This window comes from Parasteatoda tepidariorum, chromosome 9, assembly GCF_982258835.1.
Source record: "Parasteatoda tepidariorum strain Cologne lab strain chromosome 9, Ptep-v5.0, whole genome shotgun sequence".
Classification (NCBI taxonomy): Eukaryota; Metazoa; Arthropoda; class Arachnida; order Araneae; family Theridiidae; genus Parasteatoda; species Parasteatoda tepidariorum.
In genome coordinates this window covers 87283158-87427336 of record NC_141763.1, presented here as the reverse complement: position 1 = coordinate 87427336, position 144179 = coordinate 87283158, and the positions used below count along the sequence as shown (strand labels likewise).

At 28.7% G+C, this 144179-nt stretch overlaps 1 protein-coding gene across 1 annotated transcript; it reads left to right on the top strand.

Annotated features, from left to right (window-relative positions):
• Window positions 1-85618: 85618 nt before the first annotated feature.
• LOC107453489 (glycine receptor subunit alpha-2) lies at window positions 85619-143719 on the top strand. Its single transcript, XM_016070349.4, has 9 exons — window positions 85619-85899; window positions 116162-116304; window positions 118741-118838; window positions 120425-120492; window positions 128908-129134; window positions 134267-134349; window positions 136781-136915; window positions 140776-141167; window positions 143376-143719. Exons 2-9 carry the CDS (start codon window positions 116219-116221, stop codon window positions 143544-143546), a joined length of 1260 nt encoding a protein of 419 aa, XP_015925835.1. The 5' UTR covers window positions 85619-85899; window positions 116162-116218; the 3' UTR covers window positions 143547-143719.
• Window positions 143720-144179: the final 460 nt, after the last annotated feature.

Here is a 144179-nt window from a genome sequence, read left to right as displayed (position 1 = left end):
ACTAGAAGGTAAGTTAATAAGAAATGGAAGGTAAGTTAATAAGAAATGGAATGTATGAATTCAAATGTCTTTTTTTTTTCGAATGGCGGATTCTGAACTTTATTCGTTTCGCCTTGGAAGATGCCAGAGGTGTTACTCATTTCGCGTTACCCAGTGGGTACCTGTGAACATTGCCCACGCCACACTGCCACAAACCTGTTCATGGGGTGGGCCACATTTACACAGGACAAAACAAGAGAGAGAAACATCCATGCACAGAGCGGGATTCGAACCCGCGGCCATTGGCTTCGCAAGAAGGTGCGCTAACCGCTCGTACACCTGGTCGGCAAGAATTCAAATGTCTATTTTCAGCAATAGTTTAACAATAGGAAAGCGTCACGCAATAAATATATTTAGTGAATTATATTCTATAATTTCATTTATCTGTAACTTTTCTGAATAAATATTAAAAAATGAGGCTCTTATTAAATATTGTGTTCAAAAAGGGTACATGGTTTGACCAAGTTTATGCTATCTTTGACTAAAGGATAAGTCTTAATAAAAACCGCATAGCATAATTAAGGGAAATTAAACAGGTTATGAAAATATACAAATCTGAAGCTATTTGCTAATTAAACTAAACAAATCTAAACGTATTTAAATTAGATTTAAAGTGCAAAATTGAATCAGTTTATCATGCTCTACTCTGTTGTGTTTTATTGAGAAAATATTCTTAGCTTTTTAACCATATCATAAAACTTTATAAATGTTTTTTTTTAATCTCTTGGGTTAAGAGTTAAACGCAATTTTCACTTTGCTGGGACGGCATCATTTAAGAAAATTGCTAAAAGGGTTGTAAAAGTGTAAATTATCACCAAACTCCATCTATTAATTAAATGTATAGTTGTCAACGTGCATTTTCTGGACAATTTTCTGCGAAAGTAGGAATCTTTATTGATAATATTTTATTTTATCTAGAGTTTACCAACTTGTTGTTGTTGTTAGTTATGCTATTTACCAATACCAACAAACCAGCTTTAAAGCAAGAAAATTTCTAATGCGGAGGTTGCGTTTATTGTTTTTTATGTGGTACCATCTATGTTTAAGAGCACGACTTCAGTCAAGCACAAATCACAGCCCATCTTACAGGTTCCCAAAATACTCCATTCATTCAACCATAGAGCATATTTGTAACTTGAACCAGAGAACGATTATTTTCCAATTCAGTACCCCCAACGGTTTGAAGTGTTATGCAAACTTGGATGGCTTTGTGACCCCGACAGATTTATCGTGCAGCAGTCAAATATTAATACACCAGGATTCTTCAGCTGCAGGATTTGAGCTCCCGTTCTTAAGAAAGCGAGACCAACATCCCCGCCTTCCCAACATTATACAAATTTTGTTTTTGTTGCACTTAAAAGTGTTTTCGTCCAGCTTGCTTGGATTACTAGTGGCCCTTCCGGTATTTCTGAATATACCGGAATGGAAGCTTAGATATTTTGTTCTCAAATTAAAGTCTGAATAAAGCAAAAATCATTGTTATGTCGACGATAAGTAAAATGTTGTATTCCGATTCCAGACAACTCCGAGTTATACACATTTAAAACTTCCATCAAATCACAGATAAACGTTATTGTTATTATTAAATAAATTTCGAATTTTATATTACATATTTTAATTGCTTTAATCAAGGAATATAAGAGTAAATGACACTAAATTTAAACTTACATTTTGAATAACCATTTCAGTAGAAGAAATGAATTTTAAAATTATATAGTCGCTCAAAATATTTAAATTTTGCGAATTCATTAATAGAGAAATGTTAGATAGCAATATTTCATGCGCAAACTCGCGCATTTGTAAATGTCTTATAAATAAAAAAAAAATAAAAAATATGAATATTTATGAACTAGGAAATTTTTTAATAATAATAAGGCCAGAATAGCCTGGTTGGTAGGGTACTGGGCCCATGTCTAAGAGTTCGTGGGTTCGATCCCCACCAGACGAAGACTCCCTGTGCATTAAGTGGTGACTGATGCGCGTTGAATCTGTCGAGTCGCAAAATCTTCCATGTTCCTATAACAAATCAATACCTATAGGGGTACTGATCCAGGAGTTTCCTTGTTCTGGATAGGTTCAAAAAACACAAGACTACGGAGTTGAACATTAGTAGTCGTATACCCAAAATTGGATCGGCTATTCAACAACGGTTATAAAAAAAATAAAAATAAAAAAAAAACGATTTAATACATTCATTATTTTTTAAGAAAAAATTACATTTAAACTTTTCTAATTAAGTTATAAAAACGAATTTGATAAAATTTAGAAATTACATTATAAAAATGTATTTATTAATGTCAATTATTCAATAATTTATGAGTTCCCTTTTTAATACTTAAAAATGTACGAATGTGATAATTATAGTTTCTGATAAACAATAATTTAAATAATTGGCATAATATTCATACGAGTAAATAATTATGTATGAATAATTTTCAAACATGAGTTATTGTATTTATAATCTTCATAAGATAAAAAACTTTTTGTCGTTTCGTTTAAGCTATAGTACCTATCTATTTACTAATTTCAGTTCAAGTCGATAAAATTTACTATATACTGGGGATAAAATTTACAATATATAAATTTACTGGCACTTTGGGTGCATCATCTGTAAAATCAATTTTACCGTAAAATATCATACCGTAATTTTTACAATGATATTTATTTAAATAGAGTGATACAGGTATTGCGGTAAAAATTACTGTATATCACAATTTTTGTTGTTGCTTTTTCTTTTTCCTCCAGACGTGGACACGTACCTAGGTTTGCAAAACCCTTACCCGTATAGTCCACGTCTGGTTACCAGTCCAGCTCACCACAATCCGGCGAGATAACCTGATTAGTGGGAATTTATTAAAAAAAAATTTGCATATTACATAATACATACAAACATTTTTACAATAAAAAAACAACATTGAAAGTTTGTTGTTGCTGTAGCTCATTTACGTCGCACTAAAGCTGCATAATGGGGTATTGCGACTGTCTGGGGGATGTCCATAAGGATGATCCGAAGACATGCCGTCGCAATTTTGATCCTCTGCTGAGGGGATGGCACCCCCGATTCGGTAGCCCGATGACCTGCACGCGCGAAGTCGTGCACTTTACGGTAGAACAGTTTAACTAGGACCAATACCGCACACCCTCGGTCACTACGCAGACTGATCCAAGTGGTCACCCACCCGTACACTAACCGCAGCCAGTGATGCTTGACTTCGGTGATCTGCTAGGAACAGTGTCTTATCAATCAGTCCACTGCGGGATTCACATTTTTTGAACCATAATATATATATATATATATATATATATATATATATATATATATATATATATATATATATATATATATATATATATATATATATATATATATATATATATATATATATATATACAAGGTCCGGCTATTAATTTCCAGGACTGACGTAATTGTAGGAGGAAGAAAATCCGGAAGATGGCGCTAATGATTGCATAATGAAGTGTGTTTTCTTGCGCATGTGCAGTGCAATCGGCGCCATTCTGAAGTGAGTGGTTTTTGTGGAAAGGGGCATTAAAACGTAGCTCTTAAAATCCTGTTGTCGAAGTGAAATGGAGCAAAGAATTAACATTAAATTTTGCTTCAAATTGGTCAAGACAGCTGCAGAAACCTACAAATTGTTAAAACAAATTTACGGCAAGGAAGCATTATCTCGCTCAAGAACTTTTGAATGGTTTAAACGCTTTCGAACGCGAAAGCGTGGAAGATGATCCGCACACAATTCGGCCGCAGTTCGTACGCAAGTCGGAAAACAATTGAAAAAGTTCGCGTCCACTCATTGCGTTTGCCTGTGAGGCAATTCTTAGCTCAGCATGGTGTCGTTGAGTGGCAGCAGCCACCATACTCGCCAGACCTAGCACACACTTTTTCCTGTTTCTTAAGCAGAAAAATTCACTCAAGGGAACAAGATTTCAGGATGTCGAAGCCTGCACGAAAACTGTAACGTCACTAATAAAGAGCATTCCAAAAGAGGACTTTAAAACTTCTTTCCGAAATTTGTACAGCCGAGCACATACGTGCATTACGGCTGATGGGGATTACTTCGAATAATATTAAATGGCTATGTGTTTAACTTTTTTTTCTTCTGAGTTATTCCATGAGTCCTGGAAATTAATAGCCAGACCTTGTATATATATATATATATATATATATATATATATATATATATATATATATATATATATATATATATATATATATATATATATATATATATATATATATATATATATATATATATATATATATATATATATATATATATATATATATATATATATATATATATATATATATATATATATATATATATATATATATATATCGGTAAAGTGGATTGTAAAGGTAAGAAGAACCGGCTGCCTCTGTGCCCGTACTTTTTACAATAACTTGATCCCGAAATTTTTACAGTTCTTGTTGAACGTGAAAAATCTTCTAAGTAGTCGAGTCTTGTATTTTTTAGTCATTAGTAAAAATAATGGAATTTCGTGGATGTACGATATAATGGTTCATTTTATTAAGCATCTACCCAAGTAATATAACAAAATTATTTTGCTTATGGAGAGTCGGTAGGACATGTACCGATGCTAAAACTGTCCTTTATCGATGTATTTTTTCTTACCTACTAAACAAGATATTGCTTCAGTTTTCTTCGCTGAATATTTACATATACATTTTTACACTGTTAATACACATCTTTGGCAGAAATTGAACTGAGAACTTTTAATATTTTAAAAGGTTACATAAAAAATATTTCATAAATCAAAAAGTATTCCTGCTGACACGAAAACATTATCACAGCATGCAACTGATATAATCTCAAATATCTCCAAGAAATTTCAAAGCGACATCATAAATAGTTTCTCAGAAAAGGTACATCAAAATAGGTCTTTTTTTGCATTATTGATATATGCCCCACCGACTCCCTTAAGAGAAAAAATAAGTTAATAATTGTAATAATAGCAGGAGCAGATAACTCATACATTGTAGCTTAAAAAAATGTGAAGCCTTAGTAAATAACACATTTATGGCTTCGCATTAAGTTTACAAAAGAAGGTAAATCCTTCACAGAAAAGAGGCATAAAATGTTTTTTTCCTAACTGTAGCTAATATATCGTGTTGCACGTTTACTAATGCAAACTTGATTTGCCGTAAACATTGTCTTGTCGTAGTTATTGAATTAAATTTTTATTTGTGCTTTTCAGTGTTCTGTTCTTATAAAATATTACTTTACAAGCTAAATTATAAATATTTTCTTATATCTACAACACATATTCGATTCTCTGCATTGTTAATTTATATTTATTAATATCCATTATTAAACTTTAATTTGAAATTTTTTTCATTTCCCCAAAGAAAATTATACATTTTTGTTTTGTATAAACTATTCCCTAAGCCACCTCCGCCCACTGGTCACGAACTGGCCCATGGAACAAACGGTACTCGACCACCAAAGGGACAATTAATTATTTCCACTTTATTTACTATGGTGTATTTTTCTTGGTTTTGAGTGACTTTTTAAGAACGAGAGCTTAATTCAGAGAAGAAGCACGTTGCCTGATCCACAGATTGCAAGTTTGACCTGTACCAGAGTAAAATCTATTTCCAATTCAGTACCTCCAGAGGCATTGATTTGTTATGGAAACATGGAGGACTTTGGTACCCGAAAGATTTCATGTGCATCTGTCACTCCTTTTGAAATATTTTAGATATTTCAATGCAGATAACCATTTGAAGAATTTTAGAGAGCCTTTTGTAATAATAGAATGCCAATCGCTTTCCCACTTACTTTACACTTCCGCTTCCCAATTAAATTTTATAATATATTTATATTAAAAGATTAATTTTCCATCATATTTTCATTTTTATTAATACTAGCAAATTTGAATGAGTATTAGTTTTAGCGTGTAATATTAATTAAATTTTTGTGGATCTCCAATTTTTCATTAAAATTTTATCAAAGCAGATTTTTAATTTTTCTGAGAACTGCAATTAAAAATTAATAAAGAAATTCAAAAATATAACGAATTTGTAAGATAAGTATTTCTAAGTAAAATTCAAAATAAATAATGTGATGCATTTTATATAATTTGACTAAATAAACCATATGGGCCAGAATAGCCAGGTAGGTAGGACGCTGGACTCTCGTTCGTGAAAACCTGCTAGTTGAAGATTCTCTGTGTAGTAAATGGAGACTTGTGCATGTTAAATCTATAAGCTCACAAAGTCCTCCATGTTCCCATAACAAATTATACTACTGGCTGTACTGAATTGGAGATTGATGGTTCTCTGGTTCAGGTAAAAATCACAATCTAGGAATGATTGAATGAATGTGTGAATGGTTCCTATAAACGAGTGTGACGTATGAGTTGAATTGTTAGCCATAGATGGCACCACTGCAAAAAAGAACACTTACATCCCCTTTCCTTAATAGCCTACGACAACAATAAAATATCAATATCGACAAAGACGAAAAATAAACCACGTGATGTATTTTACATAATATATCTAAATAGACTATGTATGATTTAACTAATACCATGTTATGCATTTTCCTTAATTCAAGGAATTGAATTACGTTATGTATTATATGTATTTCGATTAAATTGTCCAAGAGTGGTATTTCATTTCAAGTTCTATTCAAGAGTATATTCTGAATGTTCGTAAAGATATCGATGGATATTCGTTTACATTTGGTAGAAATTGTACTTGAATACGGGTATACAAAAACAATTTAAGCTGACCAGATTAGGCGATACAAGATATTTAGGCAGATAGAGATAGGAAAACCCAGAAGGATAATCTGCATGTCTTAGGTACCAGATGGCGCAAAATGCTTAACTGAGTAAGTTATAACCAATTAAAGTAACCGTAAAACCCTGAAACGAATTAACAAGGAAACTTTATTAGAAATTACCAATATCCGTAGACCTATACCTAAAAATATTAATCATCCACAATGCCGAATTCAGAATCTACCATATAGAGAAAACCCATTCACACTTCTTAATAAATTCGATTACTGAAGCTTTTGGTAAAAATCTGATTTTTGGTTTTGAATTAATAAAATAAATAAATTAAAAATTAAAAATTTTCTTAAGCTTCAATTTATTATTGTAGTTCTATATTTCTTAATTCAACCAAAAAAATTCTAATTCGCTAAAATTTTTAATTTAAGGGTAAAAAAATAGCTAAAAAAAGGCCTCTGAAGGATTTTAAAAATTGGTGTCTGCAAAGATTTTTAAGAAGATCTAGATAACAGTTTTAGGTTGATTTTAATGTCCGCAACAGCGTTTATCACAAAATCCAACAAGGTTTATAAATATGCCATGCAAGCTTTAAATATGCTAGTTCAATTGCTATCAGGTACGCATTAATCTTGCATCAAAAATATTTTTTTTTTATTTTTCGAGATTGAATTTGCCTTTACTAAAAAAGGCTAGAAAAACCTTGGGAAATCGAGGATGAATCATCCTTCGCAAATCAAAAGTAGAAAATGTTCTCAAAATGAGGATGAATCCACCTTCTCATGGTTTATTTTTGATTTTATGAACATCAAGGAAACAAGGCTTATCTGTATTGGCTTTAACTTTTTCAATACTTTATAGATGAAGGAGGGCCGGATCATTAAGTTTCCAACACAAGCAAAAAGTTTTATATGAGAGCCAAGACAAAGTTAGATTGAAAAAAGGTAAAAGTAAGTTTTTTTTTACTAATTTAACGTGCATCAGTCACCCTATTTAAGGTATTTTAATTATTTAATTGAAAATAGCCATGTGAAGTATTTTATTGCGCAACTTGTAATCATCCAATGCCAATCGCTTACTTTACGCTTCCTTCATTAGTTTATGTAATATATTTATATGAAAACATCACTTTTTCAGCAACATTTGACATCTTATTAATGCTTCAAATTTGAATAAATATTAATTTTAGCATTTAATATTAATTACATTTTTTGTGAAGCTATAATTTTCGTGTTTAAATTCTTTAAATTTTATTTTAATTTATCTGAAAATTGCAGTTGGAAATAAAGAAAGAAATTCTTTTATATAACGACTCTAAAAGATAAATATTTCCAAGTAAAATTAAATTTAAGTTTTTTCCTTCATTCTAAAATCGGAATTTCAAATATACAAAACTGCTTTGGGAATTGTATTCTGCTAAATGTATTTTGTTTTCCAGTCTGTTAAAATGCATATAATCAGTTCGAATATCTTTCGCCAAAAACTCATTTTTATTAGATTTTATCTGAAAAAACTAGCAATAACATTCATATTTTTTTATTTATTGACTTAACTAACCATGTAAAGAATATGAGATATTTTGACTAATATGAACATATGTACTATTTTACTGTCTCAGTCATAATTTTTCAATGCCGGTAAATTAAGTGCATGACCGAAGGTCCCACCCATTATTTTATACAGTATAACATGCTGCATAAAAGTTTCAGCACTTTTTCAAAACCAATTCCAAATTATTACTTACAAATTTAATTGAAAATTAGACTGATACTTATTCTTCATTCAAATAATGTTATTTATATAATTAAAAATATTATTAATTACATAATATTGCTTTCTCATATTATTATTTTTCTAAAGCTTTAATTTTATTAATAAAATTTTACACTTTTTAATCCATCCTTCAAAAGATTTATTTCATCTGAAAACTTAATTTTTTTTAAAAAAAAGCAAAACATTCTTATAACAAATTTAAAAGGCTCTTAAAGATAAATATTTTTCTGTAAAATTAAGTATAAGAATAACAAAAAACGGTGATATTTCTTTGAGATTTATAATCGAAGCTTAAAAGATAGAAAAATTGCTGTCAGAATTGTATTCTGCTAAAACTATTCTCTTTTCTCTCCTATAAAAATGCATGCTATCATTTCAAATACTTTTCTTCAGAAGAATTATTCTTGTCTTAAGTTTGACGTGATATATTAAAGGACACTGAGATTTAAATTTCTATAAAATGGTTTTGAAAGATATTTTTTTAACATCAGAGTGTGGCTCCTTTTTTATTTATTTCTTTCGAAGTTTCTCTCAGGATGGATTTAATAGCATTTTTATGAGTACTCTTGATGGATTTCGGGCTATGTCTGTGAAATCTCTTTCCTCGTGAGTGCCTTCGAGTGTTCTACTTTTTCTTCACTTTGAATTCGTTTTAGCAGAGTATTTGTTTCCTTCTTTTATGATTGTTTAATAAGCTGTCATGATATTTTACCACCCAGAAATTCTTATCTTTCCGAATATTTTATACTTAAAAAAAAAACAAATCTGAGTAAAAAAATGTTTTTTCGTTTGCCCGTATCCGTCTACATTTCTATACTTGCATCAGTATTTGAAGTCTTACATGAATCTGTTTCGATATGGATATCTATACCGAAATCAGGATCTATAGTTATTAGATAGTTAGTGTCTGTTTAAATATATATATCTATAACGGTACTAGCATGTGTGGTTTTAAGAAACTGCTTCCATGAAGAGGTTCTTTAAATACGTACTTGTATTTGCTTTCAGATCTTGTAACTTGCATATGTGTTCTTACAAATAATGGCGTAAAGGTTTTGAAAGCTACTGCGTTCCATTCTTAGGTTTGAAATGAATTCTAGAGAGGTTTTCAGTATACTTGATGAATTTCAGTTATGTCTGTGAAATATCTTTCCTCCTTTTCTCGTGAGTGGCTTAGAGTGTTTTACTTTTTCTCACTTTAAATTCATTTTAGCAGAGTATTTGTTTCCTTTTGTTGTGATTGTTTAATAAGCAGACATGATATTTTTGCAGCTAGAAACTCTAATTTTTCCTAATATTCAATACTTCAAAAAACAATTAAAAGTTATAAAAGACTATCATGATATTTTACCTGAAATAGCTCATATTTTTCCGAATGTTTTAAATAAATAAAATTAAGGAAAAAAAACAATTTGAAATTAAACAAATGCTACTTTTGTTTATCTATCTCTGTCTATATTTCTATATTTGTATCAGTTTCTATATTCTTACCTGAATCAATTTCAATATAAATATCTGTACCATAATCTAGATCAATAGTTACCATATCAGTTTTAATGTAAATATTTATTTCGGTTGTTATCAGTATCAGTTTTAGTATAGATTCGTATCAGTATCTATAGTTAACAGAATCTACTCCTATATCTCTGTTCCTTAAATATGTACTTAGATCCTGTAACTATAACTTTAATGTGAATTTAGATCTTTAAATATGTATTTAGGACTTGTAACTACGGCTGCATCAATGCATGTATTCCTACAAAAAATGACATAAAAGAATTTGAAAGATATTGGGTTCTGAAAAATGTTTCAGAGCGGTTTTGAGTATTCTTTTTAAATTTTGGCTATGTCTGCGAAGAAACTTTTCTACTTTTCACCCTTGAGGAGCTACAAGTGATATATATATATATATATATATATATATATATATATATATATATATATATATATATATATATATATATATATATATATATATATTGAGAGAGAGAGAGAGAGAGAGAGAGAGAGAGAGAGATGTTATTATTATTATAATGTACAGAACTTTTTCTAAATTTATAACCATTAAGAAATGTCCTATATAATGTTTATAAAATTCTTTCAAAGTAGTTACCAACATATGCATTTACTAAAAACTTCACCGTTTAATCTTTAAACTAACTAAATAAATTAATTATCTTCTTTTGTTAATCACAGACAAAACCAGAAAGCTTGATTACTTTTCTAGGAAATTTATTTTCTTCATTTTTGTCTAAAACATCTGTGCTAGAAGGATACATAATGAGCATTAATGCAGTTTGTTTTAGAAAGTATAATATTACTTCAACTCGAGTTAATTGCAAATAAATTGTCGAAATGTGCTGAGAACTTATGATGGTAATTAGGTAACAGACTGAAGAATTTTCCAAGGTTGAGTGATCCATTTTATATATATATGTATATATTATATATATACATATATATATGTGTATGTATATATATATATATATATATATATATATATATATATATATATATATATATATATATATATATATATATACACAAATTAACATGAAAAACATGAATAAAATAAAAATAAAAAACTAAATGGTAGAGAAACAAGAATGGTATAAGCAAATAGTCGTTGTCAAGACACATCTAATTGCCATAAATAATGCGATATTTCTGAATAAAGAATAATTATCCTAAGATAAAAATTATTCTTTATATGTGTCGATATCGCAAAAAACCTTATTTTGAAAAAAATCATGAAATAAAAGAAAAATGTAAAAGGAAATCAAACTTACCGGCGTGAATTAAAACGCGGTTTAGGTTTAAAAGTACAATAATAAAACAGTTAACAAAAATCGCGAAGATGTAAAATATTGCTTATAGCTTGAATCGAATATAATAAAATTAAAAAAAAACATTTGATCGAAGAAGAAGAAAAAAATGTTTAGGTAAAATATTAGTGCTGCCATCTACGAGAAACAATTAGTAAAAAGGTAATAAAATTGAAATAATAATAAAAATGTTTAACGGATTGAATAAATTAGCAGTCTTAAAAAAAAAAAAATAAATAAAAAAAATAAATAAATAAATAAAAAAATAAAAATAAAAAAAATTAAAAAAAATTTAAAAAAAAAAAAAATCATTAATAGGGAAATTAATTTAAAAGTCAGTCTGTCAGGATAGAAAGCCGTTTATAGACTCATCCTTCATTCATAATTTTACAGAATACACATATCCATCTTTCATAGGGTGACTTATTTAAAAATCAGAGCCTGCATACAGGAATAGAAAACCGTTTATAGGTTTTATTCTTCATTCATACAACCTTACACAATTTTAAAGTATACACGTATCACCTGCATTTATTTGGGGTGGTTCTTTACGAACCAGAGCCCATTCCACTTATACAAAAATAAAAAATAATTAAATAAATAAATAAATAAATAAATAAACTGTTTATTATACTGGACAATTAAAATTAAATTAATTTTAAGAGGCTACAAATATTAAAAAGTAACTAAAAAATATTTAACTAATCCAGTATAAAAGGTCATACATCCAAACTATTCCGTCCAGTGGCTTTAGGAATAGTTTATCATAGTTAGTTCCTACCTTGAAAAAATCAGAGCTTATTCTTAAAACAGAAAAATTAAATAAAAATTAAAAATTAATGTACCAAGTTTTTTAAGATTTTTTTAAAATAGAAATTAAGAAATGAACTAGGAAAATGGCTATTAATTAAATCGTTTTTATATATATCAGTATCTAATAAAAACTCGTTATAGTTAGAATTATTCCTGTAAAATCTATGAATTTGATTGGCAATAATATTAGAAAAAACCTTATTGGCTAAGTTAGAGTTGAAATCTATGCATTTTTTAACTGGAAATTTAAATTCATTTCTTTTGTCAAAAAGTTTAAATGTAATATTTTTATCTGCATTAATATTAAGAGTCAAATCTAAAAAATTTGCTGAAGAATTACTATTATTTGTTTTATTAAGAATTAATTCATTTGGATAAATATGTTTTGCTAGAATATCGAAATCATTAAAATTAATAACTAATAGATCATCAATGAATCTGAGAAAGAGAGAATCAATTGGAAGATTAACATGTGATTTTACAAATCTATATTCTTGTAGAAAAAGAAAAATATTGCAGATGTTAGTACTAAAATTATTTCCCATGGGAATACCATTAATTTGTTGAAAAAGGTGGTCATTGAAAAGAATATAATTGTTGTTAAGGTTAATATGTACTAGAAAGTTCCAGTTATCTTCATTAATAATATCATATATATATATATATATATATATATATATATATATATATATATATATATATATATATATATATATATATATATATATATATATATATATATATATATATATATATATATATGTCTTCATTAGGACACATCCTTTGCAACAAATGCAATGTTTCTGAATAAGGAATTCCTAATTATATTTGTTACAGTAAAAAGGAATATAAAATTGCACATATTGAACAAGAAGATAGTATTTTCATAATATATTTTTCGTGTTTTCCTAATAAATACAAAGTCTAATATCAAAAAGTAATGTCATTTTATTATTTGTCTTGAAACGAAAAAAAATATTCAAGTGAGCAAATAAGAATTTGATACTTTATGACCAATCATTTCCCTACAAAAAAAAATCCAACTAAAATATAATAATTCACGACATAGAAACGTGATATTCTTTTTTAACGTCGTCTGTTTTAGATTTTATTTCTCTTTTATTCATTAAGTTTTTATTTTTTTGTGTCTCGCTGGAAATCAAAAATTGTCTAGACAACAACTTTATTGCTTTTCAATATCTTCATATCCCACAGTTTAGGAAAGTATAGTTGGGGCAGTCTTTGCTGAAGTTTGAAGTGATGTAATCTTTTATTAAGCATAGCTCTCTTTAATGTATATTTGATTCAAAAAGTAACAAAAACAAGTTAAGTTGTCTTTACAAATAAAGCCACATATGCGTGAACCGATATTTTTAAGTATACGAGGAATTACGTTTATGCATACACGCAACTCTGTACACGTGTACAAAAAACTGTACTTATTTATACTTCAAAATATGTTAACATATTTGCCTGAACAGTAAATCAGTTCAGTTTCATTCAAAATAAATGTGCTAATAAACGGAATAGCAATTATTTGAATTGTTATAATACGGAATAACGATCATCTGAATGTTTTAATAGCAAATAAATTATTTCTGTTAAGCGTTATTTATTTATAAGAATGCATATAAGAGTCGCGAGAACTCAGTGGTTAAGACATTGAACTATTACTAGCACTGGGGTTCAATTACCGGTCACGGCTTGAAGCCCTCCCAGCTGCAGATCAATGGGTATCAGCTTGTCTGGAAAGTTAAGGGAAGTTCAATTTTTAACAACCAGGATGTGCAATTGTTAACACACCGTTAACAACCATGCCGTTAGTTAGGGCATGGTTGTTTCTATGGGGCTGGAATTGCGCTAGAGTCTTGACTTCTATGACCTTGTTCTGGAGTTCTGACTGAGTTCTAGAGTCTTGACTTCTATGACCTACTTGACTCATAACAGGCTGTTGCAGGAATGATTTTTACTCGCAGGATATTAAGTAAAGCAAGGTAGAAATGTGAAAGATTTTTTTTTTACTTAATCCTATAAGTCTTTGGCATTAATGAGTTATTTAGCCCCCAGATGGTCATATAGTGATGTACACAAAAAGTAAAACTAACATTAAGGGGGCCTCCTGACCAAACTATTGAGTCCTTATTTCCCAGATTGAGGCTTTTTCCCATATTTTTGGTGTTAAATATTGGAATCCGTCGAGAAAAAAAATATATTTATTCAGAGAACGTCTGATTTCATAACTTTACATATTGTATGTATTAATTAATTAACCTATTAGAGTTTATCCCCTCGAACCATTAAGATTGAGTTCTAGAACGAGAAGATCCGATTGTTACAGGAAGACTTATTCTGGATTATCCGTTTATTTCTTTTAGCACTGTACATACATGTAGAAAAAATTTAATTTTCATGTTGTTAGCATAAATATAAAACGTACGTATAAAGATAAACGTACATACGTTTTTTTTTGAGTTTATAGAATTTATTTATGGAGTTTCATATCATTTGTGTTCATAATTATAAGACTTTTGTACTTAAACCACTTCCAATCTATACGTCCTTACTTACAAGGGAAACTAGGGAAGTGTGACTCGCCAATTTTGAAATAAACTAGTGGGATGTATGCCTTATGAGGAACAATTTTAGGGGGAAACATTCGTTTCGGCCCATAGAAGGTCCTGTGAGAGATAAAAAATAATTCAATATATAGAAAAATCGGTATTTTATTACTTCAATGCAGATTATTAGTTATTTTAATTGTCTCATACTCCAATTAATTTTGTGGTACTTTCACGTACTATATAATGCATATTTATTGTCAAAATTGATTTCGAAAATGTTATATATCTGTAGTTTTTCAGAAAAACCTGTAGGTTAATTTAAAAAAAAAAAAATTGACATCACATTTTTTAAATTTTTTTTCTTCCAAAAACTTCCCAAATTAATTGTAGTATGTAATTGCAAATCAAGTAATTAATTAATAATTTATTAACAATTAATTAATAATTAATTAATTTTCTGATAAATTTATTAATTAGCAAATTAATTAATTATCTAATTAATTACAAACTAATTGGATTATAAGGCAATTATTAAACTAAATAGTCTGCATTGAAGCAATAAAATACCGATTTTTCTATATATTGAATTATTTTTTATCTCTCACAGGACCTTCTATGGGCCGAAACGAATGTTAATTAATTTATTAATTAGCAAATTAATTAATTATCCAATTAATTACAAATTAATTGGATTATGAGACAATTACAGTAACTAATAGTCTGCATTGAAGTAATAAAATACCGATTTTTCTATATATTGAATTATTTTTTATCTCTCACAGGACCTTCTATGGGCCGAAACGAATGTTGCCCCCTAATATTATTCCTCATAAGGCATACATCCCACTAGTTTATTTCAAAATTGGCGAGTCACACTTCCCTAGTTTCCCTTGTTAGCTGCAAAGTCACGTTAATATCAAATATTAACTTGGCATTTCCTTTGCCTTTTCGTTTTAAATATATTCGTATGTACTGAATACGTAACTTTACCGAAAATACTTAGTAATCTAATAAAGAATAAAAAGATCTCCTAAATCTATAGCAGTGTATACAGAAAAGCTACTTTAGAATTCATTCAAATGTATTTTAGGAAATCTGAAGGAATTTTTTTTCTTAAAAATTACCGAAGTTAAATTTTCAAATATCTGTCAGAAAACGTCATCGTAGTTTACCATTCAATGACATATCTCAGAAAATAAAAATTAAAAATAAACTAAAATCGGACTCTTTTAAGCTTTGAGTACGAAATGTCAAATAAAAATGAAAAGAAAAGTAAAGAGTTTGAAATCATGCATAAGCGTGCGATAAAATACTCTAAAACTAGCGTAGAATTTATTTCCATAATTTGGCATTTAAAAATTGAAAATTAAAGATAAAGTATGATTTGAGTAAAAGAAACTTATCAGAAGACGTTTTGGAAAAAGTAACGCAAAGCATAAATCTGCCAATTTTTTTAAAGATTTTAAATAGGGTTTTCTCAGAGCTTTTACTTATTTCTGTTTGTTTACATATTAAACTAATGTTCATTTTTTGCTTATTTTTATTTTACTATTAATTTACTTTTTCAAATAGTATTCAGATCGAATTTAATTCCTAGATTCTACAATGCTATTAAAATAAACAAGAAGAAAATTAATTAAAAAAATTAATAAAAATCTAGAAAAAAAGATATAATCTCTTCATCAGCTTACACGATTATATAATCAAGAAGAAGTGCTTTCTGATATTGTATCAATAGAGCCAAAGCAAAATATATGAATACGATAGTGTGAGGAGCACTCAAAAATTTTTTGAAGCAAAATAGAATAGAACACATTAAGTAATCGTACCATCCTTGGTAACTAACAAATCGAACGCGTTTCAGTACTGCAGTAAGAACACGCCATAAAACAAAATCCCTCTATTTACGTTTTTACCTCATTTTAAGCTTCTTTTTCCACATTTTGTAATCTTTCAATATTATTACGAAAATATTTTATATCATTCTTGAAAATTTCGCCATCCATATAAGTTCATTTGAATTCGTTACTCGCTTCATAGATTTCGTTTTATGTTCTGTTCTGTTTTTTCTTTACATTGTATTTTTGTTTTTTACGTGATATTTATTATTTAATGTTTTCTATTCTATTTTATTTCAAAAGTTTCCTTGAGCTCTCTTTACACAATTGTGTGTTTTGCTCCTGCTATATAGACAGAGTCATGCTGAAATATGCATAAAACATTTCCCATCATTTTAAAAATCTTCCTTCAGCAAAAAAAATCATTAATATAAATCTGTAATCTTTTTATACCAGAATTTTGAATTGAGTGCAGAATAAAACCCATTTTTAGAGACCGGAAAAAAAAGATATAATCTTTCCATCAGCCCACACGATTATATCCGTAAAACAGAGTGCATTCTGATATTGTATCCATAAAGCGAAAGCAAAATATATTAACAAAATAGTGTGAGGAGCACTCAAAAAAAATTTTCATAAAAATTACAACAAAAAAATAGGACACAACAAGTAAAAATAACATGTAAAAGCAGAAAATAAAATAAAAGAAAAAGAAAAAAAAGTAAAATTGGACAATCAAGCGAGTAGCGAAATCAGATCATTTTACATGGACGGAAATTTTTCCAGAATGATTTAATAATTTTTTCGCAGAAAGATTGCCAGATTACAAAGTTAGAAAACAAAAGCGTAAATTGAGTGTAAAAGAGGGTTTTAAAGTGTCGTTCTTACTGCACTGCTGAAGTGATTTGTTATTCTGTGCATTGATTTGTTAGTTACCAAGGATGTGCCAGAAATGGATGTGCGCAAGGTAATATTATACTGGATAATTTTAAAAATTGACCATAAATAGTTTTAGAAAATAGATGTTTATTTAAGAAAAAATATAAAATAGAAAAGAGAGACATAAATTGCCTGTTTCGCAAATAATTTTAGCCACGGATTTGCACGAAATGGATTAGCGCATGAAAAAATTATATAAATTATCAAAGAAAAAAATTTTAATCGATAATTTTAACACGGATTTGCCCGAAATGGATTTGCACATGGAAAAATTAACAAAGAAAAAATTTTAGTAGATAATTTTAGCCACGGATTTGCTCGAAATGGATTTGCACATGGAAAAATTGTATAAATTAATAAAGAAATTTTTAACAAACAATTTTACCCACGGACTTGCCCGAAATGGATTTGCACATGGAAAAATTGTATAGATTAACAAAGTAAATTATTTAGTAAAGGAATTTTTAGTAAGTAATTTTAACCACGGATTTGCCCGAAATGGATTGGCACATGGAAAAATTATACAAATTAACAGAGAAATTATTTAGTAAATAATTTTGGCAATGGATTTACCCGAAATGGATTTGCACATAGGAAAATTATAAAAATTAGCAAAAAAATTTTTAGTAAATATATTCACAAAAATATATGATTAATTCAATGATTTTATATAAAATTTTATTACATTAGTTGGGTATCCATTGTTTTTATCGATTTGCGATTTGTTTTTTGCATAAATAAATATTACTACAAATTCTATTAATTCTGTAATTCTGTTCATTTCATTAAAAGTGGTATTTAAATAGATGCTCCTAGATATTTATTTATTTCTTCTTGTATTTATATATATATATATATATATATATATATATATATATATATATATATATATACATATATATATATATATATATATATATATATATATATATATATATATATATATATATATATATATACATATATATATATATATATATATATATATATATATATATATATATATATATATATATATATATATATATATATATATATATATATACGAATCAGCAATTCTTGAGCTGTATTTCATTAATTTTGAGAACCATCTCGTCATAAAATCACGTGATTTGTGATCTCTTTAACTGATTTGTGACGAAATGTGAACTCTCTAATATGGAACGAAAATGGTTCATAAACTACGAAGCCTCATTGTAGTGCATTGATGGAGATCAACTAGAATGACGCAACTGGTATAAAGACGATCGAAAATAAAGGAAGATATATCTGACCTACTGTATGATGATCAAGGAGTTGGCCTTGTTCCAGGAAGATCCCGGGTTTGAATCTCGCTTCGGACATGGGTGTAATTTATCTCTTTTGCTCTTTCAATTTTTCTAGTGCTGTTTCGACGACATTGGTCCATCTATATGGTGCCCAAGACAAAATGATTATTGGAAGAATTAAATGCATTGCGAGATTTGTTTATGGAGAAAAAATAGAATGACGAAATGTTTTTCCTCGAAGGAGTGACGATACTATATTTCAACACTTTGACGACACTTTGCTCAGGTGATACCAAGAAACGGTTCCACCAAAAACGAAGAAATTTTCTTGAAATTTAAGTATCAATTTCTTACAGTGTAGGAAAAAAAAGTTAAAAAAGAAAATAAATAAATAAATAAAAACATACTAAAAATTCTTCGTGAATGATTGCCCGAAAATTTATTTAAGATTTTCAAAAAGAGTTCGCAATTCTGCGAAAAAATTATTTTAAAAAATCATTCAAAGTTAAAATTTAAATATAAAAAATAAGAAAATGGGTTTCAATAAGACTTTTGGCAATGTTGATAAATCTTATCATTTGACGAAATGCACACTTTATTCTTCGACATGTGTGTGAAAATCTGGAAAAAGAATAGTGTTAAAAGTTTTATACAATCGTTACAAATCTTTACTTTAAATTTAATTCCAGTCGCATTAAAATATTTACGACTTATACTTGGTGTGTAAAATGCTGACACATATTGTGAGGTAATTTTATTTTACTGAACTTTCAAAGTTCCATGTGGGTATTGATATTTACAACTGAAGTTTTACTGCTGTGCAAAGTGCAAACTTTGATTTCTACTTTAAATGTTATAAAGAAACGGAATGAAAATTGAAATATTTATTGAAATAAACTTTGATTTGTGCCATATTTAGCATTTCAAACTTTCTTTGTTTTAAAAAATACTCATTTGGGTTTTTTTTGTTAATTTTTTATTATTTTTATTCTTTAAACTAGTACTGGTTATCTAGTAAAGCTGTGTTGTTTTATTAGTCTGATGCTACTGCTATTAAAGATTTTATCTATACAAAGAGGGAAGGATGGATGCAAATTATTATTCAATTATAAAATTAGAAATGATATAAAAAGAATTGAAGATTAAAAAGACCATATTTAGATTAAAGTTGTTTGAAACTTTATGATTATGATTTTCCAACTGCATTATTATGATTTTCCAACTGTATATAAAATAATTTGAAATTTAAAAAGTTATTTCAATTACTATGTCTATTTTGTTTCATGCTTATTTAAATCAAAGATTCTTATACAACTAATCAACAGTACAATAATGCAGAAATATGCAGGCATCGTTTATGAAATTCTACACTGTAGTGTAATTTTAATGTGCATATACTCCATAAAAATCTCGGAGTCAAATTACGGTAAAAAGTAACGATATTCAGAGTGTCAGTACTTTTTTCCGTAAAATTCACAGACATTTAATCAAACACAAAATGTGATTTAATATATTTTTTTCAATAATATTTACAGTAAAATCGCTGAATCACTAAAATTAAAAAATTATTACTATTAAAATTGAGGTACAAAAGTATTTTGATATTCTTAATATTCTTATAAATTACTCCTCTCTCAGATTTATTAATAATCTTTTGGTTATTAATTTATCCAAGTGAATATGTAACATAATAATGAATCAAATAACAAAAAATTCAAAGCGAAAACAATGCATAACAAAACTAATATTTAAAATTTATGAACAAAATTTCCAGATTTAAGTCCTAAAATTTAAGAAAATGGGCAATTTTTCCCTAAGTTGTTTGACATAGCAAATGATTTTAACTTTCCACTAATTTTCCATATTCTAATTAAATAGAATATTTTAAAGAAACTAATAATTTAAATCAGATTTATTAAATATCAAATTTTCTTATTCATCTAACTATAAACTATTCCTGAAACTACAAGATCGAATAGTTAAACCTTTTATACTGCATTAATTAATTAATTAATTAAGCTATTAATTTTTATATTTTTAAAAATAGTTTTTAAATTTCAATTTTAATTATGTAGTGAAATAAACAGTTATTTTTTATGGATAGGATCTCTGATCTATAAACTGTCATCCCAAGTAAATGCATGCAAAATGTGTTGACACTACTGTTATTATAGAATGTATAAATATAAGATTATATTTATAAACGGCTTTTAATACATACAATTATGCTCAATTTTGTAAACAGTCACACTATGAAAGAATTCGTATAATGGAAATAAATATGGTTAAGTAAAGTTTTTGAATCCTAGTTTGCCCTTGCATATTAAATCCTACAAATGTTACCATTATAAAATATTTAAAGTTTTTAAAGTATTATTTTCTTCATGGTTTTAATTTAAAATTTCTTTTCTTTTAAATTGTAGTTTTTTTTAAATCTACTACTGCTTAATGGTGTAAAAAAATTACTTTCTTACAGTTTACAAACTTTTTTTTCTTATTCTGAATTACTATTTTTAACTTCCTCCGGATATAATTATTCTTACAATTTTATTTTGGCGGCTATAACAAACTGAATCACAAATCAGTAACCCCTGTAAATTAATGAATATATGTTTAAACAAGTATTTTAATTTAAATATTGAGGTACAATAATAATCAATAATAATGGAGTAAAAATTTTAATTTTAATTAAAATCAACATGGCTAACAGATGTTATCATGGGTTGAGAGACCTGTTAAAATCTAAATATAAAAGTTAGGACATAAATAAAAAAAAACATTTGTACAAGACACTAGCGAGATCAATAGTTTTAAATGGCAGCATTGTTGGGCAATTAGCAAAACAGACTGAAGACAAACTGATGACTTTCGGGAGAAAAATATTGAGAAAAATTTCTGGTGCAGTAAGAGAAAACGGATCCTGGAGAATTCGTTACAACCATCAAAATACAGAAAACAGAACATAATAAAAATAATCAAAGAAGAAGGCAAGAATATGTATTTCGATATAGCGATGAAAACCCCTTTAAAAATATAACCTTCCAAAGACCAGACGGAAAAAGAAAGATGGTAAAAGAGAAATATAGCATCAAATAGCAAATTGACTGAGACGGCCTTGGCCGATAACTGGAAGTAGAAGATACATATATCTATCTATATATATATATATATATATATATATATATATATATTTAACGTCGTTGCCGAGTGGAAGGATTAAAACAGGTCTAAGGCCGGGAAGGAGGGTACAAAATTTATTTATTAATTATAGGACAGAGCAGTCATGAGAGTGTGTAAAAGTGAACACGAAAAGCTGCGCTCCTCGGTTATATGTTAGGGAAAATCTTGCAAAGTCAAATCCGAAAAATGTCTTAATTTAGGGGAAGAGGGAAATCTTAGTAGTTGCTATTGGTTTATGAAATAGATCGAGCGTTTCCCACAGAGAGCAAAGGAAAAAATATCCTTCTTTTAATTAAATGCATACTTGAGCCAAAAATAGATTTAAGAACAGGATGTGGCTTTTAAAAGTGTGAGAAAGTATTTCGATTGGAATAATTAATTAGGATAACATAAAAAGATTAATTGAAGCTAATTATGTTACATATATCTATGTATATATATATATATATATATATATATATATATATATATATATATATATATATATATATATATATATATATATATATATATATATATATATATATATATATATATATATATGTAATACAAAAATTAAATACTTTTGTATTAATAAAAGCATTAAAACTTCATTCCTTTTCATTAAATATCTTTAGTAAAGGATTAGGGTAGAAATTCTATTTTGGGACTTCAAGGCTAAAAACATGCCAATGAATAATAATTAGATTAATACTTCAAAAGAGAAGTTATTTTAAGATCTTTCACTTCCATATAAGGAAAGATTAAACGATTTGCTTTGAGTAATAAATAAATTTGATGAGGCGTAAGAACACAAAAAGATATTTGACTGGAGCCTTTTTACTCTTTTTAATCATCCTATAAAATGCAGAGCGCCAGTTTTTGCGTGGCTTTTTGTTGTTTATCTTGCTAAAATAAAATCCGTCAGCTTAGACGGGATATCTGTTCCCCCTCTCCCGCTTCGGAGAGGGGTTAAACTGCTATTTCACCATCGCAACTCAATAAAAGAAAATTATGCACAATCTGGACTCTTCAATCATGCTGCTTTCACGCATTTAACTAAAAAAATATCGGTGTGGATACACCGCATATTATAAGACGGCAAGGATGTGGCTTCGCGCTGGAAACCCCTTAAAAGAAAATTTTTGTGCAATACTAATATTGTGAACTATGGCTAAACTGAATGCTACTTCGTCGCCTTGGAAATCCCTGTTTCACCCCCTTTAATTTGAAGAGAAAAAACTTCATTGGACTCCTGAGATTAAAAAGTTCTCGATTGTGGGGGAAAATGAAAAGACTTCCCAACCGGAAGAGATCGCCTAACGCCGCCCTGAAGGTCCTGAAGGATTCCTCACCCACCCAGGAGAAAAATTGCTTCATCGGTGATTTTACGGTACCAGAATGCTTCGCTTGGAGACAGACCGTTCGATTTTGCCTGAATGTTGAAAGAAACTGTGACAGCCATGAAAACGTTTGTGTCTACAATGCCTGTTAGTGCCCTCAGAAGCAAGGAAGTGTGCGATTTATAGTGCGAAAGTCCTAATCAAGTGTGCGAAAGTCCTAATCAAGATGTTGTGAAAAAAATAAAAAATAAAAAAAAAAAGAAGAAGAAAAGAAATATGTGCGCGTTTGTTATATGTGCGCTTTTTTTTTATTCGAAAAATTAGAGGAGCTTTTGCTCCTATGGAAAATTCCTTTATAGGAAAAAGATTTTTTTTTTCCTCCTGCGAAGTGTGATAAAAGTGCTTATTTTTTTTTTATTACAAAGATAAATCCCGTGCATATCTGCATTTTTTTTTCTCTCCTTCATAATAATATGAAGTGCATTCTTGTGTTTATATTGTTTTTTTTTATTTTTATGATATATATTTTACTTTTATGATACATTTATACTGCTTTTAAATTGTTTTTAAAAGAAATAGATGTGGTTCAAACGTCAATTAAAGTAACGAAGGCAAACAAAATTAAGTTATTATTTAAACTTTTGTATCCAAATGATTTGTCTAGATTAAACCGTAACAAAATTCTTAATTTTTCAGAATTTTCTTTTGAAACCAACACTAATGAATTTGCAAACAAACTAAAAGAAATTTGTGATACTTTTAATTTTTCGGATTTAATCAAAATTTCAGATATTCTAAATATTTCCAGTGAAGGAAATAAGGAGGAAATTGCCAAGCATATTTTAAATTGTTTATGTGATTTTAATCACTTAAAAAATTTGATCGTAAAGGAAAATCCCTCCGAAGATGAGGAGGAAACTACTCAGTTTGTGAGTAAACACACTCAAACTGATTTTGAACCACATTTACCAACTAAAACTTGTGTAAATCAATTTACACAAGTTAATTTAAATTCTATATGTACAAAAAGTATTGTTGAAGATATGGTATCCTATAATCAAAGTTCTAGTAATAATATAAATAGGGAAAATGAAACAAAATTAGTAGTTAGTTTTTCAGATATTGAAGCAGTTACCCCTATGTTTAATGGAAATCGCTATGATAACATAAATTCTTGGTTTGAAAATTTTGAAACTCATGCTAATTTATTTAAATTGTCTGATATGCAAAAATTTTTATTTGCAAAAAGATGCATGAAAGGTAACGCATTAACTTCAATTAGAAGTGAAACTCAGTTAAATTCGTATGAAAAACTAAAAAATCTTTTGCTTGAAGAATTTGGACTTAGTTGCAATAGTGCAGAGGTACATGCAATGTTGCAAAAAAGAAAACAAAGGTATAATGAAACTCTTCAAGAATATTTCCTAAAAATGAGAGAAATAGCTACTCAAAGTGATATTGATGACTTAGCTCTAATCACTTATATAATTCAAGGAATACCAGACCAAACAAATAATAAAACAGTTCTTTATGGAGCCAGTAATCTTTTTGAATTTAAACAAAAACTTAAACTTTATGAAAAAATTAAAAGTGACTTAGATAAATATAAATTTCAAGCTAATAAGGGACCATATGTTAAGAAGTTAGAGAACCCGAAATATGACATTAAGTGCTTTAAGTGTAATGCACCAGGACATAAAGCCCCGGCTTGTCCTAAAAATAAAAATGTAACCCCGAATGTGACAAAACCCAAAATACATCATACTACACAAGAGAACCCATTGAATCAATGTAAATATTGCTCAAAGAAAAGACTTTTGAATCAATTTCACATGGGCTCTTCGTGTGTAAACAACCCTAGTAATGTGGTTGATGTGAACGTTCAAAATATGACAAGTAATCAATAGCAATTACTAATATCCGGATATATAGTAGAAAATAGGTACCTAAATGGATATAAAGTTGAAAATGAATACCTAAATGGAGGTAAAGTGAAAATTAAATACCTAAAGGGACGTCCAAAACAAAATAAAAATGAAAAAGTAAAAGAGATATTATTGAATGTTGATACCGGGTCAACATTAAATGTAATACCAAAAGATTTGGTGTTAAAATTGAATATTCCTATTAAAAAATGTGAGGAATTTAAGGTTACCCAAACGAAAGGACAACTAACACTTAACAAAATTTGTGAGTTTCCCCTTAAGTTAGGCAAAATTGTTAATTCAGTTAAGTTTTTTGTAATTGATACTGATTTACCATATGCTTTACTTTGGTTGCAGGCTTGCAAAGAGTTTTGTTTGTTTATTGATTGTGTCGGGCCAGTTGTTACTCAATTTGGTAAGAGATTGATCACCTCTGCTAATACTAACAATGACAACTTATCTTTGCACATTAGACAGCAAAATTCTCAAAATGTTAAGGGTAAAAATGTTGAAAAAATAAAAGTTGAAGATGTTTCAGTAAAAGTAAACATTGAAAAAAATAATGTAAAGGGTAACAAAAATAAAAGGAAAAGGACAAATAGGAAAAAGAAAAAATGTCCAAAAATTTCAAATGATTCGAAGATAGATCTAGGTAATGGGTGCACACATTATCAGGTTAATATCGACGAAAAAATAAAAAATGAAAGCAAAATAGAAAATGTGGACTTAAAAGAAATTTTAAAAAGTTATGATGATATTTTTGCGAAACACAAACACGACGTAGGAGAAATTAGAATGGAACCGCAAAGAGTTAGGTTAACCTCAGATTTACCTATATCTCTAAGGCCGTACAAAACATCCCCAAAACAACAACAAGAAATTGATTTGCAAGCAGAGGAATTGTTAAAAAATAACATTATAAAAGAAAGTTCATCCCCTTATGCTGCCCCAGTAACTTTAGTTTTTAAAAAAGTTGAAAATAAAAAGAGTCGTTTATGTATCGACTATAGAAAACTAAATCAAATTACAAAAACAGATTCTGAACCTCTACCTTTAATACAAACTTTAATAGAAAAATTGTCTAATAGTAGTTATTATTCTAAAATAGATTTATCACAGGGATATCATCATGTTCGTATTCATCCTGATGACACTGAGAAATTAGCATTCGCTACTCACAATGGTCTATTTGAATACTTAAGATTACCTTTTGGCTGGAAGAATGCCCCGAGCATTTTTCAACGTACAGTTCGTAGAATTTTAAATAAACATAAAATTAAATTTGCTACAAACTACTTTGATGATATCATTATATTTTCTAATTCTTATGATGAACATTTAACCCATCTTAAAAAGATTTTTGATATTTGTAAACAAGAAAACTTAAAATTAAAACTTTCAAAATGTTCATTTTTGCAAAAACAAATAGAATTTTTAGGATATGAAATTAAAAATGGAATTGTATCACCTGATAACCATAATATTGAAGTGATTAAAAAATTAGTGCCCCCTAAAAATGTAAAATCATTGCAAAGATTTCTCGGATCAATAAATGTTTACAATAAATTTATTGATAATTATGCGAGTATTCGACATCCTTTAAATAATTTGTTAAAGAAAGATGTAAAATGGGTGTGGTCAGAAAAATGTCAACAATCTTTTGAACTTTTAAAAAATGCTATTATTTGTAAACCAATTTTGAAAATTTTTAACCCTAATCATGAATGTCATCTTTTTGTTGATGCATCATTAGTTGAAATTGGATGTGTGCTAAAACAGACAGATGAATGTGGTGTATTGCATCCTGTAGCTTTTCATTCTCGTTCATTAAGGGACTATGAAAAAAAACTATGCAATTACAGAACTTGAATGTCTTGCTATTGTCGATTCTCTAAATAAATTCCATCATTACCTCTTTGGACAAAAATTCACCATACATACTGACCATGCTGCTTTAGTTTGGCTAAGAAATGTTAAAAATTTAAAAGGAAGATTATTTAGATGGTCATTATTGTTAAGTATGTATGAATATGATATTAAATACACAAAAGGCTCTGCTAATTTTGAAGCAGATTGGCTTTCGAGAGATGCAACACATTCAATTGTCCAAAGTAATAGTAAAAATAATAATGTTCATGTTTCACATTTATTGAATTTGAGTGAAATAGTGGAAGCTCAAAGGAAAGATAACTTACAAGGTAAATTTGTTGATATCAATAATGTATTGTGTGTACGTAAGAAAAATTTTACTAAAATAGTTGTTCCATTTTCGTTAAGATTAAAACTTCTGTAAAATGCTCATGATAAGTTTAATCATCCAGGAGTTCAGAAAATGATTAACTTAATAACCCCTGTTTATAATTGGAACAACATAACTTCAGATATAACAAAATTTTGTAAACATTGTCATACGTGCCAATTAAATAAAAAACCGCGACAAAAAAGATTTGGATTATTACAATCCCTAATCAGTCTTTTGACTTACTAGCAATAGATAGTGTTGGTGGATTGAATTACTATAATTCAACAAAAAAATATTTAACTTTAATTATTGACCACCTTACACGCTACATTTGGGCTTTTGCATCAAAATCCATTAGCTCAGAAACTTATACAAATTTTTTGCATCAAATTTTTCAAAATCAAATTCCTAAATCCTTGTTGAGTGATCGAAACGCTGCCTTTACTTCTTCTCATTTTAAAAAGTTTTTGAAACATAATAAAATTCAACAATTATTGACAACTGCACATCATCCGCAGTCTAATGGCAAGGTTGAACGCCTTGGTCAGACAATAATTACCCGTTTAAAATGTAAAATTAATGAAAAACCTGCTAAAACTCCCTGGCCTGTTTTGTTAAAAGATATAGTTAATACTTATAACTTAACTCCCCATTCTGTAACAAAGTTTCCACCTGCATACCTGATGCATGGTAGACTCCCCTACGAAAATCCCTTAAATGTAAAAGTCTATCCACCTGTTGAAGAAGCTAAAAAAATAGCAATTCAAAGAACTAGAGAATATCATGAAAGAAATTAAATTTATTATGATTCTAGATTTTTAGATATAGACTTTAAAAATGATGAATTAGTTTTGTTTGAAGAATTTACTTATCCTAATACGAGGAAGTTGTCACCTCCTTTTAGTGGACCGTATAAAATTCTTCAAAAAATTTCAGAAGTTAATTACAAAATAAATAAAAAAAATAATTTGAGTAAACAAAATTTTGAAATAGTACATGTTTCAAAGCTTAGGAAATATCACAGCCCACAAATGTTAAAATTAAATCATGAATAGTCACCAACAGAAATTTTTTTTTACTTTCTTCAAGGGAAGAAGTAATCCCTATATTTTTGAGAGATCCGAATCGCGTTTTGTGGAGATGTTTACCTCAGCATCAGTTAGGAGTGAGGGCGAAGTAACTTGAACTTTTTTTTTCTCAACACAGTGAGAAAAACTCTCTAAGCTATTTTTGTTTTATCCAGTCTGGATCTCTCAATTTCACAGTGCTTTATGAAACTCTGTTTTCCTCCATTCTAACGGGGAATACAGAATTTCATCTAGTAAAAAACCCCATTAACCATACAGAATCTTAAATTCTGATTAAATGACACTTGTTGTCCAGGTCGTTTTGCATAAAAATTTTGTATATTTTTGTGTGAAAATTTTTGAAAAGTTATTTTAGAATAGTTACAAAATGTTTAAATTTTTCTTTCTGTTTCGTTCACTAAATAGATAAATTGTATTATTATGTTTTATTGTTGTTGCTGTAAATAATTTTTTCACATTTTGGAAAAAGGTTATTTATAGTAGGAAAGAGGACAGTCATACCAACATAAAGTATATATTCATAGTATTCTAAATTTTTTTTTGGCTTACCAAAATTTTTTTTGGGGGGGATGTAATACAAAAATTAAATACTTTTGTATTAATAAAAGCATTAAAACTTCATTCCTTTTCATTAAATATCTTTAGTAAAGGATAAGGGTAGAAATTCTATTTTGGGACTTCAAGGCTAAAAACATGCCAATGAATAATAATTAGATTAATACTTCAAAAGAGAAGTTATTTTAAGATCTTTCACTTCCATATAAGGAAAGATTAAACGATTTGCTTTGAGTAATAAATAAATTTGATGAGGCGTAAGAACACAAAAAGATATATGACTGGAGCCTTTTTACTCTTTTTAATCATCCTATAAAATGCAGAGCGCAAGTATTTGCGTGGCTTTTTGTTGTTTATCTTGCTAAAATAAAATCCGTCAGCTTAGACGGGGTATCTGTTCCCCCTCTCCCGCTTCGGAGAGGGGTTAAACTGCTATTTCACCATCGCAACTCAATAAAAGAAAATTATGCACAATCTGGACTCTTCAATCATGCTGCTTTCACGCATTTAACTAAAAAAATATCGGTGTGGATACACCGCATATTATATATATATATATATATATATATATATATATATATATATATATATATATATATATATATATATATATATATATATATATATATATATATATATATATATATATATATATATATATATATATATATATATATATATATATATATATATATATATATATAAACACAAATTAACATGAAAAACATGAATAAAATAAATAGAGAAACAAGAATGGTAAAAGCAAATAGTCGTTATCAAGACACATCTATTGCTATAAATGCGATATTTCTGAATAAAGAATAATTATCCTAGATAAAAATTATTCTTTATATGTGTCGATATCGCAAAAAACCTTATGTTGTAAAGAATCATGAGATAAAAGAAAAATGTAAAAAGAAATCAAATTTACCGGCGTGAATTAAAAAAATATATATATGGTTTGGTGTGTCCTTTAAAGTGACATACCCAAAATAACAAGGCATATATATTTTTTTCTATTTTGATTTTTTTAAACTGTTTTGACGCTTTAAATAAGTGAAAAAAGCCCTATAAGAAGAAAACACTGAAGGCATTTATTGATTTTTATTCTTCAAATTAGTACGCTTACAATATGCAAATAAAAACTAAAGAAATACCTTAAAATAAATATTTATTCGAAGAAACATCATCGCAACCATTATTGTGCCTTGAATGCAGATTTTTGTTTGTAATTTGAGTTATATTCTCAGAAAATGCGCGCATATTTCAAAGATAACAAATGGAATTCTACGCAGAAAGGTCATTATTGTCCCGAATTCTGAGAATTACAAAATTCAAATCGAAAGTTCGGATCAAATTCAAATTATATTTCGATCGTTCTAAAACAGTTCATTACTTCTCATATAACTTTGTTCTTATAAAGGAACGTGATAAAACGGATTTATATTCCAACAGAAACAGTTCATTAAAATGCATAGATTGTCTTCATTTTAAATTCCTTATTTTTATGTTTACTTCTGTTATTTAGAGATTTCATTTTGGTTTTGCCAGTCATCAAATGCCAAACACACATACTGTATTCTAATATTAACTAATAATGTGATCATAATTTTTATTCTCGAAGAGTAATTTTTGCTCCTTTATGTTATTTAACTAACAATGTATTTAGCGTAAATTTAATGACAAAAAAATTTTTTGTTTAAAATCTCTGCTTTGGTAGAAGAAGAAAAAAATGTTTGGCGAAATTTACTGTACTGTGTATCATAGCTCTGGTTAATAAAATCAAAATATCTGTATTTAAAACATTCATTTTGTAAGTTTTCCGGTTATAAGGTAACGGTTTAACGGAAATTTTATGTTTAAATTTCCGTTTAGGTGAAAATTAACGTTCTTATTATCACACATTTTGCAGAAAATAAACAAATAAAACATAAATGCAACTGAATAAATTATTTTCATGTCATGCTCTAAGGTATCATGAGGAAATTACTAAAATTTTACCTCATACAGAAGTTTTATCTCATGTTATAAAACCATACTTTATTGTTTATTTGACCAAAGTATTTTGAAAAAAATTATTGAGCATTTTGGTGCTCCCATAGAGCCAGAAAACACATTTAAGATACTGTTGGCCTAGTGATTTAATAAGTAAACAGAGTGATTTTTCATATTTATTTTCATGTTAGTTTAAATATTTTGTTAAATTAGTTTTGAGATTCCCTACATATAGTTCCAACAGCATAAATTAATATGCATTTTCGCTACTATGGGAATAACAGATGAATGATTATTGATAGAGGGGGTGAATAAAGTGTGAAAAATGAGGAGAACAAGAAATGACCAAAGAATTAGTGAACTAAGAATTAACAAATGGTGCATTAGTAGATCAAGCGAATTAGCAAATAGGCAAATTGGCATAATAGCTTATCAGCAAATAAGCAATTTAATATCGAGGCTTATCAGTAACGAAGCAAACCAGAGAATGAGGCAGTCAATTAATCTATACTTCAGTAAACGAGCAAATCACTGCCAACAAATTAATAAATAATTGCATAGATAAACAGATGATTGATAAAACTAATATATAATTAAATAATAAGAAATCACACATCTGGAGTTTGAAGTATTGCAGTTGTCTAAAACATTTTTATTGATTTTATTTAGTTTTATTTGATTTATTGTGTTTTATTATTTATTACGTTATTTATTACGCTATGTTTTACTTCTTATGTTTAATTTATTGTTATTTAAGTATTTTACATGAATAAAATTAAAATGTTTTTTTAGACAACAGGAAGCATTGTTTGAAATTTCACGGAAAAAATTGTTAAAACAACTTATTTAATCGTTACTTTGTCCTATTAAAATAAAGCATTCAAATTATCATAAATAAGATAGTAGTCAAACTTTTTACTGTGAGAAAAACCGTTATTAACTGTTTTACCTAATACGGTTAAACAGCCAGAATTTTAAGGACAAATTAGTGTAACCTAATAAAGCCACTTAGCTCCTTACAGCTGGGTACATATTATAGCCGAGAGTGCTAATCTGTCAATGTCATTGCCAACAGAACGGGGGTTCGAATCCCAGCTTTGACAACAGTGCAATATTTCCTGCATTCCCTTCATCTCACTAAAAGATTCCGTTGACCTACACTCAAGGATTTGTGACCATTAGAATAGGATACTCCCGTTTACGCTTAGATGGGCAACACCATAAGGTTGCTTATTACGAAAAAGTCTAGTATTTTCCCTCTCTTACGATAACTGAATCAACCTGATAAACTAATTAAACCACATTCCACGGTCTACATGATAAAACACAACTCATTTCCAATGCCCTTTACCTAATGAAACGCTTAGTTCCACTGTCCTGTTAAATTTCTCTTTTACGGTTTTGAATAAATGCTAATTGTAAATAGTTAAAAACACGTATAGTATTGTATTAATGTTTTTTCAACCATACTAGTTGTAAACGGTTACAAAACTGTAAAGGTAGAAAATATATTCTTTATCGTCATTGGACAGTGTGGTAACGGTTATTTTACCGTAATTTTATAATAAAAAATATAGCAGTGAATGTTAATATATTTAAGTATTTCTCCTACTATTTTAATCTACTCTGATAAAAAGATTCATAAAACATTTTGCTTTTGTAGCTACCGTGCATTAATCGTTTCGAACAAGTATTAAATTGTTTTCGAACAAATATCAAATCTTTAGGAGAACTTTTAGAAGTTAAAACAAACATTTCCCACAAATTCAATTTAAAGTCCCATGATAAATCAAAGTTTATTTAAACTATTTCACAATTGAAAGGCGATATCTTTAAAAAATCTGATTTATTAAATTACAAATAGTTTCTAAGCTATAAAGCCATTTCTTTCATTAAAAAATTCATAACATCAAAAATATTATTTTACATATGCATTATTTACTTTAATTTTTTTTTACAAAAACTGAATTTCTTGCCTAGAAAGTTTTAACTTGTGGGATTTCTATGAATTTATATTTGAAAATATTTATTAATTCAGTATAGATTAAAATACGTAGAGCTATGAATTCATGGAGCAGGTGAATTTTAAATGAAGCATAAATTTCAAAAAAGAGAACAGGACCAGTTTATATTTTTTTTAGAATTCATAACTATTTAAATATTTCTTTTTTTGTGAAAGAAAATATTTTGTGAGTGTTTATAGGGAAATTTGATTAAACGTCTAGCTGTTTAGATGTAAAAAAATACCAAATGACAATGCACGATAAAATGTCCTAAATATTTTGTGAAAAATGATAATGTGGGTACGCTAAAAACATTTCTATAAGAAACTAGCTGACTTTGCACTGTTAGAAATTTCTCTGAAGAAATGGTTGGATAACATTTTAATTGTTATTTTACCATATTCAAACAAAACATCCAGCCAAATGAGATGGTATTCAAACTTTTAAAGGGGTGAAAAACCGTTTATTAACTGATTTCAGTTAATATGGTTAAACAATTTGAATTTTATAGTACCAACTAGACCCACCAAATGTAGCCAGTTAGCTCGTTAACACCACAATATTTCATCCCAATTTTCAACCTTGGACAATTAGAATACCATACTCTAGTTTACACATAGATGGTAGCAATACAAAGCTGCTACCCACGGAAAAGTTTAGCATTTCCCATCACTTACGATAGGTGAAACAACCAAATAAAATAATTAAACTAAATTCCAATATTCATTCGCTAAACATAATTCAAGCCGGGATAGCGTGGTCGGTAGGGCGCTGGGCCCATGTCCGAGAGTTCGTGGGTAACCCCGCCGGACGAAGACTCCCAGTGTAGTTGGTGACTGATGCACGTTAAAATTTTGTCGAGTCGCAAAGTCCTCCATGTTCGCATATCGAATCGATATCTCTGGGGGTACTGGATTGGAGATCGATCGATCTCTGATTCAGGTCAAAATTACGATAGGTGGATGAATGAATGGGTCCGCCTTATAAACAGGGGTGACGTATGATGTGGCAGGAGTCGAATTCATTCCCTAGATGGCAAAACTGAAAAACAGGAATCGCTCACTCTGCCTTAAATTTGCTCGGATTCACCAAGCAGGCTTGCCCGTGTGGCAAGTGGCATTAGAACCAACCAGCCTAATTCAACCACAACTTATTTCCCTTGCCTTTTGCCTAACAAAAGGCCCAACTAAAACGTACAGTTAAATTGTTTCCTGCAGTTTTCAAACCATGCTAGTTGTAAATGGCCTAAAAACCTAAAAATGGTTAAAAAATGTTTTTTTTAACCATACAAAGTATAAACGGTTTTGAAACCATCAAGGTAAAAAATGATTTTTACCAGAAACTTTGCGGTTGGATGGACCGTTTCCTGCCAGTTATTCTACCATAATTTTAAATTCAAAATTCTTAAAAAATAAATAATGAAAATGGCACCAAACTGCAGTTCCTTGTATTTTCCTATTTTCTGGCACTTATGAGACGAACTACCAACTCATGAGACTATTTTTATTATTACATTCATGTTTAAAATCTTTTAGACTCTTCTCAAATTTTGATGCACCGTGTAGATATTCGCGCATTTTATCTCCTCACACTTACCCATATTTCATTACTCAAAAATTATTGGATGCCATTTAAATTTCAGAAAGAATTAAAAAGAATTGAATGCCATTTAATCAAATTCTAGTCTGATGGTGCAAGGTCGGGCCTATTTGGGGAAGACCCCATTTCCCATTCAAGTTCCAATTATTTCGTACATGTTGCTTCAAATGAGTGAAGCAATGTAAAATGCGTAGTGAAACAATTCTCCTCCACTTATAGCCTGACCTTGCACTATTGGAATAACTTTTATTTCAAAATTAACAAAATCTTTTAAGTAGCAAACATTCCAGGTATGAAGATAACCATAAATTGCAAATGGTCGAGTTTTTTATTAATAAGAGATGGAAGTTCTATTAAGCTCGGGATCATGAAGCTACCAGGAAGATCGTAGAAAATCTATGCACCATTATATTTTTACTTCTAAAATTGCAGAAATATAAAAGTCTTCTCAATTAACCACAAACTTTACGGCTAGAAATAATTCTTTATTTTTACGGGTTTGAAATTGTTTGCAACTTGTAAAGTAAAAAAAAAAAATCGTGGATGCAAAACTAGGTTGTTTTGTAGCCATATATAACTGTCAGGTTATAAAAAACGAAAAAAAGAAATTTAATCAGACATTAGAGTTAGTTAATTTGAGTATTTCAATTAGGAAACAAACACTGTGTTTAGGTTGCGGTTGAGTTGAGTTTTGTAAAGGAAACTATAGAATGTGGCTTAATATTAGTTTACATAGTGATTCAATCTATCGAGAAATGTAGGAAATGCTAGATTTTTTTGTGTTGAGCAGCTCTACTGTGCTGCCATCTATTCCTTTCATGAGAGTTTTGTATTCGAATAGTCTAGGATTACCTATAGAGAAAGGCAGGACACAGAAAATTTCTGATGAATGAAATATTATGCTTTCAACAATGGGTTTCAAACCCTCTTTTATCTGGTTTACAGATTGACAAACTAGTCCTCCAAGTACATACTTGATTTCAAGGTATTATGTGGTTTCATAACATGTTCACTACATACCTATTACTATAAGATTATTAGGCATCCATTCTTTGGAAAATTTACCATAAGCTTATTATAAATAATACCATATACTTGTGAATTTTTACTTATGATAAACTTTTACCATACACTTTTGAATTGAATATTTGGCAAAGTTTGCCCATAAGCAAATGACAAATTTTTCACCACAGGCGTAAAGCAAATTTTTATCATACGTACATAGCAAAAGTATATGATTTGATTCTACCATAGAGGAAACCACATTGGGATATCCTATGGTATATTTTTTTATATAGCAAACTTTTGCCATAAATTTATGATATGCTATAACCAATGATTAAATTTTTCCATGGGCTTTGGCAACATTTTTTCACAGCCCTATGGGGTTTTCAATGTAAAATTTAAAATTAAAAAATATACACAGACAATAATAAATAAGTGTCATTGAATTACAGTAAGCTTTCGGAACTTTTCATAGAAATGATTATACTGCGAGAAATATTATAATAAGATACATTTATTTCAGATATTAGGTAATTAAACAAATAATAGACAATATATTAAGTATACTATGTATACTATGTCTAGTAATATACTATGTATTTTAGTGATAAAAAATCCTATAATTATATACTTAGTAACATTTTACCCCTTTAGAAAATAACTATATTTATGTATATATTGTATTCTTTTTTAAAGTTAAAATTGCTTCCAGCATAAAGATTAAAACGAGCAAAAAATATTTTGGTGGAGAAAAAACACCTAATGTTTGCCCTTCAAATGCACGACAGCCCATAAATGCAAAAAACAACGTCTACTTATTTTATTCTTTTCCGTGGCTTTTTATAAGAGTAGAGGTTGTCTAAGTTTTGAAAGATGACTTTTTTTGCTATCAGTAGAAAAACTTACAGCTACATGCAACGAATAATGAATTCTTTGTGGGCAGAGAATGAACATATTTCGATGGATTCTTTCAATTTTATCATCTCCCTTTTTTTCAGAAGGAGTAAAAAAAATGATTTTTTTTTCGAGAAAAAAACTGAATTCCATAAATATTTTGTGCGTCCTAAAATATATGCTCCGGTTTTATAGAAAATTTAAGATAGGTTTTGGTTTATCATAAATAAATTAAAAATCGAAAACTGTTTTGTTTTATCATATATATTTTTCAAAAATTTAGAATCTTTGACACTAGAAGAAAACGGTAAATTTAATATTTCATCATATATGTATCTCTCTATAATGTTTAAGTCAACTTTTATTTCTATATCTCTATCTATTTAACTATGGTTAATTAAACCAAAATATACGATATTCAATCAATTCATTTGGCAATTTTTACTTCTGTATGGTAACTGTTTAACAGAAATTTTGGTTTTCAGAGTTATAGTTCTTAATATCATACATTTATCAAAAAATGCAAAACTGGAAAATAAACGTAACCGAATAAGTGTTTTTTATGCCATGTTCTGAGATATCATACCTAATTAAAATTAAAATACATTTATCATGAAACATAACTCATGATAAAATTAAAAAAACATTTTACCTCATTTACAAATTTTAATCATATTATATTTTATTGTTAATTTTATCGAAGGGCTTTGTAAAACATAACTGAGAATTTTGTTGCTCTCATAGAGCCGGAAACAGTTTAAATCTTTAGATATTTTGATAGTTTTCACCATACTATTTTTTTCTATGTATTTCTTATATTCCTATTTCTATCTCTGCGTCAGGTTTTTAAAAATTACAGATGCGCAGAGGGTAATCTATATCTTTCCTTTTATACATCTGCTAGTTAAATAACCGTTTTTGAAGGATTGAATAAAATAAAATAAATAAATCAATCAGTAATGAACAACACTATGAAATCACAAAATTGAAAAGCATATACTGGCACAATTAAAGAACTTAGCGCAAGAACCAGGTAAGTAATATTATAGGAGTATTCATGAATCAGTGAGAATAACATAAAATGGTTGCCTCAATATGGGTACATTTAATGAGACTAAATTTTTTTTATCTCCCTTTAATCATAACCTAACTAATTTATATTAGTTTTTAGTATGCTTACATAATTTTTATTTTCAAATTAGGCAATGATAATTAAATAATACAAAGAATTATTAGAAATATTTCTAATTAATCTGTATCAAAATAGTTCCGAGACCAATTTTTTCTTCTTATCCAAGGAGCCGTAAAACACTTATTCCCAAAGTGTCAACATTAATGCTGCTTAGTATTGATACAGTTGTAATAATCACCAAATATATCAATATAATACTTTAAACATATATTAGTATATTTGGTACTTCTTACATAACCCTTTAACATTTGAGTTTTATGCGGAATACAGTGACAACAAACTAAAGCCAAAAGTTTAAGAAATCAAGTAGAATTCTTATAAGACCTTGATAAGATTTTTGAAGTATGACCATTTCTCTATCTCATCTTTAATTTATTGTTTAAAATGTTTCTAGATAGTGGTGGAAAACTATTTTTTAATTAAACTTCATTAAAATATGAACACACTATCCTTTCTACCACTGGAAAAATATTTTCCGAAACGACGGAAAACCCGGTGTAGAATTCTTATTAAAACTGCACCAACTGCACATTTACCAGCAATGCATATTACCAAAATTAATTAATAACGTAAATAAATATTTATTTTGATTTTGTATTGATTTTGTTATTGTCGACCAATGCTTTAGAGAACAAATAATGACTCTGTCCAAGAAAAAACACATTATAGCTTAGCTAAATAAAGAAGAAGAGGAAGAAGAAGCTATGTTTAAGGCTAAAATCAAAATCTTGCCTGATTTTAAAGGTCTGTCGGATGTTGTCCGCCATTGCTTTTGTCGTTGACGTCACTTTGTAATCTTGATTTGGACGGCAGTTGTCGCTCAAGCTGGGCGTTCGATGACGTTTGCTGTCGAATTCACAAATTGACCAATCAGAGGTTAGCGTTCGCTTGAAGCTGACGTTTTGCAACGCCAACCTGTCCTAAGAAACAAGGCCTTAGCTTAGCTTTTTAGCACTTAACTTATTTTCATATATCAATTATTGCATTACAATTATAAATTAAGTATTGATATCAATAATAATTTTATTATTGATTGCTAATAATAATATCCCCAACACGAATAAGTATATTTTCTCCACTAACTTTGTTTTGTAGTAGATAAGCTATTATTATTTTTACTAAACGTGATGCATACTGTCAGCATTAATTAAGCATCTTTTAGTGTGTGAATAATAGTGAAACTTTTTTTAATCAACTAATTCTATAAGCTAGTAAATATCACTGATATTATCTTTAAAATATTTGAAAAATTTAATCGTCTACAGTTATATTAAAAACAATGGCTGACGCTTAACCAATCAGAAAAATTCCCATTTCGTTCCTTGCTTATCCCACTCGGACGGTTCGTCGTAGATTGTTCTAATGTCAAGAGTGACTTTTCTCGTGTTTTGAGCTATCTGTAGGCGGCATTTCATTGCTTTCGGTCGGATGATCAGAGGAGTCTATAAAGGATACCCACACACAGATAGACATTCATTTTCATAAATATAGACATAAAAGAGTAAAAAGGGCATATTTTACCCTCTAACTAAATCTCGGGATGCTTGTACAAATGGATTAGGGGTAAATAGAGAAGGTACACAGACGTCCTCTTACTATTATAAAGTATTAAGTAGTACTAAAGTACTACTTACTATTGTAAAGTAATCATTACAAATAGGAATAAAGAGAATAAAAGCAAACGAGAGTCACACATACAGAAAATCTCGCCAAAAGAGCATCGAGGTTGTTTTCTAAAATTGTTATACACCCTTTTGTTTCAAACGAAATCTGAATAGTTACTTCTCCGAATTTTATTACAATTTGGTCTTCCACACTTAAATGTTTATTGACGAGATCACACATGTATGTACTATTTTTTAATGTTTTTTTTATAAAACTTCAATAATTAAAACAGATCATCACTAAAACGTAGACAGAATAACAAATGGTAAATTCAGTTGTGTTAGATATTTTTCACAAAATTCTAAAGCAACAGAAATTTAATTTTTATGAAATATCACTCTACGCTTCTCCCAAGTTAATTAGTCATCATTTCCAGTCAAACAAAGGATTGAAGTACAACATGATGATAATGTTGAGTTATTGTAGATAGAGAAACGTCATTTAAACAGTAACATGTTTTGACACGTTTCAGCAGCCCACAGTGGCAGTTTGTGACAACTTCAATTAAACACGCAAACAGCTATTTGAGCGAGTAAATAATATAGGATTGTCACTCTATTGTGTAAAAGCTGTTTGTTAGGATCGTGACAAGTACCCAGACTCTTGTAAATGGGGTGTATGATGTATCTTCGATCTATATTAGCTATGAGGTTTAAGGAGCAGAACAAACATTCGGTTTAAATAGTTTTCGTTTCCACGGTACTCCGTGGTTGAATTTAAATTATTGATTTGGTAGATCTAATTCAGTTAAAAAGGTTATTTTTAGATGAGTGTAAAGATTCTTTCAAGATAAGACAAACAAGTAAAATATCTTAGACTAATATTAACTGTTTGAAATAAGGAAATAAGATGCTAGATAAAAAAGAAACTGAAAACTTGCTCAATTTTCAAGTTACGTATAATTTCAAATTTCACTTGAATTGAATCTATATATATATATATATATATATATATATATATATATATATATATATATATATATATATATATATATATATATATATATATATATATATATATATATATATATATATATATATATATATATATATATATATATATATATATATATATATATATATATATATATATATATATATATATATATATATATATATATATATATATATATATATATATATATATATATATATATATATATATATATATATATATATATATATATATATATATCAGAGCCCACGCTAAGCATTTGACACCTCGCCAAATTCGATAAAAACCGTATATTGGGTGGATAAAATTGTGTTTTGGCGAAAGTATTAGCTAATGATTTTTTTTCTACTGAAAAGAAAAATGTATATTTAACTCGATCCTCAAAATTATGTCAAAATGAATTTTTCCAAGCAAATTAGTATCTTTTATTCGATTACAGCAATTTCCAGAAGATGCGCAGCTTTACCAATTAGAATCGGGTCCAATGAATATAAGCCTGAAACAAACTACGGTAAAATAGATTTCTACCAAAAAGAAATTTTTAATAAAAATTGTTAGAAAAACAGAAAGAGTTAGAGAGTTCTTGTTTTACATGCAAGAAAGTATTAGTTTTTGTACCGTATCTACCACTACAAATATACAATTACAATTCACTAGTATATAAGACATGTTAAATATGGTGGGTACCTTTTCATACATGACAGTTGCAATGGACGTTAACTACTATCCCCACATTGGTGACCTTCGGACGCGATATGAACACGCCTACCTTGGCAGTAACGCCCACTTCGAAATGAACACGCCTATCTAGACAGTAACGCCCACTTCGATCTGGAAACGCCTACTTCGATGGATGGTCTGCATTGAATAGTTGACCTGCAACTTGTGACTGCGACATTATCCACCTCCTCGCACTGTTGCTACTCAGTCTCGATTCAACGCAACGTCGGCCTGCATAAACTCGACTGCTGAAGGCAACACAGGAGTGACTACGACCGTGAAATTAATACACCTTTCACATTCAGCACTCAAAAAGTGCTGTGACCTTAATACAGCTCTGCCAGCTTCGCACAAAACGGCAATGACTCAATTAATGGCATCCATTTGTCGAATTCTATCACAGCTAAAATTCTGGTGGGGGAGTACTGTAGCGTATCTACCATTACAAATATGCAATTACAATTCACTAGTATATAAGACATGTTAACTCGATTCTATGAAGGGGTTCCTTTTCATAGATGACAGTTGACATGAACGATAACTACTTTCCCCACAATTTTTTTCCGTCTGTTAAAAAAAAAAAAAAAAAAAAAAAAAAAAAAAAAAAAAAAAACGAAGGAGCTTTCGAAAAGACGACATCTTTCTAAAAGATTTGGAAATCGTACAATAAAATTTAATGGAATAATTAAAATCGATATTTCAATTTCTTTTCAAATGTAATTAATTTAAAACCCTAAAAAAAGCTTTTCAATTACTAATTACCATTTACACGTATTAACACCTAACTTAAATGTAAAAAATCTCTTGCAGTTAGAAAAATTTTATGCCAGATGATAGAGTAAATAAATTTTTTTATCTTAATTTTTTTAAATATAAACAGATTTATCATGAACATATTCCTTAAAAAAAAGTTAAAATGGCCATATTTCTCTTAGTAATATTCGAAAACAATTTCATGATCAGTGTAGATGACACTGACAAGAGATAAAAAAAAACTTATCGTAACAGTTTTGGACAACTGTTACTGATTCACAACAGATATAAAGGTAGCACAGTACTCGCTAAGAAATACCGAAGTTATTTAACGAAAGATATTTCGAAGAGAAAATCTAAACTATTGAGGAAATGAAAGGTCTCGAAACAGTAATGAAATAACTGTAGTTAGTAATTGCTCTCCAAGCATAATTTCAATTCCTAAAACAAACTTTTCACTTCACCAAATATAATTCACACAAATCTCGGAGCTTAACGCAAAATTTAACATTTAAGTTAGTAAATTTTAAGGTGATACTGAAAAATATTAATCAAGAAATATAGATAACAAAAAATAATAAACAAACAAAAAGCGTAATTAATTTATATTAGCGTTTTATGCAATTTGCGTAATCAATGCAGATAGCGGTGCTTAGAGATATACAAAACTTATCCTAACAGCTATTAATACAGATTAATAATAGTTACAGATTCACAACAGTTATAAAATAGAATAGTATTCGCTAGAAAACACGAATAGTCATAAGGAAATACCCTTTCGAAAAGAAAATCAAAATTATTAAGGAAATAAAAATTTAGGAACGGTAATGAAATAATTAAGTTAACAATTGCTCTCCAAAGATAATTTCAATTTCTAAAACAAACTTTTCAATTACCTAAAACACCATTTATACTCCATGGCCGCGCAACGTAACATTAACAGATCTTTTATAGTTAGCATATTTCTATACTATGAAATCAGCAATAGAAACTTAAATTAGATTTGAAAGAGCATTTCCATATCTTGGTTGAGATATTAAGTTGACTTCCGCATTTCAAATTATGCTGAGCTAATAAAATCAAGTTATTTGCCTCATCAGCATAGAAATTTCCCTTGTAACGACTTCTCAGCATTACGATTAAGTATACAATTAATTTTAAACACGGGTGAGTCTTCGTCTCGTTTGAACATATAATGGGTAATAGAAATTTATAGTTTTCGTTATAGACAAGAAAGAAAAATTTGTCTGGAAAGGAGAAAACATTGTTTTATTTATTGTATGTATATATATATAATACATATGTTAAGAATTCTTGAAGTTCAAAATGTAGAGAAAACAATGGAAAAATTACAGAACAATGAAAGAAGGGAAAAAAAGAAAAGAAAAATAATAATAAAAATAACAAGAAACCGGGAAAAAAATCATGAAAGAAGTACAAAAATTTTTAAAAAAAATTTTATTTTTTAAATTTTTTTTAAAATTTTTTTTTAAAAATTATTGTTATTATTTTATTATTTTTTTCCCAATTTCTTGTAATTTTTATTATTATTTTTCTTTTCTTTCTTCCCCTTCATTCGTTGTTCTGTAATTTTTCCATTGTTTTCTCTACATTTTGAACTTATTTTATGAGTTCCATTTACCTGCAGCGTAATAAAGAAAATGTATTGTTTTTCTTACTTTCTTCACGTTATTTGCATTTATTTATTATGCTATATCAGGGCTGAAACCCATACATATCGAGACGGAAAAGAGTAAAAACTGGTAACAAATAAATTTAATTTTTTAATTTTTTTCCGGAAATAGTAAAAATCCATAACTACCAATTGTTTTTAACGGATGCAATTTTTATATAGAATTGCTTCTTCGCCGTGAAAAATTTCCTTACAGTGAATTGTCATTGTTGAGAATAGATTAACTCCTCCAGAATATTATCTAATATTGAAAAAATTCTTCTACTAGTATTTTCTCTTTTCCGTCCTGCTTTCAGGCCTGTGCTATATATATATATATATATATATATATATATATATATATATATATATATATATATATATATATATATATATATATAAATATATATATATATATATATATATATATATATATATATATATATATATATATATATATATATATATATATAATATATATATATATATATATATATATATATATATATATATATATATATATATATATATATATATATCACTTATAGATTTTAAGACATGGAAATTGTTTTTTTACAAAGAGCCATAAAAAGTCAAGATGCCAATTAAAGGATTATTTTCTGAAGTTAATGTGTAATAATTCTTAAAAAAATGCGCATTAAGAAAAGCTCAAAAATTCCCTATCGCCTGAATGGCGTCATATTTGCAACCTATCAAAATCTCTAAATTTTAGAATTTTAATGACGTTTGATTACGTTAAAAATATTCTTGCAACCAACTCCCTTTCATTATCCCTATTTAAGAAAGGGAATTGGTTGCAAGAATATTTTTAACGCATATATATATATATATATATATATATATATATATATATATATATATATATATATATTATTTATATTGCATATACATAAAAGAAAGATGATAAAGTATTACATATATAGCATTTCTGGGCATTAAGGCAACTTTAAAACTTTGCTCTAAAAATAAATAAATAAAATTTTATTGATTTAAAGGAAACTCCTATCCTTCGCTGTAATTTGTACCGAGAATATCTGTTAAATTGATATAGACTTTATTTGTAAGCAACAGAAAGATAGACCGTAGCATAGACAGAGAAAACATGTAATCCGGTACAGATTTTCTCTGTATTATACACAGGGGAATCTTGTACACCAAAGCAGACTTTTTCATTAAAAAAAAGGATGTTCACTGTAGAACTGACAGAAGAACACTAAGAGTGTTTTGTGTAAAATGAGTTTTTTCTGTAAAAAAAGTGATTTGTATTCATCACAAATTTTCTATTTGGAATGCATTTAAAGGAATTTTGACATTCGTTAATCTTTCAACTTTGAAATAAGTTTTAAATCTCTGAGTTCAAAGTTATTTATTCTTCATTTATTTTGATAAGATTGTAACAGACATGCATATTTTATATATTTTTTATCACAATAAAAATAATATTAGTATTTATTGTAATTGAGTAAAATTTTGCTCGAAATAAAAAAATTGAACTTCAAAAAATATAAGAAAAGAAATTGAAGGGCTTAGTTATTACGATATTAAAAATAATAAAATCAGTACTTCGCTTACCACTTCAATAAATTAAAAATATTAAGTGCTTTTAATTGTGCTTCCTTGAAAATTATGAAATTTTTGAGAAAACAACTATAACATAGAAGATTATTTTTGTTATAATCTTATCTAAAATTAAAAAAGGGTAATTAACATTCAACCCAATGACTTGTATCTCATTTAGAACTTAACAAAATAAAAAAAAAGTCAGTATCTTTTATAAAATTTTCATCAAGCGTATAGACAGGGGGAAACCTGGTAAATTTATATAATTTTCTTTGTGGTATGGAAATTGATAGAATTTGTTTTACGAAGTTGATCCTTTCATACTGACAAAAAAAGTTTCTTCAAACAAAATACAAATTTGATTTTATGTTGCTTTAGAAAAGAAAATTGAAATCTATTTTGTTTTACCTGTATCCATAGTAAAATCCTAAACATAAGAATAAAATAAAACTTGATAATTTGAACAGATGTATAAAAACCAATCCGTAATTGTTTATTAGATGGACCATTTTCATAAGAAAAATCTCTGACAACTTCATTAATAAAAACATAATTATATTTTATCAGAGTTTCAAACTGTATGTCTTGAAAAGTTTTTTATAAATTTAGAATTTGAGTGTATAATTACAAAGTGAGCATGATTATGTTCGAAAATGACTTTGCATTGAATACTAACATTCCCCATAAAGCTAATTAAAATTAAAGAACCAATTATACTTCATTTAAAGCAAATCCTTCCTTTAGATAGTACTAAAGCACTACAGAAGCTATTATCATTTGTAAACATCATACAAACAAATACATTTCAAATCTTCAAGCACGGTATTTTAGTTGGAGAATAGTATACAAACTAAACTCTAAAAGGTCTGAAGCTAATTAGAAGGAAAAATTTGTTCCAATACTGTTAAACAAACTTAAAGTAAAAAACATACAGCCAAAAATATAACATAAGAAATATCACAGTAACAATTAAGCATGAACTACCTAAAAAAAAAAATTAATTCCTTTCAAAGTCTCATATTTTCTTCCTTTAAGAAATTTGTTTTGGATTGCCAGTTTTCAATATGTCTGACTTACTTTTTTATCTTTTATACGTAATTATATCCAAAAATCATCTGTAATAGTAGAAGATACACATGAGTTAAATCTTATTAAAAAGTTACATTTTTAAAGCAATTATTAAAATTATCAAAAAACTAAGAATTTTAATGAAGTTATTATTGCATGACCTTGTATCTTGTGTATAATCTTGTACATAATTTAATTGCACCCTTGATAACCATAGACAAGAATTTAAAAAAAAATCATTGGATTTTTGGGGCCAAAGCCCTCAGAAATTGAGAAAATGTTTCGATTCAACTCTAGGATTTATTGCAATGACTAAGACACTTAAACCTAAAGAAACAATTGCTATCTTTAAAATTGAAATTAGGCGATAAATAAAGAAGTTACAACTGAGAGCTGAGTTTTAATTAAAAGGAGTCGGCTAGACAATTCAACTTTCAACTAAGAAATTAATACTAAATGGCTCAAATTAGTTCCAAAATTTAGATTTGTAAATTTATTTATTATTTTAAATACAATATATATGCGTAATTTATTAAATATATTTAGTCAAAATTTAGGGATATAGTTCAATATTAATTTTCAAAAAAATTTATTGAAAACTGAGGAATTTTAAAATTTTGATACCATAAAAAAGAAAATGGTCATTTGTGATAGCTTTTTTTTTTTCAAATTTAACCTAAGCCTAAAATAAAAAGATATATCGCCAGGAGATTATATTACATAATATATTATTGCATATAATAGTGCTCCATGCAAGTAATAGAGTTCAATAGCATAAAATAGTGTTCCATGTAACAAAATCAAAACAAATTTACAAAAATATTTAAAATTCATGGAGTTATACGCAAAAGATTACTTTTGTTGGTCAGTGTCAGATATATTTTGAAATATTAGTAGTGCGCGGCTAAAGGTAACAACAAAATTTGAATTTGTTATTTTTAAATTATAACTTTTAATATAAAATATATAGTTTAGTCATATTTAAAAATTTTCGATGTTTAAAAACTTTGGTATTAAATTAAAGATAATAGTTACCTAGGGAAATTATTGTATATATATATATATATATATATATATATATATATATATATATATATATATATATATATATATATATATATATATATATATATATATATATATATATATATATATATATATATATATATATTTATATATATATAGACAGCACCAGGTCGTCTGAAAACTAGAGAAACTTTGCAAGTATTTTTTAATTATTAATAAATTTCAACATATATATCGCAATTTAATATACTTTATCTGAAATAAGAAGTACATTACGAATCAGAATCGATCAAATGCCTAATACAATATTTATACTAGGTTTATATTAAATTCAATAATTAATAATTGCTCAATAATCATTAATTTATTTGACTAGTTTACAGTATAAAGCTTCTTAATACTATATGATAACAAACAAAATTTAAAGCTGTGGCAAAGCTTAATATGCTTAATAATATTAAGCGATAAATCAAATTAAATAGAAGCATGAAATAAATTAAAATAAATCGAATCACCTCACGCAGTGATATTTTAGCACGTAGCAGATTCTAGATATCATAACAAATCTTAAATATTTAGCAAATATATAAAGACATTTTCATGATTACTAAATAATATTTATACAAAATGCAGTACAATAGGAAATTTTCCAATGTAATAAGTCAATAATTAATACAGTTACAGGAAATTAATTTACACATATTATTTACACAATACTTATTTATAATAATTAATTTACACAATACTGTTACAAGTAATTAATTTATACATTTCCTTTTGAGGCTTATGAGCCTGAATTGGAATTGTGTAAATTCACTCACTGCATTGATATTGTGGCATATTGATGCTTTAATACGCAATAGAAGAACAGTTGCAACCATTATAATATTTAAAATTCGCTAATCACAAAATTCCTAATTTACGACATCGTGGAAGCATAACTTTCAAAACATTACATGTATTTAGTGAACGTCAACGAAATAAGCAATAATTCACATGTTTCCATGTGTTTCAATCACGATGTCCTAATAATGAAAACATCGTAATAGAAAAACAGTTGCAGCCATTATAATAATTACAAATCGTAATTTGCAAAATACTTAATTTACAACATCATAACAGCACGATTTTCAAAACAATACATGTACTTAGTAAAAGTCAATGGGATACACCCTATTTCACATGTTTCTACGTGTTTATATCCCGATGTTTTAATACAGAAAACATCGTAAGAGAAGAACAGTTGTAATCATTATAATAATTAAAAATTGCTAATTGCAAAATCCTGATATTACAGCATCGTAGAAGTATAACGTTTATTATAATACATATATTTAATGAACGTCAACGGAATAAACAATAATTCACATGTTTCAATGTGTTTCTATTACAATTTTTAATGCAGTAAACTTCGTAAAGGAAGAACAGTTGCAACCATTACAATAATTAAAAATCGGTAATCGCAAAATCCCTAATATCGAAGAAGTATCATTTTCAAAATAATACATATACTTAGTGAAAGTCATCGGGATTAAAAATAATGCACAGGTGGAACAATTTCCAATCAAGCTGAATGCGATTTGAGACTTATAATTTAGTCTTAGGACTTGATCAGCCAAGCAGAGTTTTCGAAGCATTTGTAACATTTTGTTCTGAAAATTTAATTAAGTGACCAAGTAATAAAGTACTTTATGTGCTAAAACAATTCTATAAAAAGGTACAGACATGAACAAAAAACTGTATGATTCACAAAAGTTTAGGGCAACTAAAAGTCCTAATTATTAATTAAAAAACGCAATAAAAAATACTTTAATTGATGAACAAACACAATGTTTACTTACAAATTTACCAATAAACACCAATAAATTGTTTTTAAGTTGTAATTTTTTTGACGTTAATTCAGTAACGTTTGAGCCGGAGAACCGAATTTAATGCATTTTCCAAGTATTCATGGGTAATTGCTTAGGAAAAAAGAAAAATAATACTTCACGATAAATAAATTACTTAATTCTCTAAAATTTGCAAAAGAACATTTTTTAAATAATAAATTTGAAATTTAATGCAGTAATTAGCATTTTTGAAAATACGTGAAATACATAGTTAAAGCGTTTTTTTATATGAACAAATAAAAGCTTAGAAAAAATGAACACCTTTCTGATTATTTATCGATTTTACAAAATAAATAAAGTAGTGCAAAAGTGACAAATCTTAAAAAATCAGCAAATTAACCTAATTTTAGTGTTTTGTTAAACATTCCTTTATGTATTACCATTTGATTGACACTGTCTGCGAAGAGAAACGTCTATCGGAGACAAGAATGGAAAAATTTGCTAAATATGTATCATTTTGTCAAATAACATAGAGAAAATCAAGTTCACTATGTGATACATAAAAAAAGATTGAAAGTGTAATAATGCTGGCAAAATATAATATTATTTAATAATAAGGCAAAGTATTATATTATACGGGCAAAATATAATATTATTTTAATATAATATTAAAGATAACATTTTCAAAGATATTAGCATACTTCTTAATATGAATTCAATATATAAACGAGTCAATTTACTTATTTAACCAATACCTCTATACAAAGTAAAATATATTTTATGTATATTGCCTTCGAATTAATATCACTTTATTTAAACGATGTGAGACACATAAAAGGGATTACATGAAGATAATGTTAACACAATTACCCTCATACCACTATAGTTTTAAATATATATTCAGATGCTGGTTGTGATCAGCATGATCTCCGAAGGATTATAGACAAGAGAAAACTCTAAATCACTGGATTTAAAATGGGAAACGGATCAGTTGAATTTTTAGTAGCTCTCTATATGATAGTCTAGAAATGGAGACTTTAGGAGACTTACGAGGAAACTAATAGTTTATGCATTTCGTGCATTGAAGAAACTTCTTTAATGAGTATTAATTCGTTGTTTTAATGAACAAAGGATGTGTTATATTACTTACCATTTGACCAAATAAAAAGAAATTACTTTCATTAAAGTAAATTTGCTTAAAAATTATATATATACATATATATATATATATATATATATATATATATATATATATATATATATATATATATATATATATATATATATATATATATATATATATATATATATATATATATATATATATATATATATATATATATATATATATATATATATATATATATATATATATATATATATATATATATGGGTCATTCTCACAAAAACAGTCATTTTCATGTCCCCATTATATTTTATGTTTGTTTTAAAACTTACGAAAAATTTTTTTTCAGGGAAAGTGTCCTTCAGAATGCAAGCTAACAAAAGAAAAAAAATAAAATTATCAATTTTTATTTTTTATTAATTTTAGGTAATAAAAATATACCAATATGTCATTCCCTCACATGTCCCCACTGCTGATTTAAAAAAAGAAAAAAATTGTTTCTGAAATAAAAAATTTTTTTTTACAAATTTGTGTTTTTTATTTGAGAATATTGAAATATAGAATTCAGAAAATAAATTTTAAATTTAATTTCTGATAAAAATATTAACACAGCACTATTTTAAACTTTGTCTCCAGTGTTTCGCGTCATTCCCTCACAACAATGTTCTTATCACCTGCAATCATCTTAGAATAAAAATATTTTAATAAAAACTTCAGAAGTTAACAACTGGCATCATCGAACAAAATTGCAGTATGTTTCCATCTTCAACTTAAAGAAGCTTTGCTGTGGAATAAATTTGAATGAATCAAACCAGGTAAAATTTTTTACATTTGTCATTCCCTCATGTCGTTTTTTAGAGTAAAATAAAATACAACTTCATCGAGAAAGTGGATAATTATATGTTGCTTTCTTGTATGAATATAATTGTATGTGATTGACTTCAGAAATTAATAAAGCCTAACTGTTATTTTTAAATTTTATTGAATTCGTCATTCCCTCACTAGTGTATAAAGTGAGGGAATGACGCTGAAGTGAGGGAATGATTCAAGATGAGTATATTATTAAATTTTTTTTTGTTCAATCGTGCCAGCCAATTTTATTTCCCAAACTTGAAAAAACTATTAAATATATAAGACTAAATTATAATAAATATTAGATATACTTAGTATGTTATCATTTTCAAACTTTAGGTAGATGTAACTTAGATAAAAGCATGTATTAAAATAAAATATCATTCCCTCACTATTAGTGTCAGTCCCTCACTTTTTAAATAGTGAAAATAATTAATTTACTTATTAATTAATTTGAAAAATAACTTAATAAATTGATTTATTAAACTAATTAATTTATTTATTAAGTTCATTAATTAATTATTAATTATTATAAATTAATAATTATAAATTAATTATTTAAAAAATTAATTAATTTAAATATTAAGTATAATTTATAGGATATATGCTTTCTTTATAATGCCATTACATATTTCTATTAATATAGAAAGTTTCAGAGCTTTTTATTCACTTTACTTTTTTGGGATTTTATGAACTGAAAAATGACAGTTTTCGTGAGAATGACCAATATATATATATATATAAACTCTGTTAAGCACTCTGTTTTGCGGATATAATCGCGTGGGCTGATGAAGATTATATCTTTTCTTCCGGTTTTTTGAATAAAATTTCATCCTTTTTTTTTTCTTTTTTTTTTAAAACTGTTGTTTGTTATTTTTTTTTACTTATTATTCCCCCCCCCAATTTTTTATTCATTTGTCTATAATTTTTCTTTGTTTTATTCTTCATTTTGACCATCATCATTATATATATATATATATATATATATATATATATATATATATATATATATATATATATATATATATATATATATATATATATATATATATATATATATATATATATATATATATATATATATATATATATATATATATATATATATATATATATATATATATATATATATATATATATATATATATATATATATATATATATACTGTTCAAAATTGAACTTTGCAAGGTATGAGGAGGGCTCTATAAATTATGAAGAAATATTTTAAAAATTAGTTGATGAGAATGGGGCAATTTTTATTGAATTATGCATATTGGTTGCGCATTATTGTTTCGTAGAAAAAAATAACAAAAAAAATTATTCAAATAAAAAACACACTCTTTATTTTCTTCTTTGCTTACATTATAATTGTTTCAAATATTACTTTAAGATTTTAAGTTATTTCTTATTTGTTTTATTCCGTTAGTCTGGGATAAATTGCTAATAAGAATTTTAGAATATAAATAGAATATGAATTTGATCGAGAAAAAGTTATAAATTTTATTTATGAACTAAAGAACTTTTGCTGCGTAAAATTTATGACTATATTCAGCAATTGTTTTGACCATAACAAGTAGTGCTGTTTTAATCATCTTTGCACAATTTGTAGAGCCTTCGATGTGTGATACCAAACCTAGCATCCAAAGTAAATTCAAGTTAAATCAACGCATTTAAGGATAAGTTTTGTTTCTTTAGTACACTATGAAAGAAACATTTTATTCCAATTTTCTAAATTTTTGAAACTACACTCCGTGGAACAACAATTTCTTTCAAAATAAAAAAAAGAAAAGTAATTTCTAAATATTTCAGTTAATATCCTTTCATTATTACATTTTTACAGTTTCTGCCTTATATTTTACTGCATCTTATCTTTAATATTAAATAGGGTTTTTTAAATGAGAAGAACACTTTTAAACATTTTATTTTTTAAAAAAAAAACATTCTATGATGTTAAAACTGCTTTTCTACTCTTAATCTATAATGTAACACTCTAATAGATTCTTTGTACTTTACATTTACGGAAAAGTATTTTTCTCTGCGATAAAACGAATTACTGCTTAAAAAAGTTCAACATCGTGGGTGACATAGGTACTTTTTTCTCGATTTATGATTCAAATGGTGCTTTCTAAAAGTCATTTAGAGAAAGGAAAATTCTTTTAAAAGACTCGAAAAGGCGAAATAGAATTTTTTCCACTTTTCAGTTAGCTCTTTAAAATTGAATTTTACAACCACTGCAAGCTAAGTTATGATGAACTATATATTTTACAGTGTTTCACGGTGTTTCATAACATCCTATTTTCTTTTTGTTTATTTTATTCATTCCTAACATTTTTTGTATTATTATTCTAAATAAATTTAATCTAAACATATTTACTCTAACATTTACTTACTTGCTTAATTAATTAGCAAAATGTGGAAAGTAAAGTAATTTTTACCTTTTGTTGCCTATTGACTATGCATTTTTATAATCATTATGAGCTAAATTATGACGATCTATATATTTTATAGTTTTTCACGGAGTTTCATGACATCCTACTTTCCTTTTTTAATTTTATTAATTCCCAATATTAACTATTTTATTATTTTAAATGAATTTATTCTAAATCTATATATATATATATATATATATTCGAACATTTTCTTACTTAATTAATAAATAAAATGTCGAAAGCAAAGCTTTATCTTTTGTTTAACTGACATTTAACTTTAATAAATATCATAAGTTAAAATATAATGAATTATATTTTTTAAAGTGTTTCACGGTGTTTCATAACATCATATTTTCATGTTTTATTGCACTTATTTCTTACATAATTTATTTATTATTCTAAGTATATTTAATCTAACATTTATTCATTTAATTAATAAACTAAATGTAGAAAATAGTTTTTTTTTAAATTTTTTCTTGAATTGGCTATTTATTTTATAATGACTATTAGGTAAGTAACGATGAACTATATATTTTATAGTATTTCACTGTGTTTCATACTAATCATATTTTCTTTTTTATTGTATTCCTGCATAACTTTATTTATTTTATTATTCTAAAAACAAAGTATACGGTATTTCCATCATTCACTTGGTATTTTTTCAGTTCATTTACTACCGGTTAGATTTACCGGAAATTCTTAGGCTTGATTCATTATTATTAATCTAAATACTATCTCATTTTTGTTCCTATTACCCCACATTTAGTAAAAAATACAAAACTGGAAAGTAAATTTAACCGAATAAATGGTTTTTAATTCATACCCTGAGATATGAGGATAAAATCACCAATTTTTACCTCATTTAACAATTTTATCACAGAGATTATAAAACTATTATTTAATGTTGATATTACAGGAATCATTACCAAAACGCTTCGGTAAAACTTGCAGAGCATTTTGTTGCCCCATGAAGCCTGAAACACGCCAAAGTTTACAATATTCTGGTTGTTTTGATCATACTTTTTTTTTCTCAGTGAATCTCTAGTATTTATATTTCTGTCTTAGCATCAAGTATTAGAAATTGCAGATATAGAGAGGCACAAATACAACTTCCGCGTTGTACGTGCATAGCTTTTAGAATTTTTTGGTAAAATTTGCTGAGCTATTTGGTGTTCCCATAGATCCAGAAACACGTTAAATGTACCAAATTCTGGTTGTTTTGATCACACAGTGTTTCTCAGTGTACTCCACTTATTTTTACAACTACTAAAAGATAGGTTTCGAGCTATACAATTTATCATGTTTCTTGGTATTTTACAACAACTTATTTTCTTTTTTATCATTTTCAATCTTTTCATTATTAATTTTATTTCTCTAAATAGATTTATTTTTACATTTCTTTATGTAATGTGCAAACTGTAAGAATATTTTTTCTACCATTCAGTTAGTGAATATCATGAATTCCCGTTAATAAATTGTGCTATATAACATGTAGGGTTTATACAATGACAGCCCTTTATACAATATTTTCAGAAACCTTGCCGAAATTAAAATATAAAAAAATATTCCAAAATTTGCTCGCAGTTTAGCATAAATAACGAGAACCAAAACTTCTAAAGCTTCGTCTATCCAATTCTGCCGAATCCTTAGTAAAGATGGCTGGAAACTCTCATAGACTGATGATACTTGGAGGTGGTTCAAATAATGACATTTCATCTTCTCTCAGTTGTCCCTGGATGCTTATCAAACATTGATATTTTCAGTTCCGCTTTCCTTACTAGTGATTCGACAGAATTAATTTGCTTTAAGGTTTTTCACTCTCATAAGTATAAGTTGGCGATTTTATGATGTAGACATATAAATTTCAAACATCACGATGAGTATTCTTCTTTTATATATTCTCTTCACATATACAGGGTAACAAAAAAGTATAGGGATCACTTTTGTGGCTATCTACCACTAAAGTTTTAAAACCTTTTTACATATATAGCTTGCTGATCTAAGACTCTGGTATTAGACTTTCAATTGCAATACTATTTAATAAAATCACAAAAATGCCTTTGAAGAAATTTGACAAAAAGCTAATTGGTCAAGTACAAGCATTTTTAGAACTTCGCTGGAGTCACAGGATTATACAAACCCATTTTAAAAAGAAAGGTATTGCGATTTCACTTAGCCATATCAGTCGCATCAAGAATTCAAAACTCGGATCGATGCAAAATAATGCAAAACCAAAAAGAAGTGGACGGCCAAGCAAATTGAAGAAATCAGATTTGCAGAAGCTTGATAAGATGACATCAAAACCGGATCCACCAACACAGGCAAGCACGGCTAAAGCTCTTAACGTGAGTCAGCAAGTTGTAAGCTATCAACTAAAACAAAAGTTGAAGAAAAAATGCCGTAAAAAACCTAAATGTCATAATTTAAGTGAGAGATCGGTGCAGATTAGGAGGCAACGTTCATGGCCCCTCTACGAGCTTCTCCGTAAGGACAGATGGCGAAAGTTCATTACAACTGATGAAGCTTGGATTTATCTATCTGATACCAATGCTAAATCTAAAGTTCAATATCCTAGTCGCGGGCAGAACAGGCGAGACTTAACACCATCAACCATGGTGCCTCATCCCAAAGGCGTAATGGTTTGGATGGGCATATCCGCCCATGGTGGGACCAAACTTCGGTTTGTGAAACCTGGGGCCAAAATAAGTTCTGAGTATTATATACAGAAGATATTAAAGCCCTTTCTTAAGGATGATTACTGCAGATTGTACCCTAATGGTGATGCTGTGCTCCATCAGGACTCTGCCCCATCGCATGCATCTAAGGTCACCCAGAAATTCCAAACAGATCAGCAAGTGCAATGCCTGAGACCAGAACAATGGATTCCAAACAGTCCTGATGCTGCACCATGCGACTATTTCCAATGGTGACATCTGAAAAACAAACTGAATAAGCGAAGAATTTCTACATTGAGAGGCCTTCAAAGAGCTATTAGAGAAGAGGTGAAGAATCATTTTGCGGGCTTTAAAATCCTGCATGAAGCGTTGTAGACAAATCTATTATGCCGGAGGTCGACATATTGAGAAGCATCACTGAATTTATGTAATAAATTTTGGAAATATAAACATTTAAAAATGATCCCTATATTTTTTTGTTACCCTGTACATCTTTAGTAACAATAACCATACACGTGCTTGTTTATCAAGTTATGAATGACCTTTATTCATAATTAAGATGAGAGTCTAATTTCCTCATATATAGTTTGTTTCGCATGCAATAATAAAATTATTTTATCGAGAGATTAATTCACTCAAAAATTAATTGTAAACAATTATTTCTTATTCTATATAACTCTTTTATTAATTGTCCAAAAAAATTTCGACTTTTAAGATATATAAACTTTTTGACCATTTAAAAGAAAATCTTAAATGGTAAATTATAAGATGTAAGTGAAATTTCCCGAATTGTTTATGAGATATCAAATTTAAAAAGAATTAGATACTTAAAGTTCAATATTTCAGGAATTATTTGACCTATTTCACTCGAATTTTGAAATTTACAATACAGAATTACAATCTTCAAAATGAAGTAAACATCTGTATACCTTACTTTTCAAAATTTTAGTGACTATAAGTAAAATAATAAGCAATTATTAAAATTAGTTCGGGTCAATTATTTTTGGATAAACAATTATTATTAATTTGTTCAAATATTTTTATAACATTTAAAGTTATGAGGAAATTGAGTTATGAGGAAATACGCAAAAAGTAAAATTAACATTACTAATATTAAAAGGTATAAACTCTCCTGAACTGTTGGGACCATAGTTCCTGAGTGAGTCTACCCCCCCCCCCGTATCTTTGGGACCAGTTATTATCTGTCTTGAAAAAGGTATGTTTCCTCAAGAGAAACATGCTTTCGGGATTAAAAACATTATCTGCACTAATAAATTCGCAGATTTAAGGTCCCCCCTTGAAACATTAAGATTGAATCCTAGCTCGTGAAAATTTAATCATTAAATCAAAGAATATGAAATATTCAAAGTATTTTTCCCTTTTTTTCCGCATATTTTAAGATATTACAAAACAAGTGTGATGTAATGTTATTCAAGCAAATATGAAGCAAACACGTTTAATCAAGGCTACGAAGCACAATTGGTGATATTTTACTGTAGAAACGCTAGCTTTAAAGACGTAAAGACATTCTTTGTTTCATTTCTAAAAATCAATTAATGACATAAAACACGCACTTACATAAAAAATCGAAAGTGTTTTACATACAGTCGCCCAGTTTTACGTTCGTTAGTAAGACTTTTGTTAGCTATTGATAACAAACTTTTTGGTAGAAAAGTTGTATTTTTAAAAATACTAATTTATAACTTAATATATAAGGATAACTCATATATGGGTCATTCTCACAAAAACAGTCATTTTCATGTCCCCAGTATATTTTATGTTTGTTTTACAGCTTACGAAAAAAAAAATTCAGGGGAAGTGTCCTTCGGAATGCAAGCTAACAAAAGAATAAAAATAAAATTATAAATTTTTATTTTTTATTTATTTTAGGTAATTAAAATATACCAATATGTCATTCCCTCACTTTCCCCACTGCTGATTTGAAAAAAGAAAAAAATTGTTTCTGAAATAATTTTTTTTTTTTACGAATTCGTGTTTTTTATTTCAGAATACTGAAATATAGAATTCAGAAAATCAATTTTATATTTAATTTCTGATACAAATATTAACACAGCACTATCTTAAACTTTGTCCCCAGTGTTTCGCACCATTCCCTCACAACAATGTTCTTATCACCTGCAATCTTCTTAGATAAAAAATATTTTAATAAAAACTTCAGAAGTTAACAACTGGCATCATAGAACAAAATTGCAGTATGTTTCCATCTTCAACTTAAAGAAGCTTTGCTGTGGAATAAATTTGAATGAATCAAACCAGGTAAAATTTTTTACATTTGTCATTCCCTCAGTCATTTTTTAGAGTAAAATAAAATACGACTTCATCGAGAAAGTGGATAATTATATGTTGCTTTCTTGTATGAATATAATTGTATGTGATTGACTTCAGAAATTAATTAGGCCTAACTGTTATTTTTAAATTTTATTGAATTCGTCATTCCCTCACTAGTGTATAAAGTGAGGGAATGACGCTGAAGTGAGGGAATGATTCAAGATGAGTATATTACCAAATTTTTTTTGTTCAATCGTGCCAGCCAATTTTATTTCCCCAACCTGTAAAAACTATTAAATATATAAGACTAAATTATAATAAATATTAGATATACTTAGTATGTTATCATTTTCAAACTTTAGGTACATGTAACTTAGATAAAAACATGTATTAAAATAAAATATCATTCCCTCACTATTAGTGTCATTCCCTCACCTTTTAAATAGTGAGAATAATTAATTTACTTATTAATTAATTTGAAAAATAAATTAAAAAATTAATAAATTAATTTATTAAATTAATTAATATATTTATTAAATTAATTAATTATTAATTGTTATAGATTAATTAATTATAAATTAATTATTTAAAAAATTAATTAATTTAAATATTAAGTATAATTTATAGGATATATACTTTCTTTATAATGCCATTACATATTTCTATTAATATAAAAAGTTTCAGAGCTTTTTATTCACTTTACTTTTTTGGGATTTTATGAACTGAAAAATGACAGTTTTCGTGAGAATGACCCATATATGAGTTACGTTTTCCTGCTATTTTCAATAGTTGCAATCCATAAAAAGGTCTTTTTTAAGAAGGAGCAGCTAGAAACTTCTGCATCTGATTATGCTCTGTACCTAATAGTTTCAAAATCAATATATGCTTCAAAACATAAATTTAAAATATTTTATTTGTAAACAAATGTTAAAAAAAATAATGTTCAAATATATTTAAAAACAACAGTATTTTTAATGATATTATTTTCGATTTTAAACTGGGAGATAAAACCTAAAATAACTAACCAATTTTGAAACAAAGTAATTTTCAAGAAAATATTGTGAAGAACAGTTTGTAAAACCAAATGTATTATATAAAATATTTGAGTTTTATCTTTTTCCATCGAATTATCAAATCTTAATTTTTTTTCAACGTTTTTGATTTAATCCAAGTTAAATTTGAAATATTTTCAATAAAAGCAGTATAAATTGTGACAAGAATACAATTGATTTTCTTTTCAAAACTGCAACAAATCTTTTTGAATAGAAAATCGTAAATTGCAATTTCATTTGATTCTTTTTTTTTAGTTTACTGCCTCACATTTTTTGCAAATAATGATTTTAAACTTTTTCTACATATAAGCAAGAAATCCAATTTTCTTCCTTTTCAATTTCTATTTCTCAAAAGAGACATATTCTCATTTAGTATTAAATCATTTATCATTGTTTAGATATAAAATATTTATGTGTTAGCTTATGATGAAAAATAAAAGCAGAAAATACTTTTTGATACTTTTCTACATTGATATATTGCATGTAAATAGTTTAAAATATCTTTGTTTTTATAATTTATAAAGGAAGAAAAGAAATAATGTAAAATAGTAAAATGTAGGCATGTCCATGTTTATATAACAATATTCGTTCCTCATTACATCAATGGTTAAAAATATAGGGTAGTGTAAACTGAAAGAAATTAAAGAAAGATATAATTATAATTATTTTATAATAAAGCACTCGACTGACTGAATATAAAATATTTATTTAGCCTGTATTTACTTTAACACTGCAAAATGTTACTCAATCAGGCACAACTAAATTCAATTTTTATTTCAGATTTTCAATTTTTTTTCTTCATATTTCTTAAAATGTGTTTTAACAGTTGGCCTTTCCAGCATATTTTCATAATTGCAGTTTTCATTATTTTCTAATATATTATAACAGTCAACGTACAAAGATTAGCGAAGACCTCTATATAATACTTCAAGTAGATTTGCTTTGAATAAAACTTTACGTCTTTGGTCAAATATTGTTTTATTACATCATTTTTAACATCATCTATAACAATAAAATGGCCGATCAGACTGTGTAGTGGTCAAGGAGATGACCTCACATCAGAAAAGTCCAGAGTTTGATGCCCAGACAATGCATGGATATTCTTTCATTCTCTGTACTATCTGTCCTTAGTATGGGAGCAGCATTGCCCCCCTCCCATAAACTGGTATCCCTCAAAAATTGGCAAACAAATCGGTCGTACCTGAATGACTAATGTCAATCAGGTGGTCAATCAAAAGCGGAAGGGGTGGGAGTGTCAATCAAAAAATATAATAATAATAAAATGAGGAGAACTTGGGTTGGTCTGTGTATACCTATTAAAACTCAAAACCTGTTTTTTTGACATCCAGAAATTTGAACAGCTTGTAAAAGAAATAAGTTTAGTCTCCAAGCCAAACAATTCGTTCAAACATTTCAGTTAAATCAATCGATAGAGACTTATGAAAAAAGGCTTTTCTTAATTCTCCTAAAATAGCTATTGATAAAAATTAAACAACAGGTGATGCTGTTTTTTTTATCTATATCTTAAAGCGAACTTCAGTGATGTTTTTACCTTATACATGGTTTACTCGCTATCCCTGACAAACTCAATAACACACGAGAAAGCATAAGCGGATTACTTTTGCACATTAGTTTTCCAAAACTATCTGAAACCTCGTGTTTATTTGATTTGAAGTTATGATTTAAAAAAGTGTTTCTGAAAAATTAAGCAATTTAATTCAACAATATTTGAAACAAAAAAATTTTATGACCTAGAAGCAAAATTTTATTGAAAAATAGTATTATTTCACTTAAGAAAATCATACATATTCGTCATGAAAATTGACACCAATAATGCTTGGCAGATTTCAGTAGTATGGACTAATTCAAAAATATGCTTTGTGCTAAAAAGCACTGATGATATAAACTTATATGATGCAAACTTAAATGATGCAAACTTATTTTGAAGAAGCGTAATCGACGACAAAGATTCTTTTGATAATAGTACAAATTAAAGTAAAGAAAAAGCAATGAACTATAAAGAAAATTAATTGAGAAATGACATTATTTGACTCACGAAAAACTAAGAAACAGCAAACTCTTACATATTGCCAATGATACTTAATTAATTTTGATAATATGAAGGTTGAACTCCGACCCACCCCAGGGGGGTATACGGAGAAAAAAGTACAATTATTACAATAAAATTTCTCTAAAAACTAAAGTTACAGTAAAATTTCGCCAAATGACAGTGGTGGTGATCAGTTAAAAGTGGATTAACAATAAAGTTTGACAATTAAAAACATGTGTTAAAGGCAATGAAACCCAATAGCGCCGGTGTAAATGTCGAGAATTAAATGATTATAATAATAAGGAAACAAGAGATAAAAAATCTCAAAACTAAAATCAATGAAACCTAAAAGTCCAAATAGTAAATGTCTAAAAGTAAAAGTCTGACTAGAAGTCTATGAAGTCTAAAATCAAAAGTAGATACAAATTCAAAATGTAAGGCTAAAAGTTGATTAGTAAAAATTAACGATGACATGCTCTATTGTTGTTTCATGACTGGGGTCAGTTGATCTGGGGCTAGAATGTCCTCGAGGGTTAGTTTAATAATTTGAGTCACAATTTTCTTGCAGGTCACTATAGCGAAGAATTGATGTTCCTCTTCGCAATTATTCATGTGGGTTCCATGAAGTGCCCGGAATCTTGGCTAGTGCTTAAGTAGATGATCAATGTCCTGTCTCACTCCACAGTAATTGCATGAAGCTGATTTTTTGAAATATTTTTGTTGATAGGTCCCAAACACTCCGTGGCCAGTAAGGAGCTGGTTTAAATAAAAATTGGCCAGCAGGCGCTTTATGCTTGGGTCTTTAAAAAATTTATAGGTTTGTCTTCCCTTGTCACTAGACCTCCAGTCATTTCTCCAGCGGTTAAAAGTAATGTTCTTAATGTAAGATTTAATTTCGCATTTTTCACCCGGGATCTCAAAATCAATCTGGCCAAGCTTAGTGGCTTCCTTAGCAACCCAGTCGGCCTCTTCATTCCCTTCAATGCCTGAGTGTGCTTTAATCCAATTTATATTATAGTTGCTACTCCACATGGCTTTGGTGTCTTCTATAAGTTTGAGGTGTTTACGTGGGTCCTCCAGGCTCATAAGTGAAGAAAAGGAATCTGTGTAAATGCTTGCCATTGGAGAACCCTGGTTTTTAAGCCATTGGAGCGCTGTCTGTATCGCAAGGAGCTCAGCCAGATAAATACTGCAGTTGTTATTTAAACGCGCCGAGATGGTACTGATGGTTTTGCCATTTATCTTCATTACAACACCATATGCAGATTTATTTATAAGTCTACCATTGTTCTCAGTTTGAATTCTCGACCCGTCTGTGAAGATTTCAATGCCATGGTTAGTTGGAAGAAATTTCCCCCAGGGCAACGCGAGAGAGCTTGAGGGATGAATCAGTTTGGGAGGTAGTAAGAGGTGATCAGGAAAGTACATATGATTTTCAAGCCAATTGATGTCTTCTATCCTCCATTTCCAGATATTTCTTTTAATGTAAATCTCGTCAATTATTTTATTGTAGATTGGTTTTACCCCGGCCAGTATCTGGAGTGCATCAGTACTGACAGTCCTATAAGATTTGGTAATGGTAATAAGCGGAATTCTTTGAATAATGTAATTTTGATAATATAAGCTTTTTTTAAAATTATATTTTGGGATTGTCGTTGAGCAGCCGACTCAATTTTGGGTTTACATCTACCAGTGTTCAACTCCGTAACCTTGTAGTTTTGAAACTAATCCATAAGACAAGAGAAATCCTGGGTCAAATATTAGGAGAAATGGTCCTTCGTGGAGGACCTTTTCATGGAACTGATCCACAATTGCCTTACATGAAGAGGAAAATCACAAAAACCTCCCACGGTTAATCTGACGGCAAGAGGTTTGAATATGAATATTAAGTACTACTGTAAAATCTCAACGACCACAAAAGTTGGCACAAATTTAGCCGAACTGACACCAAATTGTTTCGTTTTTATTACGAATGCACATTTAATGGGAATTAAAACAAAAAGTAAATTAAAAAAAAAAAACTGTTGAAGCTAATGTTGCAGAACATACTTTAAAAATTTGGTTTACAGTATTTCTGCAAAAATAACTAAACATAAAATGGCTTTAAACTCATTATATTCTAACAAGAATAGGAAAAGCTTTTTTAAGGAAAAGCTTGAAAAATATTCACATTATTTGGATATAGCTTCCTATAATTTGTGAAAAGTCATGTAGTTGAGTGCAATTTTGTAGCTTAGCTGACAATGGATAATTTAGATTATCACGTCTGACTCACGATTATTGTTGAGTATGTTGAGCTGTTTCGTCAGGTCAGTTATTTAAATATAATACTGTCGATGTGTTTATATATATATATATATATATATATATATATATATATATATATATATATATATATATATATATATATATATATATATATATATATAGAGAGAGAGAGAGAGAGAGAGAGATAGAGAGAGAGAGAAATTGATTTTATATATACTATTTTAATGTTAAAATGTGAAAGCTAAAATTAACTAAATAATCAATGAATCAAGGAAAAGACATAATTCATAATGAATTACGACAATAATTTTACTAATATGCAGAGTTACTGATTAGTTAATTTAAAGACTTTCAGTTCAAAGTTACTAGAAATCTGATTTTGTTATTCATTGATCAACTTTTGGTTCTTTTATTTTGGTTTTATTATTTTCAATAAAATTATTATTAATAGGTTATCATACAGATTTAAAAGTGAATTTTCAAGCAAAATTGGAATTAAATTTTTTTCTAAACCAAAACAAATTTTAAAAAAGCTTTAAAAAAACTATTATGAGTGAGATACCTTTGCATTAAAAAAATCAAAAATGTAAGCTAACCCTGTCAAAAACATCTTTTATTGGAATTTAAACAGATAAGTATTGTACATGGTATAAGTTTTACTAGATTGTACACGAATGCTGGCCTTAAATTATTTTGAAATATAACATCAAAGAAATATTTTTCTAAATAATATTATGCAGTAAACATTCCACCGATATAAAAAAAAAGTTAAGGATTTTTATTTTTTATGATCGTTTTTGTTTATTTTTCTTTTCTTATACAGAATGCTTTGAGGGTAAATATGCAATATGCATCAAAGAGTGGCATGCACCTTTGTCGTCAAAGAAAAATAGATCATAAATAATTCGAGACATAAGCTTTAAAGCTTAAGAAAAAAAAACATTTCATGCTTAAATTTTACTCAAGCTTACCCGAATAACTACAAGTAAAAATTAATTTATTCTTTCATCTTGAATATTGGGGGTATATTTGTGTTTTAAACAGTTTATACGTTTGATGAAATATTCTTTACTTGCACTTAAAAGAGGCTTTGAAAACACATTTACTACTTTTATACTGATGACATTTCTAAAGATTTTTTTACGCGAAAGTACCATTGTATAAGAGATATCAAATTAATAATGAATTGTGTTTTTTCTGTGATAAAAAAACGTTAGTTTTAAAAGTTTACCCAACCTGGGAATTGAATCAATTTATAAATAATTGAATATACGCTATGTATTCGGTTACTGATGCGTCTTTACGTGTGCAGAAAGTTAGACGCAGCACTGTGCAATTTCATAGCAGTAACTGTCACCAATTCTGCTCAATGTTTTTACCACCCAATTGCTAAATCTTCGGTATCTAAAGTATACTGAGAATTAATGAATAGTAAGACAAAATCTAAATATCGAACAATCGGATAAAAACAAATAACTTGCCTTGTTGTAGCTAGCCTTGTTGCACAGAGAGGTCCCGCAGTTAAGACACGGTTCCCAGCAGATCACCGAAGTCAAGCATCACTGGCTGCGATCAGTGTGCGGGTGGGTGACCACTTGGATCAGTGTGCATAGGGACCGAGGGTGTGCGGTATTGGTCCTCGTTAAACTGTTCTACCGTAAAGTGCTCGACTTCGCGTGCAGGTCGTTGGGCTACCGAAGCGGGGGTGCCATCCCCTCTGCAGAGGATCAAAATTGTGATGGCATGTCTTTGGATCATCCTCAGGGATGTTTCCCAGACCGTCGCCAATAGCCCATTGTGTAGCTCTAGTGCGACGTAAATGAACAACAACAACTGTTGTACAGAGAGCAAGAAAATAGACGGGCCACCTTGAATAACTTTTTATCTGATCAGATCTTCACATTCTAGGCCTCAATCTTAATGGTTCAAAGGAATGACCTCAAATATACTAATTCTTTAATGCAGACAATATTTCAGGTTACTACGTCAGACACAAAAGCATACTATCCCTTAATAAGCATACTTCGTTTCGGCGGATACTAGCCGCAATCCGGGAAATATGGTTCCCATGGTCTGATAAAAAGAGCGGTCCAGAGTATGGACCCGTTAATGTTAGTTTCACGTTTTGCATATTTAGCTATATCTCGAGAACAGTTCAAAAAAATTGAAAATTGTTTGTTCACATTTATAAAATGTGTTCATCCAAACATAGTTTCATGCAGAAAATAATTTTAGTAAACATTCATTATTTTATTTGATACCAGTCGAAAAAAGCTCAAGTTGTACATCATACAATTTTCTTACATTATTTGAATTAATGCAGTTTTACATGAAAAAATACAAAATGTGATCGAAATTTGTCGAATAGCTCCGGAAAAATAAAATTTACTAATCGTCAGATCTCGATCAAATTCTGTACTGTGTTATATTTTCTTTAAATTACCTGAAATATTTTGTACTTTACAATTCAAAAGTTTCTCGACTCTTATTAAATAAAGCAATTAAATATATTCTCTAAGTTTTGTGCGCAAACATTTTTCAATTTGCTTAAAAAGTTCCCGAGATATGGCGAAATACGCAAAATTGAATTGACATTAAGGACTCTAAACTTGGGACTGCTATCCTGACTAAACTACGTGCACTATACACTACATATAGTTGCTACTCCTATATATTTATACGGTCGGATAATTAATCACCCCCTTGAACCGTTAGGATTGAATTCTGGAACGTGAAGATCAGATCATTAGATCAAAAGTTATTCAGGATAGTCTTGTATTTTCAGGATAACTTTTTTTTAATTTTGCTCACTGCGCGTAGCCAGTCAAGCCAAACATTATTTCAAATTGTCTTCCAGCTGAATCAAAGTGTTAATCATAGACCCAGGAAATAGTCCTTGTAAAGCTCATTTCTCCAGATGACCTTCGCGAGCCACATACCTAACTCGTAATTAATTTGATTTATGATTGAATAGCTCCTCAGTGTAGAGTAAGGTGACCACCGTCTTCAAGAACCGAAAAAAATGACAGTAAAATATCGAAAAGAATATTCGAAACTCTCCTCTTTGCTTTTTAAAAAGCAATCTTTCTTTTAGAGAATATTTTCCATATTTCAATATTTCTGTCTGCTCTAAGAGTGCTAATTAGGAATGCAGCTTTTCCCAAACAATCGTACAAACATTTTACGAATATTTTTCTTTCAGTTTCTTGAGGACTCTGGTTAACTTAATAGAGAGATAGTATCGACTTCATGGTGAGTTTTTCTCTGCTTGATCAATGAAGGCATATCAGTTTTGATCTATGCACATTTTCGCAATCTGTGTGACAGTGGTTGGTTTGTATTTACACTATTTTTCATGCTTATTAAAGTATAAGTCGCTCATCATGTCTCCAAGACATAAGTTATTCAACTGGTGAACATGTGGGTGGTACATTAGAGATCAAGTTTTTTAAGTGCAGTCTGTAGGGCATCTACTAATAATGTTCAAACTGACCTTTTTCTATCTACCTTTTCCCATCGTCTGAACAAGAAATTGTTACAGTTTTTTTTTCACAGAATATTTACAAATACATGTTTACACTGTGATAAGTCTAAATACATATCTTTCAGAAATTGTTTTAAAAAAAATTATTTACTGGTAACTTTGAATTTTGTAAAAATGATTTTAAAAAAATTTTATTTCATATTTAAAAAAAAAATCCGCTAAAGATATGTATTAATAGTTACCACAGTGTATGAATATGTTGCAAAAAATATTTTGTTCAGATGCTGAGAAAAAGTTCATCGAAAAAGATCAGTTTTAACATTATTGATATATGCCTGACCGATTCCCCTTAAAATCCTGATAAGGCTGCTAAAATGGCTACTTGGACTGGTGAACATGTGGTGATATCTCCCTAACTCTAGTATCAGTACTTTCTATCATTTTGACCTCTTTCGAACCCTACCAACTGATATTTTTCAAAATTTTAAGTGTTCGAAGAGATAAACATTTTTCCCAGATTTCAAATTTTCAATGAAATAATTATGAAATTAATAATTATGAAATAATTATAAATATTACGCCTGGTGGCTGAGCGGTAGCGATTCGCGCTGTCGTGCCACAGGTCCCTGGTTCGATCCTCGGGCCGGGCAAGGTTGACTCAGCCTTTCATCCCTACAATGGGTCGATAAATGAGTACCAAGCATGCTTGGGAACTAAACACTGGGGGTTCCGCGTTCGGCTGACCACCTGACCGGAACATCTGCTCCTGCACCCCAGAGCCCAAGGTCAAGAAAACTGAGATGGGCACAGTAGGCCTTGGCCCTCTATGGGCTGTCACGCCACCAAGTTTAGTTTAGTTTTAGTTAGCTAGACCAATTTTTTTTTCAATTATACTTTTACAACTGTTCTTCTGTTTGCACTTACTCTTAAAAGTTAACAGCTCATTCGGAGAAGCACAAATTTTATTTATTTTTAATTATAAAATCATTTTTGTAAATTTTGGTCATTATTAGATATTTTTTAGTGAAACACAAAATTTTAAATTTTTTTTAATTAAATATAATCTGATTAAAATACATATTAGTTATTTACACAGATAAAAATCCATTCTAATTTTATAGTCATGCTATTATATTGAGACTGAAAATTGCACTAAATTTCTACGTTTGAATGTAGGTTAAGGAATATATAACTGTAACCGAAAATAATTAATTTAAGCTTGTGTTTAGAAGCTTAAAATACAGGGAAAATTAAGCTGTTGATAGCTGTTTAAGAATGAATTGCACATTTTTCAAAATTGTAATTAAATAAAACTAAGATGTATTTTGATCGTCTAAGAAGAATTTTTGTAATATACAACACACTTTTAAGTGTATACCTAAAATATTAGTTTTCTGCTTATTTGAGAAAGGCGTCGAAGGAAGTAATTTTAAATTAAATAGTTACACTAAAACGCCTATTAATAAAAATGCCGTTTAATTATTATCTTATCAGGAACCACATTAATTTAAGCAGAAACAATATATTTTGTATCAACTATTTACTTACATTTTCCTGAATTGATGAAGCAATGAAATAATCCAATGAAATTGTGAATCTAATGCCAAACACATTCCAGGGAAATGTCTCAGGAAAATTAATGGGTGAAAATTCTTGAATAAAAGCCAATTGATTACTCCCAAGAATAATTACAATTTCCCAATCTTCATTATATTATAGTTCTTTCTTTAATTTATATTGTCTAAAGAATCTTTTAAAAGACGTTATAAAGCAGAATTAAAACTTTTCGCTATCAAAACAATTTTATTCAAGTCATAAACATATTAAGCAGAAGCATTTGCGTTAATGATTTTAGGCGAAGTATTCCAAACGGAAATTCCAAATCAAAATATGGCTTTATTGCAAGTACTAAAAGATTCTATGTTTCCCAAAGAAGTTTAAGGATTTTATTCGTAAATTCAAATAAATAGTGCGTTTGTAATATTTTTGAAAACATACAATGTTAATTTATCGTGCTTTTTAGATATTAAATTGAAAAAAGATGTTTTTCAATTACAATTGTCTTAAAACTATTATTTTAAAAAGAAGTTATTTAATGTTTTAGTGAATTTTATTTTCTCATTTTCTATTAAAATCTTGCTTATTTTTAAGATGATTATATATTTGCTTTTTTATCATATTTGAAAAATAAATTTTTGGAATACGTAATAACATCTCAATGATTACATGCGTTAAATCTGCTTTGGCTTAAAAGTTTAATTGAAAATAGTTTAATTACAAATATTTTAATAACTGTTTCTATTTTTTTCCTATTAATCAGTATTTGGAAACAAAATTAACTGAACTCTTTCGTTAAAACATAATAAATTTCGTCAAAAAACATTAAAATGGATAAAATTTAATTACATTGTTGTAATTTGCAAAAGCAACCTAATTCTTTAAATTAATTCTTGTTAAAAATTATAATTAACTTTATGCAAATTGCGATAAGATTTTAATAATTACATTCTTTTCCCATATTTGGTTACAGCGCCTCTTTTAAATTCGCATGACATTTCAAATTGGAATGAAATGATTTATTCAAAAAAATGTAAGACTATTACCCAAAATATATGTGTTTATTTTGCTTATGAAAACAGCTATTATGGGTACTACTGATTGACGAAATAGTTTATTTTTCTTACATTTGTTTAATCTTTTCTGCATTTAAAAATGCTTATGCGTTAAAAAAAACTAATATATCAGAATCATTTGTAAGTTTTTTCAAGCAAGTAAAAATTAAATTGCCGATTTACAATTAAGAGTCAGTTAGTTAATATGTTTACTGAAATATATTGTGCAAACTATACTCAAGTAAAAGAGAAACTTTATGTTCTACCAAGACCAAGAAAACTTCCTTACATCTTCTACCAGCTTTTGGTGACTATTTTAATTAGCATGAAGTTATGAAACCTTGTAATTATCATAAAGTAATTAATAAAAATTAATGCATGTTAAATATTCGTAATTAGAACATAGCACTTTCACTAAATAATAGTCAAATGTTAATCATTACTTACTATTTACATTTATTTCGTTTCACTTAAAGCGGCACTTTTCACCATTTTTCATAAAAACTAAGACTATACTTAGATCTATCTTTGAAGCATATACTTAAGTTACAATTATCATATATATACATATATAATACATCGGCTTTTTTCTGTAATTTTAGCGGAAACTTCGTTTTTGAAAATTAAAGTTCCTTTTGCAATACATTTGGTAAAAAATACTAAAAAGTGAATTTAACAGAATAAATTTTTTTTGCGTCATTCTCTTAGGTATCATACTGAAATTACCAAATTTTACCACCTTTTATAACTCATTATAAATTCATGTTTTATTATTAATTTTATCAAAATTATTGCCAAACTAATTTGAATTTATTTCAAGCCTTTTAGTGTTCCTTTTTCTACATAATACTTAATTGTATTTTTTTTTACTGTTAATGTTTCATTTTATGTGGAAAATATCATTTTCTTTATTTGGAGAAAAAACTAATTTTACTTCACTATATATTTTTTCTATACCATTATTAGGAGAATTTCAGCACGGAGGAAGAGTTTATTTCCTCTCCCAAACCTTTTCCAAGTTTCATAATAGGCATCTAATAGTCCAAAAGTTCCGCTTCTTCATCAAAATAATTTTTTAAATATTGGAGAACAAAAAAAATTAAACATCTCTTGAAACGACATTTCCGAAGGAAAATGTCGCATTAAACGTGTTTTTTATCTTCATTTAACTTTTAAAAGCATTTTTTATAGCATTGGGAACTTTTGCGAGTTTAATAATGATGTAGTAGAAAGAATAAGCAGCTCTTCATTAAATAATAATTTTTAAAAAGGTAAATGAAGTGAGCAAGAGAAATTATAAAAGGAAAACTCACCAGTCTTGTACACACTATTTTTTAAAACTTAACTCTCGAAATTCAGCACAAAAATTGTATTTAAAATTATTAATATGACTGAAAATATTAAGCACTCCTCAATATTGGAACTTATTGGCTATATTTGGATAAAAATGTCTATAGATTAATCGTTATTCAAGAACTTAAGTATTAGCGCTGAATTCTTTTTTTTTCCTCTTTTTAACAGATTTCTAAAACAAAAACCTTAAATTTTTGCCTTTCGTTATTTTTCGAAAATTATAATAATTTATATGAATAATCATTTCAAAAATTCTAATTAGTGACTCAAATATGTATTTTTTTTTCAAAGTGCTTTGCTACATTATTTAGTTTATTTATCGAAATTGAATAAATTATACAGAATTCAATTTATTTTCAACAATTTTGTCTAACTGCGTTCATGAACTCCTATCACTGAAATTTCTTATTTTTGCTTCAATAGTATTTAAAAAAAACAGAGAAGAAGCACAAGCTGGCGCTTTTTGGCTTTATTTGCATGAAAATGTCTATAAATTAATTTGTATTCAAAGACTTAAGTATTAATGCTCAATTCTTTTTTTCTTATTTTCAACAGATTTCTAAAACTAAAACTTGAAATTTTTCACTTTCGTTATTTTTTAAAGTCATAAATATTATAATAATTTTGCATTAGTAATAATCTTAAAAATAATAATTAATGTTTCCCATATTTAATTTTTCTGAATATATTTTGCTGCATTACTAAATTTATTAATTTAAATTGAATAAATTATTCATAATTCAATTTGTTTTCAGAAATTTTGTCTACCTGCGATTCCATCTATCTATTTTTTATTTTTATTTTCCCTTTTTTATTATTTAAAAGAGAAGAATCATTCCTCAATATTGGAAATTATTTGCTTTATTCACATAAAATTTTTTATAAATTCATCTGTTTTCAAGAACTTTAGTATTTAAGTATTTTTTTCCCTCATTTTAACAGATTTCGAAAATTAAAACTTCAAATTTTCTTCTTTCGTTATTTTTTTAAAAAAGTCCTTAAACATTATAATAATTTTCATGAGCTTTAAAAATATCAATTAACGTTTCACACATTTAGATTTTCTAAATGTATTTTGCTACATTATTGATTTATAGATTTAAATTGAATAAATTACAAATAATTCAATTTTTCTTTCAGAAATTTCATCTACCTGCGTTTTTGAATTTCTATTGTCGAAATTTCTTTTTTTCTCGTTATTATTTAAAAAAAAAACGAAGCACTCCTCAATATTGGAAATTATTGTCTTTATTTGCATAAAAATGTTTTTAAAGTAATTTGTTTTAAAGAATTTTAGTTTTAACATTTAATTCTTTTTTTTTCCTCTTTCAGATTTCTAAAACTAAAACATCTGATAATCATCCATTTCAGTAATTTTTGAGTCATAAAACGTTTTAATAATTTATATTAATAATCATTTCGAATCCTCATTTGCTGATTTTTGAGAGAGGGATACTTAGAAGAATTTTTGGTGCAGTCTCTGAGAATAACAAATGGTACACCCTTTACAATCATGAGTTATATAAAAAGTATAAGCAACCAGGCATAGTTCATGCTATTAAGGCCAATCGCATTCGGTGGCTGGGACACCTTTATAGATCTGAAGACCAAAACCCATCATAAAAAGTAACTTTTTTTAAACCAGAAGGTACAAGAAAAAGGGGTCGTTCACCGACTAGGTGGCTGGAAGCAGTTGAGAGGGACCTAAAGATAACACGAATAACTAACTGGAAGGCCATGGCACAGAATAGATTAAGATGAAAAAAACTTATTGGGACTGCCTTGACCTGACGTAGGCTGTAGTAACCAAGAAGAAGAAGAATCATTTTGAAAATGCTAATTATTGTTTAAAATATTTAATTTTTCTCAAAATGTGTTTCTGAGATTTTTCTTCTTCCCTTCTTTTTTATTTAAAATAATAGGGAAATAAATCAAATATAAAAAAATTTATAACAGGAAAATAGGGTAACATAGCTCAAAATGTACGAAAAAATAAAATACAGCGAATTCTTTATATTTAAGAACTTTATAATCCGTATCTTAATATCTGAAGCATTTATTATATCTTATAACTAAAGCATTTATTTAGATTAGAGTACAACAACCCCACTAAGCTGTGAAGGAAAGATATGAAAACAGTAGATATGATGATGCGCAGAAAGACCTGAAACGCAGAAAGACCTGGTCAGCTACAGTTTAATTAACTTAAAATGAAAGTAATGAAGATTTATAAAAATTCGACAATTGATCAAAGAATTAATTTGAATATTGGAGGTGTGCTGATTGAAGAAGTGCAGCAAATTAAGCTGTTGATCACAAACTGCAGCAGAAATAGCATATTTCTTATGTTTTTGGCAAAAGTAAAAAAGTTCCTCTTGGATTGCTGAGAATTTCGGTTCTTCGGTTGATTTATAAACAGGGAATCGTCCCTCTCATAACTTATGCATCTAGTTCTTGGGGCCATTCCTTAAGTGTACATTTCTTAAGAATAATCCATTCCTTAACGGTATTCATTTCTCTTCCTTAAGGATAAGTCATTCCTTAATAGTATCATTGCTCTGTTTTTCAAATTAAGCTGCTGTGCATAAATCTTTAGGTGAAATGGATTGAAGTCTCTCTTCAGCAAAATAAGAACCTCGGGCATCATATCTGTACAGATTAGTCACTTCATTTTTGGCCTAATACAGTTCCCGCAGAAAATCTTGTAGCGGAAATTTAGTATATTGTGCATTCCCTCGATGGTACTACTGAAATCTATTTTTCTTATCTGGGGGGGGGGGCATAGTGGTGATCTCGGCAATGATAGAGCGGACCGATTGGCCTAAGACGCGATATTATTTTATGTCTGTCTCGTTGTCCCACTGAAAACATGTAGTTTGGGAAGGAATTGTTTTAGACTGGAGCACTAAATTCTTAACTTCACTAAAAGCTGTGCGGGTTAAAAGATTTTTTCTAACTAGTATTCGGTTGAAGCGTAGGAAATGTTTTACCGACTTTAAACTAACTCAGATTCTCGCTGGATATGGAAAATTTAACAACTACTTGTATAGGTTTTATGTAGAGAATTGTAATTTTTGTTCATGTGTTAAGGATGTTGAAATTGTAGAACACATATTTTATTGTAACTTATTTTATTGTAAGTCGAAAAGTAACTGAGGCACTCTGGTATTTCCTGACCATCTGTTTTGTCCTTGTTTGTTAAATGCCGCGATTTTGTTCACAACTTAAACTTTTAATTTTGTTCTTATTCTTTTTAATTTACTATTTTCCTTTGACCACTTATAATAGTAAGCATTTGTGGAGCATGAGGAGTCCTGTAATTAATTTAAATTAATAAAATATATAGCATTAGTACACCCAAAGCTTAATATTTTAATACAATAGTGTGAAGAGCTCTCTAGGGATAATAAATAAAGTTTCATTAAGAGTACTCAAGAGTCGAAAGATTGTTGAATGATCAAAAAGTCTACGTAATTAAAAGACATAGATAAAATGTAAAAAAATCAGTTTGAAATAAAAATTAAAGTTTCTATTAAACTCTCTTTAGTTCAGAAGTATTTCTAAGTTTTCTTCCCAGCAGATCTAAGCTATGTTTTCAAGAAAAAAAAATGCGTTTTTTTTTATATCAAGTATCGAAAATAAAATAATTTCAGTTTTGTAAAAATTTATTAATCTGAAATTACTCTTAATTGATTGATTATAACTTTAATTATTGATTATAACTTTAATTATTGATTATAATTCTAATAATGATATTTAATTGTAATCATGTAAATAATTATGAGTAGATAAATGATAATAGATATGTATAATGTAAATAAATAATACATTAAAATTTAAATTAAATACATCAACAATCAAATTAATGAAGATGCTAAAATGATTTTTTCCCCTTAGTAAATAAAAATGCGAGGCCACTTAATTGTTAATAAATCATTTCTACTTATGTCTGATTAGTAAAACAGTTATTTACGAAAAAATAAAAGCATTAAAGCTATGCTAAATATTTATGATTTTTAAATATAAACGAGAAAGCAGAAAAAATATATTTCATGAACAAGTGAATTACGGACATAGTTAACTGACGGAAAATGAAATTTCATTAATACGAGATCAAAATACCAAACTGTTTTTCAAAGGTTAGTAAAGAAAATCTTGAGTAATGTTGTATTGAATTCAATTGAATCGCCAACACGCAAAGATCTTTTCGTTGTACCATTCTTTGAAAGACGCTCAGACGAATAACGATCAATCTTGAGTTTCCAGAACTTTCATGTTTAATGAATTAAAACGAAAAACATAAGCTTCTTCAACCTATATTTATCATATTGCGATTGAAAAGAAACTATTAAAAAGGACTTTTGAAATATGTTTATATTAAACACATTTTTACGGCAATAATAGTTCATTTATATTCACGAAATATTTAACCTAAAGTAAAGAATATTTAATACAATTTTCAGTCCATTTATTTAAATAACAGCACTTAAAGAAACTCGTTTATTGAAAATGCAAAGCGCTTTACACGGAGATAACAATTCCGGTAAAATGACCGTACTGCATGTTAATGACGCTCCTGATGAAAAAAAGCAAAATTATGGTTACCGAAACCAACCAAAATTCACTGTATTTATACTATTAATTGATAATTTTTCCGTTTATATTGTTAAAGTTTATCGAAGATTCTGATTTTTAAAATTATAGTTCTTATTACAAAACATTTTGTTAAAATTCAAGCTTGAACCGTATATGAATGGAACATGAATCGTTTACATGAATAAAGGGTTTTAATATCATGCTCTAAAGTATCATGATAAAACTTATAAATTTTACTACATTTACCAAATTTTTTTACATATTATACAGCCATATTTTTTTTTAAATTTTGTCAAAATAATTTGCAAAACACATCAGAAAATATTTCAAAGCCTTTTGATGTTCCCATGTACCTAAAAACACTATAAATGTTACCGTATTCTCGTAGTTTTGGCCATACTTTTAAATTTATGTAGAATTGGAATACATGTAAATTTATGTAGAATTGGATTATTTTAATCTCAGAATAAATCTTATTTATTTGATAAATTATTAAATAATATATGCATTCAGAAAATATTGTAGAAAATTAAAACGAATCAATCAAATTTCACATTTTTTTCACAAGTTTTTGTAATGCTTTTCTAAAATTTATATATTTTTCAATTACTTGAAGTAAGACAAAGACTTTCAAGCACGATATTTTTTTAAAAAATTTTCTAATTTATTTCATAAAATTTTATGCTTATAATTGAATCAATGCTATTTATTTTTGAATTTATTTATTATTACTTCAGTATATTACTAAAAAATAATTCTTGCATTTATTTCTTGACTTAAAATACATATATTTTATTTAAACAATTTTATTTACTCTTGACTTTGTTTAATATTTATTATTGATACAATTTTATTATTCGCGACTTCGTTTTATATTATTATTGATACAATTTTATTTACCCTAGAATTTATTTATTATTTATATTTTTCATCACAATAATTATTACTAGGCTATCAATGAATTAAAATGTGTTTCTAAACTATAACATATCATGAAATTTGGTACCACTATTTTATTATTAATTTTTGTTCTTGAAATAAAAGGCTAACTTCATATGCATATTTTGTTACCATTGCGATTCTAAACAAACTAGCTGTTGCCCGCTGCTTAGTTTGAGTAGAAGAACTTTGAGTTCAATTTTACTCGCCCCAAATGCTCCATTACATTCAGTACTACTTCATCAAGCATCTCTTGTCCTCGAGGTATAACTGCGTGTTGTATAATATATATGCTATTTTATAAGCGTCGCTGAAAAGATTACCGAATTTTGAGATTAGGACTACCAATGTTCAACTCTGTAGCTTCGTAGTTATGAACCCAATCTAGAAAGCAAGGAAACTCCTGAATCAAGTATTGGGAGAAATTTGCTTTCGTTAAGAACTTTTTGATTAAACTAACCCAATTTTGCGTTACATGGAGAGGGAAACCGTAAAATTCCTCACGGTTAGGCTAACGGCAAGGGGATTCTAACACATGATCCGTCTGTCATTAAGGATATTTTATGACACAGCATTGTGGTTTTAGTGAGACGAGTGCGGAATTCGAACTGACCAGCCATTGGTGGGATTCGAAGTCTTGTTACCATATTAGGAGGTGGGAGCTCTATCCCGTGAACCACCACGGCTTGTGTATATAGCAATTCCCGAAAATTCCGTCACCAATAATTGATATGATAGTATGCAGCGCCGTAGTGATATTTATGTTTAAAATTTCTACAGTCGCCTTAGGAAGGTCCAAAAGTAAGTCTAAACAATTACTAGGTACCTAAATTTTTATTTCTATAAAAATACTAAATTATTCTAAACAAATACTTAACGTATAAACTAACTATTCAACACTTCTTAAACTATCATTTAGGACAATTTAACAAATTGAATCTATATAAATACTTAACGAATAACTAATTATTCAGTGGTACTAACTAATTATTACTGAAGAGAACGTAACAAAATGAATTATTATAACTGAGCATAGTGTTGCCAATGCAAATAGAGGAATATCAGCTTTTTTGGTTCTTCATGAAAAAGAAATAAATGTATAGATTCTAACTTCCACCTTTACGTAAGACCGTATGATGACCGTTCTTTTCTGATATTCGGAATTGAAAATTGCTTTTTCGACCTTTATTTAAATATTGGGTCTCCGGAGGCTTAACTCCTGTACATTTTCAAAGTTTAACAATACCATAGATTCATTGTTATAATACTAGTGATAAAGTAATATTAAAATAAAGTAATATGAAAATAAATTTATATAAAACGAAAGTTCTTCGAAAATAATTTAATTCCTTGGTATCAAGAAGTTTAAATCCCATACGTATCTAAATTTTAAGAAGTGAAATTGATATACAGTTATAATAATAGTTATAAAGTAACATAAAAATAACGTAACTTGTTCATGTATAATTCAATGAAATCTCTGGTGAGTCAATGAAAACATTGAGGCATTATTAATAACCCACTCATTTTACATTTTAACAGTTCTTTTGTCATGGCGCTTGTAGCCTTTGTGATCAATGACTAATTTTAATTTACAATCGCAACAGAGAACATTGCCACTAACGCGCTAGAAATCCGCATAATAATTGTAAAGCTCCATAAATCTAAAACTAAACGGTTATTTGAATGGGGAATGCCCTATTGAGAATTAAGTTGAAGTTTAGTTCGAAATGCGACCTGAATAATAATTAATCAATGGTGTCTAGAACAATACGAGATGTATTATGATCACTATTCAAATGAATATTACCACATATATATTCCTTTAACTTCTTTTAAGTAAAAGTTCAAATATTTGGAGAAACCTCATCTACATATATAAAATTTATAAAGAGTATTATTATATTGTCAACAAATTATGAATATTAGTAAGTTTATAATTATCAAAAACTCGATTTACTGTGGTGTGAAATTGAATTAATCATTAAAAATGTAAAGTTTTAAACGTTTGAAAAAAAATAATGTTTCTACACAAAAAATTGTTTTTGTATTACTAGTTAAATGAATAAATAAGTTAAGACAATTATAAAAATATTTAATATTATTTTATAATAGATTAAATATATATATATATATATATATATATATATATATATATATATATATAATCTATTATTTTATATATATATATATATATATATATATATATATATATATATATATATATATATATATATATATATATATATATATATATAATCTATTATTTTATATATATATATATATATATATATATATATATATATATATATATATATATATATATATATATATATATATATAAATACAAGAAAACACTAAGAAAGTTAAGAAAAACAATAAGTTTCATTTATTGCGCTTAAGCTGCAAGTAAACAGCTCTCATTATATAAGTTCAAAATGAAGAATAAAACAAAAAAAATTATAGACATATGAAAAAAAGGGGGGTGGAAAATAAGAAGTAAGTAAAAAATAACAAACAACAGTTTATTTAAAAAGAAATCTAAATGTTAATTAAAAAACCGGAAAAAAAAAGATATAATCTTTTCTTCAGCCCACACGATTATATCCGCGATTATATATATATATATATATATATATATATATATATATATATATATATATATATATATATATATATATATATATATATATATATATATATATATATATATATATATATATATATATATATATATATATATGTATAATAAATCTATTATATATAATTCTCTTACGTGGCTCCCAAATTTTGGCTGAAGTACTTTGTACAACTAAATAAGATTCTTTTCACAACAGTTAAATATTTACTTTATTTTCTTCATTCATAGAAAAAACAGTCGGCAAAGAATTCTGTTAGGTTAAAAAACATTTCGCTAAAAAAATAACGAATTCTGAAAGAAATAAAAATAAACTACTTAAAAAATAAAAATGCTGTTGCCAGCCATAGAATTTTTTGAAAGTTAACTTAGCAACATAAATCAAAATGACATAGCAGCGCAACTAGATCAAAATTATGATACCTGAGCGCTTGACGTAGAATTTTTTTAAAGTTAACTTAGCAACATAAATCAAAATGACATAGAAGCGCAACTAGATCAAAATTATTATACCTGAGCGCTTGACGTAACAAATCATTCAATTCTAAAAGTGTTGTATAGCCAAATGCCCAAATTAACAATTGTGTTCTTAAAGAAATTCTATAAAAAGTTTTAAATAACCAACCTTTTTCTACAACTGCTTTTTGAAGAACTTGGCTCATTGATTAAAAATATTGTTTTAATTTTACAGTACTAACTTTACTTCTACTTTCATTATTGCTAAGACCCTCTTTCATTACATTTTACAACTTCATGCTAAATTTGAGGACTTTAAGTTGCTTTGTGGTTGAATACTGACATTTAGAAATGTGTACATAAAAAAAATAATATTTAGAGGTTAAGAGTTGCCTCAGAAAAATTTTAATTGCTGACATTGAACTTAACAATGGAAACAATCGTTTTTGTGAAAAATTGAATTGTATTGTTAACATCAAAGTTAAAAATATTGTGTTTCAACTTAACAATACTGCCTTAATTTACACTTTAGAATTTCCTCGGAGGAATTTGAATTGTTAGCAATGACTTAAACAAAAAGTTTTATTTTAACTGACAAATACTATATTATAATTTTAACTTTTTCTATGACTATACTCATTTTCTTACTCTTTTCTTTGTTTTTTATACATTTTATTTTTTTGTGATAAAATAAAAAACTTATAGTTGTTCTGCTTCTGAACACTGATGAAAACACAAAATGATGGGCTTTATCAACAATCAAAAATCTATACATTTATTTTACAAATTCCATATTATTAAGGTGGCGCCCTTCAGAGAATTAAAAATACAAAATTATCTTCATCAAAGCCGATGCTTTACATCCGCCGTTCAGTGGCAGACTACTATTTTATATTGTTTTACAACACATGGCTTTAGCCCTCTGGTGGGAAAGACTTTAAAACAAAACTTACAACAGTTACTTTTCTCAACAACTGAAATTTAGAATAGTGTGATTAAGAAAAACATGTGAACTGTTTGTAATTTCAAATTAATATTGAAATGTACATGTTTAGAATTTTCTACAGTGAAAAGTTTTCGGAACTTCAGTATTCAAAAAAGTATACAAAAACTAGACGTTAAGAACGTATCCAATGAGCGAGCAAAGCGAGCATTGGATTGCGAAGCAAATCCGAAATGAACTGTGAAAGCAGTTCCGGGGGTTGGTGAGCGCCAGCGAGCAGGGGGCGAAGCCTCCTAGTATATATATATTATATTATATTATATTTAACATTAATGTCTTTTTTAAAGTAAAAAATAGTTGTCTGAAATATATATATATTTTTTCTGATTATAAACTATAACAATTAGTTCAAGAATCATGTACTGAAATTGCGTAAATATATTTTTGAAATCAATCAATCAATTCAGTGATTTGAAAATAATAATTGAGCTATAGTATTTATTTTTATAAAATTCAAAATTTTAACAAGTGCTTTGCTAGAGTTTTTTTTTATATATATAACAGTCATTAAACAGCTGACTCTATTTTGAGTTTACGACAACTAATGTTCAACTTTGCCTTGTAATTTTGAACCAATCCAGAAAACAAGGAAAGGAGAACAAGGAGTTATGAGTATTTAAGCTATTTCTTTTATACTAAACACTCACTGAAAAATTTTAAAAAGCTTTCTTTTTAATATTTTGTAGTAAATCGTATATTTCAAGTTATAAAAAAATTTGATTTGAGTATCTCAGAAATTTAAAAATGTTTCAAGTAATTTTCAAAGTAGTTTCTGTACTTTTCCAATGAAAGCTCAAAACGATCAGGATTTTTTCACAATTTTATTTTGCATCGTAAGGCCGAATTTAATAACAAATGATAATACTTTATAAAAATCGTCCGGTAACTGAACTTTGATTGTATAGAGAAGGAAAATATGCAAAAGGAAACATAAACTGCTGTTTGTAGATAATGCAACACCATGAAAGAATCATCAGAATCAAATGAAATTTAATGCAGAAACGACTTGTACTGATACAAATAAATGATGAAATTTTCAAAACAAAAGAAACAAATTAAGCGTCCGAAATCAGTATTTGGTGCAGCCACCACGCGCTGCAATAAGTGCTGCTATACGACGTGGCATGGAGTCAAACAGATGTTGAATATCTGCTTGAGGAAGAGAATTCCATATCGCTTGTATGCGCAACCAAAGTTCGTCTTTGGTAACTGCAGGACGCGGATCACGAGTGAGACGCCGACCAACCATATCCCACACGTGCTCAATAGGCGACATATCCGGCGAATAAGCAGGCCAAGGAAGAAGTTGCATGCGTTGTGCTGAACAGAAGTCTCTAACAGTCCGCGCAACATGTGAGCGTGCATTATCCTGATGAAAGATAGCTCCAGGGATGCCTTGAAGGAAAGGAACGACTTCGGGCTGTAGCACTTCACGGACGTATCTGTTGCTATTGAGATTACCCTCAATTCGTATCAAATTGGATCGTCCATGATACGAAATCGCACCCCAGACCATAACTCCGGGTGTTCGACCACTATGTCGTTCAATAATACACTCAGGAAGGCAGCGTTGACCGGCATAACGTCTAACACGAACACGGCCATCATGGGTCCACAAATTGAAGCGTGATTCATCTGAAAAGACAACTTGGTGCCAATCAGCTCGCCAGTCTCTGTGCTCAAGAGCCCACTGCCGACGCAGCCGTCGATGATCCGCCGTGAGGGGAATCCTGTATAATGGCACCCTTGCACGCAATCCACGGCGCAGCAGACGACGACGAATTGACGAAGCCGACAATTGTACACCTGTAGCAGTAGACCAATGTGCTGCCAGCTGCCTGGAGGAAGCTGTGCGATCATTCACCGCCATGCGGAGCAGGTGTCGATCATCGCGCTCTGACGTCACCTTCTGTCGTCCAGTGCCCGTTTTTCGAGTTGTTCGGTGCTCGTCGGTCCACTGCTTCCAAACTCGCATCACTGTGGAACTGTTCCGCTGCATACGAGCTGCTATTGCGCGATAGGAAAATCCTCCTTCTCGAAGGCCGATTATCCTCCCTCGTTCAAACTCCGTAAGTTGCTTGAATTTCTTATTCTTCCGTCGTGGAGGCATACTCAGGTCTCACTAAACGTTTGCCACTAACAAATAATCATAGACTATTTTCAACGTCCCGCTACAGCACTTTATTTATACGCTTTCAGCATCAATTCAGAGGGCGCTGCGCGCGCCACGCACGCGCGATGGCTCTGAAACTTTATTAATTTGCATAATATCCTATAATTGACATTTGCTGCGAATTTCATTTGATTCTGATGATTCCTTCATGGTGTTGCATTTTCTACAAACAGCAGTTTACTTTTAATGGGGAGGGAGGGTAATCTGCAATGCCCTGACATAACCGGTTTCATTTTTAATAAATCTTGTTTAATAGTACAATATGAAACTTGTGGATAAAACTTTATCGGTTTTAGCTTTCCTTTAAAAAGTACAAAAACTACTTAGAAAAGTGCTTGAAACTTTTTTAAATTTCTAACATGTTCAAATAAAGTTTTTATCATTACTCGCCAAATAGGATTCCCTACAAAACTATGAAAAGATTTTTTTTTAAATTTTGTCTGCGCCTGCGGAATATAGAAGAACTGGCTAAAATACTCTTCTCTACGAAATTTTTAACGATTTTTTTTTTAAATTTTTAATCAATGATTTTGTAATTAATCTTAAATTTTCCCAAACATTTTGTTAAATTCCATTGAATGTTTATGAAATTATAACAAGGAAACGTGAGACAAAAAATTATTATTTTTTTATAAAAATGTCCATATCTCCAAAACTATTAGCTCGTGGTTTACTTCATGCAGTTACTAAATACAACAACTAAAGTATTCGATACCAGTTACAAGATTTTTGCTTCATTTCTTGGCATAGGATGTTCAAAAATACTTGTTTTCTTTCGTAGGTCTTTAAAACCTCTGAAAGCTTTAAAGCTCATTGCTAAGTATGAACAATCGCATGAACTAAACACCTTTCAAGTTACAAAATAATTCTTTAACTATTTTTTGAGAAATTTAAGAAATAAAGTCAAAATATCAAAGTGTTTCCTCCATTATTGCTGTGGCTATATTTTGCTTTGGCTAAACTAATGCAATATTTGAAAGCACTCTTTATATCGTGTGGATATTAACGTGTGAAGTTATGACGTGATTATATCTTTTCCTTATTTTGTTTTCCGACTTTTAATTTTTAATTTATTTTTATTTTTAAATAATTGTTTTAAAAAATATTTTCTTGTTAATATTTTTTCTTCCTCTCTTTTAAAAATTTATACACATTTTTTACATGTTTTCTTTGTATTTTTATCTCATTTTATGGTTGTATGTTCTTGCAGTTTATGCGCATTAAATGAAACTGAGTAATCGCAAGTGCAACTCTTAAATATTTAAAAATAATAATAAACAAAACTTAACTTTATAATATTTTAAATAATATCTATTTTACTAATATTTTAAAATTGATTATTAATTTTTTTTTATATTTAATTATAATAGTAAGTTTACTAAGCATCTAAAACTTTTAAATACAGAGTTTTTTTCTATGATAATTTGAAAATAAACATGATATTCTTAATTAAAATATCTTAAATACTGATTATAGTTCTATTTAAGTGTTTAATTATGTCTTTAGCTTCGAAATATTGAAAAAAGTGTTTTTTGAACTTAAAAGAATTCCTAATTATGAGTAATCTGAATGATGTTTTGTACAAAAAAAATAAAGGAAGAAATAATCCTAAAATCCTCCTACATTAAAAGAAGAAGAAAAAAAATTATGATCAAAAGAGTAATTGCATTCTACTAATACGTAAATTAAATTACTCATATTTGATCTCTCTAGTTTTTTTAATGTACTATTCCATACAAATTCTAAATGAATTATTTGACTGTAATCTATATCTTAACACCAAACCCATTTCCCTATATATTTCCAGTTACACAAAATTCCAATGCTCTAACATTCATATTATCAATTTTTAAGCAAATAAAATATTCAAAACATTATAAAACCACTTTTTTCTTCTAATCAAAAAAATTTCAAACAAATATCAAATAATTTACGTCGCAAAATTAATTTCATTCTTAAAAGCCAAAAATAAAGTTCAATTGAAACGTAAATAATCAATAGTTATTGAATTTCAAATTTAAGTTACGTCGTAAAATTTTTGCAAAGATCATCTTTTCTTTATGAAAATTTATGATTTTTTTCTATTTATTTAATGAAACAACTAATATTGATTCTTCATGTGTAGAGTGAGTATGGTAATAAGTGAGACAGTAAATAAGAGTTTATTTCACTGTAAAAATATTTCAAATTCTAGGGTCGTGAACTTATAATTTTTTTCATTATTATTATAATTTAATTTTGAAAATATGATAATAAAACTTTTGTATCAACGATTTGTTAGCAGCAGTATTTATTCAATAAAACAGAAAAAAAATTGTGAATTATTTTTATTTCTAGTTTTTCAAGTCAAAACTTTAAATATTGCGGATGACTGTGATGGAATGCCATTGGATACAACACGGAAATAACACCAAAACAAGCAATAGCTGAGGTTCAGATTAATCTTTAAAACACGTGACTTTTGAAAGAGTTCTTCCATTCAGCTACATTAGCGCCATCTGCGTGAAAGTCGAACGAAGACTCTCATAGCAGACGATTCTACAATAAACTAGAAATGTGATTCTCTTCTCTTTGCTTTTTCTTATCCTAATAAACTGGAAAGACAAACGCAAGCGATTTTTGTTGCGATTTATTGGTTAAAACAAATTGAGACATATACTGAATATCGTCTACAGCAAGGAGATGTTACTGATCGAGTTCGACGTGTTTTTCCTAATCGAGACAAATGGAATACTTGAAAGACGTTGAAATAAAACCGAGAAAATTGTCTTAAAACTCAAGAGCAAATTATTCTTTTAAGTAAGTGTTCTATTGTTTGTTCTCACTTTTGTACGCATTGTAATGAAATAATTACATAATTTATGCATTTTATAAAACACATTAAATTGGCCTATTTGTTTTGCATGCATGCGTCAGTATTTATAATTTTCTTAAAATTTCTAATAAGTTTTTAATATTTCCGTTTAACAAACCTATTATAAACATATTATTCCAAGAAACAAAACTTGTAATTTAACTACTTTACCTATTTCTAAATTTAAATGTGCTATTTTTTTACGTTCAAAATCTTTTGGTAAACGTGTTTAAAAAATTTTTAACATTTCATCTCAAAAATAATTTGTTATAGTGAAATATATATATATATATATATATATATATATATATATATATATATATATATATATATATATATATATATATATATATATATATATATATATATATATATATATTAAATATTTATTATCTGTTTAATGCTCACTTGATATTTAAAATAACAAAAAAATTCAACTTTCCCGAGAAAAAAAAGAAATTACTAAAAATATATCTTAAAAAAAGTAGATTAAAAGAATTTTAAATTTAAAATGAGTAACCAATGTTTAGTAAAATTTATTTATTACGTAATTAGTATTCAATTTAAAGGTATGAACTTTTAACTTACTCTTTGTAGACTTAGATGTCAACAAAGATCTCAATTAATGTTTTGAATTTTAAATATTTAGATGATTGAAGATGATAAAATTGACAGAATTGAAATTGTCTTTTTTATTAACACAAAATTCAGTTTACCTAAAGCTTGCAATGTCTTTGTTAATCAATATTTAAATAAATCTATTATTTCTGTATGGGAACTCGAAATGAAATGATAAAAAATTGGTCAATATTTAAAATAAAAATATTCGGAGAAAAATTAGGTATTTGAAACGTTTATTTGAATGGAGTTCTCGTCTAAACTTTCTATAGAAGTGCTATCAAAACTAATAAATGATATCATCTTATATATACCTTAGTGTAATTATAAACAGTTGCGTTTAAATTTAGATTAATTTGGATGTCAAATTTCAATCTATCAAATTGAGATCAAAATGAATATGTAGTTGATCAAAATGAATATGTAGTAGAATGAATATGTCGATGATCAAAATGAATATGTAGTTGAAAAAAAAATTTCTCAGCATGTTAAATATACAGATTTTTTAACTACACTGGAAAATTATTGCACGAACAGTAATAATAAAGCCTGAAATTTTAAACATTTTAATTTCAACTAATATGTTATCGAAAAGCGTGATATTGTTTTAAACATACTTCGATGTAATTAAAAATATAATTTTCTTACAGTACTACTTATTCAGAAATAACAATTTATTTCATCTAATTTTCATAAAAAAATGGGAAAAAATAGTTCAAATTAGAAATAAATAGTATATAGTTGATGAGGAAAATGGTATCTTCTTCTTTCTAAACATTTTTATTATTAAAAGCAAAATTTATCTGTAAAATATACAATAGAGGATAAAGATGACGTTTTACATGAGTTTGGATGCTTACAGAGATAGAGAACATATTGATCTTCTCTCTGAGTTTGCAAGAATTGTTGCATAATGCAAGAATGAATATTTCAAAAAGAATTTTTCCTTATTATTATTTTCTAAAAATGTGTTTTTGGTTCTGTTTTCCTTAAATTTTGATATAATCAACTATGTTTAAATTCATTTAAACATCTTTCAGTCATCCGATTGTGATAAACTAATTACATCTCAATGAAACAACGCAGCACGAAAAATTGTAAAATTTGAAAATAATACTTCTCATTCAAGCGAAAAATACGGAATATTTTATCTTAAAAGATAATCAGTAAAATATGCCGGTAAAATGAATAGAATTGAGAAATAATGACATTTTAAATATGTTTCGATGTTTACCTTGTTTAAAAAATAATAATATTTAATCTGAATTTGTAATAATTGCGAGAAAATAAAACGACAGATTAAAAAGGCTTGATCAGACATATTATCTAAGAATATGACAATTTTCCTTCCGCGTTCAAATTTGTTAAACAATTATTAATGATAATTATATTTATTATTATTAACTTTATATAAACATTTTGTTTAATCCAATTCGAGTAAATATATGCAAATTACTAAAGAAATAGAAATCTTATTATACGTATGGAGTTCAAAATTGTTCTATATATTTTTTTTAAAAATAAAACTAGCAAAAAAATTTATTAAATATATAAGTTAGTATTTAAACAAATTCAAAGTTTAATTAAGACTATTATAATATTTAAGACATCGATTCCTAATATTATCTACGGGAAAAAAAGGCAAAATAGTTGCAGAAAAATTTATCTACATTCATGTTTTTAATTCAACTGAGTGATTGGAAGCTCATTGAAAAAAATTCAATTGAACATTGTACGAGATTTATCCTAATTATATTTTTGAACTTGAAAATATGATAAAACATGAGAAACTAATCTGAGACATATTACGACTTTGTTTACTGGTCGTAAAATAGGGGAGAACGTAATTCTGTTGATAATTTAAATGTTACATAGAAGCAACAAAATTAGAGGAAAATTAATTTATATTATTTACAAATATTTTTAGTTAGATATTTCTAGAAACTGTTGATTTTTTGGCTATTTATGAAATTCATTGTCTGAAATACTTCGCATTTTCAATTAGTATGATTATGATTTATTAGTATTAGTTGAAAATTAGTTCTTGATGCAATTTCATATTTTACGTCCTTTTCTTTAAATCAGTTTTCGCAATGATCGCAATGTATTATCAAACGAGACGATAGTTTTACCTCCAACCTTAAAAGTTAGAAAATGCAAGAAGTATACACATACTCTGTACAACTTCCAATATTAAAATCGAAATTGATTTTATTTTCTATTTGGGGAACTAAACTTCGTAGAATAATAATAAAAAAATAACCACAAGATAATGTTGAATACGTCTTTAAACAAAAATCAAAACATTGTTTGTCTAGGATTAAAACCAACGGAATTAAAATTTATTAAAAATTTTGAAGAACAAAGTCTGTAGAAGCATTTCAATAAGTTTAGATGTTAGATAAGTTTAGACAGATTTTTAAAACCAACTAAGCAATGAATCGAGAAGCGAATTAAAGTGTCTAATTCAGAATGTTCCAAATTAAAATATTTTCTTAATCTTAACTTCAATAGATTACTCGGTCTATTTTTTAATTTTTTTGAAATCATTTGTATATTATCATAGTTTGGTGATAAAAAAGATTTGATTTATTGATTGATTGTTTTGGCGATAAAAATTTGGCGATCTAAGGTAACTTGCCATTGCGATTCAGAAACAGCATCAAACAGGTTTGCTCTAATTTTTTCTTCCTAAGTGTGCCTTTCCTCAGACATGTTAAGCTTAACAGAGGCCAGTGGTAATGTAAAAGTGGAAGATGAATAATCCCCTGCTGGAATCGGCATACAACGTCTTTCAACTCATGGTAGTTAATTTTTCGGACCGTTATAATTAAAGTAAAATACTTTTCCGATAACCACAATATGTTCTTTAAACGTTTAATTAAATAGCAATCAATAATTCTTCTTCTAAAAAGACTTGCGTTCATGGTTTCATTTACGAATGTGAGTATAAAAATACTATGTATAGTAAACTTTTCTTTTAGTAACGTGAGTTTTTTCTCTCTCTGCACCAGAATTTAAAATACATAGATTTCCGTTAATTCAAAACAAGTTGAAATAAGCAATAATCAGACGATTTGAGCATTCATTATTCTTTGCCATATATGTGCCACGGAAATTATTGCTCAGGATTCTGCCCAAAAGTTAAACAAAAAGAATCTTTTTAGAAATACCAATTTTAATGCACCTCTGTTCTCAAACTTGATACATATAAAGAAGATCGAGTTTAAAAAAGCACATTTTCCTGCAGCTAAGCGTACGAAATTTGTAGAAAAAACTCGCAAAGCGAATACAAAAGCATTATGATTGAAATTGCATTCTGACTATTAGTGGATGAGGGATTAGTTGTCTACGTTTTTATGTAATAATTTTTAAAAAAAAATTAGGATTTCGCCCCATAAACTTTTAAAAAGCAGAAGTCTCAAACTTCAAAGGCACTGAAACATTATTCACTGACGAAAATCATACAAGTTCAATTCCTTTAATAATTTCCCGGTTTGAGTTTTGTTCTCGTCATAATTCTTCATACGAAACAGCAATATGGTGCCTACAGTAAAGTAATTATTACTTAAGTTAGGTGCATTAAGTACTACATGTTGTTTTTTCATTTCCTTTTTTGGCAAAAAAATGGAATGCCTAAATATTTCTTTATTATTAACAAAATTTGTTTCCTCGAAGAAGTAACGATATTTATTTCACCACTTTGACGAAATGTTCTTTCGGAGCATTTACCATTCATTAAAAACGAAGAACGTCTTGCGAAATTTGAGTATCCTTTTTTTTACAGTGCAATTACAAACATCCATGAGTAGGTCATGCTCAAAGCGTTCGAAGTCCTTCTTTAATCTGAATTTTTATGTCAACTCTATTCAAAAAAAAGTTTTTATATAAAATAACACGAATTTAACTAAAATTATTGTTTTATGTAAATCTCCCAATTAATCAAATTTGTTCTCATACAAATCATCTTTGTTAAAAAAACTAGTTAGAAAACTAAATCTTCAATAATATAAAATGAAACTCAGTGTTCTTCTCAGTGTGTCCAACCATTTTAATGAAATCAGCCTTTCCTCCATTACTCATAAAAGTACCAACAAATTAATTTAAAATTATATTGCAAATCCTTAACCGGACATCAACCTTATACTGCAAAATTATTAGTGGAATTTAAATTTAACATTAAAACCAAGGTATTTTAAACGGTATGATTCACAGAAAGCAATTACTTTGAGCAATCTGTTGGCCTTTAATTAAAATCCGACTTTCGCATTGTAAGATATCATTGCTTCTTTTGTGTATCATCTTTTCTTTTGATAATTCTAAAATATATTTACTATATTTTTTCGCTACAAAACAACATGAATAATTTTCTTTTTAGCATTATAGTTTAAAGTTTTTGAGGTCTGTGGTTTATTCCACTTAAATGCTTCTGTAGGGATTCATAACAACTGCATTAGCAGGGATTATAATTACTTAAGTCACTGAACCGTTAAGGTAAAGGACAGGAGTTCGATCCCCAGCGGTGACTTAAATCTCACCCGGCTTCAGAACGATGTGTACCATCTTGCCTGGAAAGTAAAATCGGCATGTAAGCAATGCTGCTCGTATTACCCCAATTATGTCGTTGATCGCGAAATTGTGGAGCCTAAACTTCCACGACCCCTTAACCCTAAATAAGCTATTGCGGGAATGTTTTACTGTTTTAATATTTCCTTCTCTCATATTTTTTTTTCTTTTAAGAAAAGGTTAAGAGGCTACAAACCGGTTTTCCATGCACATATATTTTTGTCTAATTGGATATTATAATAACTACCAAACATTCCGGTTAAAGTAAAGTTTATGTTTATAAATATTTGTTTCATTGAATGATGAAAATGTTGTTTTCCATTGATGATCAATTTATTAATATTTTTGGAATCAGTGGAATATAATTTGTAATTGGTTATAATTTTTGGAATCAGTTTTTGGAATATAACAAAGCCATAGCTTTGTATGGAAGCTGTTTTTGTCACTTAGATCCGTCAATTAATGCTTATCATACTTTGCCCATAGTGCACCTATAATTGTTAAAACACTACCTAGACAATATAAATTTTACTAGGTATGTATGCAATGCTTAAATGGCGGATATGCATTTTTTCAAATGTGTTTCTTTGCGTAAAAACATGAAGCATTGTATATGTTACTGTGAATGGTAAAAGTTCATCGAATTTTATCTATGAATGCGAACACATACCAAATACATCGGTGAAAAACCGAGACTATGGTTAATATCGATTTGTAGACATTTGCCGGCTTAATTGAAAAAAAATGATGTTAAGTAAAATTTTCGGGTATGTGATTATGTGATTGCGTGTAATTATGTGTGCCACGATTGTGTAATTGTTGACATCACAAGAGAAGGTCAGTATTCTCCTGATCTCTTAATTTCACTGTTAAACATATAATACTGAATTTTATATATATATATATATATATATATATATATATATATATATATATATATATATATATATATACTTGCATGAAAATATACGTCATATTATACAACAATCGATATTTCAAAATTATATTCAAGGGAATGCGTGGAAAATTATTTGCAACAAAATATATGAAAATATCAACAAAAAACTTACATGCCGAGAAATACTTTCGATTCTCTTTATTTTACAAATCCTAAATATATTTTTTAAAAAATAAAGTTTTAAACTATAGTAGCTTCGTAATTCTTATTATCTCTTCCACAATCTGTATCATTGAACGGTAGAAACTGCGATTGAAACAATTCCCATTTCTATGGACTGTAAATGACTTCAGAACTATACACGAGATATTTGATGCAGAGAACAAGAATAGAATAATTCCCAAGTGAAAAAGAAAATTGTTTTGAAAAGTAGCGAAACTAAGAATGCAATTTAAGAGATAGTGGAAGTCAAGTTGTTAAATTTATTTCTGGAGTTCTTTTATAAATTGAATAAAAATTTAGTTTTTAAACTAAGAAGGAATGGGACAGATTAATTAGAATAGCAATATAAAGATAGTGGTTTAAAATCTTATAACTACTAAAACATTTTTTAGGATAATAAATAATTGCTTGTCTGATAAAAAAAGATCGTTTTTGAATTAGCTTTTGCTTATAACATGTAGCGATATCAGTGGTTACTTTAAGTCTCTCTTGAGATAGAAATTGAATAAAATTCTAAAGAGAAAAGAAACATGATGAATCGATGATTGATGAATCAATGCATCAAGAATTGAATGGTTTTAATATTTCACTGTATTAGTAAATCCTGGAATAAAAGTGAGGTTAATGAAAAGAAGGTTAGTGATTTAATTCAATGCAAATGAATTGTGAACATGAGAATTCGTAAATTTGTAAATAAAAGTATAAATGAAAAAGAAAATTTATAAACGTATGGTTTATGCATCGCCAATTCACGATCATGCGATTTTTAATGGGCTTGTATACTTACGTTTATGTAGGAAAGGGGACATGATCTTCTGAGTATTTATATGTATAACATATAGCTACATTGATAGTTACTTTAAATTTTTATATAGAGTATGTATAGCAAAAAGCAAATGAATCAGAGAAACTGTTTATTCTGAAGACAATGGTTTTAGCGATTCGACACCTACGTGAATCAGAGAATCGGGTAATGAAAACGTCAGAGAGAGGACGGATGTGTCAATATGCAAATCAGTTAATCGGTGAATAAATTTGTGAATAAAAAATGAAGTTTATACACACATAGCTTATGGTGCGTAAATCTACAAACTATTAAGATGTTTTACTAGTTTATTTAGTTTTACCAGTTATAGTTATCATTTAACATTTCATGTACTATAATATTTTGTATAACGGGTACACTGTTAAAATTTTCCTTCTAAAATTACGGTAATATAACTGGCAGCTGTCTGTCCATCCGATTAACTGTAAAGTTTACGGAAAATTTTTTTTCTTCCTTTATGGTATTATAACCATTTACAAAAATATCGTTATAAAACCATGAATACAAAGCTATACAGTTTTTTTACCATTTACAACTAGCATTTTGTTTTTTAAAATTTTATATATTTTTAACTAGATGTAGAAGCTCGGCTTTTCGTAAGTCAATGGTCATTGGAGAGTGCCGGACATTGGGAATTCTTCACGTGTTGAACGGAATAGAGAAAATATTGTAGTGTCAACACTAGGACTCGAACTCCAGTTCTGATGGTCATGAGATTGACAGATAAACCCGCTCGGCCTTGCCATGTACGCAGTAGCGAAGAACTAAGTAGCTTCATAAGGTGGTTCTAGTTGGTGGGATAAAATTCTGGTTGTTTAACCGTATTAGGTGAAAGCAGTTAATAAACAGTTTTTCTTAAACTTAACAGTTTGATTACCATTTTATTTATGATTATTTGACTGTGTTGTTTAAATATGGTAAAATAGCCATGCAATCAATTGTTATTTAACCATTTTTTCCGAAAAATTTCTAACAGTGTAGCTATATCAATCACTATAAGCCATTCTTGATATAGAGAATGAATAAATATTCGATGGCAAAATGAATACAAATAAATAAAGCAGCGTATTCGGGGTCAATAAGTTTAGTGATTTGACGTATTGGTTAACCATTGAATCTTGGAATGAATAAGGCACGAAAAGTTATGTTTTTGAAAAGAAAATAAGAGACTTATCAACTCGGTAATTTAGTTTGGAAATAAGTAAGAAATTTCATAAACCTTCAGTTTGATTTATCAGTCTAGGAATATAATTTCAAGAAATTTTGAAAATTATCTGATAAAATAAAAGATCTGCTATTTGTGAGCGATTGTAAAAATATTACTTTTATATTGAAATGTAATAGCGGTTATTTAATTATTTTTTTAAGTATTCAACTGATTATTTAAAATGCTAAATTTGTCCAATATGAGTGTATTCGACACTTTGATAACCTCGATGTCTATACTTTTTATTATTTTATATTTATATAAATTTATTGTGTTTTCAACGCGTTTTGAATCGAATTATACTTTTATTTATTAAGTAATTGGTTTTGTCTAAAAATTAATTAATTAAAAAATTGAATTTTGATCTAGTATTATCTAATGACCCTTATGACTTATAAGGTGAGAGCAGTTGATGCTATGAAATTCTGGTTGTTAGCCGTATTAGATGAAAACAGTTGTTAAACAGTTTTTCTCATAGTTAACAGTTTAAAAACCATCTTATTTATGGTTATTTGACTGTTTTGTTTGAATATGGTATAATAACAATTAAATAAATTGTAATTTAACCGTTTTCTCTTAAAAATTGCTAACAAAATAATTCTAACAAGTTTCTAACAAAAATTAAGGCGAACATAAATTTTTTCTGTAAACTTTAATATAATGTTTATTTTTTACTGAAAAGTTTTATATTGGTAGTGTAATTAATTTGTTTTTAGATAAGCAAAAGATATTATATCGAACGAAATAAGTAACTGAAAATTGAAGTAGAAAAATAGATTTAAATTTTTACACCAGTTTCAACTGAACAACCACAAAAATTTAAGCGCAGATTAATATTTCCTTAGAGATAATAATGTACAAAATTTTAGAAATTGGTTTGATAAACCATTTAATTTTAATAATCCGCCGTCTTTCATTGTGAAGACAGAATTTACTATGTTTTTTAGATAAGCACAACGTAAGAAAAATTAGTCACCCTGAGAGAAATCATGAAAAACATCATTTAATAACGTGTAACACCGCCTCTGAATTTGATAACCGCCTCGATTCGGTTAGGAAGTAAGACCACAAGATTGTACAGGTATGTCAAATCCAGTTTAAGCCACTCGCTGGGGATTTGATCGCTCAAATCCACCAAATTGCGAGGATGCTGATTTCGGCGTCTAACCGTTGTTCCAACATGTCCTCCAAATTTTCAATGGGGTTCAAGTCAGGGGATTTTGCAGGCCAATCGAGATGTAATTGAGCATCTGAGTGTTCATAAAACCAGTCACATATTCTTCCAGCCCGATGAACTTCGCTATTGTCATCCTGAAAAATAGTGATATAGATAGTATACTCTTCATGAGGATGTTGACTGAAATGAAGCATCTGATCATCCAGAATGTTCAAATAAACATGCTGGTTCATGTTAGTGGCCACCTCAGTGAGGGGACTAAATGCATAATAAAAAAAATACCCTCAAAACATGACAGACCGGCTTGAACCACCTCCGGCTTGAATCCGACCATGCACATAGTCAGGATGAAATGCTGCAGCTGGTCTTCGGTGCACTCGACGACGTGCGTCATTTGAATTGGGGCAAAAACGTGATTCGATAGACCATGCTACGTTCCGCCAGTCAGCAACTGTCTGCGTTTGGTAACTTCTAGCCCACTGATGTCACACAGCTATTTATGCCCGTGTGAGCAATGGCCTCTTACGAGGTATTCGACTCCAAATGTTCATTGCTTGCAGTTCCCGTCTCAATGTTCTCTCACTAACAGGTTGGGCTGAATCTTCATTCACTAACTGAAGTAATTCCTGTCGAGTTTGGAACTGATTTTGATTGACAAGTCGTAAAACACGTCTCCGGTCAAATTCATGCCGGATCTTTTCCGACAACAATTCTGACATCGTCTTTCGTGACCACGTGTATTACACTACTGCTTGCAGTTACGTTGAACAGTCCGCATCGAAACACCAACAAATCCAACACCTTCATTCCCCGTATGACCATGGGGCCGGCCAAACACAATTGCATCTCTTTGCCACTCTGTAAAATCTTACAATTACCCATATTTACACACAATTTCCTCTTAAAACAAAAATATATCACTAATGGCTACTTGCCTTTGATCGCGTTGAGGTAGTGCGCAGGCAGCCGAGCTCGTCACTTGACCACTGCGTTATCTAACGAAACCTAACGATTCATCCGTGCTGGGGTGACTATCTTTTTGTCCGGTGAGCTTAGGCATTATTATGTTTTAATCTCTTTTTTGTAGCAGAACTGATAATCACAGCTAAACGGTTGACATATGCGGATCGTAACACGATCCCTTGAACATTATCTTTGGATTTAAACCAGGACTAAGAAGGGAGCAGTTTAAAACTCATCTGATGTACTTAGGCATTGCCTTGTTGGAAAACTTCAAATATTATACAGGGTGTTTATAAAGTCCCGGTCCCATTTTGATGTTTAATAACTCATAAAATAATAAAGATGGATTAAAATTAATAACATAAATGGTTAGATAGACTCAAAAAGTTTCATGACCCTTGTCAATGAATTTCCACATGTACCCCCTTCGTCATACGGAGAATATCAAGTCGATAGTCAATTTCACGCCAGGTAGCGGCAAGCATGTCGGCATCTACAGAGGCTATTGCGTTTGTAATTCTGGTTTTAGGTCATCAATGTTCGACACGATCCTCCTGTAAACATTGTCTTTATAAATCCCCAAAGAAAAAAGTCCAGCGGTGATACGGTACAAGCGATGATACCCACATATACCTTCATATTCGATGATACTTTCGTATTTCCACAACTAGAAGAGCTTCAGCCCAATGTCTTTTTGCAACAAGATGGTGCACCACCTCATTGGGGTATCATCTTTCGTAGTTCTTTGAATGACCATTTTCCAGGAAGATGGATTGGGCGAGGAGGTCCGATTCCTTGGCCACCCAGATCACCCGATCTAACGCCGCTGGACTTTTTTCTTTGGGGATTTATAAAGGACAATGTTTACAGGAGGATCGTGTCGAACATTGATGACCTAAAAGCCAGAATTACAACCGCAATAGCCTCTGTGGATGCCGACATCCTTGCCGCTTCCTGGCGTGAAATTGACTATCGACTTGATATTCTCCGTGCGACGAAGGGGACGCACGTAGAGTTCATTGACAAGGGTCATGAAACTTTTTGAGTCTATCTAACAATTTATGTTATTAATTTTAATATATCTTTATTATTTTATGAGTTCTTAAACATCAAAATGGGTCCGGGACTTTATAAACACCCCGTATTTCTTAAGGAGAGTAAATGGTTTCCTAGTATAATTTGATCGTCAACTGAATTTCCATGACCGCTAAAAATGCTTAACATGTTTCTCCAACAAACCATTTAATCCAATTTTCGATTTTAATTAACTATTTCTTTTACTTCGAATCTTCTCACACCTGTTACAGTAAAATGATCACCTATAGTTAGATGACTGGCGGAGAATCTGGATTATTTTGAAATATATCAAATAATTCTAAGCGTACCCAAACTTTTGTACCGCAATGCATCAATCCAACCTTTTGACCTGAATTTACAGACAAAATACATGACTTTAAGCCTTTGGTGGTGCTTGATTCTAATCATTGCTAAGGAAATATGAATAGCTTTGATCGAATGGTGGATTTCACGCTCGCGTAATACTGAACAATAGCAACTAGTATTGGCAACAACTATATTTCTTCAGGATTAAGAGATGGTCTAAGCGAAGCACCTTATTCTATTCAGCAAATAGCCAAAGTATATAGTCTGATATATAGTGTGTTTAGTATTGTTAATTAGTATATAGTCTACCAAGGGGAGTGCGTTGTGTGCCCTAGAATACTCATAAAAACTATTAAGATCTGTGCTAAATGCGATACTAGTGTTTTTAAATATGATATGAATATAATAAAAAAAGCAAGGTAGCATAAAAAAAACCATTTTATAAAATGACTGTAATAAACAAAATTATTGACTAAGTTCGATTGGAAATTTCGTAATCCTACTGTGAATTATACATTACTTTATAACTGTATTTTATCGCAAAGAAGCTCCATTGCATTTGTAATTTTTTCCACGAACGTTTGTATCTTATACATATTTCTTAAAATAATTTGAAAGCCAGAAGTGTGGTTTTGCTTAATATTGTAAGAAAATGCGTATTTCGTAAAAAACGTCACTAAAGGACCTTATATAAAATTCCTGGCCAAACTATTGGATGCACTATAAGATTCTGTGTAAGATCTTCACTATCCGGTGATACTATACATCATTATTGTTTTTACGCGGCGGAAACCGGTTTGCACTTGCTTATGTTCGTACATCAACTAGTTAACATTGTAATGTTATACATTAAAAATAAATGCAAATAGGAAGTATATAAAAAATCCCCTGAATACAATCCATACCATGCATGTTTTAATATAAAAGCATTGCATATTAACTGGTGCAAAACATGCAATTATTAAAACACTACAGTGCTTCGAATCATTTGGTCTAATAATTATAATATATTATTGTAATACCTGGTATAATAAATATTCTATGTTTCTATAATATATCGTCTAATTCATCGAATCGTCGAATATATATTATCTATCGTCTAATTTAATTAATTGATACACAAACTTAAACAAGTTCAAAACAGTTTCCGTCACGAAAAAACAATAATGCTGTGTAGTATCCCCTGATAATTAAGATTTTTATCTAATAGTGGGTATAATAATTTGGCCACAGACTGTAGTCACGTTTTTAAATTTCCACCTAGTTATCAGATGGTCAAAAAAGTAGGAATGCATGAAATGAATATATATTTTTTAATATGCACGGACGATATAAACACCGTGTAACATTGTTTATTATTAATCTGTGTAATTGTTTATTATTTATCTGTTTAATTGTTTATAATTCAAATGTTACATTATTTAATCTAATAATGACATTTAAAGAAATGAACACCCTAACAGTCTTGAATTCGGGAAATGCACGAAAAGATATAAATTTGTTTCTTTAAAAACTGAAACTAAATTTGCGAGATACGAAAACTATTAAGATACACATAAACTACGGCACTATCTCAAAATATTAGTAAAGTCGTCTGAAAGCAAAAAAAAATTGATAACCATGAAATGTCAAAATCTGAAATTTAATATCCCTTCTTCTAAAATTTAATCTAAATTAAGTTCTGAGAAAAACTCTATTCCGTTTAAGAGTTTAAAATTTTTGTTTCATTTTCATTCACTTTTGATTAATTGCTCTTTAGTATAAATTAATTGAAACTCTAAGTTATACTGACACTGAAACAATTCTCACTTGTGTTTCCGAAAAATAAATGATAAATTACTTTTCTTAATTAAGTTTGTTTAGAAAGAAAAATGGCTGAAAAGAAATTTCTAAAACATGAATAAATAACTAATTAAATTTTCTAAAACATTATCAGGGTTTAAAACTGGGAAATAGATTTATTTTCTTTCCAAAAACTTTTAATGAATTTGATTAAATTTTTAGGCTTTTAAAATTAGAAAAAAAAATATGTTCTTTGGGAAAATAGCCTAAAGGATTTACCTAAGAAATATGAAGAAAAAAACTACTTTAATTTAAATTTACTGCATTATTATTTATTCAATGTTATTTCCGAATATCTAAGTCATACACTTCATTTTAAATCACTGTAAAAATAATATTTTTTAAAACAACATTAAAAGTACTAAAGCAATATGGAAGATACCAACTACTGGACAATGACAAAAGGAAATTTTTTTTAAAAAATATTTGATTTATTACAATATTTTATACAATGTCCATCAACAGTCAATTATGAACAAATTAACTTTTAAAAAAAGAAAATATAGAAAAGTAAAATTAAAAAAATAAATAGCAAAATATTTACTTTTATAAACCTCTTTTTGATTGTAATTTGAAATATTATTTCATAGCATGGCGCATGAACAGTTTGTTGTCAATTATGAACAAATAAACTTTGAAAAAAAGAAAAATAATACAAAAACGAAATAACAATGTGTGGTAACAAATTTTAAAATAAAAATATTTAATTCTACAGAATTTTTTTATTGTAATTTAGAATATCTTTTCATATAGCGGTGCATGAGGTGTTGTTGTCAATTATGAAATAAATGAATTTAAAAAAAAAGAAAAGGAAAGGAATATAAAAGCAAAATTATAAAATATAACAGTAAAATTTAAAGCAAAATATTTAATTTTATTAACATTTTTGATTGCAATTTGAAATATTATTTCATAACATGGTGCATGCATGAATAGTTGTTGTCAATTATGAGCAAATAAATTTAAAAAAATGAAAGAAAAAAAATATAAAAGCAAACTTGCAATGTTTGGTAGCAAAATTGAAAGCAAAATAGTCAGTTTCATAAACTTTTTCCATTGTAATTTAGAATATTATTTCATATAGCGATGTATGAACAGTTGTTGTCAATCATGAACAAATAAATTGAAAAGAAAGAAACGGAAAAAGAATATAAAAGCTAAATTACAAAACATAACAGCACAATTTAAAGAAAAATATTTACTTTTATAAACTTTTTTGATTGTAATTTAGAATATTATTTCATACAGCAATGTATGAACAGTTGTTGTCAATTATGAACAAATAAATTGAAAAAAAAGAAACGAAAAAAGAATATAAAAGCTAAATTACAAAACATAACAGCACAATTTAAAGAAAAATATTTACTTTTATAAATTTCTTCCATTATAATTTAGAATATTATTTCATATAGCGATGTATGAACAGTTGTTGTCAATTATGAACAAATAAATTTAAAAGAAAGAAACGAAAAAAGAATATAAAATCTAAATTGCAAAATATAACAGCACAATTTAACGAAAAATATTTACTTTTATAAACTTTTTTGATTGTAATTTAGAATATTAATTAATGGAATATATGTTCGTAGAGATGCATGAACAGTTGCTGTCAATCATAAGCAATTAAATTTTAAAAAAAAGAAAACCATATAGAAGCAAAATTATAAAATATAATAACGAAATTTGAAGCGAAATATTTACTTTTATAAACTTTTTTGATGATAATTTCGAGTACTTATTACAGATATAAAATATGAAGGAGAAGAATTTTTCATTTTGAGAAAAGAATTCTGAGGGGGAAAATATTTTAGGTTTTACATTTCAAACAGCTTATTTTTTCAGTTCGCTTTCAACTGGATTCTTTAAAATATTAATTTTTCTTAAGTAATGTCTTATAGAAGAAAAATTAAATTTTAGGTGGACAACCGAGCTATTAAATTAATCTTTATATAACATTTATATATATTTTTTTTCATAAATAATTCTTTATTCAGAGGGTAATGATAAATCGAGTTATTGATGATGAAGTAGGTGGAATCGTATTTGAGGAATTTGGTCGAGAGAAAAGTTTGATATGCATTGAAAAAGTTTGCGAAAGAAATTTACTTTCAATTGCTTGACAAAAAATTTCGAGTTATAATGCTAATGAAGGAAGGCATAATTTGCGCTCCAATTATCTCATGAATAAATTATGAACTTGTTTAGGTGTATATTATCGGTACAATTAGAATTCTGGAATCGAATACAAAAAGGAAAAATCGACCAATAATGTATGGAATTCTAAAGCACTTAATCTATAGTAATTTATATTTTTCTGGGAAAAGTAGTTATCGACCATGTCAACCTTCATCTATAAAAAGGTACCAACTCATTGAATCGAGTTAACATGTCTTATATACTAGTGAATTGGAATTATATTTTTGTAGTGGTAGATACACTAAAGTACCCCCCTCCCCACCAGAATTATATCTGTGATAGAAATCGATGACCTGATACCACTAGTTCATTCATTGCTGTTCTGCGAGAAGCCGGGAGAGCTGTTTTAAGATCACCGCACTTTTTGCGTGCTGATTGAGGGAGCTGTATTAAGTTCACGATCGTGGTCGCTCATGCGTTGCCTTTCTCAGTCGAGTGTATATACGTTATACGTTGTGTGTGATCGAGACTGAGAAGCAACAGCGCGAGGAGGTGAATAATGTTGCTGTCACAAGTAGCAAGTCACTTGTTCAATGTGGACTTTCCATCGAAGTAGGCGTGTTCTTATTGAAGTGGGCGTTACTGTCAAGGTAGGCATTTTCTCATCACGCCCGAAGGTCACCAATATGGAGATGATAGCTACTTAATTACCTCACAATTCATAAGATATAGCGTAAAATATTGCTCTTCACCATAAATGGTGTATCTCGCACCAGGCATGCAAGAGAAAGTTCAATTAACTGAGTTAACACTTGCAAAATTAAAGGCTATCATATAGAATAGTTAAATAGTGACGGAGAGAAATTTACGCAAACTTTTGTCCTAAGCACTAATTTTTTTTACACACATAAAATACTGATACACCATTTCTGCTGATTACCTCATGAACTCTAATCACCATCACTATTTACCTCATCATTCACTGTTATATGAGTGTCCCCTCCATTTCACTTTTTTAAACAATTTTAAGACCATGAATTTGATTTGACTAAACCTTAGACACAGAATTTTTCAAACTAAGTAAAAAATATTATAATTAGTACATAATCGTATGGCCCTGAAGAATCAGGAAAAGAATTTTTTTAGCCATTTTTTTAACTATGTCAGCCTTTATCTATGAAAATGTACTCCATCATAGACTCGAGTTAACATGTCTTAGATACTAATTATGTTTTTGTAGTGGTAGATACACTACACTTTCAATTAGCGTGATTATGTTTTGTTATTATCATTTGAAAGCCATTTTTCAGTGTAAGAAATATATTTATATTTTATATTTTTTTAAGGAAATACATACATTTAAGTAATGACTGTGCATTTTTATTAATATCCAGATTACCCAGGATATTTTTATTGTATTTTATTTTATAACCGTTGCAGAACAGCCGAACCATTTTTTCCCGGTTTACGACTAGTAATATTCAACTCCATAACCTAGTAATTTTGAAACCAATCTTGAAGACAAGGGAACTTCTGGATCAAGCAGCGGGGGAAATTTGCCTTCTTGATGAATTCTTTTTGATGGAACTCATCGGCATTTGCTTTAAACGGAGAAGAAAACCACGAAAATATCCCCCTGTTAGCCTGACAACAAGGAGACTCTAACCCATGATCCGTCTATCACTGAAGATATTCCAAATTACCACTGGTCGGTGCAACCTGGATGCGGAATTCGCATCGAACAGGCCTCGCTGAGATTCGAACCCGGTTTCCCTCTTTGATAAAATATTGCTCAGTAAAGCAAAAATATTATTTTTTAATCTCCAACTTAGTATTTATCTACCAACAAACTACATTATTATACCTCACCTAAACAGTATACTTTGCAAGTATATATATATATATATATATATATATATATATATATATATATATATATATATATATATATATATATACTGTAAGAAATGTACACTGTAAAAAAATTTAGAATATCTTAACACTCACTTATTACGTATACTCACTTATTTATTGTATCTGGAGTCTTCTGTCTTCAACTATATCTCTTCTAAAAAAATTACAATTACAATTTACCTTTCTTTCTTAAAATCTACGAAGCACTCGAAAACGACTACAACACATAATCAGGGTAGTTGTCTATCATGAATGAAGCCTATCATAGCTCAGTAAAGCATAATCGGGATAGTTGCTTCTCATGAATGAAGCATTAACTTCTGAGCTTCTGTTGTAAATTTTATCACTTATTGGTGCTTAGATTCAGCTACACACTTTCAATGGTATATATTTTAGTTACAACCTGACATATTTTTAAAGATTTTCAATGCAAAATTCGGATTGGCATTTACATTGTTTACAAGGCTTAGGTAATGAATATAATAATACGCAGTTTTTACCGGGCATAAAATGTTTAGGTTAATAGTATTATCATTTTCATGCTTCCTATTTTGCCTGAAAAATGTCAGACATTTTATGTATTTCCGAATTTTCTGACATTGTTGGTGCCATGCACTAAATCAGGGATGACTTTTTTAGTCGAGGGCCAAAAATCAAGAAAAATTTTTTTTGGTGGGCCAAGTAAATTTTTTTTTAAAAAAAAGCGATATACAAGTTTTAATTTAAATATTTAATGAGATGACGGAAATTGCGATTTCATTTTTTAAAGTTCCTTATATTAAGATTCGAAGTGAGATGTGCTTATTTTAAGGAACAAGGCTTTTCTGTTAGTCTACTTCTGAAATGATTTTTTCTAAGGTTCATAGTTGAAAACTCTTGCTCACGTATATAAGATTAAGCAAACATAGCACTGATTTTCTGGGCATGAAATATTAAATTTTGGAAGCTAGTTTTTGGTAATGATTTGTAAAACTTTGGCATATTTAGAAACAACTGCTTCAGATGATTGTTAGATTGTCCACTCGTTGCAGGGTAAAATGCGCAGTCTGCCAAATGTGAAGTACAATTTACCTATATTAGATTCCATAAGTATAAGTCAGCTCCTCGAGAAAGACAAATGCTAGTTGGAGCCAATCTACGGCTATTCTATAAGGAACTTCTGCTTTCAACATTTTACCAATTGAAGCTGTATGTGCTAACTATTTCCATTAATTTATGTTTTGAAGAACAAAAATAGAGAAAGTAAAAATGTCATCAGCACTTTGTTAAAAAAGGAAAAACAGAAATAATTTTAAACATAGTCGACAAGAAAATGGATGTATATTGTTTATATTTACCACTGATCGGCAAATAAAAATTCAATCCGCGGACCGGAGAAAATCTTCCGGCTGGCCACAGTTGGCCCGCGGGCCGTAGTTTGCCCATCTCTGCACTAAATCGTCCTTATAACTGATTTTAATTCATTTCCAAATTATATTGGAAAATATATATATTTTTTAAATTCAGGGAAAATTCTATAATTATACGTGGGATTGTTTGTCTTAAATTACATGCAGCTTAAAAAAAATTTAAATGAAAAATAATTTTAATTATTTTTCTAATGAAAAATGGAACACCTATCTTTGGGAGCTATATTTGAATAGAAATATATCTTCGTGCTTATTCTAGTAAAAATAAATTTCTCTAGCTAAAATGATTTTTCTTTATTCCTTCAAAAGTTTTTCGCTCTTATTTTGGATAAAATATAAGCAGCCTATTCTAAATAGGCTCCAAAATATCCGAGTTATATACTTAGCAAATTGTTTATAATTTCATAGGTTTCAAAAATATTTCACAACTGTGTAGAATGTCTGATAGCAGTAGTATGCTTCATCGTAAGTTAAGAAAAAATCGTTTCTCTTATAGGATTTAAGTAATCATGCAGTTCTGTTTAATTTCGTTATCAAATTATACAAATATGCTTGTCAAAACAAAAGCTTTTAAAAATTAAACACGGCATACAGAAATTTAATTCGTGATATCATATTATGATATATATTATAGTTATAGTTTCATATTCATACTGGAATAACAGACTTACGACATATTTCGATAAATAAGAACTTGAAAAAGAAACAACTACATGATACTGCAAGATCATAGTATTTGATTCGACCACAAAAGGAGTGTAGTATTCTGAAATGCCTTTAACAAGCCAAGTACGAGATAAATAATTTTTACTTTTGTTTCGCTGTAGAAGAAAATCGTCTGCAATGAATAATTTTTATTATTCTTTCGTCATTTTCCTTCAATAAGAGTTTATGTACGTTCGCGTTGGAAGCTTGGCATCTATTTGGCATGCATTAATAAGCAAACAGAAGCTCTCCATAGAGATATTTTTTTAACTTGCAACAGAGTATAGAATCGATTCCAACCGATCCTACTATTGTTATCAACCGTGACATAGAATGTGAAAATAGAAGTATTATTCGTTAAGCTGTACTTTTAAGATCGTAAAAATATTTCAGTCAAATTTGCTATAAGAATTAGAATTTATAATGCAATTTGCTATAAGAATTAGAATTTATAATGTAATTTGCTATAAGAGTTAGAATTTATAATGCAATTTGCTATAAGAATTAGAATTTATAATGCAATTTGCTATAATAATTAGAATTTACAATAATGCATTAGAATTTATAATGTAATTATAAATTAAATATCATTTTTTTAAAAATAGTTTATTATAAGTAGAACATTCTGTCCCCTGTTCACTTCGCTTGCCAATCCCTTAAAACGGTTTTCATTCATCATTGTTTTTTTTTTTGTTGTTTTTTTTTGATTTTCATTAAACGTCAAAATTTTCAGCAAAGACGCTGAAAATCTTGTTTTTAAAATATACAATTATTGTAGCTTTGTGCAACAGCAATTTATTAATATGTTAACTATAATGAAATAAGCGATAACCTTTGAAAAACATTATGCGAATTTGAAAAAAATAGACGAAGAAATACAGTTTATTGGACTCAAAAAGAAGAATTTAGTGAAAAATAACTTCTAGACATTAGTGACACTAACAATTCAATTGGTTTTAATCACTATATTGCCCCTTTTTCGTTCCTTTTCTTTTTTCTCTTTTCTTTTCTTCTTTCTTTTTTTTCTTTTTTTTTGAAAACAAAAAACATTAATATAAATGTTAAGATTTATATAGGTCAGCATTTCATCACTCAAATTCTTTCTCTCTCTTTATTTTTTTCAACGCTCGAATGACATCCACTCGAGGGGAAGCTCTTATAAATTAAAGAAAAAAATATAACTCGAGGAAGAAAAATAAATTCTCCACAACTATTTAAAAATAGACAATACCTAAAACAAAAAAAGCTGAAATCAGTTACGAAAAAACACTTAAATTTGCTATAACTTTCGAAAAATATTGAATTTCGAAAGAAAAAATACTCATATAAAAATTCCTCTTCCGGTGCATCAAATTTTAATTACTTAATTGCAAATAATTGGGATATAGATCAACTAAACAGGGTATATCTTCCGACAATTTTAATAACTTATAATTCTTGACTAATTGTCAAATCTAAAGTTTTCTGTATTTATTTTGCCGTATTCCCTATGCATTTTTCCACAATCATTTGTAATTTCGAATTTCTTAGTGATCTAGGTTTTGCGCAGAAAAGCATAATATAACGTAAATTGTGAGAAATTATTGTGAGAAATTATTCCCACAAAAAGCCTTTAAAATTGCTATAACTTTCGAAAAGAAGTTTATTTTCGAAAAGAAAGAAACTCTGTGTTAAGTTCAATAAGAAATATAGCTCTTTTCTTTTGTTGCTTTAAATGTTATCTACTTGAGCGTGAGCTCTTAAAATAGAGAAAAAAATATGCACCGATGAGCCATTATGACCACTCTCCATCTATAACAATGGGCTCGCCATGGTTTTCATGGTTTCCTGCCCTGGAACAATGTTTTCATGGGGCACATTAGGACCCATAATCCTCATAGAACAATCCCTGACGTCTATAAGCTACTTTCACATAGTTGCAGAGCAGGTTCACCCATTCATGGCAACAGTTTTTCCTGCGGGGTATGGTGTTTACCAACAGGATAATGCTCCATGTCATAAGGGTCGAATCGTCATGGATTGGTTCGAGGAACATTCCAGTGACTTTCAAGTCATATTCACCTGACCTTAGTCCAATAGAGAATTTTGGTCCTACTTGGAAAACCAAATTCGTGCTGCCACGCTACCCCCTCCCAATGTGAGGGAATTGCAGGACCAGTTGGTGAGCGCTTGGTACCGGATACCTCAGCACCTTGTAATCAATGCCACTGCGGGTGCTAGCAGTTCTGAGGGCTAAAGGTGGTCCTACATGTTATTAGCAGGATGGTCATAATGCAATGGCTCTTCGGTGCATATCTTGTGGGGTAAAAATAAATTTTCTACAACTATGGAGAAATAGACTTTGCTTAAAGTAAAAAAAATCTGAAAAAAATCGTGATAATGCACTGAAAGTTTCAATAACTTTCGAACTAATTTGAATATCGAGGAAGAAATTCACATATGAAATTACTTTTGCCGTCCGTCAAATTTTAACTCCGTAGTTGCAATTCATTTTGATTCAGATCGACCAAACAGTGTATTTTTTCTTACAAGTTTAATAACTTATAAGTCTTGAACTAATTGTCGAGTTTTAAATTTTTTTCATTCCGTATACATTTTCCTGCATTCTTTCATACTTTCAAGTTTCTAAATGTTCTAGATTTCTTTGTAGCAAAGCAAAATGTAACACGTAAAACAAAGCAAACAAGTGAGAAAGTATTCGAAAAAAAAACGTTTAAAATCTTAATAACTTTCAAGCAAATTTGAATTTTTCAAAAAAAAAAAAAAAAAAAAAAACAACTCTGCATTAAATTATTAACAAATATGGTTCATTGAACAAACTAAATTTGAAAAATTTAGTTTACTTCATGCGGGCTGTAGAGTGCCCTGTATGGTATTTTTTCTTACAAGTTTAACAGCTAATAATTTTCGAACTAATTTTTAAATGTTAATTTTTTATAAAATTTTTCTCATAATAATAATATAATTATAATAACTAATTATAATATTATTATAATCACCACCCACTTTAAAGCAAAAGCATTTTAAACTCGATGCATCCCATAGTTTTATTTAAAAATACATTACCTTTTAAGACAAATTTAGTTCAAATACTAGATATAGTTTTATTGCTTATATACTTTACATATTTTTATTTTGCGATTACAAATTACACTTTAAAATCTTTTTCCTTAAATAACTTACCCCTATAAATATAATTTAACATGATATGCACCATTAATTAAAATCTCTTCAAATTCGTAATTCATAAAACAAGCATTTTATTTTACATTTCAATCCACGTACTTAAGATTAATATATGCAGAATTTTGAAAATAATAAAACGCTTGCACTTAACGTTTTAACACCGATTTATATTCTGGAGTACCCACTGAAGATAGAAGACAAGAGTTAATGAATATTGCAAAATCTCGTAAAACTCTTTTTCCAAAGATATACTCTATTTTATAGATATTTAATAAGTTTTTGTTCGTCATTTTTTGTTGACCAATAACTCTTTAATGCTGTAAGATGACACACATTAAAATACACTCACTAATGCTTTTTAATATTTTTTCAGAAACACATTCTTTTTCGCAGATTATAGCAGTGAATAATTTATTCATACTGTTCTTAACCATATCAGATTATGTTTTAATTAGTTAATTATTATTTTCTCTATTTTAATCACGAAGAGTATTTATTTATTACTCGACAATCTAATTAACAGGTATTAACTATTAATATATATAAGTATAATGGCATTATGCCTAGTTTGATCTGCAAGGAGGGAATAAACTTTAAAAACAATGATATTAAAAACAGTAATAAAAACTTTTACTTATAAAATTTTAAAAATTTTTGCTGAGATGAAAATAAAGTTGTAAGTAAGGGACTACTCGCTTAATGTTAAATAAAATACATAAATTGTCTTCATTTCACTGCGCATAATTTATGTTAAGTGTATTGCTTTTATAAATGATTTCAATATTATCCAAATTTATTTCATTGTCAACGTTATATCATTTGAACAATTTAAATGCTTTTAATATTAAAATTTCTCACCTTCTGGTACGAATTACTTTTAGTATTAGCAGAAAAAAATACTTTTACAAAATTGATCGTGGTTTGATCATCAAAGGCAATATTTTTGTTAAATATGTCCTCTGCTAGATTTTGTGCTTTGACCGTGGAAAAGTGAAGTTTGTTTATTTTCTATATGGTGTATGCTAAATTTAATTTTCTGTATTTTCTCAACCTTATAATCATTAGTTACCTTATATAATTGGTATGCCACGTCAGTTGATGAATTAAACAGAGAAAAACACATACACAATTACTTAAACAACGTTTCATAAAAGAGAATAAAAAAAGGTGTAGAGGAAAAATAGCTACAAAAATTTAACATCAGGATTCAACATTAAGTTTAGAATGCTAAATTAATGTAAAATTACACTGTGATATAATGTTAGAATGCATATTAAGCAAGTGCTAAATTTGTAAGAAAACTTTTACCTATTTCATAGGGAAATTAGAAATAAAGAATATTTTTATGTTTCACATCAGAAGTGCTGCTTCCAGGAGTTTAATGGCGGGAATGCTATAATATATGTTGTTAAAATACACCATCTTAGGAAACTATTGAGCATCACTTCATAACAAAATTGCGTGATTTATGACGAAAAGCAAATTTTCAAATAACTGACGGAAATGTTTCCTACACTCGAAACTTCACCGTAGTGTATTGTAGGAGATTCTTGACTTGAACGACGAAACTACTATTTGTCTAAGATAGGTACTCTTCCAGACATTCGTCTGGAGCTGTGGCGGTGACTATGGTAACGAGGTATGATTATTTCAAGTAGGGGTGAGGGGTCCCTCTTTAGGATTGGTCTCGGCGAGAGAAAAGGAGACCTCTTCATCGAAGCTACCCTCCCTAAAATGCCCTCTTCTTGTTTCCATGGCACCAGACTGCCGCAGACTTTATGGCGGGAAGAGTACCTATTTTAGACATTTGAGTCTTGCTTCGGGTATGTGTTTAATATATCTTTCTGTTCTATCTGTCCTTGTTATGGCGAGGTGATCAGGAGATAAAAGAATTGTTTGAAAAGTTCGATACATTAAGCACTACAACCGTTTTTTTTTTCTTTCTTTTATTTTTTTTTTTAACAAAATGGCGAAATATCTCTATAATCTTACCGGAACTTGTTTTCTCGAAGAAGAGACGATAGTTATTTCGTTCTGGTAGGTAATACATGGCATTGGCTTCACTTAAAATATCTCATTCATTTGACTCATCTGATTTATTTGGTTCTTTAATTGATGATTCGTGAAGATATAGTCGGATGATTCACAGGGAGTTTCGTTTCGATGGTCGCTGAACTTTATTACGAAACGGATTATTTTCCACCGTGTTTTAAAAGAGAGGAAAAGTTGAATAAATGGATATTTTAAATCCATTTCATAAATACAACTAATTTTCAAAGGAAACAGCATATCAATATCTTCTTTTATAATTAGAATGAAACACATGACACACTATTCGAAAAATAAATCAGTAAAAATAACAAATACAGTGAAACTACCGCAAAATAGATGATATTCGCACTGTAAGTTATGTGAAAAATTGTTAATTGGCTGACACCTAATACGGTTAACCAATCATAATTTCATCCGCATTTAATTATGTATCGAAGTACTTCTATTCTAATGCATTTTTATATATTTCTCAAACAATACTTAGAGAATCCCTTTATTACATTTAAGCTAAGTATGCGAAATTTTGTGTAATTATTGCGTTTTATAATCAAAATAATTGTTACAAGTTACTTATTTATTAATTCATTTTTTGACATAGGGTGTTCAAAAATACTTGTTTCCTTTCGTAATTTATTGACTATTTTCCGTTGACTAACACAACGAATTCGTTTACAAAAACGCTATTTTCCGTTTGTAATTTATTGTCGGTCCCTCAAACTTCTAAAAGCTTTTAACTTCATTGATATGTATGAGAAATAGCATGATCTAAACTCTTCTGTAGTTATAAAATGGGTTTTTAAGCATTTCTTGAGAAATTGGGGAAAAAAATGTGTTCGTTTGGAAGAGTTTCCATTATTTTCTACACACAATAACAGTGTACTTATCTAGAAAGTTATTTAGACGGCATTAACTGCATGTTATAAATGCTCGCCAAGTTTCAGTCTTATATTTTTCATAGTTTATAATACTCTGGCCAACACCAGAACGTAAAAATTGTTTTCTCCCTATCAAAATATTTCACCAACCCGAAATAATAATATAACTTCTTGTATTTGCAGAAAGGTATGTCTTTTTATAGACACCGCTTTCCTTTCGCAGAAGAACATAAAACAACTTATGCGGAAGTAAAAATATGATATTACCTCAGTCTGTAAAATCAATTCTAGAAGTCTATATTTTCAAGTATTGAAGATATATGATGTCTGAAATTACTGTTATAATATTTTTATTATGGAATAAAGTAATAAAACCCTGCAATAAATAGTACTTTTGCTACGTATAAGCTTTTTTAAAATATATTTTTTAATATTTTGTTTGTTTATTTACTTTTTTTGAAAGTAAAAATCGTTGCATATAGTAAAATAATGAATTTATTTTACAGTTAGTGTGTCTGCCCATATTTCGATATTAAGGTTTTTCACTGTTTGTAGCTACATAGCTATGTCATTGTAACGTTTGCAGTATGGTGCACTTCGATGCACAAAGTTCTTTTTATCAGATCTCTGTATATGAATAATTTTATTCAAAATTGTTGCCTAACTGTTAACGCTAGCTTATACCGATACTGTAGGGAGTTGCACCCATGTTCATGAAGTCGTGAGTTCGATTCACGTCTGCCGAGGAATCCCAATATAGTAAAAGGTAACTGGTGCAATTTAAATCTGTCGGGTCACAAAGTGCTTCCCTTTCCCGTAACAAATCAATACCTCTGGGGGTACTGAATTGGAGATTAATCGTTCTCTGGTTCAGGTCACAATTACGATATGTGGATTAATGGATGTATGAATGGGTTTACCCTATAAACGGGATATGACGTGTGTGTGTTGCTGAATTCGTGTTCTTGACCAGAAAAAGGGCTACTGAAAAACAAGATACGCACCCTAAGCCTTGTTAGTATTGGCGAGTGCCATTGGAAACAACAACAACAATTATCTTGAATCTTTATGTAAGTAGTTAAATTAGTAATAAATTAAATAAATTAATAAATACAAAAAATAAATTAATTATTTTGATATTAAAATTAGCAATAAAATAATAAATTAGATAGATTATAAAGAAAGAATATATGTGTTTTCTGAATAAGTGTTTTCTGAGAAAAAAAAATAGATTAGAATATATTTGTATGATTAAAAAAGAAAATTTGATTCCACAGCTAATTGTTACTGAAAAAAAGATAACAAGGATGTTTTTACTGAGAAAAATATATTAGAGCAGCAAATTTGCACTTGAGTATCACTAAACAGGCTAGGAAATATGTGGAGCATGTCAATGGCATGACAGACGCAGCGAGTTCTTAAATCAATTTATAAATAAGCTGATTGTCGTGCAAGTTTTATATTTTTCTTTTTAAAAACTTCATGTGTTAAAACAATGTAAAAATTTATGTACCTTAAAATTAACAATTTTCTAACATTAATAATAAAAATAATAAATCATTTAAAAAATTAAATTTTACATGAAATTATCTTCGGATAAATGAATTTTCGTGAAAAAAATATAATCACTGAAAAAGTCCCCGATTTATAGCAAAATACGTAAAATGTAAAATTAATAAAAGGAGAACAAAACTTTCAACTACTCTCTTGTCTAAACTTTTGGTACCATAATTTTCAGACAGTGCCCCCCCTCGTCCAATATTTTGAGGGTCAAGAATCAGCATCAGTCGGAAAAAGGTATGTTTATTCAGATAAAGTACGTTTTTGCACCTGATTTCGAAACATGAAATAACGTTTCTTTTAATTAAATAACATATTCAAAGCTAGGCTCTCGCATTATTAAGATTATATTCCAGTAATTAAAGATCCAATCATTAGATCAAAAGTCGGTTAGGATGTGCAACTTCTAATTGTACGTACTTGACATAAGATACAACAATATCATAGGTTTTAAATTAAAATTATTTTGTGAATGAATATTGCATGGATGAAACTATATTGAATGGGTGTTATGATATTCGATTATCTTAATTTCGATCTTATAATTTCGATGTCAAATAGATGCCAAAGTCATCCAAAAAGCGGCGCTTCCTTTGTAAAGTTCCTGTTCCGCGTATTTCTCGTGCTTTACACTCATCAAACCTTCTCAATCCAATAGACAGATAGTTAAGTTTCTCATTTGCTGCGATGAATTTTGCAAGTTTAGGGCGATAAAATTATTCAAATACGTTCGTATAGCAGCTGATCTGGTATGCTAATAAACTCGGACTAGACAGAGAAGCTGGACTAGGTAAGGAGAAGCTGTACTGGATCTAATTAATAAATCCATGCCCTATTGGGATTAGGTTCGGTCTAAATTGCAGCTAAGACATGCCAATTCTTGCCCTTGCGCATTTATTAAACATGCCGGCACAGCAGATTAAAACGGAATTTCAAACAGACTAATCATTCTGCGAAATATGCTGTGTAAGGTTTATGATCATTTAATTCCTACGAAGGTTATCCTTGAGATGATTATGCTTCAAGAATTGACCATCTTGTTAAGTTTTCTGTCGCTCAAATCATGATACCTCTTGAATTAATAAGCTTTGAAGTAAATGTACTTAGAATGATTACTACGTGTTGATTTCTTTGAAGACAGTAAGTAATTACGCATATTTTACTACACAAGAAAATAAATTACATTGGAAATATAAACCCGAGATTTATATAATGGAAAAAATTAAAATATTTACTTAGAAATAAGTAGCGTAAAGCAAAGTGAAATCATAAAGGCAATAAAATATTTTTTTATTTGAGAAAACAATTCATAAAAGTTAACTAACTGCTTACAGTTACTTTTAGTTATAACATAAAAATGATTTTGCATATCGTAATGCATTTTTCATATTGTATTTAATATTTCGACGTGAAAAAAAAAGAATCCACTGAATTCAAATAGTTATTCATTTGACATAAGGCTGTCAAAAAGTTTCTTGAGTCAAAAACACCCGACGAAAAAAGGGTAAATCTTATTAAAGTTTTAAATAGGCAATCGCTTTTTAAAGACAAGGAAACATAAAAAATAGTCTTAAGATGTTATTTAAGAGATAAAAATGTAGTAAACTTTGACAATATTTTGGGTGTTTTGTTTTAATGGATTAAATAATGTAAAACTTTTCATTGCAGCGTTATAAAGATACCAAGACACTCAAATTTGAAACGTCATGAGGTTTTTTACAGCCTAAAAAACATCGATTAATTATGTTTCGGTTTCGGATAGTAAAATAAATCATTTCAATTAGGGCGCAGATTAAGCTTACACTGCAAAGAACTCTAGATTAAATAACAGTGTATTGGCTCGTTAAAGGCATTTTCCGTAAAATCCATTATATCGTAAAATGTTATACAGTGATTTTTACAGAGATTCAGTGATTTTACGGTAATTATTACTGCAAAGTTTCAGGTAGATCAGATTGGTTGTTTTGTGTCATGTTCCGGTAAAACTAGTTTCTATGATAAAGAGTATCGGCACCCTAAGTGTCCGTGCATTTTACAATAATTAAAATCGGAATGTTTTACAGTATAGGTTTTGCTTTTCCCTACTATTTGCCACCAAATTATACAGCTACTATTTTTTTTTTCATTCTAATATTTTGCATGCTTTTTCCAACTTTAAAAAAATAGATCACTAAACCCAATAAAGAATAACGCATGAGATTTAGATTATATATTCCATTGGTTCTTATAAAATTTGTGAACCATTTTAAATTTTATGATACATACTTTGTTATATTATCAAAGAATATGAATTTTTGATCTTAGAATTTATTTTTTACACTGACAATTAAAGAACGCAACTAAAATGCAGATACTCGCTTATTTTCTTTAAAATACTGACTAAAAATTCTAATTCTATGTCATCAGATATTTTAAACAACATTTTCTTATTAAATTATATTTTCGTATTTAAAACAAATAATTCATATTAAATGTTAAAACATTTTTATATACGTTTCTTAGAGTTCAGTAGTTTTACAAAATCTCAAAACTGCATGCATTTAAAAAAATATATATGTGTTCCAGACCTTATAAAGTAAACAGAATTAAATGTTTAATAGTTTTAACAAATCTTTTGATCCTAATATACATCCACTTGCTCATTCTAATATCCATTTAATTACTTTAGTTTCAAGATGGAGGTCGATGGAAAGTGCTAAGCCTTAAAGAGACGTAGAGAAGAACTATGCTTTTTAAAGTCTGTATAATTGGAAAAGTGCTAGATTCATCATTTGGTTTTCTCAGTGTTTTCCTTGTTCTAATATTTCACAAGTAAGTAATTGCAACACTTAAAATAAATTACTTTTCAACAATCTTTAAATTTTCGAGTTCATGTTTTCATTATTGTTTACCTGGGATTTCAAAGTATCTATTTCGTTTACACTGAAATCTCTAACATGTTTATTTTAGTTTTTGAAACATATTTCAAATAATAAGTAAAAACTATAAAACGTTATAGCCGAAGAGTAAGAACTGATAAAGTTTACTCTGCAATCCCTGAAGCGTAATTCAGATTTAGTTTAATTTTTCAAACATATTTTAAATAAATAATTAAAATTATGAAATTGGCGTTTAGTGATAGAATAGTACACTATGGTAAAAATAGGCAACCGAAGGGTAAAAGTTTAAACTGCAATCCCAGAAGCGTAATTCACTTTTATTTTAATTCTTGAAACATACTTTAAAAACATAATAATAACTTTTTATTTTACTTCCTATGAGCTGCACAATCACTCTTCCCGATGAGCAGACCTAGTGCGTTCTCCAGAAGTGGTATCCACTCTTTCAGGACCACCACAATGGGTGAGATACTGTTGGCCATGTTAATTTGGACGTCTAGTTTCTGCCACACTAGATGGCAGCACCACGACTCTATTTGGATGCTAAAGTGCACTCGGAATTTAATTTTTCCAGAAATGCCAAGAGCCAATAAGGCATTCCAGGGATCTTTCACATGCCGCATAATCATACGACATGGTCGCTGAGGATTTTTTGCATCCCGAAACTCCCGTGTCTGGTCCGGGAATCGAATCCGCAGATTTAGGTTCAGAAGGCCGACGACAAACCAACTGCTCCACCCAGCCACATAATTAAAACTATGAAACTGGAGTTTAGAGGTAGAATATTATACTATGATACAAATATGCAACTGAAGAGTAAAATTGATTAAAAAAATTTATGAAACACATAAAAATATCTCCGACTTTTTTTTTAAAATTTTAACCAATTACAATTAATTTTTCCTAACATTACGATAAGCGTTGTATTTTCATTTTTGTTAGGTTGACCTAGAAAGGTTGACAAAATAATCCTTTTTTTAGATATCGGTTTAAAATGGTTGTTTCTAAAAGCTTAATGCAAACCTCATAGCGCATAAACTAGCTTAGTTGCATTTAACATTATTTCAAGCTTGCATGGTTCATTTGCCAATCATTTGTAAGCCATGTTGGACATTGGGATAAATGTTGTTGTTGACATTAAAATTACTTTACTTTGCTATATGGGTATAATTTTTTATTTATATTTGAATATCTCTGAATCGTACTTCCTTTGGCAAATGATATATAGATATTTTAAATTTAAATATGTATAATGTTTAACATTATACATATTTAAATTAAATTTATTTGTTATATATATTATATATTATATATTTTATTATATCAACAATTTTACATATTTTTTTACATTTCTTTTAAATTTCTTCCAAGCAATTCAAAACATTTTAAAACCAAACCGACTAACGCCCAAAATATACTTTTGAAGTGATAATTGAAAGACACATCATTTGAAATAATGGATTGATGGCGAATTAAATCGCTGAAAGTTTAAGTCATCAATCATTGTAACTTAGGGGCTTATTTTATGTACGTTTCTACAAAAGGGATATCTTCATCAACGCAATGACTCTTGATATCGATTGACATCAAACATGGTTTAAGAGTTTATATAATTATATCAATTAAGTCACGTAATAAATCAAATAAGTCACGTTTTAAATTGAAACACTTAACAAACACTGCTACTTGAATTATTAACCCTTTGTTTACGATGCATCATCTGTACCATAACAAGTGGTCCACATGTTGTACCAGCCGTAAGCAAAATGTTAATGTAGGGTGTAATCAGCAGTTAATAAATATAATGCTATAATAGAAATACGGGAATATTGAAACATACATCAATTTAAATCAGCACAAAATTGAGAGCAATGAAAGAAAAACACAATGGAAAGTTAAGCAAAATAGAAAGGAATTTGTGTATTTATAAATAACATCAAATGTTGTGAATGTTATTGCTTGATTTCATAGGGATTTTGCTAGATTTCATATGGATCGTTATTTAGACAATATCAAACACTGACCTGCTATCTTTTGAATTGTTTCTCTATTCTCGTTTCTGATTTGCTTAGAGCTTGATTAGGTTTTTCTTATTTTTTATTCCTAGTTTGGCATTTTTTTATCCAGTTTTTAATAATATTTTAAATTTCTATGCTAAGAGCGAAAAATACCCAGTATTGACAGTTCTCAATATCAAAAATCCTTAATAAGATATGCATTTAAAAAAAATAAATTAGGATAGAGCACCGTTGACACATTTTCTTTTTCCTAGTTGATTATATACTTTTTATTTAATCAAATATCTTTGAAAGATTTTAAAGACAACCAATTTAGTTTGAATATAAATTATATTTTATTTTTTTTTCAGAAGTTTTTCCTTAAGTGATGATAGAGTTCTTCGTTTTATTGACATTTTACCATCTGATTCTAGATCGTATGACAAGATGAGACCACCAAAGGCTGACGGTTTGTATTATAAATTTAATCAATATTTATGGAAGATATTTTACATAAGATATATTATTTAGAGCCGGTATCAGAAAATTTACTCGTTATTGGTCATAAATTATTAGCGATTTAAAAAATCCTCTATAGAAATAAAAAAAAAAGTTAAGACTGTTGAAGGTGGGACTGAAAACTTCAAATTCTAATTAAATTGCTTGGGAGAAAGGCTTGAGTTTAAGATCAATTAACTAGAACACTTCTTATCACGCAATTTAGTTGGTTTTAAAATTTCCATTTCGCCTTACTCACCGGTGATTAGATAAGGTAGATTATTTCAAAAGCACATTTACTTGTTCTCCTTTAAATGTTAAGACTTTAAATATGCTGAACTTTTTATACTTCACTTTTATAAGTAGGGGAGAGTGGGGTCAATTGTAACAGGGTACGATTGTAACAGAGCAAAAATTTCGAGTGTCTGGTTCTAGATTTGGTTCCTAGGTGGAGCACAAGGTGTATTTAATAAATCTACATGTACAACCCAGCTGGCAACCATTTTTATGTACTTTTGAAAGAGTTACGTCACAAAAGATATTTTCACGCTACGTAAGTACTTTTTTTGGTATTAGAATATTATATTGTAACAAAGAAATTTTGTTTAAACAAATAAAAATTATTAACCGAATATGTAAGTGGACACTTTAATTAACATTTCAAAAAAAAAAGATAAGTTTTGTTAATTAACTAACATTGTTTTTAACAAATGAAGCTGAATTGGTGTCTTGGGGACGATTGTAACAATAAGTAAAGGGACGATTGTAACAGCTGAAAATAAATAATTTTATGTTTACAAACCATTATTTAACTCTTTAAGAACCACCATTAGTTTCCTATATCATTTATATTATGTTGCATGTGCATTATTTTGTTTGTCCCCTTTCACAGCATAAATTAAAATTTTAAATCCCTTAAAGTTAAAAGTTTAACCCTTTAAGTCTCTGCTCATTATCATTTTTACTCCTAAAATATCACTACTATTTTGATCAATAAAAAAATATATCACAACTATGATAATATGTATAATTAACTATGTTTTAGTTGAATTTATGAACTGTTACAATTGACCCCGCAAGTGGGGACAATTGTAACAAGTGCACGACTGTCAAAAATTGTTAATAACTAATATAATAGCATTTAAAATAAGGTATTTATTTTTTTTTCTAGTAGAGGATAGTCTACTTTACTCGTCTGTCAATTAATACTAATAATATATTGGATTTTTTGTTAGTTAAAAATAGTTAAGTAAAAAATGTTACAATTGACCACACTCTCCCCTAACATTTAAAAATACATTTTAAATGCTGTCATCATGCAATTTTCCCGTATAGTTTTTTATATAGGAGGAAATTTTTGTTATTGAATTTAAAGTTGCTAAATTAAAAATTGCGAATGGCCTGAAACAATTGAATATTTTAGATGGATTTTCCAAATTGTCAAAAATTAGCTTCTTAAAACTCACCGTTCATCAGTACAAAACATAAGATTAAGAACCACTAGAGTAAATGTATTTTCTCATCACTATCATACAATTATTTATTTTTGTTTTCCAGGTCTTCCAACTACTGTTCAATATCACGTGACTGTAATGGGATTAGATTCTATAAACGAAGAGTCCATGGTAAATATTGTCATTTATAATTATAACAGCGCTTGAAAAATCTGACATTTTTACATGTTCTTTTGGGTATGTTGAACTTCAGAATGCATGCCGAATGAAATTTTTAAGACGTTCAAGCAAAATTTTTAATGGAGGGTAACATAGGAAATTTACTATAATTAATCTGTCGAAAAAAAATCTTAACAACATTACATCAGCACTTCATAACGACAACATCAATTGTTGATGTTGTCATTATGGAGTAAGGGACTCATTATGAAGTAAGGGAAGGGGGCAGCTCAACCGCCGACTTAGAAACCCGGACCATGCCTTGGTCTTTCGATCAGAGTTAATTGCCATAAATGAGGCCTTGAGCCTAGCCACGGATTCTGGCGTACCTGACATATGGGCATTAACGGATAGCAAGAGTTCAATTCAGTATTTGAAGAACTGCCCAAGTATCTGGGAAAATTTGGCGTTTTTATTTCATAAAGCAATTTAGGAAATTAAGTACAAACTGCACATACTGGGCAATTTCCAGCTTTATCTTCTCCATTACAGCTTTCGTAGACTCAAAAAAATCATGTATCACTATTTAACGCAGAATTTTCCGTATTTTTATACTTAGGAAATTACAATGATATAGAACTAAATTACCAGGACTCATTTTTGTCAGAAAATCCCATATCTTTCATGTAAGGAAATTACAACTGCAATGAAATGAATTACAGAGATTCATTTCTGTCAATAACCCCCATGTATTTTGCTTTATGGAAGTACAGTAATGTAGAAAAAAATAACAAGTATTCATTCCTTTCAGTAATTCCCATGTCTTCCGAGAAATGTAATTGCATCGATACGGAAAGTGGTTAAATGGTTTCATTTTTATCAAAATTCCAGATGTACTTTGAATAAAGAAATTACAATGATACAGATACAAATAGAAAAAGAAATAATCATTTCCATCTGAACCCCCATGACTACTAGAAAATTACAATGCTTCTGAAATGAACTAAGATTCCTTCATGATAGTAATCTCTATGCATTCAGAGTAAGATCACTGCAAAAACGGAAAGGAATTATTTTATTTAATTTTTGTCAGGAGTCCCATGTTTTCTGAGTAGGAAAATTACAACTGTACCGAAAAGAAATGTAAGGATACAGAAATGCACGGACATGAATTTGCAATATTTCCAAATTAAATTTGCGTAAAAGTGAAAATTACCGCCTAAAACATACAACCATAAATGGCTTGTTTCTGTCAATAAGGAGAGATTGAAACGAATGCGTTAAATTATCTACTTAATGACATAGTTAGCCTCTCATTTTTATTTAACCTTAAATCTTCAATAATATCAAAGTTTTGAATTCAAACCTCTGAATGAGCGCTGTAATTATTATTTGCAGTAGTTAAAAATAAATAACTTAAAGAGGAAATTTAGCAAAATGAAAAAGAAAAAAAAATAGTGCGTGGAGTCCTTCCGCGCGGAAGAAGTTAAACTTCGCAACCTGCGACGTTAATTGTAGAAGAATCAGCAGTCGTAGAAGGATCACTAGTTCTGTTCAACGACTCTTTTTCCTGCACCGCTCGCTTCCGTGCTCTGTAATCACTGTGATATTGTGCATTTTTTCCTCGTGGACCTCTTGAACCAGTGGAAGTGTTTGTGGTTGCCTCATCGTCTCACCCTGGAAAATGTATTTGTATTAATAATGTATGTGAATGCGTCGTAATGTAATTTCAGAAGAGAAAACCTAACAATCAATTGATATTCACAAGAGACGTACCTTGACGTCACCTTAAATCCGTCGCATTGTCCGTGGGATTGTTTTCACTCATTTTTTACAATTGTTATCCACTAAATTTGAAAATAAGAAATACTATCCTATTAAATTATATGTGTATCAAAACAAACTAAAAAATATTAATAGAAAAACAATACTTTTATGACTTTTATTATTTTTATGCTAGTGAGAACCAAAACAATATGGAAATGAATGAGGGAAAACTCAATCCTACCACGTGATTTCCCGGTCAATAAAAATGTATCGTTAAACGTTTAACGCAACCTTGTTGGAAGTCGCATAAGAAATTTAACTTCAAAAATATTTCCAATTTTCTATTACATAAGTTACCTTAACAAAAATTATTTTCCAATTCTAAAACTCTATTTGAGACTATATAAAACTAAATGCATGCATTTGTCATTTTTATGACATAAATAAGACAAACATTTCTTAACACAAGCACTTTTTTTTATATATTATCTAATACTATCTTTCCACATTGAATTATATAAAGCTTTTTACTGTTTCGTTTTCTTTGTCCGATTGAATATTTTGTGAACAGACTTTTTAAGAAAATTCTTTCGGCAAATATAAATTCCCGACAAACGCATTCTTATTTTTAGAGTAAACTTTTCCAAGTTTTCTTTTTCTTTGCGTGACTAATAAAATCTTGAAAGCTCAACATTTGTTCGCTTTTTAAATCTGAATATACGATAAACGTTAATAACGTCTTACGTTTAACGTCTTTTAAATAAATGCAAGTGAATAAAAAGGATGTTAACTGGTCGGCAAAAATGGTATCAAATATTATATATTTTATTAGTACTTTCAAAATTGCACAAAATCTAATAGGCATAGTGCGCAAAAAAATAAATGAATCACCCTGAATAACTTTAGATCCAATGATCAGATCTTCACATTCTAGATCTTAATGATTCGAGGGGGTAACTTTAAATATGCTAATTAATTAGCGCAGACAATATTTTAAGTTACAAAATCAGCCAAAAAAACGGACTTTTTCTGAATAAACATTTCTTTTTCCGAAGGATTCAGGTTTTTTACCCCCGAAATAAAGGGGTTAGTTGAAATCGGGTTAATATTGTCCCAATAGTCTGACGGCGGACACCTTATTATGAATTTTACTTTTATCGTATTTCGTTATTAATTTTGAAACTTTTTAAGCGAACTGAAACATTTTTACACGCAAATATAAAATTCGCTTTACCAAAGTTTATTCTAAGTAAAATAACTTTTCCTAAACATTTTTATTTTTTTTTTATTATTTAGTTAATAATAGTGTATAACATTTGAAATATAACTTATGCAATTTTTTTTAATATTATTTTAAAGATTTAATTTTATGCGGCAAAATTTAAAATTTGAGTGCAATCTGTCAAATGTTTCCTGAGAGATTGAATTTTAATGACGTTGTATATTTTAAATTCGATTAACATTAAGATTGAGTCCTATAACGTGAAGCTTCAATTATTAAGCTCGTTTTCCGAATTTCATTAGATCAAAAAATATTCATATCGGTCAGTTTTATAATTTTCGCTCTGTACACAAAATAGAGAAGGAGATTGAAAATCTATCAATGCTAGTGATATAAAAATAATTGGGGATATTGTGGTGTGAACGTTGGAAATCGAATCCCCGTTCAGGCGACCACAGGATTGACAAATTATCCCTCTTAGCTAAAATATGTATACAATTGCAGGGAACTACGCGGTTTAACAAGTTGTTCATAAAACAATTATTTCATTTCACCTTTGCATTTGGCATCTGATGATGATAAATTTAAAAAAAAAATATATACATACACTCGCTTTTTTTTATGAAATCTTTTTATTATGGCTCAGTTTCCAACTTTCAAAGAATTAAGGAGCTCGACTTTTATTGGTTGTAGGCCTAGTTGAAAATTTTGCTTGCGTATCAAGTGAAAACAATCAATAAACAAATTTTTTTGAATTTGAATACTATTTGGCTGTACTAGTTGAATATTGGTTGTAGGCCTAGTTGAAAATTTTGCTTGCGTATCAAGTGAAAACAATCAATAAACAATTTTTTTTGAATTTGAATACTATTTGGCTGTACTAGTTGAATATTGGTTGTAGGCCTAGTTGAAAATTTTGCTTGCGTATCAAGTGAAAACAATCAATAAACAATTTTTTTTGAATTTGAATACTATTTGGCTGTACTAGTTGAATATTGGTTGTAGGCCTAGTTGAAAATTTTGCTTGCGTATCAAGTGAAAACAATCAATAAACAAATTTTTTTGAATTTGAATACTATTTGGCTGTACTAGTTGAATATTGGTTGTAGGCCTAGTTGAAAATTTTGCTTGCGTATCAAGTGAAAACAATCAATAAACAATTTTTTTTGAATTTGAATACTATTTGGCTGTACTAGTTGAATATTGGTTGTAGGCCTAGTTGAAAATTTTGCTTGCGTATCAAGTGAAAACAATCAATAAACAAATTTTTTTTGAATTTGAATACTATTTGGCTGTACTAGTTGAATATTGGTTGTAGGCCTAGTTGAAAATTTTGCTTGCGTATCAAGTGAAAACAATCAATAAACAAATTTTTTTGAATTTGAATACTATTTGGCTGTACTAGTTGAATATTTGGCTGCTTTGCAAACAGTTTGATTACTATCTTTATTATGGTAATTATACTGTTTTTTTTTAGTATAGTAGAATAAAAATTGGATAAATTGTTATTAAAAATTTTTTACCCAGAAATTTCTAATTGTGTCTCTCAGAAAGGTTGAATTCGTAAAATGAATAAGTATTATATGCCATCGTTCTGATACCAGTATGTACATAAGAGAAGGAAGTCATAAGAAATTGATTAATATTCGATCCGTTATGCTCTGTTTAATAATTAATATTAATAATAGTTCTTAATTAAGTTCTTAATTAATAATAATTAAGAACTCTTCAAGAATCGCTATAATTCATACTGCAGTAAATGAGTCTAAGTAATTAATATCTTCTAAAAGTGGTCAGTGCGAGCTGAGTACATGATTCGAATCAACCAGCCTTTTCTGGAATTCGATCCCGGTCCACCTCATCGACAAGCGAGCGCTCTATCCCCTGAGCCACCACGGCTTATGAGCACAGCATTTAAAATAGCGGCAAACTCTCTTCAGATTGCAAAAATAAACTTTCTTGAGATTTTTACTTTTAAATCATGCCGGTATTGGCACTTTTGGAAGTGAAATAATTCTTCATTGGTGAGATATCGCGAGAATTCGGTATAACTTTTTTTAAAGAGTTTAGATTTAAATTACACCCTTTAAGTCGAATATGAATGCTCGATTCCCGGAATTAAATGTTTCTTTACACAATTTTCTGGGTTTTTCAACATATTTTTGGATTCTGAGAGATATTACACCACAGTTTTTACAGTGCATAGACTTAAACCCTCCAAACGCTAAGGCTTTAGATAAAAGTGTGCAGATGTTTTCCTGTTGCACATTATTTTTGTATTTAATAACAGGGAGAAATCGAGTTTTTGACTCAAGAAAGTCTGCATCTCAATGTTCAGTAAAAGCCGGGACTAACACTCAGACAATTAAGAGATGTAGTGAAGCCTAATCTCTAATAAATGATAAGCCTTATACCATACACTCAAACTAAAAAAACTTTTACTCCATTAAGGAATTATTTTCTCAAATCTTGGCGTTAATTTTTTAAGAAGTCAAACGATCACTATATTCTGTTTATAATCGAGATGGTTCTAGTTTGATTTCGTCTGACACGATGCTCAAAATTACACAGAAGTGAATTTTTGAAATAAGTTATGCATGATTTTAGTTGTATAAAAAAGATAATTTTGTTCTAGTATGAAGATATACATAAATCTGTCAATTACATTAAATGATTTTACGATATTTAATTTCTATCCACTTTTGTTAAGTCTTGTTCGAATTCATATTAATATTCTTTTTATGCAGTGCGTATGTTTGATTAACAAACTAATTTTATTTTAAGAAATAATAAATACTTATACCCTAAATTGATAACTCTTGCTTTATATTGTAATGCAAAAATAATTTTACTGACTCTTATGTGCATCATATCTAATTGCAATTAGAAATGATAGTGTTACTGAGCAATAAAAATGGTGGATGCCACTTAGCACCAAAATGGAAGAAAAAAAACATTCTTGATGTAGTGAGACAGTTAAATACAAAAGTTACGTATGCCATTTCAGTACACTACCTTTGTTTAAAGTTGTTGGTTCCATTTTTAATGTAGAGTAACGCTATCATTTTTGACAGTGTAATAGTACAAAACATCCAGTTGAGCCATAGTGGCAGATGCAAAGGGGATATAGAGTTTACCTGCTAATGAGGAGTCTCAGGTTCGAATCATATCCGTGATTGGTTAATACGAACTCTGCTCCCACGGTGCTGACGTAAAATATACTCAGCGTTAGACGGATCATGGGTTAGAATCCCCTTGTCGTCGTGCTAATTACGGAAGGTTTTCGCCAGTTTTTTCTTCACGTAACGCAAATGCGGGTTAGTCTCTGATGATCCATTACTTGGGTTAGTACCACTGATTGATCAAAGAGCTCTTTTGTCTTCTGGATTGGGTTCAAAATTACTAGGTAACGGAGTTGAACAATGTCGTTCCTTATTCAGAATCGGACCAACTGCTCAACGCCGGTTATGAAATAAAATAAAACGTCCAGGTGAAAAACAACGTGAACTTCTGGCTATGCATTATAAAAATAAACAACATTATGAATTTATAAATAAACATGCTATAGTTTTGATTCGTTTATAAATATCCTTCATCAATGTATAAACGCAAAATGACAAAAATGAAGGGGAAAGGAATATTACGAACTCAATTTCGAGCAGGTGAATGATGGTTGACCAATAGGGACGTGAGAACAGTCTTGAACATTAATCATTTTTTTAACATAAAACTTATCTCGTTCGAGCTTGTTCCAAATTATCTATTAATCAGCAACCCATTTTTGTAGCATATTTGTATTATGATTTTCTTTTGCACTTTTGTGTATCTGTCATTTTAAGAACTTAGAGGGGAAAAAAAGTACAGTATGCTTGTTTCCTAGTTATTAATTATTGAGATATAATCATGTTCTTAGATTTATGCAAAAGAGCAAAACGCTTAACTTGCACCACAGATTACACCGGGGAACAAATAATTTGTCTCATATGCATACATAAATGCATAATACAATGTTACATAAATCAACTGTATATCTGTCATTCTGAGTTGGATTACCGTTACAGGTTCTTTATCCAGGAAAAAAAAAGCATAGTATATTTTGTATGAGCTATTATTTGGGATATCATCGTATTCTTAACTTTATGCAAAAGAGCAAAACGTTGAGCTTACACCTCAAAATGACACTGGAGAACAAATAATTTGCTGCATATCTAATCATGTTGCATGCATAAATACACAATGTGATGTTGTATATATTATCTCCTTATCTGTCATTTTGAGTTGGATTACCGATGCAGGTTCTTCATCCCAGAAAAAAAAAAGAGTACAGTACGTTTCATTATGAATTATTATTTAGGATATAATCATCGTTCTTAACTTTATGCAAAGGAGCAAAGTTTTTAACTTGCAATTCAAATAGCACTGGAGAACAAATAATTTATTGCATACATAATGTTGAATGCATAAATGCATTGTTGCATAAATAATCTGTATATCTGTTATTTTGAGTTGGGTTACCGATCCAGGTTCTTCGTCCCAGAAAAAAAATTACAGTTTGTTTGTTTGTGAGTTATAACTTGAACTAAAATCACTTTCTTAACTTTCTACTAAGGATCAAGGCGCTTAACCTGCACTGGAGAACGAATAATTTGTTGTATTTGTGCAGGTGCTTGATGTTGTCGATTTCGAGTGTGGGGTTTTCAAATATGAATTCAGTTTTGCTCAGAAAGCTAAACTTTCAAATAACATATTTAGACTATATTTAAGAACGTTATAAATGACAAGGGACTGGGAGCTGTTGCGACTAACTTCTATAGTAATTAGGTCACATCATCAGGATCAAAATTGCTCAGAAACTCATCATGCCCGTAAATGTCGACGTACGCTTCCCTATTGTGACCTGTTCAGAAGCACCCGAAAAAACTGCTCATAACAGAGAAGCACCTCTAGCGGCGTATGAAAACAATTCCAGGCACGGATTTCGATGCAGTTTTAACTCTATTTATGTGCCCTAACTCTTCTAGAAGTTTATCACAACATTTATGCAATTCCTTGTTATAAATAACGTTTTTAAACTATTTCATTTTGACAAAAAAAAGATTAAAAAAGTCCTTTTAAAAACCTGTGTAGCCAAGAGTCAGAAGTCGAATACAGATTTGAAATCATTGATACAAGAGTATCTATGGTCTGTTAAAAAATCTAATACAACAGGAAACAAAAATAAAATATGTTCCAAAGTTAAATCTTATACTCTTTGAATATTTTTCTATTCTGTTCTATTCAATTCTATTCTATTCTACGTAGAAAAATATTCTATTCTACGCTTTGAATAGTATTCTATTTTAACCCCCAATGAAGAGTAGGAAGGAAACTCTGCTCTACATTACTTTTAAAATTTTATTTCGGTCTCAAAAGTGTTTTTTTTTCTTTACTTTTTTTAGACGTATGCTGCAGATATATTTTTTGCTCAATCGTGGAAAGACCCCCGCCTTCGTTTACCAGAAAACATGACTTCAGATTACAGGCTGTTAGAAGTCACCTGGTTGCACCATATATGGAAACCAGATTCTTTTTTCAAGAATGCTAAAGCAGTGAATTTTCAAACAATGACTATCCCTAACCATTATGTCTGGCTATATAAAGACAAAACTATACTCTACATGGTTAAGTAAGTAATTTTATTTGTTAAAAAGGAAAGATAATTCAATTTAAATTATGGTTATAAATGTCGAAGAGTTTTTAAATAGTTTTTATTCCTGAATTATATCAATGGAAGCATAAAGTAATAGTCTGCATGTTCAAATTGCTTTAATTTATGAAAGCAAGTAGACTAAACTTCTACTGCACAAAACTGTTTATGATGAAAACAAGTCATTGATTTTACCCACACTGTAAAAATAAAATAAAAATAAAAAACTGTGTCAAAAATCTGTAAAAATTACTGGCACTCAGGGCGCTGGTACTTTTTATCGCAAAATTCATTTTTACCTGAACATGCTACAGAGCAAAAAAACGGATATACCGTACTTTTTACAGTAATAAATGACGTAAAATCACTGAGCTACTCAAATTAAATAACGTTTAAAGTAAAATTTACGATATATTTCACGGTAAAAATGGATTTTTTTTCTGATGATGCACCCAAAAGGCCGGTATTTTAAAATGTATATTTGATCCGGAATTCTTACAGTGTGCGGTTTATATTATAATGCAAAAAAAAAATAATAAATTTTATAAAACTAAATATTATACGTTAAAGTGTGTTATCGATAGTTAGTGTATTCATTCAATCAGGAGCATATTTCTTGTAATTTAGATTACGTAGATTAAAATGTTCCAAAGGCTAAATTTAACAAAATAAAGAAAGAATCTTTTGAAGTATTCTAAAAAATAAATATTAAAAAAAAAATAATTTTTGACAGATTAAAAATTTATGGGAAAACCGATATCAAATTTAGTTCTTTTTTAATTAAATTTAGTGGTAGTAACATTTTTTTAATTTTTTAAGTGTTATTCCCAATGCACTCAATATACTTATCAATTAAATATTGTAAATGATCTTGTATTAAATATTTAAAATTATCTTCACAATTAATAAGAAGATACTTAAAATGATGCACAGCGTACCTGTATAAGAGAGGGGATTAGGTGCAAGTACTATCCAACATTTCATTAGAGCTTCTTAAGCATAGAATGTAATTAATCGCTGTACCTGAAATCTGGAATGTGATTTGTTAAGCATATCAAGATCGAGTTCTTAGTAGCATTCCTCAAAGACTGAGGATCAGAAACCATCTGTAATTAACTAAATTCATTTATACAAAATAACAACTAAACTATATGTTTACAGCTAATATATATTTGTATTAAAGTAAAAAAATGGCTATAAGACAATGTGGAATTAGAAAATGTAGTATATTCGATGAAAAATACTGACTTTGTATTGTGCATTTGCTACGATTTGCATTATGCATTAAATGAAAGTTTTTTAATTTGCTCAGTTTGAAATAGAAAGTATTTATAATTCGTTCGCAAATAATTTGAGAATAACTTGATCTGTATGATTTGTGAGATCTGTGTGGAGATTAAATTTCAAAAATAACCAAAGATTAAAGTAGAGAACAATGCGTACATAATTGTGCTGATTTTGAGTTATTTTTGAAAGCGAATGGGTGTCACTATGATTTTATACGATTTGCTCTACTGCAAAAAGAAGTTTTATGTATATATATATATATATATATATATATATATATATATATATATATATATATATATATATATATATATATATATATATATATATATATATATATATATATATATATATACACCGAAGGGCCATTATTTTACCACCCTGCTAATATTATGTAGGACCACCTTTAGCCCTCAAAACTGCTACCACCCGCCGTGGCATTGATTCCACAAGGTGCTCATAGGTCTGAGGTATCTGGTACCAAGCGCTCACCAACTGGTCCAGCAATTCCCTCTCATTGCGAGGGGGTAGCGTGGCAGCACGAACTTGGTTTTCCAAGTAGGAACACAAATGCTCTATTTGATTAAGGTCAGGTGAATTTGGGGGCCAAGACATGACTTGAAAGTCACTGGAATGTTCCTCGACGATTCGACCCTTATGAAATGGTGCGGTATCCTGTTGGTAAACACCATCCCCCGCCGCATTAGAAACTGTTGCCATGAATGGGTGAACCTGGTCTGCAACTATGTTCAAGTGGCTTACAGTCGTCAGGGATTGTTCAATGAGGATTATGGGCCCTAATGTGTCCCATGAAAACCTTGTTCCTGGGCGAGTTTGAAATGTGGAATATATATATTTCCACATTTTAAACTTTGGTACTATACCTTCGTGTTTACTTTCTTTGTCACATTATTTTTTTTAAATAATTTTCCAACATTTATTTGATTTTCAAACATTTTACGAGTTTCCAAACACGGAAAGTAGGGAAGTAGTAGGGAAACTTATGAATGTTTTCCATGTAATATTGGAATGCATTTAAATCATTTAATGCATTTAATTTATCATATAAAGAGCTTGAATGAATTGATTATAAATCAAAGGTTTCACAGGATGTATGAACTACATATTTAAATAAATTTACTACAAAAAGAATTCCTGCTTACAACAAAACTAGATAAAAAAAAAATAATAGTCATGGAATGATCGAGTGAAATGAATTGCGAAGCAATGCGAAATAAGCAGCAAAAGCACTTTTGGAGATTGGCAAGCGCAGCGAGTAGGACGTGCTTTTCTTTTCTTCAATACAATTATTATTATTTATAATTAGAAAACGCATAGTAAAACTAATTTATAAACACACTACCATTGAACAAAGTTTCAGATAATTGTTCCGCCTTTCAAAAAGTTTTAAATGACTAGTGATGTTAGACAAATATTTCTCTCCGCTGAATAACACTTAATGGCTTTTGAAATATAGTTGGAGAAACTTCCGTTTAAATGTTCTTTTAGAATTTGCAGAAGGAGACGCTAGAATTTTTAAGATCAAATCTCTCAGTGAAATTTACTACCTCCTCTGCAGCGCACCAGTACTTACACCAGAGCGAAGAATTCTGATTTATGCCTCACCCAGATTTCAAAAGTGATATTTCATGTTCTTTAAAATAAGCGTATAAAGGTAATTTTGCTTTGTGTGATGATAGTATACTCAATTGTGGACTCGAGATAGATTTCACAGACAGGTTAGTAAAAATGATGAGTAATGCCTTTAATTTATTTATTTATCATTAGTTCTTGTTTAAGTTTATCTCTCATTTAAATTAATTATTAGGCATTAGAATGATTTAAAAATTAGACTCTGAAAATGAAAGGGCAAAATAGTTAGACAAAAGGAATAAAAAAACATGTAGTTACATGTCATCATAAACGCTATAGGAGGCCGTTATCGGAAAGAGTATCAAATTACATGGTAATAAGCATGCGATAATATTACATACAAGGACAATTAACAAATATCTTACTTTTTTGTCATCACAAGGGATATTTTCCGGCAGCATTTTCGTCGCATAAAATAAAGCTTTTCTGTAAATAATATGCTGTTTTCATAATTGATAGAAAATAGCTCTGCTGATGCTATTTTCATAATGAAGAACCTACAAGCGTAGGGCAATCGCGTAATCTTGATTATTTTGAATAGTCTATAACAGGGGTGGCCAACCTGCGGCTCGCGAGCCACATGGGGCGTTTTGAAGGATTATTTGTGGCTCTTGATAAATGTACCCGAGTTTCTTTTTCATTTTTGTGCTATTATATTTGAAAAAAAATATTACCATTCCGTATGTGTTTCAAAATGTCTTTTAAATTACGGAGAACAAATATGAAAGACTAAGTGCAACGTTGTTCAATTCATGGTGAGTTTTCCATTTCTAATATAATTAAGACACAAAAGCATCTGGAGAATTAGAATTAATAGAGATGCAAGAAGATCAAGCTCTACAATGAAAATATAAGTCGGCGTCGATTACTGAATTTCGGAAATTTGTACCAGAATCGAAATATCTTGAATTAAAAAAGGCTGCCTGTCGAATTAATTCAATATTCGGAACAACGTACTTATGTGAATCATTTTATTCCACTTTAAAATTCATGAAATACAAACGCCGATCAGTATAAACTAACCAGCATCTCAAATAATTACTGAGAAGTGCTGTCACCAATTATTCACCAAATTTTAAAGAATTATCAAGAAAAGTACAATAAATGTGTTTAATTTTTAATATTTAAATTCAATACACATATTTTGTACTTTTACTTATATGTTTCCAATAAATATAATTTATGTGGAAAAAAAATTAATACCTTTTTGCATATCTATTAAATACGTATTTAATTGCAGCTCGCGAAAAATTTCAAATTTTGAAAAATGACTCGACTAACAAGGAGCTTGGCCACCCCTGGTCTATAATTTACAACTCTCGTAAATCAATTCAGGATTTTCAAAAAGGACCTGAATTTTTTTAAAAATCATAGCTTATAATTACCTTAAAATAAAACCAACTTCACGTGCCTTAAAAATGGGAAGGAATTGCTTATGACGTTCACATCCTGAGTAAGCGGAATTAGCCCAACCAAAACTTATCTTAGGGCGAAATGATGTTGTTTAAAAAGGAGTTTAGTTTTAATCTCAGTTTTTACAAAATTATGTTTATTTTTGTTATATAGCAAACAGAGAAGGATACATGGTTTGAGTATTGATATTTTTTTGTTCGGAAATATACATTTTGCCATTAGAAAGTGTTATAAATAAACAGGTCTATGCATAGAATTAAGAACTGCTTAAAAATTTTTCCCTTAATTGTTTGATCCCAGATAGAAAATGAAAATATTTAGGATTTAGATCACAAAAATTATTCATGGCTGTTAAGTCAAGTTTAGTCTCTCTTTAGCGATCAATTAGCGTACCAATTAGAGAAATGTTCCTAATTGATACGGCTAAAAGTGGAGTTTTTTTTTTCAAATTTCCTTCACTTAATGTTTTTTATAAAATTATAGTAACTGTTTCCTTCTTTAAAAAAGTATTAATTATTGTGTGTTTAAATATTAATTATTTAAAAGACAATATTAGTTATGCATTCAAATAAATAAAAAAATTAATTAAATGTAAGCTGCCAGATACTTTTCTGCTTTTCCCAAAACTGAAATGTTTTTTAAAATGTTTTATTATAATAACACGTTTAACAATTTTTTTTCAGGTGGTAAGACTTGTTTTGAATTTTAATTTTAAAAAGTATGTTTGTGTGTTGATTGATTGTTTGTATATGCACTAGATTGACTTTAATTCTCTCCTGTGCAATGAACTTTGTAACATATCCTCACGACACGCAACACTGTTCCCTAGAAATGGAAAGCTGTAAGTATGCATATTTATGGATATCATAAAAGTTGCATTATTGTACAAGCAGCCTGTTTATGAACACTAAAATGTATCATATTCACACAAACGCAAGCATTAGCATATGCAGGGTTATAAAGCAAATGGAATATTTTAGAATATTAGCAAATATGAATAACAAAAATATAAACGAACATTTGGCATGCAACATTTTTTCAAATATTTAACGAGGTCATCTTTTTTTAATTTTGGAAATGCTATAAGTATATGAATTAATTTAAGCATATAAATAAATATCGAATTTTTTAAATATACAGATGCGCTTTGTCAATTTTATAGAGCAATAGTTTTTAAAAAAAGGTTTTTTATGAAAATTGAAATACGTCAATTCATAGATTTTGTTCAGTTTGTTAAAGGCTCAAAAACATCAGATCATATTTTATTATGTTTTAATACTTCAAGTAGATACACTTTAAAAAATTTCACTTTTCTCGTGAATCTATTTAGCTAAATAATATACATTCTGATATATTTTATAGTTGTTATGCATTGCATTAACTAAATTTCAGTACTAATGGCAAAATTTTCATGAAAGATATTTTTCCATATTTTTTCTTCATTAATTTGCATTATTTTAGGCCAAAATAAGAGAAAAGAATTTGATTTAGCATGCAGCATAGATATTAAATACATAAAATACAGCATAGTCACCCTTTTCGAGGGAAAGACAAAATTTTCTAAGCATGGTTCAGTTCTATTTTTTTTTTTAATTTGCATTTATTCGCAGTTGATTAAACTTAAGAGACAAAATAATTAATCATTAATTTTTTTTATTTACATAATCAATTATTGATAAAATTGTGAATATGAATGAATAAAAAAAAATTAGCTACATTTCTTTCGGATTTAAAACAAATATAATTCCAAGATTCTATTAGATTTCGTCGAAATTAGACTATCTTTTATAATTGAAAAAAGTACAAAAATATATATTTACATCTAATTAGAGTATCAGTAATAAAAATTATAAAAGGGACGCGGGTTTCCCATCTGCGCCACGGATTAATTGAACAAACGTTTTGTTTTCCTATACCTAAGATTTAAATATCATTTCAAATTCAAATGCAAAACAGAAATTTTTTAAAAATCAGTTATGAAAGATTGATTGAGGCAAATATACATAAGTTCTAGTAATGTTGATGAGTAGTTAACTAATGGATCATATTCAAACTTAAATGAATGTGTATTATACGAGGGATGTAAATTAAATAGTGGCAGCTTAACCTTGAAACTCCTAGAAGGGTGGGCATGCGCAAATAGGATATGGGAGCGGTGAGGTGGCACTGTTGTCGATGTGTAGAGTGCAAAAAACAGTCGATCTGCTTAGAAGGATAGTTGTTGTTCGGCGTTAAAGTGAGGAGTTTCGCTTCCATAGCTCTAAAGCATGTTTTCAAAAGGCTTAATGACGAAAAAAGATGAGATGCTTGAACCCATCGTCCTATACGGTAAAGCATTTGCGCCACAGGCTTCCACTAATCCTCGATAGCATTCTGTTGCATTTTTGCCTAGGGCAACCTCGATTTTAAGCCACGACCGCTGATCACCTTTTGAAAACATGCTTTAGAGCGATAGAAACGAAATTCCTCACTTTAACGACACACAACAACCGCCTTTCTAAGCAGATCGACTGTTTTTTGCATTCTACACATCGACAACAGCGTCACCTCACCGCTCCCATATCCTATTTGCGCATACCCACATTTCTGTGAGTTTCAAGGTTAAGTTGCCACTATTTAATTCACAACCCTCTTATAACTCACGTAAAATGTGACTTTAAGGAGGAATTTAAAGCCAAAAGGGATCTCATTAGAAAACACAAAAACATTTTATTTTGAAAAATGAAAACTCCAAACTTATTAACTTCAAAAAATTAAAGTTAAACATGCATTCCCAATTTTTTTTTTTTCATTTCGAAAATAAAGGTTGTAGAATTGAATATTAGCTCTAAATTTTAAAATATGTATTCAAAAATTATTCGATTAAGTCTACTGTAATTTAATTTAAATTAAAACACATTAAACTTGCTTTCAATTCAAATAAATCTATCCTAATTATTAAAAAATTGAAGCAATTAGTTTATTGCTTCATTTTACAGCTGCACATTTTTTTTAACAATTATTAATGCACTAAAAGTTCAATTTCTTCTATATTCCATATTGCAAATGATTTATAATCTTTTTATTATTCAATGTTTCTTACTAAAAATACAATGCATTGTATTGATATGTTATTCCTTATTCTTGCTTACTTCTTAATTTTTCAATCAATAATTTACCATTGAGCTTTAAATTTTATAATAAATGATAATTGCTTGTTTATTACATTTTCACACAACACAGTTTCCTCATTTAACAACTATTAATGAAGACATAATTGTTTTTTTTTCTAGTATCCCATACCACCGATGATTTGATTTTTGATTGGGCAGAACACGTTCCGTTGGAAGTCAGTGAAGAAATTGAACTTCCACAATTGGATCTTATCAAAACTGAACGGAAAGACTGTACGCAAGTTTATTCAACTGGTAAAATGTCTTGCTTTAAATATAATTTAAAAACCCTGCTTTTAAAACCAGCTCAAATATTTCTTTCTCAAAAACAATTTTTTTTCCAGCATTCCAAACTTCCAAGATAAAAAATGACATCGTTATTTTTGTGTTGTTATATATTTTTCCATGATCAAACTGTTTTTTGAGATTAAAAATACAAAGCTAAAATTTACGAGATGTTTTGAAATCCCGTCCCCACAATTTTTGTCAGAATCTTTGCGAAAAAAAAGGAATAAAAAAAGCACGTATTTCAAAAGCGGCAAAAATCAATACTTCAGAGCTGAAAAAACGAAAATGCTATCAAATTTTGTAAATAATTGGTGAAGAAATTGAAAACCTAAAATCTTAAAAGCCAGTTTTTTTGCCTAATAATCCGATAAAACTTGAAGTAGGCTCATAGTAATCTCATAATCAAATTCAATTCCTTTCTGTCTTAGGCAACATGCAAAGTGGTTAGATGTGGTTTGCTAGATTTTGACAGTATTTTTTCGACATTTTAAGCGCATATTTTTTATTTGGTATTTTTCCTTTTATTTTGGAGAGAATTCTTAAAATGTATATTAAAAGATTTAACCAGAAATAAAATCTGTAAATATATATAAAAAAATATCTTACATCCTATAAATATTCTTATAGTTATTGTTATTAATTATTATTTTCTTTAATAAATACAGTTCTATCGTAAAATAAATGAGTTATGCTATTTTTTTTCTATTCAAACTTACAAATTCTTTATCGTAATTAGTTCAGACTAAGTTATTATTAATATAAAAACCTCCTAATTCATACAATATACTTAAATAAATTATTGCTGTCCCACCCTTTGACCAACAATGAATAATTACTAATTTCCCTCTGACAGAAAATGCATATTGATCCCACTGACACCTTACAGGTGCATCATCTGCCTGGGTTGGAAACATTTGCTTAGTTTGTTTGGGGATGGGAAAATGAGATAAAAGAAGCAAGCAAGAAAAAATGCTTATAGCTACATCCCCCTCTTTAGATGGTTTCAAAAATCGGTATATGTATTTATTTTGAAGTATAAATTTCAAAATTATTTTTAAAAAAATCACACAAAAAAAATCAGCCGAAGGCAGAAAAAAGTTCATTATATCCAACTTCCTCACTTTTTTGATTCACTATATCCACAAAAAATAACATCATACGTGTATAGCAAGGCACGGGACCGAAAATTTCGTTCACTATATCCAGGAGTTCACTATAAACTGCGTTCACTATAGCGGTGTTTGACTGTATATACAAATAATTTTCATTTTCCCATATAATTGTCTCTTTAGAATATAGATATTGCTTTTTCCAATTCGTGATGACACTCAAGAAGGAAGAAAAGAAAAAAATTTCAATCGATGAATAACGGAAAGCTTCTTTTTAAACGGCTTTTGACAAAGTTTTGTTTTCCATCAAGAAAACCTGCCAAATGAAACAATTTTAATGTGAGATTAGGTTATTGAATGAAGATGGAAAACTAGAATAATAAAAACTGCACTTGTTTCAATAAAAAAAAAGATTCAGCTAAAATTTAAATTAAATACCCGAGAAATAAAAGTTAGCAGAAAAATAGTTAAGAAATTATTACTGATAAAAAACTGGTTTAAAATTATTATTTTTAAAAACCGAAAATAGCAAATTTTTTTAAAAGAGAAAATAAAATATAATAAAACCGAATAATATAGCAAAATTTAAAGAAATTATTTCTAAAAACTGAAGCGGTAAGTTAATAATTTATTATAAACTCCATTTTAATTCAAAATTATACAAATTGGAAGTAACAGTCGACAAGTTTCAAGCGCTCAAAAATAGGCGTCCATTTTCAAGATTTGTCAGACGTGAATGAAAGGAAACAAAACTGAGTTGAAATGTGAAACGTTAAGTCGCCAATGAGAAATGGAAAAATAAAGATGAGAAACAAAACTAGAAAGAAAAGAGTAGCCGAGAGAGGAAAAAAAAAAGTTTAAAAAAAAGTCTGTTAAAGCAGAACCAAATTTACCCTGATTTGCCCCTGTGTTTTATCTTGTTCTTTTTTTATCATTTTCCTTTTGAGCTGCATTCTTTTTTCTAATTTTGTTTTCCACCTTTATTTTTCCATTTTTCATTGGAAATTTTACATTTTATACTTCAAATCACTTTTGTTTCTTCTCATTTTACGCCTGGTACATGTTAAAAACGAACGTTTATTTTTGAGAGCTTGAAGCATCTAGACTGTTATTTACAATTTTATAACTTTGAAGTGAATGAAGTTTTTAATCAATGGATATTGCAACATGACATTCGTTGTGTGATTCGAAAGGAGGAGAAAGCATAGACAGCTTGACATTTACTAAAATGAAAAGGGAATGAAAAAAAATACTGAAAACTGGCTTAAATCTAATATCTCCCCCAAAAGTTTCTTTTTTAGTAGCTATTAAAAGTACAGAACCGTGTTTAGTGTATATATATATACACTCTATAACCAAAAAATTGACGCTCCAAGAAGCAATCATGCGATTGCTTTGAAATTTCGTATGCATGAATGTTTTGAACAGATTTGGTTGGACTGATGCCGACTGGGGACGTATAGTCTTTAGCGACGAATCCCGTTTCCAACTGTGTCCTGACGATTGTCGAAGAAGTGTTTGGAGACGCACAGGGCAGAGGGGGGATCCTGCCTCCACTATTGCACGCCACACCGGCCCTCAACAAAGCATTATGGTCTGGTGTGCCATATATATATATATGAAAAAAGGGGGGTGAAAATAATAATGAAAAAAATAACAAACAACAGATTTAAAAAAAAAGGATGAAATTTTTTAAAGAAACCGGATAATAAAAGATACAATCTTTTCATCAACCCACACGATTATATCCGCAAAAAGAGTGCTTTCTGGTATTGTATCAATATAACCAAAGCAAAATATATTAATACAATAGTGTGAGGAGCATTAAACTTTTTTTTTTTTTACAAAAATTACAACAAATAAAGCAGAACACAATAAGTAAAAATAACACGTAAAAGCAGAAAATAGAACAAAAGAAAAAGAAAAACAGTTTAAAACAAAATCTATAAAGCGAGTAGCAAAATCAGATGTTTTATTTATTGTTTTTCTTAACTTTCTTCTCGTATTTATTTATTTTGTTGTATATATATATATATATATATATATATATTATGCACATATAGGACGAGGATATTCTTTTTAATATATATTAAAATATATTGAGCTGGTATATTTATGATCTAATCATTCTTGTCCAGACAAATACATACGTACCAGATGGTACGTATGTGATCCTCGATGACTGGGTTCTCAACAATGAGCATCTGTGACGTGTAAAATATATAGTCAATTTAATAGTAATATAAGAAAATATTCCTTCTGTGTACCAACAGGTAGAAGTCCAACCTTTCAAGACAATTGTAACTATTTTCTGTGGATAGCTCAATATTTTATACTTCATTCAGATCTTAATTGTCCTAGAAACCTCTCCTCTGCAATATCAAGACTCCGTATGGGCAATATGCAAGGACATGATGATTTCTTCAGACAAGAACAGATTATACCCCTTATACAGAAATTGTCCCTATATCCAATTAAAGTCATAACCCATTCTCAGCTGTCAGGTCAGCCTGACTGCACTTTTTGAACTCGACTCACCACCAGAGGACATGACAGTCTCCAGGCGTCAGAACTCGCAAAACTCATTCTCCAAACTTCTGGAAATATTTAGCACTGCCATATACAAGACAACAACAATAGTATTCATCCAGCATTAACAATACTTGTGCATTTCAGTGCCAAAACCTCTTATTTTAAAACTAAATTACTTTTTTTCAGGTAACTTTACTTGTTTGCAAATCACATTTACTCTGAAGAGACGTCTAGGATACTATCTATTTCACACATATATACCAACATGCCTCATAGTTATAATGTCCTGGGTGTCCTTTTGGATTAGACCAGAGGCTGTCCCAGCGAGGGTGACACTTGGAGTGACCAGCCTCCTCACTTTATCTACACAACACGCGAAGAGTTTGGACTCTTTGCCTCCCGTTTCCTATATAAAAGCTATAGACATTTTCATGGCCTCTTGCACTATATTCGTATTCTTATCGCTTATGGAGTTTGCCATGGTGAATGCTATATTAGAAGATTGCCTTACTATAAAACTTAAGCATAAGCTGTTTAAAAGGAAATTTGAAGAAAGCATGAAAGAAGAGAAAATTGAGGTAAAATATGCATATTTTTTTATTAGATATATTAATTATATTTAATTAGTTATTTATCTTTATTTAGTTATCTGTAGTTAGAGAATGTTGTTTCCTTGGACATTTTTTCAACTCTTTATTTTCTGTACAAAAAGTGATTATTCAATCAATTAAGCAATTTTTGTAAGAAATGCAGTGTACGTTTGTCTATTATGTAATATAATTTTACTTTGCGAACGAATTCTCTCATGCATTAAAAAAAGCATTTAAAGTAAATAACATTAATCCGCGTAACAACAGTATATTTTTATTCTTAAGGGGATTTTAATTTTAAATTCTCTTTTCCTAAACGTTTTAATATCCTTGTTATTAAAACGTAATTGTCAAGTAGATTTCAAAAGCAAAAATAAATCAAATTAACTATAAATGTAATATTAAAAAATATTTCATTTGAATATCGCAAAAATTTATAGTTTGGCCTGTGGCCGCCTTGGGCTTGTTCGAAATACAATAAGCATACATATTATATATTTTTTAAAATTTTTTCTGTATCTGGTAAATCAGGAACCGTCAGCAACACAGAAAATACTCTCTGTTGTTACAGATGACAAATACTCAACGCGAAATTCTTCCACTAGGTGGCGTTAATGTTAAAGCAAGTCCAAGGTATAAAAATGTCCCCTACTTACTGAAAATTTTAGCAAACCTAAACTGTCTTTGGTAAATAGGCGATTTTAGCGTTGCAGAATTTAATATTCGTTAAAGAAATCACTTTTTGTTAATACCTACTTTTCATTCGTATAGAAGAAAAAGCTTTTTGTAAGAGGTTTGACTATTTTAGGATTTTGGTAAAATCGCTTTTCTTAATTTTTTCTTATCTCTTATAATTAACCTCTAATAATTAATAGGCTCTTATAATTAACCTCTAAATGTATTCCTTACACCTAAAATAAAAGTAATCAATGATTGATGAGAAGGGAAAATATTAACACTCAGAAAAATTGTGTGTTAAAAATACCACACTGAATAAATTTACAGTGTTTCTGGCGTTATGGGAACATTTAAAATCCAGTAATTTATATCGAAACGCTTTTGCAATCATTTCGGTAAAATTAACTATAAAATATGGTTTTGTAATGTTTCATAAAATGTTTTTAAATGTGGTAATTTTATTATGAAACCTTAGGGCATTGCATAAAAATAATTTATTTGTAGAAATTTACTTTTTTAGTTTCGCATTTCTTACCAAATGATAATAATAAGATAATTTTGTAATCCAGAATTTCTGATGAACGTTTACCTTATGAGCAGAAATATTACCAAATGAAAGATTTAAATACAGTATATTTTGGTTTAATTTTCCCGAATTATGGTTTTTACATCCAAAAAATGTCGATAAAATATAATACAGTAATCTAACCTTTTTTTTTTCACCAAGTAAATACTCTAATTTAATGGTGCTACATTTGCGGCAACAAATAAAGAGTAATCTTCAGATAATGAATATTTAAAACTACATTTTTTACTGAAGCATGAGGTTTTATTTCAATTTTTATTGTTTGAAACGACTTTCTGTGAATTGTTCCGAAATTTGTTTTCATCTTATAATACATCATTTTCCGTGGGCAACTTTAAATTTTTTATTTCAAATTGCGTTTGTTTCTTCTCGTCTGGCCAGTCTTGAAATTAGGTGCCTATTTCCAAAGCACTTGAAGCACATCGACTGTAATTTGCTATTTATAAATTTGTGAAGCTTTTAATCAGGTAATGTATTATCGCCTCATGCTCTTAGAATTGCTTTTTAACACCAGATGAAAGTTTTAAATACAGTATATTTTGATTTTATTATGTTATTAATATAAACAAAATTATGTTTTTTTCTTCCTCTTTTTCTATACCAAAAATATCTTTACATGTAGTACGTACCAAAAGTTTCTTTCTCTGCGTGTAAAAGGGATTGATCCCAATTTAAAGAACTTAACAATTTAAATTTTGCACCGGATTAAAAAAAATTTCCTTATTTTTTATCCAATAGGATAGAAAAAATGTCCTCCATTTTTTTAATTTTTCTCCTCTTTTTAAGCAAATAAGGAAATTTTTTGGCTGTTTCACCCCTCTCTCCCAATTCTGAGCTGAAGTAGGAAGTTTTCTCTTACCTTGCTTATCTGTATATTTCTTGTCTCTTATTCATTGAATATTTCAACAATATGTAATTTGAATTATTTTTAGGATTGTGCTAACTGTAGTACAATGGAGCGTAAATCAACAAGATTGTCACGGAGAGTGCAAAAACGCAGAAACTACGCTGCAAAAATAGACATGATATCACGAATAGCGTTTCCATTAAGTTTTGGAATATTGACTGTCACCTATTGGTTCTATTTTGTCGTCAGTCAATGAAAATTCAACTTTTGTCTCAAACCAATGTGCTTGCTCAGTGGTGATTCTATATTGACTTTCAAATACTTCATTATATATATAATGAGCAATAATTTTATACTTTATTAAATGTAACATGAATTTAGAATTACTTTATATATTTTTAAATAAATTCCTAACGTATGTTTTTAACACATTTGTAACTGCTAACGTCACATGATGTTCTATTTCTGGCTGCTATAAACTTGATTAGATATCTTTCTTATGGACTAGTCCTAGTTATTAAGGACATCATTTGAAATTCTTATTCTACTGGTTCTTCTGACTCCCTTTTAGAATTTAAATTAATCGACTGCGGATAATTTAAGCAAATATATATGTTCAAAACTAATTCAACCTGTTTTTTTTGTCAAAATGTCTCAATTGATATAGATATATATCAATTGAGACGTTTGAGATTAGAAATACTGAGCATTATTAATAAGAATTGACAAGTATTTATGTATTTAAAAGATTGAAGTTTTTCTTTTTTTTTAAATTTTCCAGTGAGGAATATATAATTAAGTATGGTGAAACTTCCAGCTATGGGCACCCCTGCGAAACGGATGCCCCTCAATACGGGCATATTTTTAATTTCCCCTGGACTCTTCTATG

Excerpts from the sequence above, each read along its gene's own strand:
- LOC107453489 (XM_016070349.4), top strand. The coding sequence starts at position 116,219 with ATGCTTTTTAAAGTCTGTATAATTGGAAAAGTGCTAGATTCATCATTT. Across the intron at positions 116,305-118,740 it reads CTTGTTCTAATATTTCACAA|AAGTTTTTCCTTAAGTGATG; the intron begins GTAAGTAATTGC and ends TTTTTTTTTCAG. Across the intron at positions 118,839-120,424 it reads GAGACCACCAAAGGCTGACG|GTCTTCCAACTACTGTTCAA; the intron begins GTTTGTATTATA and ends TTTGTTTTCCAG.